Source organism: Dreissena polymorpha, chromosome 8 (assembly GCF_020536995.1).
Source record: "Dreissena polymorpha isolate Duluth1 chromosome 8, UMN_Dpol_1.0, whole genome shotgun sequence".
Lineage (NCBI taxonomy): Eukaryota > Metazoa > Mollusca > Bivalvia > Myida > Dreissenidae > Dreissena > Dreissena polymorpha.
In genome coordinates this window covers 36,413,175-36,557,353 of record NC_068362.1, presented here as the reverse complement: position 1 = coordinate 36,557,353, position 144,179 = coordinate 36,413,175, and the positions used below count along the sequence as shown (strand labels likewise).

At 36.2% G+C, this 144,179-nt stretch overlaps 1 protein-coding gene and 4 long non-coding RNA genes across 5 annotated transcripts; 2 read left to right on the top strand and 3 right to left on the bottom strand.

Moving 5' to 3' along the window:
• The first annotated feature begins 41,208 nt into the window (after window positions 1–41,208).
• LOC127841155 (uncharacterized) lies at window positions 41,209–43,254 on the top strand. The gene is made up of 2 exons (XR_008030739.1): window positions 41,209–41,523; window positions 43,147–43,254. It is a non-coding gene; the product is annotated as an uncharacterized LOC127841155 (long non-coding RNA).
• A 15,969-nt stretch (window positions 43,255–59,223) lies between these two features.
• Window positions 59,224–72,542, top strand: LOC127840445 (uncharacterized). Its single transcript, XM_052368861.1, has 6 exons — window positions 59,224–59,829; window positions 59,997–60,110; window positions 60,403–60,528; window positions 61,176–61,353; window positions 61,743–61,797; window positions 72,179–72,542. Exons 1-6 carry the CDS (start codon window positions 59,224–59,226, stop codon window positions 72,540–72,542), a joined length of 1,443 nt encoding a protein of 480 aa, XP_052224821.1.
• An 11,709-nt stretch (window positions 72,543–84,251) lies between these two features.
• Window positions 84,252–138,777, bottom strand: LOC127841150 (uncharacterized). The gene is made up of 3 exons (XR_008030735.1): window positions 138,348–138,777; window positions 93,236–93,278; window positions 84,252–84,523 (listed from the first exon to the last, which is right to left on the bottom strand). It is a non-coding gene; the product is annotated as an uncharacterized LOC127841150 (long non-coding RNA).
• Window positions 109,717–111,376, bottom strand: LOC127841157 (uncharacterized). Its single transcript, XR_008030741.1, has 2 exons — window positions 111,242–111,376; window positions 109,717–110,679 (listed from the first exon to the last, which is right to left on the bottom strand). It is a non-coding gene; the product is annotated as an uncharacterized LOC127841157 (long non-coding RNA).
• On the bottom strand, window positions 132,649–134,339 carry LOC127841149 (uncharacterized). Its single transcript, XR_008030734.1, has 3 exons — window positions 133,871–134,339; window positions 133,359–133,549; window positions 132,649–133,022 (listed from the first exon to the last, which is right to left on the bottom strand). It is a non-coding gene; the product is annotated as an uncharacterized LOC127841149 (long non-coding RNA).
• Window positions 138,778–144,179: the final 5,402 nt, after the last annotated feature.

Genomic DNA, 144,179 nt, shown 5'->3' with positions numbered 1-144,179 from the left:
AATTCAGTTTCTTAATGTGCAAATCCATAAATAACAATTAACACGAATGTTATAGCATAATGTTTTTCGTACATATACGCGAGTCTATGACATATTATAAAAATAATGCATCAATGGATTACATAGATTTTAAGAATCAGATTGTAAACAAATCAAAACTCTTCGGATCGTTCACATTATTAACATGGTATTAAACTATTAAATCAATTTTTTTTTAAATTTTATTGTCAATAAAATATTAAAACTGGTCCTTTTAATGCGTGAAGCGATCACGCTTCTGACCACAAATCGCGTTTGTGTAGTTTTACTTCGGAAATCAAATACACTTGTACTTAGGAAATCTAATATAAATGAAATCTGTTGTATTTACATCAGTTTTGATCTGGTTTTATTGCTAATTAACCGAAGTTATATAGAATTTTGTTCTTAGTCATAATAATCAAAGCAATCAGCCGACCAATCTCGCCATGAATACTTATGCTGATGTTTTAGATAGTGAGGCGGATTCTTTATTTTCACAAACATAAGCTCTTAAATCCTACGAGAGAGTCGGATTGGTTTGAGCAATTGCTGACCAGATTAGACAATATTTACAAACATCAGCGTTAATTGGACACAATAAGCGTTAAATCAATAACAATCACTTGGAGATTGAGCTGTCATGAAAAGAAGCGCAATGAAATCGAGACAAGTGAGTGCTTTCTGTCTGAGAAGTACGAAAAAATGTTCAACATTTCTGACCCCAAAAACAACAAAATTACAAACGTAAAAGTGCATATAAAAAACTTGGTTCCTGGAAATCTTGGGCTTACGCAAACAAACACCTCATTAAAAGAAGATATCTTAAAAGTCGGGAGATAATTTTTTGGAATTTCCGAATGCCTCGATACCTCAATAAACGTTTATATCAACTAGCGGAAGTAGCAATATCGATTATGTATAAGTTGATAAAAAAACCTTCCCTTTATTAATTATTGTGTAGTTTATGACTATTTTATTGCACACCACATGTGCATGTTCAGATATATTTTAACTTTATCGTTCATAAGCCAGTGTGTTCGAATGAGAAAGTCAATCTCAGAGAACTTAGTTGGCCGAACGATGACATCAAAGCACAATTCGTTCATATGCAACTTCTGAAGTAACTTATAAAAACATCGTCATAATTGATCATAATATCACGTGAAATTATAAGAATAAAAATGTTGAAAACCATGTCCACATGTATCTTCGTCTTTCTTCCGTTTTGACCAAGTTTTTTAAATCAAATTTATTATCGTTGGTACAAAAAATATTAAATAAATTAAAACGTCTCTGTAAACAATACCATACGACTTGCGGCTGGAACAGTTTTATAAATAAATATCAACCACTACATATAAATGGAATAGAAACGCGCAGCAATTTAACTCTGTAAGGTACCTTTTCGAACGCCATCGCCTTTTTCCCAGGGTTTCCAGTTTCAAATTTTACCGATGCGCATAAAGTGCAATTTCTTTCAAGTTCATTGTATAACAATCCATGACAATCGTCCGTGCAATTCCTCATGCAATATGTCACATCTGTTCTTCTAAAAAAATTTAACACCACATGACACGACAAGTCCTTCCTCATTTCGAGCCTTGTGCATAGGGAACATGAACCTTGTTGACCTGTGGTCAAGTGACCCACAAAAATAACAAATATGCAGTCAACAATTAGAGATTTCAAAATAAATTTAATATCCATGTTTGTTGTCTATTCAATCGAGCATCTTCTTACTTCGTAGACATTCCAGTGAGACGTGTTCTAACAAACTGATTACAACAATGCGTAGGGATAATCAGAGCGGTTTTGATATGTATGGTTGCCTTTTTCTGCCATGACGTTTCGGGAGAGTTGACTACCTGAATGGCTTGAAACGATAATACGACAGCGGCTCACGTACCAATTGTATCGCAAATGCAAGCAGAGTAATTGTTTTAGCGAGGCAGTGTTATAAGTGACCTACTGAACGATTTAATGTTTTTATCTTCGTTAACCCTACCTCACAAAATATGTGTACAAGCCACCTTGCTATCTCTGGTTTAAAAAAAGCGTTTTAATAAGGTAATGCTAATCGTTAAAGACGAATATTACTCCTTTTTCGAAGTATCTAAATTTTCGGACATCTTCGTTTGAGCCAAAACATTTATTTTGTGTGACTCTTATTTTTCGGACACCCAGATGTTCACCTAATATTAATGACTCTCAATTTTCCAACAGTCACATTTTTAGCATAATTAATCGTATTTGCGTTAATCTTATCACACACCACACATGTGTTCTAAAAACCAGATGACGGGAATAAATCTGGAACATTTATAAAAGTTATCTGTATACCGGTAGATTGGCTTGCTTTTTGTCAATAGGCATGTATATTTGTAAGTATTAATGGACTTGAAATTAAATTTGTTAGGAAATCACTAAAGTCGGCTTTATTCTTATATTTGGTGTGTGTTTTTACATAATTACGAGAATAATTGTTCGTTGTCATTTAGTGCCAATTATGATATTCTCGATACTTTTCAACACTATTGTTTTATTGGTGTATGCCTGTTAAAACTTTATGAATTTAGTTTTCGAAGGCAACAAACTCGAATTTTGAAGTTTGACAAATGGATGCTGTATAGTATTTGAATGCGTTATAGTATATAGTTCAATAATAGTAAAGGTAATCATAATTATCAAAATTTAAGTATATATTAGCTAAATTGTGATGATAAAAGGTTTATACCACTACATGTGTATTAAATAGCAGGCAGGCATTTTACTCGATGTTCAAAATTCAACATGGGAGTATATTCCGGTAAAACAACGACAAACAAATTACATGAATTTCGATTCATTATCTTTCAGTTATTGAAACAATTTAATAAGTGGTATTTACAAACACGCGTTGTCATGTCGGCAAGTGGCATGGGGATATCCAAAAATTGATGAAGTACGTATATTATTTATCACAATGTGCGGAAACGAAAACAAAAATTTAAGTGCGCTCGAAGAGTAATTACGGTACCTGCTATTCCATTATATGAATTACCCGAGTCGTAATGTTCAAACTTTAGAATAAATACATAATAACGAATGAAAGGGAACGGTTCAGACATTCAGTACTGCCGTCGCAAGCATTTCAATACATTCATGAATTATTCGTAGTGTTCGGTCTCAGCCGACTAGTTTCTACTTCATCATTGTCACAATGAACGCATATATTATTCTTCAGACAAAAGTGTCAAAAGATATGATATGATTTATGTTTCACCAATTACCAGCATAACAAAACAAATAAACCATAATTAAGAAGATTCAAAACGATAACTTCAAGAAATGGCCAGCGAATTTTCGCGATACGTTTTGAATCTCGTGATTATCAGATATAGTGAGACTGTGTCTAACAGCCAATCAACATAACACAAGTAAAAATGGTATTTTGTGAATCGCAATTAGTTAAATGCTCCTGGAGCAGTGTGACCTAGTTGTGTATCAACGCATGTTTGATAGATAACCTTTCTAGAAAAGTGTACAAATAATTAACGAATGCGTTGACGTCATTGTGTTCCATTATGTTAGAATTCAATTATAAAAAACAATTGAACAATCCAATAACCGCTGATGCTGCCTAGTAATGTGAAAATATTTACAGCCGTTTTTATTGACAACTAGTTTTTGTATAGGATACAATGTCTCAATGTGACGCTCATGTTAAATTATTGAAACAATTGATTAAGCTTGTCAGCATTAATCTTCTCTTTGTATAGCATCACGTGTCTACCTGGATAATATCCATTATTCGTATACGGTTACTGACGTAAAAGATTTTGTTTACAAATGTCCTTATTCGTGAACAAATGCCATTCAATATATAAGTTAACAACAACACTATATTATTTGGAAAAGTTTAACATCTTTATAAGAGAAAAAGAAGTTATATTAAACAGTGTGTCAGTCCGTGGTTTCGAATCCCGAACTTGTATGCCTACAAGCAAGACCGCTTCCGCATAGCAGCTCAGACGTTCATTTGGCATTTCCCAGAAAACACATATCAGCTGAGATCATTACAAAGCTGGTAGCGAAACATAAACTCCAAAATTCATAACTCAGATGAGAACAAAGGCCTGTAAATAGCTATTAATTAATCCTCGTTGACATGTTACCGCTTTATATGAGCACTGTTGACGTTGGTGGGTTTAAGGGAGCAAACATGTGTTCAACCTAGAACGCCTTATACAGGTGGAGCTATGACAAAGGGGATACTTTTGTCTTCTTGGGTCTATTAATCGAGTCGCTCTTAACGTTCTGGCAAAAAAAAATCGTTTATTGTTTCGGCGCTCATTTTTTGTAGTATATATGGCACTAATCAGCCGCCATATGTTTAACTGTTACCCTTGTTTCTTTGTAAAGTTCAAAGCAATGTATGAATATTTAATGTTAGAACACTTTAATATTCCAAACCAATACCTTCGATTCGCATATGTATTTCTTTGCGTCCGTTTTACTAGTTTAATTATTGATTAATAGGTTTGTCCCTGAAAGTACATTAAATATATTTAAATAAGAAATCATATCAAGAACAAATAACACAACATTTTAGGCAAAAAAACTCATGTGCCGTAATCACTTTAAATCTTGATGCGTTTATTAATTTAAAAGCTATTGAAATACAAACGTCTCTCTGAAACAATTTTTGATTTTTTATTTGTCTTTCATGCAAACATGTGTAACACCATGCAGGGCTCGAAATTAACACTCGCACACTTGCAAACTGCGAGTGAAAAATACCAACTGCAATTTAAGTTTTAAACCACTAGTACTTTTTGCGAGTAAAGAAATAGTGAAACAAGTGGGCTTGAAAGGCCCAAAGTCGCTCACCTGATATAAAAAGAAATGACCTGTTTTTTGCAGCCCAGGATATCAATGGAACAAATGTTCTAACAAAGTTTCATGAAGAATTAACAACAAATGCCCCCCCCCTCGCGGCCATGTTTTTCAACAGACCTGAACCATTTTCGAACTCGTCCAAGATATCATTGGGACAAATCTTCTGACAAGGTTTCATGAAGATTCGACAATAAATGTGGCCCCTTCAGTGTAAACAGGGCAAATATTCATGACGCACAACGAAAGACAGACAATTGAAAAAAGGTGATCACAAAAGTTCACCATGAGCAAAAAATATTATGCTCATAAAGATTGTCACCATGTTTGAAGATGATATTATTAAAACTAATCGAGTAGACTAATTCAAGATATGATACCAACATTTGCACTCAGCAAGTGTCATTCAGATTGAACTAAAAAAGTGACTAAAAGTATTCACAATGTTTCAGTATAAACAACTGTAGACATACAAAAAACTACCCCACCTGAGAGCCTTGTTTATAAACAAACATGAACTATTTTCAGACTCACCTTGCAATTATATTTCCAATGTAAAAAATCAATAAATCTGTTTTAAAACACAAATATTTGATAATGTGGGTTATTGTATTTAACTATAAAACCCAGAAATGTGGACCCTACAAGGGAGAGTATCTTGAGCATACTAGTATGTTGATGAATAAAGAGTTCTCTCGAATTCCTGAGTAAGAGTTACTACCCATTCTATAAATAGAAAGTTCTGAGATCACTTCCTTTCTGGCATTGGATTCCAAGGCTTAAACCTACAGAAAAAATTGAAATAAAAAAATCTACATTAATCTGCAGATATATTTCTTAGTTATATAACAAAAGCATAACAAAATGTCTGGAAGAGGTTAACCAGCAGGAAGGAAGAAGAAAGTTCAGACAAAACTGCCAGAAAATCAGGAAACTAGAGTGTTCAAAAGCTTTTTTAGTATATAAATATGAGAAAAAAGATCCCCAATTGATCCAAACCATTTTCGAACTCAACTGTCGTATCCAGAACAAATGTTCTGACCAAATTTCATGAAGATTGGGAAAAAATTTGTCTTCTAGACTGTTCACATGTTTTCACTTTATACAAATAGAGAAAACTGCCCCACCCCCTGGCGGCCATGTTTTTTCACCCATCATGACCATTTTCGAACTCGTCCGAGATATCAATAAAACCAATGTTTTGACCAAGTTTCATAATGATTTGGCAAATATTGTGACTTATAGTGTTCACAAGGTTTCTCTATAGCCATATAAGGAATACTGCCCCGCTCCCTGGCGGCCATGTTTTTCAACAGACCGGAACCATTTTGAACTCAACAAACATATTATTTAGACAAACATTTTGACATTTTGACTAAGTTACATGAAGATTGGGCATCAGATGTGACTTCTACAGTGTTCACAAGGTTTTTCTTTTTTTTACCTAGTGACCTAGTTAGTGGCCCAGCATGACCCAGTTTCAAACTCAGTCGAGGTATCAATGGGACAAATGTTCTGACCAATTTTCATGAAGATCGGAAATAAATGTGGCCTCTAGAGTGTTCACAAGGCAAAATGTTGACGCCGCACGACGTTGTGCTCAGGTGAGCTAAAATGAGTTATATTGCTAAATGCGCCCGACGTCTTGAACGCTAAACCCGTATGCGGAAGCGCGCACCTTGTATGTAGACTTGTTTACTTAATAGTACAGATACGCAGATGGTATCGGTACAAAGAACGTGAAACATATGACGAAGCATTTGGGTCAAAAGTCAACAAGACCTACTAGGTAAAAAGAGAAATGTACGTCGACGTACAAAAATGGTTGTCTCCATAATATCATTTGATTCTGGAAAAACAACTGTTTGCCAACAATTAAAGTCCAATAAACTAATGTCAGGCAAAGAGAAAACGAGGAATTATTCTATATATCGGGCTCCTTTACTTATCGGTAATGTCATAGTGGTTTTCAATTGAAATAATGCTATATTTTACGAAATTCCCCTTCGCCCAAAAACCCTTTCCGAAATCGTATATTCCCAAACCAAAACAAGAGGGTCATGATGGCCTTGTATCGCTTCACTGCTGAAAAAAAGGCTGAAACAAATATTCTCGGCATGTGCAAATACTTAAATATAGGCCCTATTTAAGCACATGTACACATTTATGACCCCCTGGGCTGGGTCAAATCTAACCCCAGGGGCATAATTTGAGCAAACTTTGTAGAGGACTACTATATCTCACTACATACAAAATGTGGTAGCCCTAGGTCCTAGAGGACAAGAATATTTTAAAAGTTTTCACAAAATAAGCAAGATATAAGCGTACATAATGTTCAATTTTGTGACCCGCGGGTCAGGGTCAAATCTGACCCAACGGGCATAATTTGAACAAACTTGGTAGAGGACTATAAGATGTTACTGCATACCAAATTTGGTAGCCATAGTTTGAATGGTTTTCGACAAGAAGATTTCACAAAATAGGCGCTTTATAAGCGTTTATTCAATTTTGTGACTCCCCCGGGGCAGGGTCAAAGTTGACCCCAGAGGCATTATTTGAACAAATTTGGTATAGGTTTATTAGATGCAACTACATACCAAATTTGGTAGCCCTAGCCCCAATGGTTATGGACAGAAAGATTTTTAAAGTTTTCACAAAATAGGCCCCATATAAGCGTATGTTCAACTGCAGTTTTGTGATCCCCCGGGCAGGGTCAAATTTGACCCAAGGGGCATAATTTGAACAAACTTGGTGGAGGACTGTAACAGTTTTCTCCCCACGGCCCAAAACAACATTAGTTTGGGCAATTTCTCAGCGGTAATTTTGCTGCCACCAGTCCACGTTGATGTGTTGGACAATGATTAAATCCAAACTGAGGCGAATATCTTCTTCTAAACTTTATTTCACAATCACTCTTAACACTTTTATTTAAGAAATACACGAAGAAATAAACTAAGAAATAACACGTATATCAGACTACACTTTTAAAGCACAACTTTTCAACAACATATATTTAAAGCATCCATCCGTTTCCCCCGTCCTATCCCCTCACAATCCAATGTGAGGGTTTACAAGCTTTTTCAATCCTTTGACCTAGTGACCTCGTTTTTGGTGCAACATGACCCAAATTCAAACTTATCAAATAAATAAAAATAAAATTTTTAACAACAGATCGTCATGATGGTTGAAGCAAAATTGTGGCCTCTAGAGTGTTTACAATGTTTTTTCCATTATTTGACCAACTGACATAGTTTTTGACCCCACATGACTCAGATTTGAACTTGACCTTTATATCATTAAGATAAATATTTTGACTTAAGATCATGAAGATTAAAGCAAAAATGCGGCAACAGTAATGTTTACAAGGTTGTTCTATTATTTGACCTAGTGATCTGGTTATTGACCCAGATTTTAACTTGACCTTAAGATCATCGAGATAAACATTTTGAACCAAGATCATGGAGATTGAAGCAAAAACGTATGCACTGGAGTGTTCCTATGGTTCTCCTATGTATTTGACATAGTGACCTAGTTTTTTGGCCCTAGGTTTTTCTATGTATTTGACCTAGTGACCTAGTTTTTGGCCCCACATGACACAGGTTCTAACTTCACCTAAATATCATCAAGATTTAAAACTTTGATCAACCATCATGAAGATTGAAGCAATTTGAACAATTTTGGCAGAGAGCCACACAAGTATCATTCCTGCCAAATTTGGTTGAAATTGGACCAGTTTATGCGATGGCATAAAAATACGAATCATAATAATTTTGTACCTAATCTATTTGTGATTTCCATCAGATTCTATGTGCCACAATGAGTTTGAACCAGCAACATTGCACACCCTTCGTCGAATCGAGTCACACCATCGCATAGCTACGGCTGCTTCGTCGACCCGGATAAGACTGTCAGCAACACATTGTCTTTGAACCCCATGTCCTAGACTCTGAAGATGTCCCTGAACCATTCGTTGCCCAAGTGTCTGATTCCCATCTGTTATCTCTCGGACCAGATTGTCAAGTTCCTCATTGGAGATGCTAAATACCTTCCCCTGATGCTTATACCATATGACCTGAAATTTTGTTATAGAGAATATTTGTTTATTTTGAGTGGATATGAAATATATATCTCACTTAGAAGGGAGAACATATGTTTTGCTGTATGTTGTGCCTTTGCAGCAATCAATATGTTGTGGTGTGGCTCCCATTGCAGTGCAATCTGACTAAAGTTCTCGATCTTCCCCTTTTCCAAATCTGGAGTTGAGATTGCTTTTCTATTTCAAACAATTATATTTACCAAATCGCTATAATCATTTAAATAACATGTTTCATCTGCACTTCGGTTAGATAAGCACTTGAGCCTGAAAATTAAAATTTTGTATAACACGTTTTAAAATAGATTGGAATTGTTACAGGATTCATTAACGAAGACACTGATTGGCGGAGATGGACTAGTTCATTGCGTAATCAGATCCTCACAGCATAGAGGTTTTGAGGATGTGATTTTAATCAGATTGACAGCATGGTCGCCTATGTTATTCAAACGGTCAAGTATAGGTCAAGGAAATGGTTTAACCAGACATAGATCTCCTTCAGAGGACTTGTTTGTTGGGAGGTTTACTGTCAAGCATTATTCTGTTTGTCATGTTTGTCTTCTGTTCTGTTCTATAAGGTCGGTTTGAGCAGAGTTTTCAATGTTCTAGTTTGGTATTATTCACTGCTAGAGCATTGGCACACCCAGTGGCTTGGTAGCAATGGTAAAATGAATACTTGGATGTGTAGTTACAATATGATGGGGTGTATATCCAAATATATGGACCGTATGTACGTGATATCCACTGACGCCAAAGGTGGAGATCATAATGTCATATTGAGGGGTCCACAGATTTGGATATACAACCAATTCATAATTCAGTACAAAAATGTATTTGTTTTATTATCTGACAACTAAGCGACATTATCCATTAGTTTTAAAAGTGTGAAGCTGTATTCATCATCGTAATAATTCATGCATGCTTAAGTGTTACTATAACGTGATTTCAATATGTTGTTATGATTGATGTACATCCAGTCATAAAATGGACATTGTCTTATTTCGAGAGTTCCAGATGTACTTCATATTGACAATGCACCAATGCATGAAGTGCATGTACATTTAATTACAGGGTTTCCAAAAAAAAACGAAGCCAGAGGGATAAAAGAGTCAAGAACCTGATCTATCTTTCATGTTTTTACACAAAAAGCTGAATTATAATTAAGTTGTTATTACTTTATGATCAAGTTTAATTTTTTTTATTTAACCTTCACAGGCTTATATTCAAGCCTGAGGTGTTTAATATTTTACTGGAAATATTTGACAATTTACCAGTTCTCGATAACGATTAAATCTATCAGTAATACCTCTTTTTTTCATTACAAAGTTTGTTTTTTTCCAGCCATTTTAGCATTATCTTCATTAATATAACATTGTTGCCCTATAAAACACTTGCATAATCTGAGCAACAGCCAGTCTTGCGGTTGTTCATTTTGAATTTTAGGTTGATTTTAATTTGTAAATGAGGTCATTTTATAACATGAGCATCGCCTAGCGGGTGCAGACCGCTCATCTATTTTTCTTTTTAAAGGTGAAGGGACCTATCTCAATTTCAATCACAAAGGAGGGAGGGGTGGAGTGGAGAATGTGAATAGTGTGGGGGTGTGGTCATTTATTAAATTATCTTCCAAAAATGCAAAAAAAAAAGTCTCAATTTTTTTTATTTTTTTTTTTTGGGGGGGGGGGGGGTTGGGGCGGGGTATAGTGTGAGGGTGTGGTGGTCATTTATTAGATGATCTTAAAAAAATTAAATTGGGGGGGATTGGGGGGGGGAGGGCGTGGGGGATGGTTTGGGTGGAGTCTATTGTGGTATGTAAGGTAAGAGTTGTTTTGTCAAAGTATCAATCAAATCTAATCATAAATAAAGAAGTTATGGCAATTTTAACAAAATTTAATAATTTGACCTAATTTGAGAGTCAAGGTCATTCAAAGGTCAAGGTAAAATTCAACTTGCCAGGTACAGTACCCTCATGATAGCATGAAAGTATTTGAAGTTTGAAAGCAATAGCCTTGATACTATAGATGTAAAGTGGATCTTAACACAAAATTTAACCATATATTCAAAGTTACTAAGTCAAAAAAGGTCCATAATTCCGTAAAAATGACAACCAGAGTTATGCAAATTGTCCTTTACTGTCCCCTTATGATAGTTTGTGAGTGTTCCAAGTATGAAAGCAATATCTATGATACTTTAGGGGTAAAGTGGACCAAAACACAAAACTTAACCAAATTTTCAATTTTCTAAGTATAAAGGGCCCATAATTCCGTCAAAATGCCAGTTAGAGTTACATAACTTTGCCTGCACTATCCCCTTATGATAGCTAGTAAGTGTTGCAAGTATGAAAGCAATAGCTTTGATACTTTAGGAATAAAGTAGACCTAAACACAAAACATAACCAAATTTTCAATTTTCTAAGTATAAAAAGAGCACATTATTCTGTCAAAATGCCAGTCACAGTTACATAGCTTTGCCTGCACAGTCCCCTTATGATAGTTAGTAAGTGTTGCAAGTATGAAAGCAATAGCTTTGATACTTAAGGAATAAAATGGACCTAAACCCAAAACTTAACCAAAATTTTCAATTTTCTTAGTATAAAAAGAGCACATTATTCTGTCAAAATGCCAGTCACAGCTACATAACTTTGCCTCCACAGTCCCCTTATGATAGTTAGTAAGTGTTGCAAGAATGAAAGCAATAGCTTTGATACTTAAGGTATAAAATTGACTTAAACCCAAAACTTAACCAAAATTTTCAATTTTCTAAGTATAAAAAGGGCACATAATTCTGTCAAAATGCAAGCCAGAGTTATCTAACTTTGCCTTCCCAGTCCCCTCATGATAGTAAGTAAGTGTACCAAGTTCAAATGCAATAGCATTGATACTTTCTGAGAAAAGTGGACCTAAACGCAAAACTTAACCGGACGCCGACGCCAAAGTGATGACAATAGCTCATATTTTTTTTTCACAAAATTAATGAGCTAAAAAATCAAATCACTTCCTAAAAAAGCCACTAAGTGATAAAGGTACCTAACCAATACCCATTTTGCATTCAATAATAATGTGTCATTAGGTCCTGTATCTATTTTAATTAAAAAAAAAATTAAAACAAGACTATTGTCAAGCAATATAAGTCCCCTACCGGCTCCACCATTGTCAAAAATTCCACCATTTTCAGAATATTTTTTTATATATTTGTTGCCATAGCAACCAGAATTTTGACGTAGGAACAAAATAAAATGACGTTCATAATGCCCATATTGCCATCTATCCATGTTTCAAGTTTCATGAAAAAATATTTAGAACTTTAAAAGTTATTGCAGGATCCAGAAAACCACCATTTTCAGCAGTATTTCTAGTCTATTTGTTGCCATAGCAACCAGAATTTTTGACGTAGGAACAAAATGAAATGACGTGCATAATGTCCATATTGACATCTATCCATGTTCCAAGTTTCATGAAAAAATATCAAGAACTTTTAAAGTTATCGCAGGATCCAGAAAAGTGTGACGGACTGACTGACTGACAGACGGAGCGCAAAACATAAGTCCCCTCTGGTGAAACCGGTAAGGGACTAAAAAACAAGAGATTGCCAAGCAATAGTGTCCCCTACCGGTGAAACTCCACCATTGTCGGTAAAAACATTTTTTTGTTGTTGTTGCCATAGCAACCAGAATTCTTGACGTAGGTACAAAATAAAATGACGTGCATACTCTCCATATTGCCATCTATCCATGTTTCAAGTTTCATGAAAAAAAAGAACTTTTAAAGTTATTGCAGGATCCAGAAAAGAGTGACGGACAGACTGACACACGGAGTGCAAATCAGAAGTTCCCTCCGGTTTCACCGATAGGGGACAATAAACATTTTCCAGTGGCTTCGTTTTTTTGGGACACCCTGTATACACACTGTTTTTTCAGTTGACTGGATAACATACCTGAGGCGGAGCTTAATAACAGAATCTGACAACTGAAGCAGACTAGCAATAGCTCATCGTTTGAAGCCTGCTTCAACTAGATACTTCAGCTGCTCTCGACTAATGACGTAAAGTGGTTTGCCTCGGGTTGTAGTCTGTTTTGCGGCAAAGAAACCAACGAGAGGCTGCCGCGTCCTGAAAAGATAAAATCAACAAAAGTTATAACACAAATAATATTATGGTAATAACAAGAGCACCGCCTACGAAAATTTGAATCCGTTTCTCGTTAACATCAGGAGGCGGGTAATCATTATCAGCTTTTCAAGTCAGGACAAGTGTTTAATAGGATTTATATAGGTATATAGCGGGTTGCCTGTCCAGTGTCCAGTCAATGGCCTTGAATGTGTCACATTGACATTGTCATTGGCAAGTGCCAGAACCAGGTTAGGGCGGGGAGGTGAAATGTCTGAACTGAACAGTTTATACACAAAGTCGGCCAATAGAAACAAATGGTCCACAAGTATTGGGGTCGAAAATTGAAATGGTCAGGAAAAATACTAACCTCTTCAGGGGTGTAGAATTTTGCTAAAAGCAACTCGCCTTGCAGGGCCACCAGCTTGTAAAAGCAGGTCGCCCATACTGATTTTGTGGTCGCCCTGCATTTTCACAGCAAATATGTATAATTAATATTTGTGTTTAAAACAACAAAGTTGTTCACGTTTTATTCACCAATTATCCTATAATCATTCTACATGGATTAACGATCTAGCAAATAGTGTTTGAATTAAAAACATATTAAGGCATTTATCAGTCTTAAGTAATGTGCCTAATTAATATACCAGTCTTACATATTATCCAGCACATTGACCAACTAATAAATTCTCTTAGTCAAAATTGTCACTTTTATTTTCAATAAATACAAACTAACCAGTTTGAAACGAATACCTGACGTTTTCTTTGTGACTTCTCATAGAATTTCTTTGTTCTAGCTTTTGTTTGTTTATTTGGTCAGATCACTATCTTTATTATCCTATTATCCTTTCAATTATTTGCTAATAAAAAGTTACAAATGTCGATTTGTTTCGACGACAGCATAATGCGGGAATATAAACAGTGTCCCAATTAACATTACCCCACGCGAACTGCAGACTGGCTACAGTTCGAGCATAAAGCGCAGGATTTCTATCGTTCTTAAATGATCGCACAGTCTATTAACATGACAGGTTCCAAAGACTGAGGACTGGGACATGGAGATGAGGCAGTCTGCAAGCAACGCAAGCATCCGTGTACAAACAACTACCTTCCAGGTTGCAAAGACTGAAGACTGGGACATGGAGATTATGCAGTCTGCGAGCAATGCAAGCATCCGTGATCAAGCAACTACCTTCCAGGTTCCAAAGACTGAGGACTGGGACATGGAGATTATGCAGTCTGCTAGTAATGCAAGCATCCGTGTACAAGCAACTACCTTCCAGGTTCCAAAGATTGAGGACTGGGACATGGAGATTATGCAGTCTGCTAGTAATACAAGCATCCGTGTACAAGCAACTACCTTCCAGGTTCCAAAGACTGAGGATTGGGACATGGAGATTATGCAGTCTGCCAGCAATGCAAGCATCGTGAACAAGCAACTACCTTGCAGGTTCCAAACACTGAGGACTGGGACATGGAGATTAGGCAGTCTGCAAAAAATGCAAGCATCCTTGAACAAGCAACTTCCTTGCAGGTCCCAAAGACTGAGGACTTGGACATGGAGATTAATTAGGCAGTCAGACATGGAGAGATGCTTCTCTCATGTTTACCTGTTTTGATGGCGCGGGAACATTGTCAATACAGAGTATAATTTTAATTAATAAGGTGTATTATTGCAATTTCCTTAATTACATTTTTGTAATACTCCTTTGAAAATAGACGACAAGCAACATTGTATTAAGAAGTAGCCTTGGGCAAAAACTGTATTTCATTTACCTTCGGCTATCCAATAATGCCCCTTCATCCATTCTAAGTGAAAAAAGGGCCATAATTCTTACAAAATGCTTGATACAGTTGTCTGCTCTTGTTTATAGCTTGGGGTCATGTTGGTAAAGAAGTATGCAAAATATAAAAGCAATATGTCAAGGGACTTTGAAAATATTTGAGGTGGTATGCAAACTTTAACATTCCAACGCTCAGGCGCACGCTCACTCCACTATATATATTTCATATATAATAGTCGAGCTAAAAACCACCCATGGGTGAGATTTTGCAAGTTTTTAGTGAAAAGATGAATGATCTTTATACAGATGGTCTGATCTTGGATGTTGATAAACAAGAGGTAACAGTGAAGGTAATGGTCATATGTGGTACTTGTGATTTACCAGCAAAAGCTTCAGTCTTGAATATGACTCTCTTTAATGGGTCTGACTCTTGTGTTACTTGCGAACAACCAGGAACTGTTGCATCTCAAGGTAAAGGTCACAGTAGGTGCTTTTCTCACAGGTTAGAAGCTGACAGATTTCCATTACGAACAGAAGAAAGTGTTAGACAGGCAATGGAAAAGGGAAATGATAAGTAGAGATGTAAAGGGTTTAAAGGAAAATCAGATTTGTCAACCTTACAAGGATTTTGTCTAGTGGATGGGATGGTTCCTGATTATATGCATTGCATTATTTTAGGAACCACCAAAATTTTGTTGCACAAGTGGTTTTCACCAACGGAAAATAAACAAGAGGGCCATGATGGCCCTGAATCGCTCACCTGACTAACCTTGCTTCATGAACGTAAATTTTATTAGATCCATATACAATTCCTAGCCAAATTTTATTAATTAATACATTCTGACAACATTTCATTAAGACGTGATGAAAACTGTGACCTCTTTCATCTACACAAGGTTTTACTAGAATTGGCCCGGTGACCTAATTTTTTACCCCAGATGACCCATATCCGATCCAAATATCTAGATAAACATTCTGACCATATTTCATTAAGATCATATGAAAACTATGACCTCTATTGTCTTCACAAAGTTTTTCTATGATTTGACTTAGTGACCTAGTTTTTGACCCCAGATGACCCGAATACAATCCCAACCCAGATTTCATCAAAATTAATATTCTGGCCAAATTTCATAAAGATTTGATGAAAACTGTGACCTCTACTGTCTACAACAGTTTTTTTCGGCGTAAGCTGCATAAGCCAGCTTTTCACCTTAGCCTGACCTTTGTAAGTGTCCAATAAAATTCCAATAAAATTTCCCGCGGCTAGGTACGAATGAATACACTTCATTTATTCCATTGGCTGATTTGAGTATACCACCAGAACATTGGAAACATATCCGCGTCTTTGTAACACTGTTTTACTGTATGAAACAATTTTATCTCGAATGAAAAGTCTTAATAGATAGAACAGTTTTACACTCAATTCTCGACATCAATACAGTTTGTGCGTACACCTTTTATTTTCAGAGTATTACCAGCGCAAGAGCGTTTATACTTAAAAGGCTATGTTCTCATATTTAGTACTTACTTCCTTATTCCTGTCAACATGTTAACATGTAAAAGTATAAAGAGCAATGGAAGCGAGGCCTCACTTTAAAGCATTGCATTTCAACCCGCGAGGTATATCGGGTCAATTCGCGGACATTCAGAGTTTATATACAGGTCATCACCGGAGTTGGCGGCCAGTAAAATAATCGTTATATAATAAAGACGCTATCCGTGAACTAGGTGACCTGGAATTTTCTTTAGACCAGAAATATGTTAAATGAAGATATTCAGCAATATAATTATGGTATGTAAATAATAGATTCTTAATGTGTTTTCAACAATACAATGATAAATATTATTGTTGATAAATTTAACAATAATTATTCGTCCATATTGCCTAATGTACTAAAGTGATATTATGAGCATGTAACAGTTTATAGGTGTCTATCGCAACCGTTGATTATTTTTGATGTTTCTACTTCATATACACTTATATTAATTAATGCAGCATCATCATACTAAAACAATATACCAGAAAGAGAAAAATAATGCATTTGAATATCAACCGTACTTTCGTTTGACAACTGATCATGCGTTTACGAGTTGAACCTAAATTTAGTTTTAGTGCAGATTTGTTCATACGACACAAATACACGAAATTGTTTTACGGATCATTTCAGCTTACAGGACTGGGTGGGTCACGTAAGAATATCGAATATAAAATATATTTTTATAAACAACTGGTAGCAAGGTGAGTTGCAGAAAATTAATCAGTAACCACATTTTAACTAACTATTTTGACCTGTTAATTCTTTTCAGCTCAATTCAACAGTGCAAAATGCCCATAATATCACTTTAAGCATTAGCACGATGATAATTGATACTGTTAATAATCGAATCAAAAAGCAATGTCCGACAAACCACTAAAACAGGTTTGTTCGAAGAACGCGTCTATAAATACGGATACTTCTCGTGTGGCCGGTTGACTCATATGTTTAAATTTCACATCCATTCTTCTTTTGGTTTTCTGTTTTGTATCTATAGGTTTATGACCAGCAATATGTTATAATGTAAAATAAGCCGCGAAAACTCCCCGTAACATCCCGTACTGCGTGTGATGCAGCTAAGAACTGCACAGAAAAAGACATTCGCTATACTTGATCTCATTCATTAAACTATTTACGCCGTATATCTTTTTTAAAGATATTTCTTGTTTCATTTGACCTAATTTTTGACCCTAGATGACCCAAATTCAATCCTAACCCAGATTTTAACAAGACAAACATTCTGACCACATTTCATTAAGGTCTGATGAAAACTGTGACCTCTATTATTTGACCTAGTGACCTAGTTGTTAACCCCAGATGACCCAATACAATCCAAACAGGGCTCCCCTGGCCCAACAATTTATGTAGCCAACATTTTAGCCAAATGGAATTTTGTGTAGCCAAATTTCAGAAACTGTAGCCAAAGTTTTAGCAAAGCATTCGGAACCACCTGTTGTAAGTCTAGGCTAAGGGGTGTTAAAGAAGAAACTACAAAACGAAGCTTTAATATGTTTATTACGATAATCATCATGTGTGCATTACAAAAATAAACAGTTTACAACAAACCATTTACAGAAGTACATACTGTGAAACATTTCTTTGAACTTCTTTGTTCCCCCATTTAGAACCAGCTGAATTTGCGAAAGAGTGGACATGTTTTTTTGGAGAATTTAAAAGAATTTATAAACAAAATTCAGAATCTCTTGGTATTTCACCAAATATGGAATGGTATCGGCTGCCCCTGCACAACTCAATGCCAACCGATGTGCTATGCAGTGTGTTGCCAACACACCTGGTACTGCACGCTTCAGACGGGTGACTACCCCAGAATTTCGCCCAACCATTACAGAAGCCCCGTCAGTGCTCACCCCACATAAATTTTAAATGTCAATTCCCTTTCTACCAAGCAAATTAACTACATTCTCATTCTCATGTATGCTCTCTGCATTTGCTCATTGAAGTTCAGCCACACCTAAAAAGTAAGTATGTGGCAAAGCCATTCCAAACTCATCAGTTTCCAAAAGTCTAACATAGGTCACTTAATTTTGCTTCACTGAAATGTCTGTGCTCTCATCGATTGTGATACTGTACTTGCATGATGTCTGTATCTTCTGGAAAAGATCACTCCTCAGAAGGTCTGCCATACAGTTTTGAAATTCCGACACACTTGAGCTGTGTTCATATGACGTGTGGCTGTCAACTCGAAGGTCATTGAGCTGGGTTGCATCCTGAAATACAAATTTGCAACCTGAAAATATAATTTATGATTTCAAATATATTTTGCTCAATATTTTTAGCAAACTTAAAAAAATAAATAAAATAATTTATCAATCAATTTAAAATAAATCAAATTTGTTTTAAAGATTTTTATTTTTTACCTGCAAGACACACAATCTGTTCAGGTCTGGCACCAGCGATCATGCGAGAGTATGTTGTGCAGCAAAGTACACATTTGTCATAGCCGACACTACAGCTGCTTCACTTTTGGATATTGCTGCAGCCAGCGCATTTGTCATTGATGTTTTACGACTAGAAGCTTGTGAGGCCTCTTTGTGATCTGAAATAAACAAAATCAAATATGCTTAATTTCAAAACAAAAAGCTCATTTTGAAAAGTGTCAATATATATTCATTATGAACATAACAAAATATTATTGTTATTTTTAATATATTATTCATATATTAATGTATATACATTTTAAAATTGATTGTCATTCTTTTTTATTACCTTTTGATTTTTCTTGTTTTGAAATGTTGTTTTTTCAACATACTACACCCAGATGTGAATGAATTTGATTTTTGAAACTGTATGCATATTTTGCAATACATCGTTTTTGATTTTGCATTATAATCTAACTACTTAAATTCCGAAAGCCAAACATCTTTGAATGATCTATTATCAGATTTGATTTTTTTGAGACCGGGTCATTAGATTCGTCAGAGTTCAAAGGACGCTTATTGCCTATGGTTGCTATAATAACAGTCGCAATTTCCGACACTTTATACCCAAAAATGTCAAGGGTTTTATACCCGTTCATCTATCATCATTCACAATTGTAACACATTTAGCCTTTAATCATTACATCATTACGAACTTCTCAAAATTAAAATCAATTATCAACTTCTTTACTGATGTTTATTGTGTGACTAAGTTGATAATTCGCTAACGGCTTTTACTCAAATTGATTAAAATCGGCAGCAATCTTTAATCTTTAATCAGATGTAATTGTTTATTTAAGCCGCTACGATGTACGATTACACCATTGTTTTGTTTTCACACCAGTAATATTCCTTTGTCTCAATGACCGGTTCTGACCGGTGTTAATGCCGACTGCGAATCAATTTTTCAGGTCAATAACACGGCGATGTATTGATGCACAGTCTACAGCTGAAAGCGGTTAATATCTGGGACGGCATTTGTCAGGAAAAAATCAATACTGATAATCCGCATTGTTCAATAATTAAGCAACGATTAATAACACTTATCCTTTATGCATTTTCATGAAATAAAAACCATAATAAAAAAATTCATTCTCTTTAATCTGATATATAAATTATTATTATACACTTAGTGAAAAACAATAAATCATGCTGTTAAAGGTTTTTCTATTATTTGACCTAGTTACCTAGTTTTTGACCCCAGATGACCCATATACTATCCCAACACAGATTTCATCAAGACAAACATTCTGATCAAATTTCATAAAGATTGGATAAAAAATGTGACCTCTATTGTCTACACAAGGTTTTTCTATTATTTGACCTAGTGACCTAGTTTTTGACCCCAGATGACCCAAATACATTCCCAACCCAGAATTCTTCAAGATAAACATTCTGACCAAATTTCATAAAGATTGGATGAAAAATGTGACCTCTATTGTCTATACAAGGTTTTTCTATTATTTGACCTAGTGACCTAGTTTTTGACCCCAGATGACTCAATTACAATCCCTACCCAGATCTCATCAAGATAAACATTCTGACCAAATTTCATATAGATTTGATGAAAACTGTGACCTCTACTGTCTACACAAACACACGCACACGACGGACACACGCACGCACACAAGCACATACGGACGCCGTACTTCACGCGGTCACATCAGCTCACCATGTCACTTCGTGACATGTGAGCTAAAAACCTTATTTCATCGGTGACAAGTTACAATATCTCATTATAATCTTATAATAATGTGTTCAGATTATTTGCTGGATGTTATTTTAGTAAACACTTGCCTTTGGCATTTATCACTTTTAAGCACACACAATGTCTTGGTAAACTAGACCATCTTCATGCTAATCTGCCATGACAGCTAGGCATATTTAAAGGATACCAAAATGGAATCTGAAAACAAACATGTATGTGTCAATTGTTGCCCTGAAAGGTGGAAATCAGGTGAAATCCCATATAAAGAAAATTACTTGAAAAATACAACAAATTTAATATAATATCGGTATAATATCCCACAGTTTATGATACAAAAACATTTTTGATAAATACTTTATTCACCGAAGTTGACTATTTTTGTTATTGCACCAGAAGAATCAATGTATGCATTTAACTGGTAGTCATCAGTTTGTTACCAAGATATTTCTTCAGGGATTAAAATTTCGTGTGAAAATGGTTCCCAGCCTGTAAGCGCAGCATTGGTTCCTGGCTTAAAGACGAAAAATATTTGTGTTGCTTCCACCGCGTATAGATTACAGACTTTACAACTGTGCAAATGTAATTATGTAACATTGCAAGATGTAAAGATACGCGTTGGCCAATCTAGACGTGTTTACATATTCACAGTGGAAATTGGCAGTTTGTTAAAGTTACTTTTGCTGATTTGTATATTTTTGCATTCACCTTTGTTAAGAAACGTTAGAGTTGTGACAAAGTTTTGTGCATTGTGTATGCGATTTGTGTATACAAGTACATTGTGAACATTTAATTTTTTAGACAATGCACAAGATGAACTTTTGAGATGAATCCACCTTAAACCGTAACATTTTTGAAAATTGAAACATAAACAAGGGCTGTTTGAAAAACATGTATGCCCCCCATATGGGCTGTCAGTTGTAGTGGCAGCCATTGTGTGAATACGTTTTTTGGCACTGTGACCTTGACCGTTGACCTAGTGACCTGAAAATCAATAGGGGTCATCTGCGAGTCATGTTCAATGTACCTATGAAGTTTCATGATCCTAGGCGTAAGCTTTCTTGAGTAATCATCCAGAAACCATTTTACTGTGTCAAGTCACCGTGACCTTGACCTTTGACCTACTGACTTGAAAGTCAATAGGGGTCATCTGCGAGTCATGATCAATGTACCTATGAAGTTTCATGATCCTAGGCGTAAGCGTTCTTGAGTTATTATCCAGAAACCATTTTTCTAAGTTGAGTCACCATGACCTTGACCTTTGACCTGGTGACCTGAAAATCAATAGGGGTCATTTGCGAGTCCTGAGCAATGTACCCATGAAGTTTCATGATCCTAGGCTTAAGCGTTCTTGAGTTATCATCCAGAAACCATTTTACTATTTCGGGTCGCCGTGACCTTGACCTTTGACCTAGTGACCTGAAAATCAATAGGGGTCATCTGTGAGTCATGATCAATGAACCTATGAAGTTTCATGATCCTAGGCATAAGCTTTCTTGAGTTATCATCCGGAAACCATTTTACTATTTCGGGTCACCGTCACCTTGACCTTTGACCTAGTAACCTCAAAATCAATAGGGGTCATCTGCGAGTCATGATCAATGTACCTATGAAGTTTCATGATCCTAGGCATAAGCGTTCTTGAGTTATCATCCGGAAACCATTTTACTATTTCGGGTCACCGTGACCTTGACCTTTGACCTAGTGACCTCAAAATCAATAGGGGTCATCTTCGAGTCATGATCAACGTACCTATTAAGTTTCATGATCTTAGGCCTATGCGTTCTTGAGTTATCATCTGGAAACCATCTGGTGGACGAACGGACCAACGGACATACGGACAGACCGACATGTGCAAAACAATATACCCCCTCTTCTTCGAAGGGGGGCATAAATATAAAACCTTGTTTATTTGAACGGATATTATTTGACATGTTTGTATAATCTATAATTGCAACATAGAACATATCAGCTGAATATTCAACAAGTGCAATATTTCAGGTGATAAATAATATTGGCGGTCTTTCCCTTCCATACTGGAGTAAGAACTGTTTAAGACAGCATAACATTTTGCTAAGAGTGAATTACCTAAGTCTGAAATAAAATACATGGTGGACTATGCTGCAATGTTGGACAGTGACCTATCTAAATCAGAATCTCAGTTGTATGTCAGTAACAAAAGCGTTTCTGAATTTCGTAGTGAAATTTCAGAGATGATCCTTGAGGACAGACTTACTGACATTAAGCGTTCTGGTGTGCACTCGTTAATAATAGATGAAAGAACTGACAATACAAACATGAAACGCATGCTGATGTACATTTTTAATATTAGCGATAGTGGACTCTAGTTATCCCTTCGTTCAAACAAGTAAATTTCTGAAGGTAGTGCCAGTGCTGTAAACATGGTGTCCTTTGTATTTGAAGAGCTTAAATGTAAGGGTCTTAGCAAAGAAAAATGGTTGGACTTTTTACCAACTTTGTTGTTTTATATTGACAGCTGGATTATGAGCTGGATATGATATTGAAGTAGACTGATTTCAAAAATAATTGTTTGAAAAACTTGTTCTGAAGTGTTGTACATGTACCACTGGATTTGAAATTGTGCATTGTATTGACCTTCAAGTTAAAATCAGTTATCAGTAAAAATGTATCTCAATACAAAACAACAGTGCACATGATAAATCAGCAATGATGTATGTTTACACTATGACCTTTACATGTTTGTTTAAATTCATGTGAAGTGTGTAATTAAAAGCAAACGCTGTAATTTCTGCCTAGATAAAAAGTATCATTGTTACTTTCATGCATTACAATACAATCACACTTTTTGAAATTCATGCATTTTTGTGTGTGTTACTTTCATATATATTTTAAGGCAATTTGTCTATATAAGGTCATATTCCTGCTTGCATTTTATTTTATTTTCAAATACCATTCCAACAAATGCCAACTGATCAGCTTTTTTAGTTTTGAAGTTGTAAAGATCATATGCCAAAAAGATGGAAAAGAAAACCTGCATGCTGTGGCTTTATATGTTGATTTTTGTATATCGTTGTTTACAATACTCACTCACATGTTATGTTGTTTATATCTTTCAGGTGTGGTAACACACAAGGGGTTGTTGTTTGTATTGGGTGGCAACAATGGATCGTCCATTCTAAGCACAGTGGAATATTACGACCATTGAGGCGAATGTATTGCTGTCTTCCAGCATTATGACAGGAAGCAGTCCTGATGTCACAGTGTTTGACCGACTTTCATATTGAATGTCTCTTATCTTGTTAATCACATTGCATTTTGTCAAAATAAGATGGACTGCCTTTAAAACACAAATAAAGATTAAGAGACTGCAGTGTGCAAACAAAGCTGCAAGGATACGAAAAGACTAAGAAAGGACTTTAAGGAGCGTCAAGAAAGAATATTTATAGAAAATTGACGCGCTTGTAGGGAACATATTTATCTTCTAAACAAATAAAACGAAGAAAATTGTTAATTGTTATGACTATCAAGGATTGAAGCTAAATTCAACAAAGGTTGATGTTTCATAGTTAGCAAGTAAACAAGTGCTCAAGGCTGAACACTCTAATGATAAGGAAAAGTTATTACTTCTTACCCTGTGGTCCTTGTGAGAATGTTATGAAAGATACCGCTTTTCAACAGTATGGTAAACTTGTTTCCAAGCAAATTTCACATGATTCAAAGAAAAGATGCTGCACAAATTGTCTGTGCATCCTCTCCCTATCATGTTTAAGAGTGAAACAAAGATTGTGTTGCAATCATGGACGGCTACTAGAAACAGGTAAGCAGCCTCTATAACCATGCATTAGGTATGCTATATTATTTTAATGTCTTTATTTTTTTTTATTATAAAGATTTTGACTGATAGGAAAATATTAATAAACATGAATATTGATTATGCTCCATGGTTATGACTGCAAAATAGAGCGAAGGCACAGCTGTCATTTGGGAGAGATGTCTTAACAACAGAAAGGACAGGAACATGTTTTTATCTCTCAAAGAATTTGTGATAAAATTTCATTGGCAGTTGATGAACTCGCAGGGAATGTAAAGTCGTTAGTAGAAAGATCCCTTGAAGTGTAGCCCAATTATTAAATGGCCACAGAAAATCCATTTTTAGTGGGGCAAAAATGTTACAATGCTCTTTGGAAAACGGAGAAATAGTCTGATATACCAGCCATATAATATCTCAGGTGTAACTGCAGTAAGAGATAAAATACTAGTATTTTTCAAAATTGCTTAAATTTCATTATTTTGCACATGTTCAGCATGAAATATTTCTTTCATATTTCACAATTTTTATTTGCACAAGAATTGCTTGTGAGAAATGGGTTCACCTACACCTCATGTACTTAAACAAAAATGCGTGTCCGCGGTGTTCACTTTTCCCGACGGGTGACATTTCGCTGGGGGAGGACACGCTTCTGACCGCGGTGTTCACCGAACACCAGAAATCGCCGCGATTTCGCGCTATCGAACACCCGTGATCACCGCGATGCTGCGCAGCCACCGTAAACACCTGTCTGCGAGAGTCATTCACGCGTTTTAAATGTAAATGTACAAGAAAATAATATACATCATGTAGATATTACATGTATGTGCACATGTATGCGTAATTAAATTCGGACAGTACGTAAAGTCAGAAACGTAAATAAAGCGTTTAGATGATCAATACTATTAACTCTTATGGTGTTAATCAATGCAATTGCCCTTTTTAACAACAAAAACCGAGTTTCAAAGAAATCAAGAAAGTATTAAATAATTTATTTACTTGTGTCCGACTTTCCGTACTGTCAGAATTTACGTATTGCATCCGTATTTTACGACACTTGTGTGCAGTCAGTATACAATACAATAATTGTTTCAATAATGAAGGAACTGATACAGCGTAACAGTAACGATACACCGTGTTTAAATGATATTTTATTAAGAGGAAATATCAATGCCAAATTACTCGCCAGATACCCCGGTATTTTAGTTGAAATTCACAACAAAACTTTTAATGGAAAATTAATGATCTCAATGATGCAACCGCTACGAAAATTTTATTAACAAATAAATACTCCCACGCCAATTTTCGTGCGCTTTTTACCAGAACAAAGAAATTCATTTATTTCATGTAGAATTTGTAACCTAAAATAGCTGTACACGATGTGTGCGAACCGTGTCAGGTTAAGTTTACGCATGTTGCAATATAAGAGGTATAATAGCAACTCATTTCTGGACACCAGCCAAAGCTATCAGCCAAGGCTTATTCTAAACACTGGATGTCACGTGGTTTATCGCGAGGGATCAGTTATTGTGATAGATCTTCATATCAATGCTTAGACGCTTTATAAACGTTGTTCTTGTAAACTTGTTCCATCATGGCAACAGTAACAACAACTATGGCAAAAAATCGCGGTAAATCAAAACTTTTTGTATGTCTCAATATTGCTTCCATTCAGCCAAAAGAGGTACTTTTTTTCATTAAAAGTATAATAGTTTATCTTCTTTATTTTCAGCTAATTTGAATTACATGCAGAGCATGGTTGCATATCCACTTTACTCGTTAAATATGATATTTCATTGTTGTTTATTGCCCCTGTTATGTTTAAAAAACTGTAACTGCAGTTTTAATTATGAAATATTTATTATATTTGATCACTGTCACAACAACTATTTAAAAGTAAATACTTTAGATGATGGGAAAGGAAGGTTGCTGAGCGATACAGACATACAATCCGTACTAAAGGCATTTATCATATACCTATACCTGACCTGCTGCTATATGTAAACAGATCTTGTAAGCATTTAAATAATGTAATTGAGCACAATAACGCGCTTTGGAAAGACATAAGTCTTGACTTTCCGTTGTGTGGCGACAGTGGGACCCTCAAGCGAATTCTTAAGCACCCGTTTGGGTTCAGAACATTATTGTTACCATTTGCAGAACTTTCATGTCGGAGTGACGAACTTGACTTCTTGTTCACAACAAATCTATGTAACGCTAAATATTTGTACTGGTTGGATGTTAGCACAAGCAAGATATCTACGCTGTGTTTCTTACAATACTTGCCTAGTCTTGAAATTTTGAATGTATCAGAGTGTGTTAACCTTGTCGACAGTTACTTCCGAGTTATTGCTGAGGTAAAAACACTTGACCAACTGTATCTCTCATATACAAGTTGTACTGCATCAACTGTAGTCGAAATTGGCTCAGCACTGGAGTAGATGGTTTTTGATTTGTCGGGAATTCTTATTACCGTAGAACAGTGTGATAAAGTTATAAACCCGTACATGTACTATATTCAAGTATCCTTCGAACCAAACGAAACTGTGACTTCTATGGACCAATTGAAAGAAAAATGGCTTGATTGTCAAATTACAATTAATATAAGGCGATAAAAATGTTCTCGCGAGGAAAACGTTTAGTTAAACTTGCATTAGAGAAAAAATTGGAACAAGACTTAAATGTCTCAGGTGTAAACATAAACAATGATAACGGTAAAATTGCAGACAGCGAAGCAACATTGCAGGAACCAGTTGATGTAAACAACAACTCAGAATCCGATCACGATGATGATGTACATGATCCTGATTATGTGCCTATTAAAAAAAAGAGAAAGTTCAGTTTTCAAAGCATTGTGAGTGGTGAGTTTTTGAAAATAGATGACACTATGTCGGACTCATACTCCAGTGATTCCACCTCGAACACAGAAACCTGTCAAACATTTATTGCTACTAAAGTACAAGATTTAGATAAAGTTAAGGCACATTCGATGTTAAATGCAACACTATCAGGACATGGTGCAAAGGTAAAAGAACATGGTGAAAATGTATCAGAACATGATGCGAATAAAACAGAACATGATGTAAATGATATAGAACATGATGCAAATGTAATAGTACATGGTGCAAATGTGACAGAACATGATGCACAAGTAACAAACAGAGATAGTCCACATCAAATTGACCATGAGGAGATAGTAGAATCAAATGGAAAATTACCTCTGCGAAACAAAATTCAATCTATCAAATCAACAAAGCAGAGAAACATACATCTACGAGAACATGGTTATAAATACGTAGGCCACAAGAAAACTGAAAGTGGGAGAAAAGAATACGTTGTTGAAAAGCCTGATAGAATTTTGACTGAAAGTAAATGTGGTAAAAAATGTCGTAATTTTAAAGTAGGGCGCAACTGTATGGATGTTACAGAGGTAGACAGGCAAGCAATTTTTTCAAAGTTTTGGTACACTATGAGTTGGTCCGAAAAAAAGGTATATGTGGTGAATTTGGTTGAACGCGTAAGAACTCCTGATGGCAGTAAGAGGAGAGAGTACTTGTATAAGTATTTTCTTAGAATTGGTGAAAGTAGGTTAACAGTTTGCAAAGAAATGTTCCTAGCTACACTAGGAATTGGCGAAAAAATGATGTATAAATGGATTAAAAATACTGATAATGGTATGCCCTCCCCACCAAGAGACAATGAAAACAAAAACGAACGAAACGCAAAAAGGGAGGTCAAGGAATTCGCTAGACAATTCTTAGACTCTTTGCCAAAAGTCCCTTCACATTATTGTCGGGCATCAACTAGTAGAGAATACATTGAACCGACATTTACCTCTTTTGCTGATTTGTATAGAGAATATTTACGCGTATGTACAGTTGAGTCAAAAGAAGCTTTGAGTCGAACAGTGTTCACTGACTTTGTAAACAGTATGAACCTTAGCATTTATAAACCTAAAAAGGATCTGTGTGATACCTGTACTGGTACTGGTCATACTGCGGGAACGGTAACCGATTGTGACTATGACAAACATATAAAAAAGAAAAACGATGCCAACCTGTCTAAAGAGTCGGACAAGAAAGCAGCATCTGAAAGTGATGGTAAAATATTAATAATCACAGCAGACTTACAAAGTCTACTTCTCTGTCCTAAACTTAATGCAAGTTGCCTCTATTACAAAACTAAATTATCATGCCATAATTATACAATATTTGATTTGGTATCACGAGCTGCTGTCTGTTATTTCTGGCATGAGGTAGACGGAGAACTTACGGCAAATAATTTTACTTCGTGCCTAATCGACTACCTTGAATACCATGTGCTATCAGGAACTGAAAAGGTTATAATATATACAGACGGATGTGGCTACCAAAATAGAAATGCTACACTTTCTAATGCACTATCAGCTTTCGCAAAACGTAGAAAGGTCGTTATAACACAAAAATACCTAGAAAAGGGGCACACCCACATGGAATGTGACTCAATGCACAGTGTCATAGAAAGACAAATACGACATAGAGACATCCATGTTCCATGTGATTATGTAACTCTTATACGGTCAGCACGTAAAACTGTGCCATATACTGTGAAGTACCTTGACTACACGTTTTTTTTTCTGATTATAGTGAACTAAACGAGTACAAGTCGATACGTCCAGGAATAGGAGTCGGGTCAAAAACAGTAAATGATATACGGGTACTACTGTACTCTGTAGATGGGGGTATTTCATACAAAATAGATCATGAAGATGAGTTTGAATTACTTCCTGCGAGAAAGACAAACAAACATGGTTTGCAAGATAAACCGCCTCGGTTGTATTCTGTACACTCAAACGGACCAAATATGACCACCTACAAGAGATCAAGAACGTTCTTCCCATAGATTATCACAAGTTCTATGATGATCTTCCTGTCCGTTAAACGTAAAATATTAGATGTGATTCCGTAATCACTCTGTTAACAGGTAGACAATTATTAGTTTCTTGTGTAAGCAAGACTAGTTATGCAAATTGTTATATCCACGTACATTTTAAAATTAAGTGTGAATATTTTTGAATATTACCTATCAATCTATGAGTTCAAAATTTATTATAAATCTGAAAAATATTGTGAAATGCAAAATAGCATCACTTCTATTTTTCATGTTGTATTGTGCTTAGAGTTGATGGAGCAGTTGACGAGCTATAAAGTTGTATGATTATGAAACGAAATAGTCAGGTAACCAGTTTAATTACAAAATTATTATTCACTGACATGTAATTATGTTTCCCGATATTATATGTCTGCTTTAAGTGTATTGTTATTATATGTCTGCCTTAATTGTCTTGTCCACTCCATATCTCCCAAACCCTTGGTTTTTAAGTCTAGTTGTGCTTTTCGCTCAATATCTTCTAATCCAATGGTCCAATTTTAATGAATCTACATTCAGGGAGACGTATGTTTTGGTACAAAAAGGCTTCTAGTTATAACTGTTTCCGAGTTCGTGCATTTGATGCTCAGTTTTCAGTTATTGTTGAAATTACAACACTTTGTACATTTTAAAATTGAGTGTGAATATTTTTGAATATTACCTATCAATCTATGAGTTAAAAATTCATTTTTAATCTGAAAAATATTGTGAAATGCAAAATAGCATCACTTCTATTTTTCATGTTGTATTGTGCTTAGAGTTGATGGAGCAGTTGACGAGCTATAAAGTTGTATGATTATGAAACAAAATAGTCAGGTAACCAGTTTAATTACAAAATTATTATTCACTGACATATAATTATGTTTCCCGATATTATATGTCTGCTTTAAGTGTATTGTTATTATATGTCTGCCTTAAGTGTCTTGTCCACTCCATATCTCCCGAACCCTTGGTTTTTAAGTCTAGTTGTGCTTTCCGCTCAATATCTTCTAATCCAATGGTCCAATTTTAATGAAACTACATTCAAGGAGACGTATGTTTTGGTACAAAAAGGCTTCTAGTTATAACTGTTTCTGAGTTCGTGAATTTGATGTTCAGTTTTCAGTTACTGTTCAAATTACAACACTTTGATTGAACATTTTAAAATTAAGTGTGAATATATTTGAATATTACCTATCAATCTATGAGTTCAAAATTCATTATAAATCTGAAAAATATTGTAAAATGCAAAATAGCATCACTTGAATTTTTCATGTTGTATTGTGCTTAGAGTTGATGGAGCAGTTGACGAGCTATAAAGTTGTATGATTATGTATGAAACGAAATAGTCAGGTAACCAGTTTAATTACAAAATTATTATTCACTGACATGTAATTATGTTTCCCGATATTATATGTCTGCCTTAAGTGTATTGTTATTATATGTCTGCCTTAAGTGTCTTGTCCACTCCATATCTCCTGAACCCTTGGTTTTAAGTCTAGTTGTGCTTTCCGCTCAATATCTTCTAATCCAATGGTCCAATTTTAATGAAACTACATTCAGGGAGACGTATGTTTTGATACAAAAAGGCTTCTAGTTATAACTGTTTCCGAGTTCGTGCATTTGATGTTCAGTTTTCAGTTATTGTTGAAATAACAACACTTTGATTATAAATTCTATATTTTATGACTGGAGTTTTAATCTAGATACAATCTCATTAGAGATTGCTTACGTTAACTTTATGCATAATTCTGATATCATTTTTTTTCATCCAAAAACATTTGGTGTTTTTTTTTTAAATCCTACTGGCTGATATGTGTTTGGGTTATTTAAATACATTTTAAAGTATCTTAATTGGTGTCAGCAATAACAATTGTTAATAGCATTCTGATTGTTTATATTGTTTTTTATATTGTTTAGCAATGAAAACGCTTTAAGTTAAATTGTAACGTTCACAAATTTGTAATAAAGTTACTTGATTACAGTATTCTTTGTTTAACTTATTTACGCTTCATTGTGTGTGTTCTTCTTTTCCCATTCAACATCATCAGTCTTGACAGCACCTTGTGATACTTAAAACAAAAAGCTAAGAGCTCTAAAAGCCCGAAAGGCTTTTCGTGTCCGAATTTGGTTCCACACTCTTTTCAAGCGAGACAATGTATTAATTCGTGGTGTAAAATGGAGAGAAGCAAACTGCTTTATATGAGTGTCCTATTAGGATGAATTGTCGTACCTCATAAAAATGACAAAACTGTGGTGACAAAATAACGTAGCTGCCATTTCTGATTTATCAGTATGACTTATGCGTCTACGAATTATACCATATTTTGCAGCTTCATTTGTTTGGTATTTTTACAGAATTTCAATTTCTAAAACATCGTTATAAAAAAATGAGACGGTTTTTTCTCTCTCCTGAAAAGTTGGCATTTTGTAGCTACGAGGTTTGAGAACGACAGCGACGATATGGAACAATGAATTATTTTCACATCATTACTCGTTATTTTTTAGGCAAATTTAATTTAACTTGGCTAAATGATTTCCATCACTTAACGATATGTTGCGCTGAAAAACCAGGTCCCTACCTCTAAGGTAGAATTCACAATTTAAGGTCAATATATGTCTATATATGGTACAATGTTTCAACCCAAGAGTATATCTTTGTCCAGGGTTTGCCAAAACCGTCGGTCCGCCGGTCCTGACCGGCAAATTTTTCTCAGGACCGACAAGTGATTTAAACGACCGACACAATCGGATGAAAAATGGTTTCAAAAAGATCACTCAAATTGTATAATGTGCTATTGGTTTAATAGAAGGTAAATGCTTTTTGTTCAACTTCTGTCTTTAATCCTTTTTTTCCTACCTTCATTTTGATGTTTAAAGTTGGATTAGAATTGACTATCACATCCGAGTTCAAAATCAATGGTCTTTGTTAAAAAAAAGCAACCGAGTGCGTCTGCCATTTTGTTTGTTCCATTTAATTTCTCCAAAACAAAAACCGCATGAAAACTTGTTTCAACAAGCATTTGTGAGCATTTCTGTTAAATAGTTGCATTATTATATTGTTCTGGTAAGGATATATTTTAATTTCTGAAATCAAAATTAGATTTTTCACCCGATGTACTATATTTCGGATATTTTACAATTCGGACATAGGGATATTTATGTGTTGATTTGTTGTTGATAGTTTGTAGCAATACGTTTTGTGTTATTTCAGACAATAAGATGAATGGTGGTAATTATCATGGGCCTTTCTATCGAGAAATAGGTGTGAAATACATTCATTTAATTGAACCTGGAAATCAACCACCTCAGCTAAGAGAAAATATTTTAACAATAGGTGTTGTTTTAGACCTTGTGAATTGGCTAATAAACAGAAATTGAAGTCATCCAAAGTAGTGTGAATGGGTGTGTGCATTTAAGTCAACCTTGATTGGATGTCAACCTAACTTTTCAAGAACACGGATTTGTAGAGCTGTGAAGGCTAAAAACAGTTTGACAAAAAATGTCTAAAAAGTATGCCTTTGGTTTATATGTGGTTTATTATTAATATAATAATTTTTTAATTATATCGACATTGGGCATATTTTTATTGTATTTTAATGTGATCAAAACCAATAAACATCTAAAAGGTACTTCTTTTGTTGTGATTTGCTGTTATAGTTTAGTCGGACAGTGGGACTGACAGAAACTGTTTCGGACTGACAAAAATTTCAAGTCTGTCAGTCCGAATGACTGACAGATTTTTCAAGTTTTGGCAAACCCTGTTATGGTGGGAGTTTTATATCAATTGGTACACAATTTAAGGTTCCCCAATCACACGACAGTGTGCAGCCTTTGTATCCGGAGCATAACTTTGTTATTTATTTAGTGAATTTCATTAAACCTGCTATAAATGTTCCCCATCATAAGACAATGTGTTGCTACCTCCAAGGTAAAGGTCACAATAATAGGTCAATTGTCTATATATGGTACAATGTTTCCATCCATAAATAAAATAAGTAGCTAGAAGTTATTCATGACCTACGTTTAAATTGCTATTCTTTCAGAAAATTGCAAGAGGTGTAACTCCGATAAACTATATTTCCAACACAAGTCCAGAAGAGGTATTGTAACTGATATTGATAATTTATTTATTTAAAGGTTAATTGATAATCATAAATGCATCATTTTTATACTTATATGACTGTAAGAAATTACTCAAATTATCTGCTGAATATATTGAATTTGAAAAGATATGCTCAGAAAAAATCTTAAAAATAGTTGGCCACAAGGTGATTAAAACCTGCATCATTCTCTCTAAATTTAAAATGTTCGCTCATGTTAGCCTATTCAATAACTAAATTGAACATTTTTATGCACTACATACTCACTTTGTGTGGTATTTGTGCCACAGTGTTTTCCAATTGTAACTGTTTTGGCAACACGAAACAGTTTTCACATGATAAAATATAGTTGATGTTTATTAGAACTTATGCCATAGTCAAATATATTAAGACTTATTAAGTTTTGCTCTAAGGTTTTGCTATGAACGCGATTGTAAGAAAGTTTCATTGTTACCAGCACCATACTGTTGTTGGTTATTATATTTTTTCTTCTGAGTGGTTCTTTTTATGTGTTGTTTATGTATGTTTTTAGTTAATGATGATGACAGTGGTAGGTAAGTTATGTGTGGTGGCTTTTGGTTGGTAACCAGTATTTATACCCACTATGAACCTAGCTTAGCATTGGCACCCTGCATGGTGACTGTAGCTTTACTATCTAATGCTATGTAATTAGTTTTTGTTTAATGTGTCTATTATTTTGCTACTGAATATGTCTTATGTTTTTTGCCTTTTACAAGTGTAAAGTTTAAAATGCTATAAATTATACTATTCACTGATGTTGTCATTCACTATAGCTATGCTTTTTATTTCTCCTTTTTTCACTTAAGCTTACTACATTATCACCATAACGCTTTATGTTTCATGTGTGTGAACCATGTGTCCTATTGCCCTGAAGGGTGTTTTCTTTAACTAAGAAAAACAGATGAACTATGTTGATTTTTTTCATACGATTTATGGGACTTACTTTATAAAATTTGAGTTCTTATGGTTTTTTTTAATGCAAAAAATTAGAATGTTCCTGTAATGTATGAAGGAAGATTTTAAAGCGCTCTTATAGAACTGACATTTTTATTGTTTAATACTCTTACACCATTTATTTTCGTTGGACATTAATATTTGTTATTTAACAGGGGTCATTATGTCAATTAATTCAAGTGTCAACGAAAATATGATCCTTTGAATATAATTGTTGATGTACTGCTTCCTACATGTAATATTAATTTAAAGTAGTAATCTATCCTCGGTATAATTGCCATCCATGAGGTTTCGTTAAAATAATCCATTGTTTTTCATTCTAAAATTTCACAGCTAACTAATTCTGTCCTGAATGTGCAAAACAATACTGAACTGCTGTTTTATAGTTGCTGAAACAGGCAATGGGGTATGTTGGACAAGTGGAGATGGAAATGCTATTGGAAGAGGATGATTTCGAGCCCATGGAAGAGGATCAACAGGTAATTTTATGTGTTTATTACATATTTTTTGACAAATGGTCAAATAAAATATATGCATTGTAATATTTATATTTTATGCCCCCCTATCCCCCCCCCCATTTGAAGAAGGTATATTGGGGGTATATTGTTTTGGTGGATGTCGGTCTGTCGGTCGGTCGGTGTCAAGGCCCTGTCTTGTGAGGTATCAGCCTCTGGCTGTTGAGCTCTTGTTTGAGATAGTTAAAATGACCTATTACAGAAACAGACATGTAATAGGGCATTAATGAATAATCAACTCATAACCTATTTCAAAAACTGTAAAAACATATATATTTTATTGCTTATCTACTCAACATAAAGCATCGTATCAGTCAGCAATCACAGATATGCAGATTAGATTTTGTGGTTATTTTGTATGCATTTTGAATGTAGCACTTCATCCAAGGCCAATGAACATAAAGCGGAAAACGATCCTCTGGAAAGTTTTTTGAGTCAGGTATTGGAATTGTTATATTTTCTATAAATTTTTATTTGGTTGTCTTTCATAAACTCAACTCAAAAAGTGTTCTTTGAAGAATACATCTTGCATTTAACTGTAAATTTTTTATATTTAAACAAACAACGGGTTTTTATATCTTATAAATATTATTGCTGAATCAGTCGTTCAACAATAGCACGCGTTCTACATCAGATTTTTTAAGAACCAATACCATGTGCAACCTTAAATGCCTAGTTTTAATAACCTTTTTTTAGTGTAGGGTCAAGGCATCTTTCATGCCTTAAGACAGTGGTCAGGGCTGAGGGACGAGAAGTAACAGACCCATTTCATTTAACAATATAAAATCAAGAAATTCTTAAAATTATTACTATTTCAGCAGAATCCAATACATTCTTTAAACGTGCTATACATGTACTTAAATTCATTAGTTTCGGCTATTATCCAGTGCCTACTTCATGCATCATCCGGTGCCAACAATCGACACATAAAATAGATGTTTTTTCTACAAACTATACCTTCACTTATCATGGCAATGATTTAACAATAATTATGCTGCCGTTTTCATCAGGAAACGAGGTCCGAAATTTGAATTTCATTGTAAACATGGACCAATATCTGTATTTTACTTCCGTTTCCACAGGTTTTGTGCATAAACTGTTGGACAATATAGGTTCCCACTGCATAATGACGTTTTTATTACTGAGCACGAGCATACAATTTACTGAATGAATGTCTTAGTTGTTCCGTGGAATATTGGTTTGGGGGAAAATGTTAACTTAAAAAAGAGAATATTGAAATAAAAGAACACACCTCAAAACAGTCAATATATTTCTGATATGATCCGGTGCCGTTTCGAGTATTATCCTGAAACGTTCAAATGTTTCCGATATTATCCGTATTGGTTAGGCACCGTGAGAAAAACTTTAAAGAATAAGAGCAGCAGACAGAAAGAGAAAGCCCTATAACATAACAACAAATGTGTTTGTCAGAAACACAATGCCCCCTATTGCGCTGCTTTGAAATAAAATTTCAATATATCATTTGGCAGGTTTAGAAATTATCTCCCCTTTAAAGGTTATTACTTCCCTTGGATTGTATTTTTTTACCTTTGACCTTAAAAAATGACCTTGAACTTTCATCACTCAAAATGTGCAGCTTCATGAGATACACATGCATGCCAAATATCAAGTTGCTATCTTCAATATTGCAAAAGTTATGGCCAATGTTAAAGTTTTCGGACAGACTGACGGACAGTTCAACTGCTATATGCGACCCTACCGGCGGCATAAAAAGTGCCTCTTATGTGAAAACCCTGCGAGGTCAGAGCAAACGAAGCCGCCTGCCAGGTGACTTTCACATTGTGAGATTATGGAGTTCTAAACACTGCTGCAAAGCATTGAGAACAATTTTTTACCAGTGCTGTCAATAAGGCAACTATTCCGAGTGTTGCAGATCAACAAAATAAGAAGAAAACAAAAACAATTATGTTTCTGAGACACTGAATTCAAACAATAGACACCAACCAAAAATCAACTGTGTGATGTAATTAAAATAACCATAGCAGATCCAACCGTTTCAAACAACTGGAGAACTGATGACAAATGATTGGAAAACACATGATTTTATTCTTCCATTTCCTCACATAAACAATTACAAACTTTTGAAAATGTGTGCAACAAAAAATCATCCAAAAGATAAGTTCCTCTTATCCTTGTTTTCACATGAAAATGAAGAACCTTGAAAGTGCCATTCTCAATTTATTTGAAACTGGAACATGACCATTTAATAATAAGGTGTGCTATTGCAATTTCCTTTATTACATTTTTGTAACACTACTTTAACTAGAGGGCAAAGATGGCCCTAGTTTGCTCACCTTAGAGGAGTCGGTTCATTCAATCTTTACCAAACGTCAAACTTGACCTCGATATTGTACAAACAAACATCCTGGTAAAGTTACATCATTATTGAACCAAAACTCTGGCATATGGAGCGATTTTGTTTTTGTAAGATTTGACCTGGTGACCTTTAATTTTGAGTTGATCCCCCTTACCAAACATCAAATTTTGCTTACAAAAATAAATATTATGACCAAGATTCATAAAATCTTAAACAAAATTGTGACATCTAGAGTGTTTACAAGGATTTTGTATAATATAATGAAAGTTTGGACAATCTAAAGGCAATAATTATGTGATATATATATAACCAATCTTTTCACCAAGTTTGTGACTTCTAAAGTGTTCACAAGCTTTTACTATATAAATATGAGAAAACTGCCCCCCCCCCGGCAGCCATATTATTCAACTGACCGGAACCATTTTTGAACTCAACTCTCATATCAAGGAAACAAATGTTCTGACCATGAAAATTGGGCAAACAAAAAGTGACTTCTAGTGTTCACATGTTTTCACTATATACATATAGAGAACAAGAGATGTGTTTGTCAGAAACACAACGCCCCCTAATGCGCCGCTTATTTTTTGTTGACCTTTGACCTTGAAGGATGACCTTGACCTTGATCTTTCACCACTCAATATAACAAGTTTTTGCAAAACTTTACTGTAGGTTAAAGTTTTTTGTGTTGTTTTTTTTACCTTTGACTTTGAAGGATGACCTTGACCTTTCACCACTGAAAATGTGCAGCTCCATGAGATACACATGCATGCCAAATATGAAGCTGCTATGTTCAATATTTCAAACGTTATTGCAAAACTTTACTGTAAGGTTAAAGTTTTGGGACAGAATGACAGTCAGAAAGACAGGCCAAAAACAATATACCCCTGATCTATCGATCCGGGGGCATAAAAATGCACCACCCACTGGCGGCCATGTTTTTTCACCGATCTGGACCATTTTTGAACTCGTGCAGGATATCAATCAAAGCAATGTTTTCACCAACCTTTATGATGTTTCGGCAATAATTGTGACTTCTAGAGTGTTTACAAGGTTTCTCTATAGCCAAATAAGGAAAACTCCTCCCCCCCCAATGGCAGCCATTTTATTCAACTGACCGGAACCATTTTCAAACTCAACTCTCATATCAAGGAAACACATTTTCTGACCAAATTTCATGTTAAATTGGGCCAAAAATGTGAATTTAAGAGTGTTCACATGTTTTCACTATATACATAGAGAAAACAATGCCCCGCCCACTGGCGGCCATGTTTTTCACCAATCTGGACCATTTTCGAACTCGTCCGAGACATCAATAAAACCAATGTGTTGACCAATTTTCATGATGATTGACCAAAAATTGTGACTTCTAGAGTGTTTACAAGGTTTCTCTATAGCCAAATAAGGAAAACTGCCACGCCCACTGGCAGCCATGTTTTTCAACAGACCAGAACCACTTTTGAACTTAACCAACATATCATTAAGACAAACATTTTAACAAAGTTACTTGAATATTGGGCATGAATTGTGACTTAATCTACAGTGTTTACATGTTTTTTCTTTTTTTTTGACCTAGTTACCTAGTTTTTGACCAGGCACGACCCAGTTTCGAACTCGACCGAGATTTCATTGGGAGAAAGCTTCTGACCAAGTTTCATGAAGATCGGACAATAAATGTGGCCTTTAGAATGTTTATGAACAAATGTGGATGGACGGACGACGGACAGACGGACAAAGACCGGTCACAAAAGCTCACCTGAGCAATCAGGTGAGCTACAAATAGACAAAACACAACATTGTGTTAAGAAGTAGCCTTGGGCAAAAGCTGTATTTTATTTGATGAAATTTATTTATCCTTGCCTCTATCTTATTTGGACATACAATCCAATAACATCAGATATTTGGATTTTATGGGTATGTTTAAGGTAGCGCACCTCTAATTATTTCCCGCGATTTATTTTACGATCATTGCCGATCTTCAATGATCGGTTATTTCCGAGAGATGCATTATATTTTTTTCAAACTTCGAATTTTGATATATGTTTAGGTAATTCCTTTAGAATACATTATTTTCACAATAAATATTGACTTTGATCCAAATATTATCTGAAAAAATATGATTTCGCGATTTCTTCAAAGATCGACGAACCTTTTTACCTGTTTACTTATGGATATCTTATTTAAGCTTGCACACATGTGAAGTTGTCTTGGCCGAGTGGTTAAGGCGATGGACTACAAATCTTTTGGGATCTTCCCGCGCAGGTTCAAATCCTTCCGACATCACATACTTTTTGTGACGCGTTTTAGTTCTTTTCTAACGTAATTTGATTTAATGTATGTATTTTGTTAAATATGTTGAAATTTGTATGCACATCCTTTAATTTTTAAATTATAACAACGTTATGGCTAAATTGGGTGATTTACTGCTAAAAAATACGAATGATGCCTGTTGCATTTTTATATTTATTTCAAAAAGTAAACGGTAAATCTGTCTTTTTCTTGGTATTTTTGCTGTATATAGTGTTTCTATAAAAAGTACGTTTTAAATATAACTTAAATGATACTATTTTGAATTTTATGACACTTTGTTTTTAACCGACCCAATTTTTACTTGGCTGAAATCACTTACATTTTATGGCGCTCTTCCATAGACAAAAATTTGTAAAAGATTAATGTCTATAAAAGAAGACTTATTTCATCTTGTTCAAACTTCGTTTTAAATATAACTGAAATGATACTATTTTGAATTTTATGACACTTTGTTTTAAACTGACCCAATTTTTACTTGGCTGAAATCACTTACATTTCATGGCGCTCTTCCATAGACAAAAATTTGTAAAAAATTCATGTCTATAAAAGAATACTTATTTTATCTTGTTCAAACTTCAAACACCTTTACTGCATCTGTACACACCAACAGCATGCCCATATTTAGAATTTTGAATGAATTATGGAACTTTTATATACCCCAGGGGTGAAAATAAACTGGACAAAAGCCGAGCGTGGGTTCGGTTTTGATAAAAACGGTATATTTTTTTAAAAGCATGGAAAGCCTACCTAAAAAAAACAATATGTCCCCCACTACTATAGTGGGGGACATAAAAATTGCAAGTAGTTCAGTGAAATGAGGCTGATTAAGAAAATAATTAATTAGATTATATTTGGATATGTGCCCATTAGGGGTGCGCTACCTTAAGCCAAGCTTATCGGTGGAATGGTCTGATTTTTCCATCACTAACAATTTGGTTGGTACGACATAGTGTGTTCCGAATTGAATCCATGTATAAATGCAGTGATTTTTTTTTTTGATTTTTTTTTGTTACAGCCTGTGGCATTTGGATTGGGAAAATTAGCGCGATGAACCATGAAATTGGGAAAAATAGCGCGATAAACCATGAAATTGAGAAACATTATAAATATGATTATAAGAACAGAATAAAAATTGCTAAGTTCATGTTTGACAGCATTTTTATATTATAAAGTGTTGCTTTCATGTTTTCTTACAACGTTTAGTTAAAGTTCACCTGCCACAGTTTTAAAAACCAGTAAAACACCTTTATTTATCGAATTTAGTGCATATCTAAACTATTTCGCACCTCACTTCATTTCAAATACGGTGTTATTAGCGAGAACGAATAGAACAAAGTCGCGATTTTTCACACATTCCGATGTTCTCGCCATTTTCATTCAAACCGGAAGTGACGTCACAGGCACTCAATAACGACTCAATTACGAGCCAGCATTATAAATGGCTTCGGATGTATTATATCTTGCAACTTTAGTTAAAAAATTGTTGAAAAATGGAAGATGATAGCGATAACGATGAGTTTTCCGTTCAACCGTATATGTATGAGCCAGAATTTAGTGACAGTCAATCAGATTTTTCTGATTCTGACTCGGACAGCGAGGAAAATTTTGCTGATGCCCAAGACGACCATCGTGTTGGGAATACGGATTGGTAAATATATAATTTTGTTACATGCAGGTGTCGGCAAAAAACAAAATAAAATTATTCTTTGATTGTTATTCTACAGTACAAGCTTGTTGAATATGACTAGGTTGTATGGTCTAATTATTATAAATTAGAACGGATACTTGAACCTGTTCTGATTAGGAAGGAATGTTTGTATTGCAATTCGACGTATTTCTTTTATTTTCAGGTGTGCATGTTCATGTTGCACACCATATCGTGTGCAGATTGAGTGCAAATGCTGCACAGAATACCCAGAGCTGATGGAAAGGATGGACGAGGCAGGGGTAAAGTGCATAACTGAGCATACTGGCTTCAAAGCTAACTGTCTCCATCCAGATGTCATTGAAGTTTCGTTTTATGAGTTCCTTGATGTAAATGGTCCCATCGGTGATGAAGAACCAATACATGATTAAGTTGTCATTAATTATTAAAAATGTTTATGAAACCAGGACAGATTGTTTGTAAAGAAAATACACTGTAGACATTAAATAACACAATGTTTTGTGTGAACTTGTCATTTGTATTTCATACTGTAACAAGGGACAAAATTGTCACAAAACCAGGTTTTCATTGTGAAAAAAAATCTGATAAAGGGAGAAAACTCAAACTGAACTTTTGAAATGAACAAACAAAATTAACCCCCTTTGTAAGTTTTTTTTTTTTTTATAATCTATTTTTAGTCGTGGCGACCTTGACATTGGAGATATTGACGTGATTCTTTCGTGCGACACACCGTCCCATGATGGTGAACAAATGTGCCAAATGATTTTAAAATCTCACAATGAATAACATAGTTATGGCCAGGACAAGCTCATTTATGGCCATTTTTGACCTTTGAACTCAAAGTGTGACCTTGACCTTGGAGATATCGACGTAATTATTTCGCGCGACACACCGTCCAATGATGGTGAACAAATGTGCCAAATGATTTTAAAATCTGAACGACATAGTTATGGCCCGGACAAGCTTGTTCCGCCCGCCCGCCAGCCAGCCCGCCAGCCCGCCCGCATTCGCCAATCTAATAACCAGTTTTTTCCTTCGGAAAACCTGGTTAAATATGTTTTGATACAAATAATAAAAATAACATAAAAAAGACAACAATTTTAATCAACATTAAAATACGCGTGTATACAAGATGCCTGGGTTATCTAATTGTAAAATGAAGTATCAATTTTCTACACCATGATTTTTGGTTACTTACAAATGCCAGTTCATTATTATTTTTCAACATTTGAAATAAAAATATAAATACAAGCTGTTTAATTTTTTCATAAGTACACTACAATAACAACCTGCTACAACATGATGTGAAGTTGCTTACAAAATCTGATTTCTGACATATTTTCAGTAAAATATATATTATATAATATTATATTCAAGCTGAATAAGTTTGTTAAACTGTTAACTTAAGTAAGAATCTGCTACAGCATGGCTTGTGTAATTGTCAAGTTGAAAAGTACCTTTGTTTTACTAAACATACTAATATTTATCATAATGGTATCCTTATACATTTATAACTTCAGAGTATACAGATACATTGCATATAGAAGACTGGCTCGTTGGATTTGGCACCGTCTGAGCAAGAAGGACTGACGACCTCTTCCGTCATGCGCTGTGGCAGCCATTCGCCAGAGATTTCCGTCCGACTCATACATTGGATTTTGCTGCGCCAGGGATGGAAACTAACGTTTTACAGTTGGTTGCCCACATAGACAACCATCTATAGTTTTTTGGTTTCCCATCGTAAGCCTTAACGCGCCCAGTACTATGTAAATGTAGTGTCATGTGTAACCAATACTTTCTTTAAAAGTAATAGATAACTATACAACATAACGGGCAACCACTCATTTCCATCCCTGTTCGCTAATTAAATCTCGAACGATGGTTCTGCACAGCCTCTGACTTCAGGATTCTGTTTGCAGATGAAGACAGGGGTGGCGGTGAAAACAGAATGTTGCCAGAGGCAGCCCTTGCATTGGCATCGCTCTTGTACTCCTCTTTCATACTAAGCAGCTCTGCCATTAGTTCATCAACATAGTCTGAAAGTTATATTAAAATAAATTATAATTATTGATAAAATGTTCCTTCTTATTAGAGAATAATAAACAATGAATGTTTTTTGTATTGTTGTCTTCAACCATGTATTACAGAAATCTATTGCTTTAAGAAACCAAACATTAGATAAAAGATTGCATGTTAACTCATGTATTTATTTTGATATCTTAGATAATTTCACTATCTGTTCAGAAAAAGAGACTTGTATCAAGATTATTCTAAAAACTCAACAAGTTCAAAATGCAAATACATTTAATGTTGTTTTACATTCAGAATAATTACCAGATTTTAGAATCATAATTTCTAAATTTTGTTTCAACATATTGGACAAGTTCAGGTGATTTCTGTAAGCGGTAATGTATTTTTTTATGTGCAAAAACAAAATTCTTCAACAAGATAATTCAATATTGCTATCTGTGGTTATTATTTATACAATAAAATTCATTATGAATACATTACCATAAGTGCAATTCTCTTTAACTGCTTTAACCACATGGTGTCCAGCCTTGTACTTAGGAATATGAACTGAGACACACAACAGAGGCCCCAACACTTTTGTCCTTTCCCTGTGGTTTGACAGTGAATCCCTTATGTTCTGTTGGCCGAAATACAACCGTCTGAAATGATGAACATTTTGCATTTTTCAGAAAAAACAATGCCCCCTGCTGCGCCGCTTTGAAGCATATATTTGACATTTGACCTTGAAGGATAGCCTTGACCTTGACCTTTCACCACTCAAAATGTGCAGCTCCGTAAGATACACATGCATGCCAATTATCAAGTTGCTATCTTCAATATTGCTAAAGTTATGACCAATTTTAAAGTTTTCGAACGGACTAACAGACTGACAGACGGATGAACTGATGGACAGTTCAAAAACTATATGCAACCCTTTGGGAGCATAAAAAATAGAAAGTTTCCCCATGTATAGAAACAGAAAATAAAGAATAAAAACTATATCACAAGAATTGAGGATTTTCTTTTCAAGCCAATGTAAATATGTAACTCCTATCACATAAAAAAACAGGCTGTTTGGAAATAATTAAACACACTTATTAATAATTGACATTGTTTGGAGATTTTTAAACAAACTAATTATTAATTGACATTATTACGAACCTCAGATGTCTGTGATGACTGCGAATACACATTATTAAAATATAATTCAGGATCACTGATCCGAACAGGCGACTGTTCATAAGACATTTCTTCACAGACATCTGGCTCTTCCACACATGATGAATATGGGTCCTACAAATAATTGTCATGTTACTTTTTATAAATTCACACAGAATAATGACAGAATGACACAAATGTTAATATCACTTAATATAAGCCAAACTATGCTATTGAACTTAGAAATAATATGTGTCGCACTCTGAGAAACTGGGCATAATGCAGGTGCGTAAAGTGTTGTCCCAGATTAGCCTGTGCAGTCCGCACAGACTAATCAGGGACGACACTTTCTGCTGGAATGGTATTTTTTGTTTAAAGGGAGTCCCTTTTTACTGAAAATCTTGTTAAGACCGAAAGTGTTGTCCCTAATTAGCCTGTGCGGACTGCACAGGCTAATATGGGACGACACTTTACACACAGGCATTATGCCTAGTTTTCTCAGAACGCGACAGATATATTGCAATCATTAGCCTTTTAGTGGTAGTGGGGATAGTCTGACCAGTTTCCTTTTCGGATTTTGAAATTGAAGGGTGCTAATTCTTTAGAGCTCTTCAGTGCACATAGCCATATTATCTCATTTGCATCATTTTAATATAAAAGCATGTGTTTCATTATAATTAAGTAAATATTTCTAATAACATGATTGTTAATTGAAAACTCAATTTCTATTATAAATAAAACTATTTTCAGTTTGAACATAAATATTAATTTATTGATAAATACAACTTCCTTTATAATCATATGATAAAATCCACACAAGAGCATGGTGTAGGGCATAGTGAGACCTTGGGTGGGACTTGGAACTGCACCCCTTGGTTTGCTAAGCTAGGGCACTGTTCTGATAGTAATACATTTTATGAATGTTTGTTGATTTAATTGGGCTAGGAATAATCTTTTATCTTGAAACCATACTGTGTTCTACCATAATCTTGTGATATATCCAAAGATAAGGCGCTATTCAACAACCAAATAGCCATAAACTCCAAGACACTGATGGCAGTTCTGTATGGATTAATACACAACACTGGTAACTGGTGTCAATTTGACTGGTAACCATGGACATTCTTGAAACTTTAGAAACTAAGAAGCAATCATGTGCTTTGTTATATTTAATTGAATCTAGAGAATATTATTTCAGAGAAACGCCAAGCTGTTTATTGTTTAAGAAATAATAAATTGTACAAATAATTACAGTCCATGCACAAAACCCTTCTCAATTTACATTTTTATCTGAATAATTCAATACAGCATGCTGAATGGTGTTAGTAAATACTATTAATATTTTTATTAATACTATTCTAATTTACTTTTACAATGTCTTTTAATCATCTGTGTAATAGACAGTACTTTTTTTTATTTTGTTCAATATATCAATATAAGAAAGTTTACATAATTATTGTTTTACCAGCACTTTGATTCTCTCATACTTTCTTATCTTATGGAAATGTAATTGAAATAAGCCCAATATTATTTTTATACTTGAATATTTTTGGTGAGTTAGCTAGTCTTATTTATTTATCAAATGGAATGTTTTTGTCAGTTTTAAAGCTGTTCCACTGATTAACCTATTTTTCCTTATTAATAAGAGAAGTGCTTTAATTAATTGTTTGTCACTAAGCCATTAATTCATACATGCATACAAAATATAAGAAAATTTGAAAAATATATATTAAAAGGTAAAATAATTTGGCATATTCATACTGGGCATAAGGCTGTACATGATCGAACCCATGTGTGCCCCAGCATTCCTTATAAACTGACTATAGAGTTTTAAAGTGTGGATGAAATTGGAATTATCATATAAGCAGCATTTTCCAGCTACTTGGTACAGAAAGATTTCCATTTTTTGCGGATGTGTTCTGAGTGGAAGGCTCATTATCCAGAAAAACCTAATCCATCCTGTATGTTGACCATCAACAGCTCTGACATTACTCAACAATATACAGGAAATGGCCTTGAGCTCAGGTCACCTAGCTGAGAAGGACACATATCAACCACTGCGCTTATAAGACCACCTTTATGTTATTGATAAAATATAATTTATTTAAATATAATGCATGGTTAATACTGTGAAGAAATACTTATAAGTTGTTTGCGGATTCAAATGTTTGACAAAACAATGTGTGAGAATACTATAGTCTATAGGTCAAACAATATTTCTACATTACAGCTTCCTCTCCTTTGTATTAGCCTGACCAGTATTTGAAATAAACTTGCATCGGAGACTATTGTGCATTATTTTCTAACCAGATGTCAACGCATTTTTTAATACAAATGTCTTGAAATCATTTGTAATAATATGCTGTCTAATCAGACTAAAATTATTTAGCACTGTGAATATCAAAATAAACAAGCATAGATTAGTCATTAGAAACATAATTACCGGTGTCTGGTTCCTTTTAGAATAGGCGCCATACTTCGCTCGGTTGCGCTTCCCTGGCCCAAGGTCGTTGGGATTTAGTGGAGCTTTCTTTGAAGCTTAATATGCCTCTGTTTCCGGAAATATCGTTGGAATTGCACCAGCTTTGAGCTTGAGCTTTAACTCCATTCCAACACTATAGGTAGCCATAACACTTGGAGGATGAAAAAAAACAACTGTCGTCAAAATGTTTCAAGCACAATCTAGATGCCTTACTCGGTTTGAAATCAACCAGACTCCCATCGATTACTCTCCTGGAATTGACTGCCTTTATCCATTTCTTACAAGTATCATCATCTTCGGAAAACGGAAAAAAACCTTCTTTCCCTTTTCCTCACGTTCTTTGCACCCGAAAGCAACACACTGAACCATATCGAATAACGATTGTCATGCAAAAAATACAGAAAAAGCACACGAAGTCAATAAAACTTGTGTAAAAGAATTGTATTATGCTAACATGATAGATCTATTGAGTGTCAAATTTGACATTAAGCGCGAAGTGTTCACGCTTCGATTCGTAATAACAATGGACGAGTTTCCGATTCATGCGCGTTGAGTGCCTGTGACGTCACAACCAAAATAGGTGGCGGAAATACCCGGGCGGTTTACGGAAAACAAAAACATCGTTTTTTAGTATCGTAACATTTTTTGCCATAGCTCTTGATGATTCCACTCGTTTTAGAATATACATATTTATAAAAATGCATTTTTCGTTATAAAATCGACAGTTCACCTTTAGTTAATATCCTTCCACATGCATATTAAACTTGCAATAATCTATAGATTCTTCAATATACATGTACCATTATGATTTAATCATAATCTCTTTAAGAGTATGAATTTAATTCAGGATGTTTTTTAAAGTAAAATATGATATGGTGAAAACATTAACAAATATTTACAAACACGCTTTTGTGTTCTTGCTGTGTTAATGTTGTATTAAATGGAGCTAAAATAATACATTTCATTTGTTTACCTTTTAATATCTTGCACAATTGACATCCTCAGTTCAATGCTATTTCACCAAACTATACAGCGTGACAAACATAATAAAGCAGAATATGCATATGAATCTGAATATACACGGATCCACTAACATATAAATCAAATCATGTTTGTCTCTTTCCATTTTCGAACGGTTGTCGTCTTTAATGCTTTAACTTTGTGAACTCCAATTTCCCAACACAGATTTCCGTGACGCACATTCACTGTGAACATTTCTAATAAATATTTGTTGTTGTTCATCTCAAACATAGTATTTTGCGTAAATTGACACACACATTAAATAATCTCCTAATAACCATGTGATATCCGCTGTTAATTTTAGTGTTATTTATCATTTTCTTCACTGCTCATCGCAAACTTCTCGTCTGCTTGCCGCCATCTTGGACGTGTGTAAAAACAGGCGTTAACAATCGGGATACATCGACTATCGTCGGTATCCTCTGCATTATAGAGAGAGATGTGTGGATAGCAACGTAAAATCGTATTCGGCTACATTCGCGAACATTCGTAAGTCAGTTGTCATTCGGCGAAGACTCGACAAGCTCGATCGGCACTCGTTCTATGAAATTAACGCTAAATGACATTGTAATCTTATTGGCTTAATTGGGAAAATTTGGTATGTATTTTTGGGAAATTTTGATCAGATTTTTGGGAAAAAACGTCATTTTTTGCAATTGGGAAGCAGCCGAATATCGGCGGTAATTTTGGGCAAAAAAAAATCACTGAAATGTATCAAGGTGCAACATTAATTTGGCATGGCCAAATTATTTTAATGAAACATGTTTTAAAAATCACATTATGGTGGTGTGTTTTACGCTTTAATGTGACGTCATTTGATGTAAACATGAGTAAATATTCGGTATTGTTGGAAGTTTTTAGGGTTTTATTGGAATAAATGTTCAACGTGATGTGAGATATATTTCAATGATAGTAAACAATTTATATGCACAATTATTTTAATGCCATATTGTTTGAAAACCACAAACGTATCGAATAGCTATTCATCATTTGTTAGTTTAATGTGAGTGAGGTACAGGGTTTGAAATTTACGGTTCAAATGAGCGGATAATAAAATCATTCACATGCCTGCAATGATCATGTAATAAACATTTCAGAAACTACCAACTATTGGAAAGACAGTGTAGATATTCTAAACTAATTTTGAATTACCAAATAAGTAGTGCATTACTAGTTGTAGTGTAAACAATAATTTTACAAATGAGGTAAAAATCTTGACACACAATAAGTGATTACAGGAGGTTGGTGTATACAGATACATATATTGACATGCAGTAGAGTTATGAAAAACTCAATGATTTCCTTAAACAGGCTAATACTTTCCACAACTCTATTAAATTTGCCAGTGAAGTATCGAATGAAAAACACGTATTTCTTGATACTGTCTCACTTATTGAAGGGGAACGCCTTGTGTAGACTGACCTTTATTCTAAACCAACGGATAGTCATAAATACCTTCTTCCATCCAGCTGCCACCCACGTCATTGCTGCAGAAATATTCCTTTCAGTTCAGCAATTCAGCAATCCGTAGTAGACGCATATGCACCCAGAGTGACTTTTATTTGAGAACACAAGAGCTAGCTCAATAACTTCGCAAGTGAGAATATGACGATGATATTGTTTCCCAGGCTATAGCTAAAGGGAGCTCACTACAGAGGGACGAATTGCTTACATACAAAACAAAGGTCACAAATTCAAGAATTCCATTTTTAGTCAACTATAATCCAGAGTTGCCCAACATTACTGCAAGTATTGACAACCACCGATCCAAAATCATGACATCGACAAAACTACAACAAATATTCCCTGAAAAGTCTGTTATAGCCTATTACTGAAGGCCGAAAAGTCTCAGGGACATACTTGTGCGCGCCAAAGTAACACCCGAAACTGTGAAAAATTACCCTGGTGAGTCAGTCCCATGCAACACTGCTTGTTGCCAAACATGCAAGATTATGCAACCAACACAGACATTCAAGAGTAAATCAGGTGCCATTACGTCCATCAAGGGTAACCACAACTGCAAAACAGCAAATGCAGTATACCCCATGACGTGTAATATGTGCAACAAACAATATGTTGGTGAGACAAAAATGACTCAGACAGAAAAAATTGACCTTAGCTGGCGTTGGAACTGTTTAAGACAGCAGGCACTTTTGCTAAGGATGAATTACCTAAGTCTGAGTTGAAATACATGGTGGACTATGCTGCATTGTTGGACAGTGACATATAATCCCAACGAAGGTGTCGACATCAACCTACAAGGCCAGGAACAAACAGAGTGTCGTTCTGGGGACAGACATAGTGAACAGGTTTGTTACGGAATAGTTTGCCCAGTAATGTAGTGAATAGTACAATAAGTGAACTTTAAAGCATATTTTTACACTCTGACTCTAAAACAAATACTAACTCCTTTTCAGAACTATACGGGGTGAAAATGAAGGGTCAGTCCAGAAACTCGATGCCAACTATATCATGGCATGCTTGATTGTCAAGCTCTGCGGCGCCTTCCCATCTCTCGAGAAGCAATGCGGCCGAAGGCAGGACCGCTGGACCCTAGTGGCCCGGGCCTACCGCAACATCCGTTAGCTGGTGCTGGACAGCCTGGTGGTCATGAAGCAGACGGCCTTGCAACTGTTCAATATCAACAATGCCACTCTGAGCAAGTGGTACAATGGCAGAGTGAAAGTAATTAGTGTCATTATAATAACAATTCTCAATTTATTGGCAACGATGCAGTGCATAAACAAGAGCACCGCATAACGGGTGCCAACGCTCGGCTGCGGGTGCAGATTTGAATAAATGAAAGCTTGTCAGATTTTTTTTTTAGAGGTCACAGTGACCTTGACCTTTGACATAATGACCCAAAAGTAGGTATGGCGAGTAGAACTCATCAAGGTGCATCTACATATGAAGTTTCAAAGTTGTAGGTGAAAGCACTTTGATTTTAGAGACAAATGGCAAGGTTTTAGCACGACGCTGACGGCAGACGCCGGACGACGAGCTTGCTATGACAATACCCCAGGTACCTCTGAATACCTTCGTAAACAGCCGAGCTAAAAATGTTGTGAATATTGAGAATTGTTGTGAACATTGACATGCAAAAAAATCTTTTAAAGCTACCATTCTTTGATAATTTGTCAAAGAATGAAGATCGAAAGTCATTGAAAAAACTGATGGAAAGATTTTTTCACTTATGTGGGTGTCTGTTAGTCCACTTCACACCATACAGTCATTGTAGTTTAATTGAACAAGAGGGCCAAGATGGCCCTAGTTTGCTCACCTGCGAGGAGTCGGTTCATTCAATCTTTACCAAATGTCAAACTTGACCTAGATATTGTCCAGACAAACATCCTGGTCAAGTTTTATCATTATTTCATCTGCGAGTCATAATCAATGTACCTATGAAGTTTCATGACCCTAGGCGTAAGCATTATTGAGTTATCATCCGGAAACCATTTTTCTAAGTTGAGTCACCGTGACCTTGACAGCCATTGTGTGAATACTTTTTTTTGGCACTGTGACCTTGACCTTTGACCTAGTGACCTGATAATCAATAGGGGTCATCTACCAGTCATGATCAATATACCCATGAAGTTTCATGATCCTAGCCATAAGTGTTCTTGAGTTATCATCCAGAAACTATTTTACTATTTCTGGTCACCGTGACCTTGACCTTTGACCTAGTGACCTGAAAATCAATAGGGGTCATCTACAAGTAATGATCAATTTACCTATGAAGTTTCATGATCCTAGGCCTAAGCGTTCTTGCGTTATCATCCGGAAACCATTTTACTATTTCAGGTCATCGTGATCTTGACCTTTGACCTAGTGACCTGAAAATCAATAGGGGTGATCTACAAGTTATGATCAATGTACCTATGAAGTTTCATGATACTAGGCCTAAGTGTTCTTCAGTTATCACTCGGAAACCATTTTACTATTTCGGGTCATCGTGACCATGACCTTTCACCTAGTGACCTGAAAATCAATAGGGGTTATCTGCGAGTCATGATCAATGCATCTATGAAGTTTCATGATCCTAGGCATAAGCGTTCTTGAGTTATCATCCGGAAACCATTTTACTGCTTTGGGTCACCGTGACCTTGACCTTAGACCTAGTGACCTGAAAATCAATAGGAGTCATCTGCGAGTCATGATCAATGTATCTATGAAGTTTCATGATCCTAGGCATAAGTGTTCTGGAGTTATCATCCTGAAACCATCTGGTGGACGGACGGACCAACATGAGCAAAACAATATACCCCCTCTTCTTCGAAAGGGGGGGGGGCATAATGAGAAAACTGCCCCCCTCCCAGCAGCCATGTTATTCAAGTGACTGGAACCATTTTTGAACTCAACTCTCGTATCAAGAAAACAAATGTTCTGAGCAAATTTCATGAACATTGGGCCAAAAATATGACTTCTACTGTGTCCACATGTTTTCACTATATACATATAGAGAAAAATGCCCTGCCCACTGGCGACCATGTATTTTCACCGATCCCGACCATTTTCAAACTCGTCCGAGATATTAATAAAACAAATGTTTTGACCAACTTTCATGATGATTGGCCAAAAATTGTGACTTCTAGAGTGTTTAAAAGAATTCTCTATAGCCAAATAGGGAAAACTGCCACTATATACATATAGAGAAAAATGTCCCGCCCACTGGCGGCCATGTTTTTTCACCGATCTAGACCATTTTCCAACTCGTCCGAGACATCAATTGAACCAATGTTTTGACTAACTTTCATGATGACTGGGCAAAAATTGTGACTTCTAGAGTGTTTACAAGGTTTCTCTATAGCCAAATAAGGAAAACTGCCCCGCCCACTTTTGAACTCAACCAAGATATCATTAAGACAAACATTTTGACAATGTTACATAAAGATTGGGCATGAAATGTGACTTGTATAGTGTTTACATGGTTTTTCTTTTTTTTGACCTAGTGACCTAGTTTTTGACCAGGCACAACCCAGTTTCGAACTAGGTCGTGATTTCATTGGGACAAAGCTTCTGACCAAGTTTCATGAAGATGGGTCAAGAAATGTGGCCTCTAGAGTGTTTACGAGCAAATGTTAACGGACGGACGGACATACGACGGACAAAGACCGTTCACAAAAGCTCACCTGAGCAATCAGGTGAGCTAAAAACGCATCTTACTATGTGAGATGAGTTCTGGGTTCAAGCCCCAGCAGTGGCCTATCAAGTGTGAAATACAGAGCCACATGATTAAATATACACAGTTATCTACTAGTATTTAAACAGTACAATTAAACATAAGCAATAATGTTAAAGGGGCATTGCTGCTTTGCCTTTTTTGGGACTGTATTGATATTTTTGGCCAACTTTGACATTGAATAACAGGGTTTATATACATCCCAAACATAAATGCTTCTAAGTTTGTAAAAAGCAAGTCAAAGCGTGCACATTTTTTAAAAATTTGCAACTCTCCGATGTCAAAAAGTCATTTAAATGCCACTTAAATTTGACTTTTTTTGTAGAAAATGATTCATTTTGTGCTGTCCATTATCAATGTTTTACGCAGTCAGATCCAAAAGCACTCATTCTGTAGCTTGTTTGGACCAAAATCTATAATACGGTCAAGTTTCAGCAGATTCGACCCAGTGGTTCTGAGCCCTCGGTGTGCAAAATAGGGCATTTATACCGCCGGCCCTCCTGAAACGCAAAATCAACAAAAGCCCTGCGGGAAAGCGGTTTTTATGAGGCGATTTACTATGGTCCTGTTCACAACGGCCCGCAAACGCCCTTTTTTATGGGTGTTTTCTGCGTTTCTTTATGGCCCCTTAAGTTAGAACGCTTGGGGAGAAGATTGAGCACCATCCTTTGCACAAATTGGCTGTACATCCTCTCTCTATCACGTTCAAGAGTGAAACGGAACATGAAGATTGTTTTGCAATCATCAACTGCTACGAGAAAAACGTAAGAAGTCTCTATAATCATTTTCTATGCTAAATTATTTTAATGTCTTTAGTTTTTTTTAAATATTAAATTGTTGACTGATAGGAAAATATGAGGAAACATGAACATTAATAATGCTCCATGGTAATGACTTCAAAATAGAGAGAATCTGGTTCAACTTTTGGGACATTCGATGGATTGAACTTTCAGACAAATACAAGTACAGTATGAAAAAGTTGAAGCCTTAAAGGCATAGCTGTCATTCGGGAGAGATGTCTTAACAACAGAAAGGAAAAGAACATGTTTTAATCTCTCAAAGAAGGTTTATGATAAGAGAATTTCATTGGCATTTGATGAACTCGCAGGAATGTAAAGTCGTTAGTAGAAAGATCCCTTGTTGTGAAGCCCAATTATTAAATGGCCACAGAAAATCCATTGTGTAGGAGGGCAAAAATGTTACAAGGCTCTGTGGAAAACGGAAAAATAGTCTGATATACCATCCATATAATATCTCAGGTGTTACTGCAGAAAGACATGAAATACTAGTATTTTTCAAAATTGCTTAAATTTCATTATTTTGCACATGTTCAGCATGAAATATTTCTTTCATATCATAATTAGTATTTGCATAAGAATTGCTTGAGAGAAATAGGTTACCCTACAAGGAATTAACATGAGTGCTTTAAGTTTAATTGAGTTTTGTACATCTTTTCACTAAATAATTTCATTCTCAAATGCCCACACTTCTCTGAAGGGTGCCAATTTTGTTGTATGATGTAAGATTTACTTTTTAATTATTATTTTTTTGTGTAGATAAATCGATACGATTTTACCTATGTTTCAACTCGCAGGGAAAACAACTGCACGGATAGTTACCTTAACCTATAGTAATCTGTAATCTTCCTTAAAGACATTAGTGAGGTCAGCCAACTGTCCTTTTGTGTTCATCCCTAAGTAAGTGTGAATTTAAAAGGTAGGTTTGACAGAGGGGATAATCACGAGACAAACAAGATCGCAACGTCCATGAAGACAGGTATTTTTAGCCGTTTTATACCCATTATTACTTATATTAACTGTTTAAATGCCACTCACTTTCCTGCCATATCAGCATGATAGTGATGAGTGTATATTTCTTATTCATATTCGCCTTTTATCTCCACTTTACTCGCTGCAAATTTTCTTAGTGGGAGCTGTAACTTTGTGACCAGCTAAGAAATTTTGCAGCAAGTCGAGATATAAAGTGAATATTGATACAATATAAACCCTTATCATTTTCTTGCCAATATGGCTGGAAAGTGAGCAGCATTTTTTAACAAATAATAAAAGTAAACAAGAGATGTGTTTGTCAGAAAAACTATGTCCCCCTCTGCCCCGCTTTGAAGCTATATATTTGACCTTTGACCTTGAAGGATGCCCTTGACCTTTCCCACTCAAAATGTGCAGCACCATGAGATAAACATTCATGCCAAATATCAAGTTGCTATCTTCAATATTTCAAAAGTTAAGGCAAAAGTTTGACGCAAACAAACAACAGACAGGGCAAAAACAATATGTACCCCACTATAGTTGTGGGGGACATAAAAATGGTATACAACAGCTAAAAATACATGTCTTGGCATGGAGGTTTCCATGGTGTTTGTTACTTGATTACACCCTCTGTTTGAAGGCATTACAATATTTTTTTTCTCAAATCATTCTAAATGGATTCCAACCATAATTGTTCATACTATATTCATTGTATAATCTTACTTATTTTTGGCTCAGTTGCATTCAAAGAAAACTGTGTAACCTACTTGTTATAAGGAAAATTAACGTTCTTCATTTACCAAAGGAACAATACAAGACAGTGAGTATATAATGTCAAAGAGTCAAGATCAGTATACCAAACAATCTGTCTATTTTACACCACAGTGACACACTACAGTATTTCTGGACAATATAATGGACCTTCCTCCAAAGTTGCATACATGTCCACCTACTGTTAACAGCCTTTCAAGGACCAAGGGAGACAACCTTCACATGAGTGTTGACACACCTTGATTGTTGGACTGGCCTTAAAAGTACCAATAGCTCTCTGAATAAATAATCTTTACTGTCCAGTTCTTTTTTCCCCATAATAACAGTTTTCAGATTTAGTCTCACTTACAATAGAAACAAAGTCGAGAGGAAAAACAAACTACAGAAAAACATGAAAGTCAACATGCTTGTCTATGGCATATTTGACATTCATGATTAAAAAAAGTGCTGTTTGTAAAACATGCATGACCCCATATGGGCTGTCAGTTGTAGTGGCAGCCATTGTGTGAATCCGTTTTCTGTCACTGTGACCTTGACCTTTGACCTAGTGACCTGAAAATCAATAAAGGTCATCTGCCAGTCATTATCAATGTACCTATGAAGTTTCATTATCCTATGCCTAATTGTTCTTGAATTATCACCAGGAAACCATTTTACTGTTTCCAGTCACTGTGACCTTGACCTTTGACCTAGTGACCTGAAAATTAATACAGGTCATGTGCCAGTCATGATCAATGAACCTATGAATTTTCATGATCCTAGGCTTAAGCATTCTTGAGATATCATCCGGAAACCATTTTACTATTTCGAGTCACTGTGACCTTGACCTTTGACCTAGTGACCTGAAAATCAATAGGGGTCATCTGCGAGTCATGATCAATGCACCTATGAAGTTTCATGATTCTAGAAGTAAGCGTTCTTGAGTAATCATCCGGAAACCATTTTACTGGTTCGAGTCACAGTGACCTTGACCTTTGACCTAGTGACCTGAAAATCACTAGGGTTCATCTGCGAGTCATGATTAATGTACCTATGAAGTTTCATGATCCTAGGCGTAAGCGTTATTGAGTTATCATCCGGAAACCATTTTACTGGTTCGAGTCACTGTGACCTTGACCTTTGACCTAGTGACCTGAAAATCAATAGGGGTCATCTGTAAGTCATGATCAGTGTACCTATGAAGTTTCATGATCCTAGGCGTAAGCGTTCTTGAGTAATCATCTAAAAACCATCTGGTGGACGGACCGACCGACGGACCGACCGACATGAGCAAAACAATATACCCCCTCTTCTTCGAAGGGGGGCATACAAATAATTGCATCATCAGGGATCTGAGATGTATTAAAATTCTAACTCATATTATAGTCTAGAAATATTGGCGTGAACACAATTTCAGCACTTCACAAGGGTGATAAGTGTTTAATTATGTAAGCAGGAGCTATGGCTCTTTTGCATTGCATTTCCAATCATTGAGATAAATCAACCAATGTTGTGTCAATTTCAAATGCCATATAATTTTCTAAATATGTCCCATTCAAAATTTAAATGTAATACATTATCAAAGAGCAAATACTTCAATTGGGAACAGCAACACCTCTTCGGGCAGAGTACTTAAAACAGTCAATATCATTGCGGCTACTCCTCTTGCAATGCAAAAACAAACAAATAAGGTATGTGCTGCCCGTAAGTCCTTAAAAGAACACAGCATGGCTAACATAAGGAAAAACTTGGTTGCTGAAGATGCTTAAATAGGACAAAAGAATCTTCTATATATAACGTTGAAAGGGACAGTTTTACAACAATAAACATTTTCAAGTCATATGTGATACCCTTCCAAGTTTGAACAATTGCCATCACCATGAAAATAATGCTAAGTGAATACAAATTTTGGGTGTACATGTAGCGAATAAAATGTGCAGAGCTGCTTCATAGCTTAGACATGAGGACCAAACAGTTCAATTTCAGAGCCCCAATGATAGCAGGGGGGGATGAATTGTTAGACAAATGTTTATGAGTGTGATCCAATAGCGGATGAAGGGAAATGCTAAAAGTAGTTTGGTAACTTAATATTTCAGGATATACAAACTGTAAATTGCACATGTGATGGTGAGAGCAGAACATTCTAAGGTGTTTTCTTAGCTCTGAGGAGGCTACTGCCAGAGGTCACATCAACTATTGTCTTATGCTGCAGGGGTTACTGCAAAACTCAATGAGCCAAGTATAGTATTTTTTCAATAGGCAAGCACAAAACTTTATGCCACCCAGGGCTCCATTGGGCTCAAATTTTAGGGAGAAGTGACTTCTCACTGAATAAGGTAAATTAAGTAAAGAGAAAGCATGTCAATTTTTGGGATTCTTTATATAGACAGAACAACGAGTTGTCAGCTTCGGTTGTGCAAGAAAAGATAAACTATGTTTTTGGTGTGCGTATGTCTTAATCGACAGTCAAGATGATTAGGAGGCAGCTTGGATGGACCTGCAAACAATCTGCATATTGCCAAATGATTAGTGTGAAGAACAGCCAGGTCAAAAAGCATTTCACTATCGAAATGTTGAGAAAACAAGAGTATTCACTCGACGGTAGATAACAATTCAGTTGATTGTTCAGTGTGTCTTAACCCAAACATAACAATGCATGATACATTTTGTTTTTGTTCCAGGGATCCAATGGGAGACACTTAAATGTTTTGCTCCAGTCAAGCCTGCACAATGGCCCTGGAGCAGTGCCATTAAGAGTTCCAAGCTATGTTGAACAACTCGACAGTGACAGAGGGATGTGCTCCAGGACATTCTTCAAAACGACAAGGAGCACAAAAGCACCATGACGGAGCCAGCAATGACATTTGCGACATGTGAACAAATAGCAAACTTTGTTTGTGTAAATACAGTAAACAAGAAACTGGATGTCTTTTCAAAGAAGATTGACAAGCTAGAACAATTGATTTAAAGTATAAGTAAATCTGTCAGTAAAATTCTTAACCAAAATGAGTTGATCAGTAAAGGGGATTCTGACATCTGTGTTCATGTGTACGACAGTTAGGGTACGGAGGATATTCTAGCTTTAGATGATAAGTTTGAATTAGATTGTAGTAGTTTGGATGTTGGTTTTGTTGGTGCTGATGGCCCTAAAAGGAAGGAAAGAACGTGAACTGGGCAGTTTGTTTGTCTTGTCAACAAAAACGCATTTAATGTGCCATGGTCATGAGAAAAAGTAAATTTACAAAGATCAGGTTTGGGGAAAAAATCCATACAGTTCTATCTCATAGACTCAGAAACTACTGTTCATGATAAGATGATGGTTGAATTATCTGCACATAACTTCAATGCAATAGTAGGCAATTTAGAGAAACATCTAGTTATTTTAATGCCCCTATAATTTTTAGGTCGCATATATGTAAACTTTTTATGAATGGGAATAATCATGTCCGATGTTCAAGTAGGGTGAAATGACAATAAGTTCAATATATGATTGAAAAATGTTATCAGCAATTGGACTATTAGTGGTACACAATTACATTCAAATATTGTCGATGGACTGTGATTTGTTGACACCAAGCTTATTAATAGCATTTTAAATTTCTGTGTCCGAAATCGGGATATCTAGAGACATTAAAATTTCGAAGTCATGCCCACTATCAAACAGGCAAATAAAGTTAGAATATTCAACCGTCAACGTTGCCCCACCTCAGCCTGTAATGCCAACCGTCAACGATGCCCCACCTCAGCCTGTAATGCCAACCGTCAACGATGCCCCACCTCAGCCTGTAATGCCAACCTACAACGTTGCCCCACCTCAGCCTGTAATGCCAACCGTCAACGATGCCCCACCTCAGCCTGTAATGCCAACCTACAAGGGTGCCCCACCACAGCCTGTAATGCCAACCTTCAACGTTGCCCCACCTCAGCCTGTTATGCCAACCGTCAACGATGCCCCACCTCAGCCTGTAATGCCAACCTACAAGGGTGCCCCACCACAGCCTGTAATGCCAACCTTCAACGTTGCCCCACCTCAGCCTGTAATGCCAACCAACAACACTGCCCCACCACAGCCTGTCATTCCAACCTACAACGGTGCCCCACCACAGCCTGTAATGCCAACCTACAACGTTGCCCGACCTCAGCCTCTAATGCCAACCTACAACGATGCCCCACCACAGTCTCCGATAATGATGGTGACGCGAAACACCAGCAGCTCCCCTTTACAGACTGAGAGCTACAACTATGAAGGTCCTCTGCCTCCCCTTGCTGTGCCAGTTCGCTTCGCTTTAGACATGCTAAATGAGATGGAGGAGCAAGTTGGGGTAAATCATCAGTTTTGATAAAATCGTAAAATAAAACGAAGTACCAAATAATAATAATGAATATTAGAGAATTAAATTGACAGATTACTGCTTTTACTACTACTTTTATTCAGAAAAACAATAATATTAGGAAGGTTTAAATTTCATGGTGGATTGTTCTGTTGCAGTATGAAGACATCGAGGCCAGTAATGGGAATCCTGAGCAAGGAGTGTCTCACCCATGTTCTTGTTGTAGAAAGGTTGACTCCCTTCAGGTCACTGTGCAAGAACTTCAATTACAGGTATTGGTTCCATCATTATTTGTTTATGAGAAAAATGTTAATGAGACTTTAGTCTTACCATATACTATCAGGCTTTCTCAAAAGTTTAAATGGTTGTACCAATAATTTGATTAAACTTTCTGTGCATAATTGCCGTCATTGGAACTCGCACACCTGGGTAAGGAAGTATGATAGGGAAATAATGGAATCGTCAACCTTTTATCTTATAGAAAGTTTTATAAAAGCTGGTCATGTATTATATCAATTTGAATTAAAGTATCTATGACCAATTAAGTGTTTCATTATATTGCAGGTGAAGTCACTTGAGAGACTGGTTGAGAGGTCGCAAAGCACAGCCCCAAGGGTCCAGACCCCGACCAGACCAATCCCAGTACGACAACACCTTCAGGCCATTCAAGATGGCAACCTTTCAACAGAGGTGAGTTTCCTTTGCATGCAATAGAATTAAACCAGAGTACTCTTTCTTAAAAAGGCCTGTATTGAAATAACCCCTCCCTCCTGTCAGCAGTGTTTTTTTGTATACAACACAATTTTTTGTTAGTGTTTAAAAGCCTTTTACTGGATAAATAAAGGGAAAAATGACAACTGGCTCCTCTCAGTGGCCATGTTTTTCCAAGTACAAGAGCAATTTTCATATTCAACAAATGTTTGACCAAATATAAAAAAACATTTGGCAGTAAAATATCTTTTCCTCGAGTGTTGACATGTTTTCACTCTACACTTATAGAGAACTTCCCCACCAACTGGCGGCCATGTTTTTTGTAATGATTACTTCGGACCAAAACCATTTTCAAACTAAACAAATATATACAGGAAACAAATGATCTGATCAAATTTCATGAAGATTGGGCGAAAAATGTGACTAAGAGTGTTTACAATTTTTTTTTAAATATAGAGAATATAAAGAAAAAGCCCCCCCCCCCACCGTCAGTCATGTTTCTGGACAGACCAAAACCATTTTGGAATCAATCAAAGTATCCAAGAAAAATATGCTCAAGATAGCTAAAAACATTCATAATAAATTCCAAACATGTGTTAAAATTACAAAACAAATGTATATTTCAGGAGAAGATTAAGGCAGCCATCCAACATGAACCAAGGGAAGCAAAAGCCCTTCAGAGAGCCATGCGGGCCATCTTTTCACCTCAACAGCTCGTCTCTTGTTCTATGAAGGGGGCCTTCACTTGCAGACATGGGGCGCCAAGACCTGGGCTACCACATGAAGACACTGCTATCATTATTGGTAAAATAATAGTTTATTCTCCATCTTTTAATAACTACATTGTATTACTACTATATGTAAGGTGCTATGCAAAGTTATTGATTATACCCCACACATGCAAGTTGAGGGGGGTATACTACTAGAATGAGCTTGTCAGATTGTCAGTGGGCTATCATGGTTTCTGCTCAATAACTTGAGTTTGGTTTGATCTGTCAACATGAAATTTACAAGGATAAGCTTTTCTCATTTTGTGAAGACAACGTGAAAAATATTATGTGGCAAAGTGGCATGTGGGGGTATTCGTCATGTCTGTGACAAAGCTCTAGTTTTACATTTATATATAGTTTGTGTACAAAATTTATAAAAAATTTAAACATGAACCTAAAAAATATTATTTGATATATTTTCAGAACAAGTCAGCCAGAAATATGGAACCTCTATCCCAGAAGTAGAAAAGAAATTTAGGTAAGCCCTCCACAGACTTTCGGGAGCCTATAAGGGAACTGACGGTGTTTAAATGTTGATAAAAGACAGTCACATGTATATATGTATATATATATATATATATATGTGTGTTTGTGTGTATAGACATATTTATGTATATTTATTTATGTACGAGGGTATGAATGTTGATTTATATTAATACTTTCTTCTCTTTTGTTTGCGTATATTTATTTATGTATATGTGTATGAATGTTGATTAATATTAATACTTTTCCTCTTGTTTGTTTGAATAAAATTACTCAGTTTTATTATATGATTTTTCTATTTTGCTTATTTTTCTTCCCTTCCAACAACACATTTCAGAAGTGTATTGATGTATGTTAAATGTTCGCTTTTTCGTTATGTTTAAAGTGCGCAAAATGTACGTTAAGTGTGCGCTTTAACAGAAGTGTATTTATGTATATTAAATGTTCGCTTTTTCGTAATGTTTAAAGTGCGCAAAATGTGCGTTTTTTCCCCAGGAAAACGCACATTTTGCGCACTTTAAACATAACGAAAAAGCGAACATTTAATATACATAAATGCACTTCTGTAAAAGCGCACACTTAACGTACATTTTGCGCACTTAAAACATAACGAAAAAGCGAACATTTAACATACATAAATACACTTCTGAAAAAGTGCACATTTAACGCACATTTTGCACACTTTAAGCATAACAAAAAAGCGCACATTTAACATACATAAATACACTTCTGTAAAAGCGCACATTTAACGCACATAAAAGTGTCTTTGTAAATAAAGGTAATATTTAACGCACATAAAACGCATATAAAGCGAACATTAATGCACAAAAATACAGACAGTGTATTTTTTTGTTGACAAAAAAAAAACACTTGTTAAGAAAAAAACGCACAAAAACGCAGTGCCAATAACGCCACGTTAAACATACATTAAACGTAAACTAAACGTACGTTTGCCACACATTTTCGAGAAGGGTTATTTGTGTTTCGCCACCAGACATAAGAGAACTAAAATAATATCTTCATTCTTTATTAGATACGGTACATGTATATAATCTCCGACAAAAGATTGTGGTCGCGATTTAAATATTTTCCAGAACTCTGGCGGAGACTTTCGCCTTAGATCACTCATCTAACGACAACGGGAATTATTATACGATTATTTTTCACTAACGACATTGATAGTTATACTATTTTTCTTATTATGTAGTTCCACGCTCTCAGTGTCCGATACTGTATAAACCAACCTGTAATAACCCTCATGAGCAATCAACAAATAACTGACCTTCAACGATTCTGTGCGACCGGTAAAACAATCTTAGGTGTTGACAAGACCTACAACCTGGGTGAATTTTACGTCACACGGACTGTTTACAAAGATCTTTCGGTAAAACGTAGAGATACAGGAAGTAATCCCTTAACATTTGGACCGACATTTATACATATGAATTCTTCAACCAAAATGTATTCCTGACTTTTTTCACGACATTGCTGACAACCTGTCCAATGTTGAAATAAAAAATCTGGTAATCGGTTCAGATGAAGAAAAGGCTTTTCTAATAGCAATAGAACGGTGCCTTCCAGAGAGTACGCATATGCTTTGCACTAGGCATTTGCGTCAAAACACGAACAAATACATGGAAGATAAGATCGGATTTCCACTGACAGTGCGGCAACAAATATATGACACCATTTACAGACGCGATGGGTTAACGTCATCAAATGATGACGACACTTTTGATTATCGCCTTCACCAAATAAGAAGATCAATAGAATCATTTGATAACAACGTCGAAGACAAAAAAGTTTCTTCCATACTTTAATGACAAACTAGTACCAACTTTAAAGACTTATATTATGTAACCATACAAGAAGAAAAGAATCGGATACAGATGGACGAACAATAATTGTGAATCCGCTAATCATATACTCAAGGCCGCCACACATTGGAAACAAACAGAGATACCAAAATTTATAGAGGTAATAAGCAACATAGTCGATAACGAAACTACAGAACGTTGCCGAGCTATAAGCGGCACCAGGGCAACTATCAACTAACAGAAAGATATGCCCATCACTACCAGCCAATTGACAATTGGTCGGCAATGTCCCAAGAAAACAGATATATTCGACAAAGAAAATTCTTGTCTGATAAGGGGCGTGGTTCAATCCACTAATGGCCTGCGCACATTCTACAGAGCACCCTCATCAGGAAAAAAACCAAACCAAGTTAAAAGAAAAAGTGCAGAAAAGTCGCACACACCTGTGAAACGATTAGTGCTTGGAACAATTCAGTCACAATGAACGTTCTGTCAGTGAAATCAGACTCAACAAAACATACCCTACGCTGTTTTTCCATAATAGCTTGCACTCGTATACCGTTAAAATCCACTATGTTTTATTTAAGCATGTATGTCAATACTATTACTGATGATAGTCATGTAGTTTTTTGTTTAATTAAGACTAAATTAAGATTACAACGAAAAATATTGATGTTGTGTTAATATTAACATAGTAAACTCGTCTTGCATTTAATGGCTGGAAATACGGGTTTTCCTTCAATATATGTTGTATGTTATTTGCTGTTTTTAACATACTCGTTTAGGCATAACAGATAAAATAATTCTTTTTTTCTCACCTTCTGCAAAATGTGTAATTTTAAGAAAAACGAACAACATGCTAACACTAATGTATGTTCAGACCTTAGCTTGCTCACATGTGTTAACAGCATACGATTTAAGAAGAAGTAGTAGTAGTAGAGCTGGTGGTAGCAGTGATGGTGATGGTAGTAGTAGTAGTAGAAGTAGTAGTAGTAGTAGTAGTAGTAGTAGTAGTAGTAGTAGTAGTAGTAGTAGTAGTAGTAGTACTAGTAGTAGCAGCAGTAGCAGCAGTAGTAGTAGTAGTAGAAGTAGTAGTAGAAGCAGTAGCAGCATCAGCAGCAGTAGTAGTAGTAGCAGCAGCAGTAGCAGTAGGTTTAGTAATAGTAGCAGCAGCAGCAGTAGCATAAGTTAGCATTAAAATTCACTTTAATTTGAAAAAAAACATTCGCAAACATAGTATATTAAGAGGAATTGAATTTTTTTTTTCATTTTAAAGTAACATTTAGCTGTCAAATTTATTTCAAAACACGGCATATATGCATGCGCACTTGTTTCAATTAATGCAGATATTTGACAATTTTTGAAAAAAGGCACTCACTTTGTAAAGCACTGTGACTTAATACTTTATGTACACCTATTTTCTCAAGTGCTACTATTGTTACTAATCTTGTTATGTCTTACCTAGGCGACAAAAAGGAATTGCAGTTAGAATGCGTGATAAAAATTTGCGAATCGTTTATATCAATTTAAAAGTGCTGTTCATATTGATCAAATAATCGTTGTTTTCTTGTTAGTTTTGTGAATTTTATTAGGTATATTTTTCGGTAAGAGTTTCGTGGATATGCATCAGGGGTGGCGAAATCAAATGTCCGAGTTGCCAGGGTCGTACATTTGCTTGTCTGGGCAACTAACTTTTTTCAATTAAGTTGTCCGTGGACAACAAGTTTGTTAAAAGTCGCGTCCAGGTATACAAAAATACATTGTATTAAAGCCGTAATTAAGTTTTACAAAACCGGATGTTGACACGCGATTACATTGTCAGTGCTATTTGCGGAGCAATCAAGCTAAAATACGTGCACTTTCCTGCGCAGTGATCTCCCTTATTCTATAAGAGACCGGGAGCATGCCGCATTTTCAACATTCCGCCCGACTGTTAGACAGTGTACAGACTGGTTTCTTTATTTTTACAATCAGACGGAAATAAAAAGTATCAATCTAAGATAATCAAAACACGGTCTACCTTGTTATTTAAGACGACTTTAATGGTAAAGATGAAACTTTTTTTTCAATCTTCAACAACGGAGCAGAAACCCGAAGCTTTGAGCAGCCCACCTCCCAAAAAACTAAGAAAGATTATGATTAAAAATATGATCTAAGTAAACGCACCAGAACTTTTCAAGAAACTTGGCTAACAGATTTTCAATGGTTACCAGTTTTTATAATCAAATTGCTACCAGTAGCGGAGCCTCAGTCTGATGAGGTCCACATATTGGACTAGTTTAATTTGTTAAGATTACAATGTACTTTTGTTTAGCACATGTTTTAATAATACTAGCTTCGCAAGTTTTAAAGTTTGAGAAAGTCTTTATATTGTTTATAATATACTGCTATATATAATGAATGTACCATTGAAATACAATAATAAACAAAACAAGCAAATCATACTCTTTTTGATATATTCCACATTATTTAAAATTAATCAATAAATGTGTTTATAATTTATATAAACATTAACGGACAAGTGAAGTTCAGCAACGGGCAAGTTAAATTTCCTAAATGGTTGTCCGTGGACAAGTATAGTTTTTTGAGATTTCGCCACCCCTGTGCATATATGCCTAGCTGTTCAAATATTGTTTCGCCTAATGTCGTTCAATTTCGATTCAATGTTCTGCGTCATTATTTGCGTAAATGTATTTCAGTGAAATGGTAAAGCTAAATTATTAAATATTAAGCTATTTTTATAATGCTTTATACTGTAAATGGATCTCATTCAAACTAAAATCGTAAAACATGTAATATTCACAGTTCAGATAAGAATATTCTTCACTGTAATTAACCCACTACAGCAAATATGCCTCTGTTTTATTTTGAACAATTCAATATTAATAATGTGTATGCTTATTATCTAACACTTTTTTAATATCAAAATACTTAGTTTTACAGATTATTTTAAGTTTGGGTGTGAACAATTCTTTGCTTTTGGATTTCGTATTGGTTTATAACTCTTACATGAATAATAAACATGTTATGACAGTATCTGAATATTAACTGTAATGTGATATCGCCAAGTTTCATATTGTATCAATATCATTGGATGATATCACTCTTGCGTCTATGTTTCATGATACAAATACACAATTTTATTAATAAATCGAATAATTGTTTAACAAAATTACTACCTAAGTTTTATGATGTATTTTGAATGTGTTGTGACAAAAATAATATAGAGGATTTTAATTTACATATTTTTTCTTACATCTTAATTTATGAACATGTTTAGTTATTGTTTGAGAATGTACATTCAACACAATTAAAACAAGGGACAAAATTGTCACAAAACCAGGTTTTCATTGTGAAAAAAAATCTGATAAAGGGAGACAACTCAAACTGAACTTTTGAAATGAACAAACAAAATTAACCCCCTTTGTAAGTTTGTTTTAAAATAAATATATTTTTAGTCGTGGCGACCTTGACATTAGAGATATTGACATGATTCTTTCGTGCGACACACCGTCCCATGATGGTGAACAAATGTGCCAAATGATTTTAAAATCTCATAATGAATGACATAGTTATAGCCCAGACAAGCTCATTTATGGCTATTTTTTACCTTTGAACTCAAAGTGTGACCTTGACCTTGGAGATATTGACGTAATTTTTTCGTGCGACACACCGTCTAATGATGGTTAACAAATGGGCCAAATGATTTAAAAATCTCACAATGAACGACAAAGTTATGGCTCGGACAAGCTTGTTCCGCCCGCCCGCCAGCCCGCCCGCATTCGCCAATCTAATAACCAGTTTTTTCCTTCGGAAAACCTGGTTAAAAATTGTTAAAACAAAACTGTTTAGTAATTTTTGTATGATCAATTTTATTCCCCACTTAAGATGCTTTGATATGTTTATATTTAAGCCATATTCCTTATTATTACTATAATCTGCAGTAGTCAGCTAGTTTAAAGTTGCATACATTAAGTAATAAACAAGGGCTGTTTGTAAAACATGCATGCCCCCCATATGGGCTGTCCATTGTAGTGGCAGCCATTGTGTGAATACAATTTTTGTCACTGTGACCTTGACCTTTGACCTAGTGACCTGAAAATCAATAGGGGTCATCTGTGGGTCACGATCAATGTACCTATGAAGTGTCATGATCCTAGGCGAAAGCGTTCTTTAGTTATAATCCGAAAATCATTTTACTATTTCAGGTCACCTCGACCTTGACCTTTGACCTTGTGACCTCAAAATCAATAGGGGTCATCTGCAAGTCATGATCATTCTACCTATGAAGTTTCATGATCCTAGGCATATGTGTTCTTGAGTTATCATCCGAAAACCATTTTACTATTTCGGGTCACCGTGACCTTGACCTTTGACCTTGTGACCTCAAAATCATTAGGGGTCATCTGCGAGTCATGATTAATCTACCCATGAAGTTTCATGATCCTAGGCGTATGCGTTCTTGAGTTAACATCCGGAAACCATTTTACTAATTCGGGTCACCGTGACCTTGACCTTTGACCTAGTGACCTCAAAATCAATAGGGGTCATCTGCAAGTCATGATCAATATACCCATGAAGTTTCATGATCCTAGGCGTATGCGTTCTTGAGTTATCATTCAAAAACCATTTTACTATTTTGGGTCACCGTGACCTTGACCTTTGACCTAGTGACCTCAAAATCAATAGGGGTCATTTGCGAGTCATGATCAATGTACCTATGAAGTTTCATGATCCTAGGCCCAAACGTTCTTGAGTTATCATCTGACAACCACCTGGTGGACGTACTGACAGACCGACATGAGCAAAGCAATATACCCCCTCTTCTTTGAAGGGGGGCATAACAAGGGCTGTTTGTAAAACATGCATGCCCCCCATATTGGCTGTCCGTTGTAGTGGCAGCCATTGTGTGAATACGTTTTTTGTCACTGTGACCTTGACCATTGACCTTGTGACCTGAAAATCAATATGGGTCATCTGCGAGTCATAATAAATGTACCTTTGAAGTGTCATGATCCTAGGCAAAAGCGTTCTTGAGTTATCATCCCAAAACAATTTTACTGTTTCGGGTCACCGTGACCTTGACCTTTGACCTAGTGACCTGAAAGTCAATATGGGTCATCTGCGAGTCATGATCAATGTACCTATGAAGTTTCATGATCCTAAGCGTAAGCGTTCTTGAGTTATCATCCGGAAACCATTTAACTATTTCGGGTCACTGTGACTCTGACTTTTGACCTAGTGACCTCAAAATCAATAGGGGTCATCTGTAAGTCATGATCAATCTACCCATGAAGTTTCACGATCTTAGGCATATGCGTTCTTGAGTTATCATCCGAAAACCATTTTACTATTTCGGGTCACCGTGACCTTGACCTTTGACCTAGTGACCTCAAAATCAATAGGAGTCATCTGCAAGTCATGATCAATCTACCCATGAAGTTTCATGATCCTAGGCATATGCATTCTTGAGTTATCATCCAAAAACCATTTTACTATTTAGGGTCACCGTGACCTTGACCTTTGATCTAGTGACCTCAAAATCAATAGGGGTCATCTGCAAGTCATGATCAATCTACCTATGAAGTTTCATAATCCTAGCAGTATGCGTTCTTGAGTTATCATCCGAAAATCATTTTCGTTCAAAACCAATGCAATATTTAAATTTACATTTAAACATTCATTCAACAATCATTGAAATTTCATACAGATTTAAGTGAGTAAACCCGAGATTTCTGCCGCATTTTATGACGTCTTGCGGCTCTTAAGGCCCATACATCAATATTTGGCAGGTTCGCAGCGGACATTATCAGGGTTGTCTGAACAGGTTTATTGATATTGCATTAGGGCTGGCTGTGTCTGTTTCACAAAAGCACTACATTGTTTTAATTGTGGTGAATATATATTTTAGTATCAGTCTTTAAATATTAAAAAAAAATAATTTGGGGTTTTCTGTAACCAAGCTTTATTAGTTTGCCATTATATAATAGCTCCAGCAAAATTATGTCTTAATTCAAAGGTAAATTATTGTAACGCTACGTGTAAGAAAATGGGCAAAACATAAAAGCAATGTGCAAGCATAAATTCTCACGTAAAGGTACTGGTATCAGGCGATACGTTTAATTGTTCAATTCCTTTAATTTGTTTGTACCATATACACATAACAAGAATATACACATATAGTAATAGAAAGTTGGTAAAATCGATTCAGTAAATAGTTTTGTAACCACCACTTAGGCGAAAAATAACTTTAAACCAATCATGTATTTATAATGCATAATTTATATATATATATATTAAATTGCTATCCATTTAATCTATAACAAAAATCCATGTTTATAGTCATGCAATATGCACATTAATTTGTTACAAAAACACTTATTTTTCACACGCTATAGATAATTTTATGTGTCAATATATGGTAGTTTTTTTTCAGAGCTATCTGTAAAATAAAGCTATAGCTTTATACGGTTTATATATCAGATAAAAATTCTTGTTATCTTTTTTTTGGAAAATAATTTATAAACAATAAAAGCTATATGCATAGATTTACGCTTATACACCAATTTAACCAGACTTTATTTAAAAACATTCAATAGGCATATCATGCAAAATAAAGTCTGTACTTGTCTGAAGATAAATTCCATATAATATATAGAATTTATATAATAATCATACAAATACCGGCTTTACTGGTTCAATTTCGGTATTGGTGGTGTGTAGCCTAAAAGCGGTGTTCTGACTGGTCGTTCATATTCGCGGATATGAATTTGGAGTTACTGAAATTAAAATGCCAATGAAAAACGCTTTTAAATTCATTTGATCGTAACATTACACATGAGCGACAAGTATTTGTGTCACAGAACGATTTTTATATAAATTTTTTAAAGGAAAATACATTTAAAAAGCCGTTATCTGTTTATATCCGCAATTTTCAGTCATATCCGCGGATATGAGTCATATACGCATTTTAGTCGGACCCACACATACTTATCAATTCACTTACTGCAACATATCATCATGATAATCATCATATTCAGTCTGATTACCGTAGGTTTCCTCGTATAGCGCATAGTGTTTTACCTCCAAAAGTCAAATTAAAAAGCCGATGCGCGCTATACATTGATACAATGCTTTCCTAGCTGCTAAATTGGTAAAAATATGTTTGTAATCGCAAATAATCAAAATCGCCACCGTTTATTTTTCCAGAAAACTACCACCCTATAATCGTATAGACTGAGGGGCCATTGTCGAAACAACAAGAAGTCGCTACTGGTAGATATGAACGCGGTAGAAGCAGTTTTGGTCAAAAATAAATTTGTTTGAATAAACATGCGGACATTTCTTTGTTTGTGTTTTTACACGTCTTTATTGATGAGTTCCGATGGGGACTGTTGTCGACATTCTGGAGAGCAGACAAGGGAAGGTGCAAACGAGGTCTTTTTAGCTGGTAACGGTAGGTGTGCAAGGGGGTCATTTTGCACTTTGTAATTAATTGGCAGATGTTATTGAGTAATATGTGCTGCCACGACTTGTTAAGACGCTAATTGACATTTGAGACACTAATTGACACTTGAGAACATGAAAATATGCAATCGCATTTTGTGTGTATAAATATTGAACGTTCAACAGTGGTGTTTCAAACATTCGTTAAAATTGTCAAAATACATTGCTACGCCCGCATACCTCAACAACTGTATACCTGTCTCCCATGCAACATTCAAATTTAATGCCCATGCTTTCCCGAGGAAAAATCACATGATGTACACTAATTCTTATTTTCTCACGTTTTTCACGAAATGCACGTTGACTGTTAATATTTGCTAGAAAATTACAAAATTATCAGAAAAGTATAGTGCTATGCAACCCATGCTCATAATCATAATGACGCTTCCTATTTTGAATGCGTAATAAAGCTTTCCAATGCCCCGGATAATTGGATTGTGCAATAGTTAAACGGCGACCATTTTCGGTCCGATTGGGTGGTTTTATTGTCTTTAAATATTTTTTCTCCATTTTTGCATTTAAAAAACAGCCTGCGCGCTATACACGGGAGCGCGCTATACGTGGAAACCTACGGTATGTGAAACCCATTGTTGTTAAAATGTGCAGACATTTTGGAGTACATTATTACATACATTAAAAGGCAAGAGTTCCTCAACACAAAGCGTGGCAACCTGTCCATAATGGATTACATTTCCAAATTAAACAGAAAGGCCGAACACTTTCAATATGAAGAACAAAAAGAAGGGTTAATATGTGACATGATCATTAATGGCATGAATGACACAAAGTGAAGTGAAAGAATGATGGAAATACCAGTGACACAACTTACCATCGAACGTGTCGTGCAGGTTTGTAGGTAAATAGAATTGACCACATCGCACATTAAATCACTTGTCGAAAGCCCTCAATTTAACAATGCTAGAACGCATCAAAGCCCTCATAAGCAACAAAAGTACTGCGCCAAGTGTTGCAGAAAGCATGAAAATAGGAAAACAGGTTCATTGAGACAGAAATTCTTGAGTGTATGAACCAGAGTATTCCTCAAAATATTAGCACATCTGACTCAGTCGCCAGTTATGGCACAGAGGAGATCAAACCACTGGCAACCCTGCACTTTGTGAGGTACATCTCACAAGTGAAAGAAGTAATAATGGCATTCATGCTGTACAAAAGGTTGGTTAAAGGCAGTTACATGTACAGTACCTTCAGTGTTATGCAGGTGACAACTATACTGATGAAATCTGGAGATCTTCTGAACATGACTGCAATATTGAAATGTTGCATTGTGATTCCTATGCCCAGTGTGCAGTGTGAAAGGGGTTTCAGCACCCAGAATAGGATTAAATCCAATTACAGAACAAGCATGAAGGAATCAACACTGGATGACCAGAATGATGTGTTGTCTTTACATAAATAAAACAAGTAAACAAGAAATAACCTACATAAATAGATGGTTAGATTTAAAAAAAAGAAATAACCAAACATAAATAGGTAATTAGATTATATATATTTGTACAATGGCAGCGATTTTTGTGTGAAATTGGGAAAAGTACCTGTTTCGTACAAATTTTGAAAAATTAGCTGAAAAAACCCAACACAAATTGGGAACATTCGCAATGTGAAATCTAGATTGGGAATAATGGGTCTTTTAAAGTTTGAAATTTGGGGAAAATTGAATGTGTTATGTTATTGGCGATTTATGTTGTATCCAGGGACGCGTCAATGTGTTATGTTATTGGCGATTTATGTTGTATCCAGGGACGCCTCTTTTCCGCAAGCGGTTCGTGTTCTTCATATTGAGCATTTTTACCAAAAATATCAACTTTCTTAAACTGTCCAAATTGAAATACAAACATATGTATCATCTATAAATAGGCCTAGGCAGAGCTCCAGATAAGCATCGTTTTATCGTTATTACGATTTGTATTTAAAGAAAAACAAGAAAGTCAAAATCCATTGTATCAAAACGAATTGAGACAGATGGATCAGAATTATGACTGACCGTTTGATCGTACGGAATTTCCGATTTCTGCGCAGCGAAAGTTAAATGAAAACGAGAGTTCATATACCCGAACCGTGAATAAGTTGATTGTAACCAATAATATTCGCATTTGCGTTTCCGCTCTTCTGTTTACAAAATGAAACATGGTGGTTGCAAAGCGTGGACGAGTTCCAAAGAATATTCATTCTGCGACAACGCCAAGTATACTGAGTTTCATTTCGCGGCGAGAACATATTCCAAAGTCTATTGTTGGCAGTCTTTTATCTGATACAGTGTCAAAAGCGGTTGATGAGGTGCTCTCTAAGATCTCCAAACCCAAACATCGCTGTATCACCCAAAAACAGATTTCGGCATGGAACAATGACTTTCCCTGGTTACAGATTTAAGGCTCGGATGCCATTATTCATTTGAAATGTTCTTCTTGTATTAAACACAATGTGGCGTCTGTCTGGGCGAGAGAGGGCTCGTGCAACATTCAAAGAGACACCATAGTCAAACACAACAAAAGTGCAGAACATAGAAAAGCTTTAACAAGAGCACCGCCTAGCGGGTGCAGACCGCTCATCTATTTTTGCTTTTTAGAGGTGATAGGACCTATCACAATACTTCAATGAAAATGGGGGAGGGGTGGGGGTGGAGGTGTGTAAAGTGTGGGTGTGTGGTCATTTAAAAACTTTCCAAAAAGAAAAGAAAGAAAAAAATGGGGGGGGGGGGTCTTTGGTGGGATGGTTAGAAAATCTTTCAATAATAAAATGGTAAAAATAAAAATTTGTGTTTTTTTAACCATGTTTAAAAAAAAATGTTTTGGGAGTCGGGGGTGGGGGGGGGCGTGTTGAGAGGGGGGTATAGTGTGGTGTGTGGTTATTTATTAGATGATCTTTCAAAATGAGAAAAAAATGGAAAAACAATGGACAAAATGGTCACACAAGGTTTTCATTGTGAAAAAAAAGTCTGATAAAGGGAGACAACTCAAACTGAACTTTTGAACTGAATAAACAAAATTACCCCCCTTTGTAAGTTTGTTTCAAAATAAATATATTTTTAGTCATGGCAAACTTGACCTTGGAGATATTGACATGATTCTTTCATGCGAGACACCATCCTATTATGGTGAACAAGTGTGCCAAATGATTTATAAATCTCACAATGAATGACATAGCAATGGTCCGGACAAGCTCATTTATGACCATTTTTGACCTTTGAACTCAAAGTGTGACATTGACCTTCAAAATATTGACACAATTCTTTCGCGCAACACACCGTCTAATGATGGTGAAAAAATGTGCCAAGTGATTTTAAAATCTCACCATGAAAGACAAAGTTATGGCTTGTTCCGCCCGCCCACCAGCCCGCCGACATTGGCCAATCTAATAACCAGTTTTTTTCCTTCGGAAAACCTGGTTAAAAAGCTCCTTTAAATCACACCCTTAAGAGAGAAAGTATATATGTACATGTAAGCATATTCTTTAGCACTTCAACATTTTTAAAAGGGTTTGCATTCTGAAAACCTTAAACCTTGAACACCAACACAATTGCAAGTTAGGGTACTTTCTGACACAGTTTTCTGCAGTAGTGATTGTACTTGCTCAAACAATCCATTCTAGCTGGATTGTTATAAGACACAGTTTAGAGTTCCAATAGTAAAAGACTGTGACTCTCCACACCCAAACATTACAATCAATTTCAAAACAATCTGTACTTGTTGTAATCAATTTCTGGGTCGGCCCCGCCTGCCATTCCAACGTTTCCACGGCCACAGGCGATGTGCGGAGCAGTGTTACCATCAAACTGGGCAGTATTCACATGGGCTCCTGTCTGTAAAGAGAGCTTCATATAATTCAACAACAGATCTCCAGTTGCATGTGTCACTAATGTGGAATAACCAAAGTATGACAAGACTTTAATACATCAAATTAAGAATTATATCACATGAAATGAACTTCTGTTCTATTTTACCACATTGCCAGGTCAGACAATACTTCAATGTGTCAAATGAAGAAAGCCAAAGAGAGCTCATCGTTCACAACAGCCTGATGCAGAGGTGTCCGTCCACTCTTCACATCCGGCATGTTAACATCCGCCTTGCCATGAATCAGGAGCTTCATGGCCGCCAGGTTTTCAGACTTTGCAGCATGATGTTTAGGCGTGTAACCTGTAGATATTTCATTGACCAGTATTACATGGGGGTTAAATATATGTAAATGGTAGGGTATACATCATATAAGAGTTACTGTAAACATACTTTAAATACTTCAAAATCACATTGAATATCCATGGAATTTAGTGAATCATTGCATTTCCTGAAAAAAAAACACTTGCCATTATAGCACCCGACATTCAGTTCGGGAAAAGCTTCTGTGGGTTTCATGTTGTTGGCCTAAAGTACCGGAGCAGGTTGTTCAGGCAATCGATTCTATTGTAGAGCACTAAAAGGTGGGCTGGTTTGACGCCTACATGGTCCACTAGGGCAGTGTCTGCCCTCGCATGAATCAAAAGGTCATCTGCCTTTGGTTGGTTTGTAATCACTGCCAGGTGCAGTGGGGTCTGGCAGAACAGAATTCAAACCATTTGTATGGTATATTCTCTTAATTTATCTTCATTCTTCAAATTTCAAAAAGCACTTATATGTTCACTAAAAATATTAAAACCTTTTCCAAATTTATGTCTACTAAAAAAGGATTACAACTTTTTACACTTACAATGTCCACTAAAACATTTTACACTTATATGTCCACTAAAAATGATTGAAACCTTTTACACTTGTATGTCCAGTAAATAAAAACTTCATACTTTTCATTAGATGTCAACTGGACTGAAAGATGCCCATATTGGTTTGTGGTCAGAAAAATAGCTGTCAAAAACACCGGTCATCAAGATCCTGTCATCCAGATTTGAATATATATGATCAAGTATAGACTTATAGTCTGTAGTAGGTGTCGTGATGTACTGATGGAAGCCAGAGAGTGTCTCCAATGGTGTATTTGATTTAAGGTCAATATTGAAATCTCCCAGAATGATTATAGAACTTGATGATAAAGGTGACAGCAAATCTTGGAGGAAATAATTTGTTTCACTTCTTGATATTTTTGGTGACACATATAAACATACAACATTAATGTTATAAGGATTCAAATTGATAGTTACTGACTCAATAACTCCTTGAGAAGGAATAATTTTCATGTGATTCCTGATTTTGTATGCACAATGTTTGTAATATACAGCAATTCCATATGGAGATCTTGTAGAGTCAAATTCACTCAAAGAACAGTCAAAGCGCTTTAAATGGTAGCCGGTAAGCATGTAGTCTTCTATGTTGTCTTTTTTAGACAGTTTTGTTTCTACGAAAATATTCACATCTGCTGAATTAAAATTAGGATCTAGCTCTATATCCAGAAAATGAGCATGCAGAGACCTTGCATTGTGAAACATGACAGTAATATTTTTTTCATCAATATTTGTTGGGAAAATTAATGAATGACACAATTTCTTTTCAAGAAAAAGTCTGTTCATTTCATCTTTAACTGATGAGCTAACACATATCTTCCCTTCATTTAAAGTGCGGATGAAGACTTGATTCAATGACTTCACTCTGCTCAAGGCTACATAGTGACAATGACATCTTGATCTTCCTTCAAAATCTACAACTGCTGCCTCCATAGTGTCTCCTTGACATCTGTGTGCAGTTTTTGCTGAAGCTGGTCTCAGAGGGATCTGAGTCCTGAGTACCTCCGCATTTCTATATTTGCCCACTGGAAATTGTCTTTTAATTTCTTCAACTGGAGTCCAAGAATTAGGAATTTTCTGTGTATAGAGGTGTAAGTGTGATTGTCTAGTTTTTATTCCAATTTTGTCATTCTCAAATTTCACCCACACAATTATACCCTTATGAGATATTTTTGAGTGTGTTAATCCCATCACTTGACCAGATGCACCATTGGCTAATCCATCATCAACATCCACATTGGTAGATAATTCTACTCTTGACTGCAGTGATATGCTAAGGGTTTTGGAGAGTCCCATTGTTTTTGAAAGTTTATTTGGTATTTTCTGTATTATTTCATCTTTGACATTTTCTGCAACATCTCCTATAACAACATCCCAGGCAGTGAGGCGAATCTTATCAGTCTGACTTGCTAGTGTATAAACTAAGTCATTGTGTGCATCAACTTTTTCATTGGTCATAAAAATATGTGTTGTGTTTGTTGGATATTCATTTGTCAAGTAGGAGGTTCCGATAACTCTAGTTTTCAGAATGCTTATGTCTTCATTGTTATGATCTCCTGTGCGCAAGCGGTTGAGTAACTCCGCATAAGGAGCATCATCTTTTTGTCTCATGATTTGTGTCAGACAAAATACTTCAAACAAATCCTTCCATAGATTTCTTGCAAGTGGTCCATAGTCATCTTTTAGATTGTTGAAGATCCAGTCATCAAACACAGGTTTCAATTGGTAAAAATCACCAACCGCAATGACAGATAAGCCTCCAAAATCCTTAATGTTTCCCATAATCTCCTGCAATCTCAGATTAATAAAATTAAACATGTTATTTCCAACCATAGAGCACTCATCTATAATAAGTACACGGACAGATTTAAAACTACATCTTAATGAATTGCGCTTTTCATTTGACAATTTTTTATACTGAAATCCTTGTGAGGCAGGAATCTGAAAAATATGATGTAGTGTATTGCCACCTATTAAAAAGGCTGCCTTTCCTGTTGGTGCTCCTAGTAAAACTTTTAAGTCATCTGGGTTTGCACCAGGTTCTTTATTCAAGTAGCGCAACAACATCTGGTAAACTGCATGGGTCAAGGCTGTTTTTCCAACACCTGCCCCACCTGTTAAGAAGGTAAAGAATGGGGTGTCTGAGTTCTTAACCTTATGAAGTACATAATAAAAGAAAATCCTCTGTTGTGTATTAAGTGATCGGATCAACTGAGTATATTTATCATCAGTTACCATGTTTATAACACATGATTCCTTTGTTGCTGTACCTTGTACTCCTAACCCAACATTCAACTCTACTGCTTCTGGTGAACTGTCCTCTGGATCTAGTGAAGCAAACAATGGATCAACTTCAAGAAGTGCACATTCCTCCTCAACATGCTGTGTATTTGGAGCTACTTGGTTCCATTGTTCTTGTAGTACATCTTCATCTATTTCTTGAAGCTTTTCCACTGCCTCATCGATTTCCTTCGTCTTGTGATTGTATTCTTTTATTTTCTCAGTAATAGTGTCATTGATATTAGTCAGTACCTGAAATTGTTCACAGTATGACTGAGAAAGACCAATTAATTCATCTTCGCATCTCCATGGATAAAATAACATTAATGATTCTCTGTAATAGTTCTCAGAATCTTTATCAGGATGAAACCTAACGTAACGGATACATACTTGTTTTTGTCTTCTTACAAGCTTGTAACCATTGCCTAGTTCATAAAATTGTTTGCAGTTTTCATCATATGGCTGATCGTTTTCATCAGAATTGTAATCCATAAAAGTCTGTTTCCTCTTTGTAGCACTTGTCTGTCTGATTCTTTTATATTTTGAAACATAATCAGCTAGGCAAAGTGTGTCCAACTGGGGTGGTCTTCTACTGTATTGTTGTAGAATGCCTTCTGCAATGACATCATCACTATCATCTGGCAAATTTTCAATGGTACTGAAGTCTTTTAACATCACTGTTCTTTTTTCTACAGGACTGGTGTTTATGAAAATCACATCTCTTGTTGCTTTGTACAATGGTATTTGCAGCAAGGTGAATACTGCTTCTTGTGCAGAAATTTCTACATTGTTCAAAAACTTGTTGCCAATGAACTTAACCTGTTGCCTGATGTCATTATTTCCCTCTCTTGCTTCTTTTGCAGCATGGTATAGTAGATTGCTCATTCCTCTCTGACTTTTTGCTATATAGCTAATTATGTACATGGCGCAGGAGTATGCATCTATAACATACTGTAAATCCATATTTGCACGCCAACATTTGAGGAGAATAGGGTTGTAGTTGTTTATTCTTGTTTCTGATAATGACCTTTTCAAAAACACTCTTGGTGAAGATAATGAAGATCTCACTGCTTTCAAATAATCTTCCTTATTCATGTTCAGGAGGGTTAGGAATTGGTTGAAGTCTAGGTAATGATCTTCTGGTTTGGGTTTATGAAGGAATTCGCTGATCTTATCCCAACTGTGTTTATGCTTTTGTTCATCTTCACCTACTTCACACTGCAGAGGCTGGAGAATAATTGTCTCATCCATTGGCGGCAAAGGAAAATTAAAGCGGCATATTGGTTTGTTGTTTTTCTTACAGGTCCTAGAATGTGAATGTGTTTGTAAGTTAATGAGGTCCACAAGCTCTTCTGATTTCGCACAAGTGACATATTTGCGGATGAAATGTAAAACATCTTCTTCTTTATTTTCTTCATACTTTGGAGCATCCTTCACCCACACAAGCATATGAATATGTGGGGAGCCTCGCATCTGGAATTCCACTTTGTAAAAGAAATCTTGTATTTCACCTACTGGGTGTGAAGAGTTGTTGAGGACAGTGTTGATGAATGTTCTAACCTGGTAATCAAAATGTCGTGCACATGTCACAGGATCTTTTTTCACCAGCTCTTGTTTCTTAAACCATGAAAATTGATGGACTTCTTCTTTGGAATACTTCTTTTTGTCAACTGTTTCCCCTAGTATTTGCAATAAGTGTGTCCATCGGGTATCTGCTGATGAAAAAGATGCAAACCATGTTGGTATGCCAAGATATCGTATCAACGCAAAGAGGTCTTTCTTTACCTTTTCCCAATAAGGTGGTGATCCACGAAGTTCTTTGAACACTCGGAAGCCTAAGTCAGTGTGAATTATTGTGTTTAAGTTATCTCTAGATTTCAGGAATCCAGCAGTAAGGTTTTGCTGCTTTCCACATGTTTTTCGAAGACAGATATTGGCCTTGTCTAAAATATGTTTCATCTGGACTTTTTTCAATTTGAAAAAAAGATTTGGAATATGTCCCGCAACTCTTCTATCAGTGCGTCGGAGTTCAGATTTACATAAATCAGTATAATGAACTTTTACATCATAATCATTTTCACTTTTCATTTCTTTGCCGCAATATAGAGAAGGAAAAGATAATGATTCTGCATGTTTGTCTAAAAAAATGCTTAATGGGCTACTTCCTTCACCTGGTGCAACTGACAAAATGTCTCTGGTTTCTTCCATTATATTTTGTGCTTGCAGTAGAGTATCCAAAGGACCTGCACTGGCCCCATCTAATGGATCTTTATCAAAAACACCTTCCAACCTTTCATATTCCAAATCATCATTGCTTTGTTGTTCCTCAAGGCTTAAATCCGAATCAGTTTTATGATGTTTCACTGAGTATTCCATAGTGCCAGTCTCCACAAGTTCAATAGGGTTCACATCTGTACCAGACTTTAGGTGTTGCTCCCACTCTTCATCAATAATGATACCTTCTTGCTGATACAAAATACTGTGCTCTGTGAGCCACTTGATTGCACCTATAACTTTGTTTGGTCGCACATATTCATAAAGGTAGTGCTGTTTATAGCCAAGTCTCCTTTTCAGTTTTATTGGAATGCACTCATCATCACACTGTCTTCGTGGTAAAATTCTTGCTGTTTTATTGACATCAGTTGGCACATTGACAACATTTCCTGTTATGCTTACTTGGCCCCCTCTTGGTAGCTCTCTCATCTGCATAAACGGAATTCTTGCTGCTACTAATCTCTCTTCCAGTTGTGTTAAGTCTAATTCTTGCGGTAGATTTTCAAAAAAAACACCATTTTGTCTAGATAGAGGAGGTATTCTTTTATTGGATACATGGGATTTACATGTTGAACAAATGTACACTTTTCCATTTGAACTTTTGATTTCCATTAAACAACTATCTTTTAAAATGTCATTTCCTTTTTTCACTGTTGATAGTGAGGTAACATTATTTTTATACCAGAGTTGATCACAAATGGTGCATATAAAGTTTGGACCACTCCGTACTTTTTTGTGAAAATTATTGATCATGTTTTTTTCCATATTGTACTTCTTCCTTTTTGTCTCTTGTTCTTTGAAATTAGCATCAACTCGTTGTCTTTTCTTATTTATTTTTTCATGCTCTCTGTTTTCAGAAGAATTTCTTTTTCTTGTACTTTCACTCTTTTTGTACTCATCTGACTGTCTTTTGACTCGCTTATGTATTTTTTCATGCTCTCTGTTTTTAGAAGAATTTATTTTTCTTGTACTTTCACTCTTTTTGTACTCATCTAACTGTCTTTTGACTCGCTTATGTATTTTTTCATGCTCTCTGTTTTCAGAATTTATTTTTCTTGTACTTTCACTCTTTTTGTACTCATCTGACTGTCTTTTGACTCGCTTATGTATTTTTTCATGCTCTCTGTTTTCAGAAGAATTTATTTTTCTTGTACTTTCACTCTTTTTGTACTCATCTGACTGTCTTTTGACTCGCTTATGTATTTTTTCATGCTCTCTGTTTTCAGAAGAATTTATTTTTCTTGTACTTTCACTCTTCTTGTACTCATCTGACTGTCTTTTGACTCGCATTTGTATTTTTTCATGCTCTCTGTTTTTAGAAGAATTTCTTTTTCTTGTACTTTCTCTCTTTTTGTACTCATCTGACTGTCTTTTGACTCGCATTTGTATTTTTTCATGCTCTCTGTTTTTAGAAGAATTTCTTTTTCTTGTACTTTCTCTCTTTTTGTACTCATATGACTGTCTTTTGACTCGCATTTGTATTTTTTCATGCTCTCTGTTTTTAGAAGAATTTCTTTTTCTTGTACTTTCACTCTTTTTGTACTCATCTGACTGTCTTTTGACTCGCATTTGTATTTTTTCATGCTCTCTGTTGTTAGAAGAATTTTTTTTCTTGTACTTTCACTCTTTTTGTACTCATCTGACTGTCTTTTGACTCGCTTATGTATTTTTTCATGCTCTCTGTTTTCAGAAGAATTTTTCTTTCTTATATTTTCTGTTTGTTTATACTCAGCTGATTGTCTTTTCTTTTGCTTTCGTTCTCTATCTTTTTCTCTCACCACAGCTGAATTGCTTGAGTTTTTAGCCTTTGCTTCGGACAATTGAAGCTGACGTAGAATTTCTTTTTGTAGTAGGTCTGTTCCTGTAAGACTTAAACTGTTTTGTTGAACACTCATCACAGGCTCAAAATGATTTGTATTTCTATGTTTTATATATATAGCTACATTTGGCAATCCTACAGACGTTCTTTGTAAATAGTCATGCTTAAATTCTGCCCATTTCCAATTTACACCAACTTTAGTGTACATATATATATTTGATTGTAACAGATTTGCTGCAGCAAATATTTCCACTTCTGTTGCCCACTGACCAATTTGTTCCATTTTTGATGTCATTAGGTACTCATGAATTTGGCAAGGGGAATGCATAACTTTTTGTATGGGGATGACATGCATGTGAGCACAAACTGCCTTTCTCACCTGGAAGTGCTGGCTCTCACTACCCGTTATAATGTAGGACAGTGAACGGAAGAAACAGTTTCCATCCCCAATAATACTTTCTGTTGCCAGTGGTTCTGTATCACGAAGCATGAGCAAGCTCCTTGCAGCTGTAGTAGATTGTTTTAAAAGTTGCAATTTAAGTTGTGAGCAAAAGGATGACTGCCACTCAAAATCAATAGGTGAAAATGTTCTTATTTGGAATTCATTAATTTCTTCATTATTTACTGCTCTGAGGTGAACACCGGAATCATTGTTACATTTGTGTGATAAAAGTTTTTGGTTAGTGCTATATAGCAGCTTACAATTTTTGCAGAATGTACATTTGTGCTTTTCTAAAAGATGCTCTGTTGAAAATGTTCTTTTACAAAAATTACATGAAAACTGGCCTTTACAAACATGTGTCTTCAGTCGTTGGGTAGAGGAACAGATAATATTACACGTTTCACATCGGGGACATGTATGTTTGGAAAGTCCCTTTTCTGTAGTAAATTCTTTGAAACATGTTCTGCACCAATAGATGTTTCCATTATAAATGTGAGCTCCACGGTTTCCAAGAAGAAAATTCATGTCTGGAATAAACAAGAGCACCACATAACGGGTGCGCTCGGCTACAGGTTCAGTTTTGAACAAGGGCTGTTTGTAAAACATGCATGCCCCTCATATGGGCTGTCAGTTGTAGTGGCAGCCATTGTGTGAATACTTTTGGGGCACTGTGAACTTGACCTTTGATCTAGTGACATGAAAATCAATAGGGGACATTTGCCAGTCATGATCAATGTACCTCTGAAGTTTCATGATCCTAGGCCTAATTATTCTTGAGTTATCATCAGGAAACCATTTTACTGTTTCGAGTCACTGTGGCCTTGACCTTTGACCTAGTGACCTGAAAATTAAGAGGGGTCATCTGACAGTCATGATCAATATACCTATGAAGTTTCATGATCCAAGGCGTAAGCATTCTTGAGTAATCATCTGGAAACCATTTTATTATTTCGAGTCATTGTGACCTTGACCTTTGACCTAGTGACCTGAAAATCAATAGGGGTCATCTGCCAGTCATTATCAATGTACCTATGAAGTTTCATGATCCTAGGCGTAAGCCCTCTTGAGTTATCATCTGGAAACCATTTTACTGTTTAGAGTCACTGTGACCTTGACCTTTGACCTAGTGACCTGAAAATCAATAGGGGTCATCTTCCAGTTATGATCAATGTTCCTATGAAGTTTCATGATCAAAGGCGTAAGCATTCTTGAGTTATCATCCGCAAACAATTTTACTGTTTCGAGCCACTGTGACCTTGACCTTTGACCTAGTGACCTGAAAATCTATAGGGGTCATCTGCGAGTCATGATCAATGTAACTATGAAGTGTCATGATCCTAGGCAAAACCGTTCTTGAGTTATCATCCGAAAATCATTTTACTATTTCCGATCACCGTGACCTTGTCCTTTGACCTTGTGACCTCAAAATCAATAGGGGTCATCTGCAAGTCATGATCAATCTACCTATGAAGTTTCATGATCCTAGGCGTATGCGTTCTTGAGTTATCATCCGAAAACCATTTTACTATTTCGGGTCACTGTGACCTTGACCTTTGACCTAGTGACCTCAAAATCAATAGTGGTCATCTGCAAAGTCATGATCAATCTACCTATGAAGTTTCATGATCCTAGGCGTATGCTTTCTTGAGTTATCATCCGGAAACCATTTTACTATTTCGGGTCACCGTGACCTTGACCTTTGACCTAGTGACCTCAAAATCAATAGGGGTCATCTGCAAGTCATGATCAATCTACCCATGAAGTTTCATGATCCTAGGCGTATGCGTTCTTGAGTTATTATTCAAAAACCATTTTACTATTTCTGGTCACCGTGACCTTGACCTTTGACCTAGTGACCTCAAAATCAATAGGGGTTATCTGAAAGTCATGATCAATGTACCTATGAAGTTTTATGATCCTAGGCCCAAGCGTTCTTGAGTTATCGTCTGACAACCACCTGGTGGACGGACTGACCGACAGACCGACCGACATCAGCAAAGCAATATACCCCCTCTTCTTCGAAGGGGGGCATAATAATGTAAAACCTAGTAAATAACAAGCAAATTCGTAGAATTGATATCCCCCGCAACATATGCTTTGTTTGAGGATGGGTGCAAATCGGACGGATGAACATACTGACAGATGAACGGACGGAGGACAATACCTCAAAACTAAGACAGAGGCAGGTTCTTGAGCCTTCAAAATTTATTTAGGTGAATTAATAAGTCGTGCGTTTTCCACAAAAACATTCAATGTTTATATACACTCAATTTTCAGAGTGTTGCAGAGTGAACACAACATCTGTTATGTTAAAAAGATATGGCTCCGGACACAAAAGTGCCTATAGTAAAAAGCATTTTTTCAAGATACAAAGGGCCATAACTCTGGTTTTAACAGATGGTGTACAATGCCATTTGGCGTGAATCATCCTCTTATGCTTATATATACTCATACGAAGTCTCAATGAAATATGCGAAAGCACTTCTAAGATATGGCTCCGGACACAAAAGTGACGGACGGACGGACAGCCGGACAACGCCAAAACAATATCCCTCCACCTCTGGCAGGGGATATATACTCATACCAAGTTTCAATGAAATCCGCCAAAGCACTTCCAAGATATGGCTCCGGACACAAAAGTGCCTATAGTAAAAAGCATTTTTTCAAGATACAAAGGGCCATAACTCTGTTATTAACAGATGGTATACAATGCCATTTGGCATGCATCATCCTCTTATGCATATATATACTCATACCAAGTTTCAATGAAATCCGCCAAAGCACTTCCAAGATATGGCTCCGCACACAAAAGTGCCTATAGTAAAAAGCATTTTTTCAAGATACAAAGGGCCATAACTCTGTTTTTAACAGATGATGTACAATGCCATTTGGCGTGCATCATCCTCTTATGCATATATATACTCATACGAAGTTTCAATGAAATCCGCCAAAGCACTTCCAAGATAAGGCTCCGGACACAAAAGTGCCGGACGGACAGACGGACAGACAGCCGGACGGACGGACAACGCCAAAACAATATCCCTCCGCCTCTAGCGGGGGATAATAACTCACTTGCGTACTGGTATATAAAGGGATCAGAATTTATTTTGATTAGAACATGTACTGCAACATCATAGCAGATATATATATATATATATATCAAATTATTATTTAAGTTTTCCAAATCTATTCCTTTACACTAAATATATATATACATAATTTTTTAGTGACCTGTTAGAGAACATAAATACAGATTTAGATGGTTTATTTACTAAAGACGAGTTGAAATTATTTCTTATTTTCTATGCTGATGATCAAATTCTATCCGCAACATCACCAAACTCACTACAACACATGTTAACAGACATAGAAGCATACTGTAATGCATGGACATTGAAAATAAATACAGCTAAAACAAGTGTTAATTTTCGAATAAGAAACTCATTACACAAACATCAATATCTTTCTGTATGGTGAAAAACTAGAAGTTATTACTTCCTTTAACAAGGGCTGTTTGTAAAACATGCATGCCCCTCATATTGGCTGTCCATTGTAGTGGCAGCCATTGTGTGAATACGTTTTTTTTTCACTGTGACCTTGACCTTTGACCTAGTCACCTGAAAATCAATAGGGATCATTCTGCCAGTCATGACCAATGTACCTATGAAGTTTCATGATCCTGGGCCTAACTATTCTTGAGTTATCATCAGGAAACCATTAAACTGTTACGAGTCACTGTGACCTTGACCTTTGACCTAGTGACCTGATAATTGATAAGGGTCATCTGCAAGTCATGATCAATGTACCTCTGAAGTTTGATGATCCCAGGCATAAGCATTATTGAGTAATCATCCAGAATCCATCTTACTATTTCGAGTCACTGTGACCTTGACATTTGACCTAGTGACCTGAAAATTAATAGGGGTCATCTGCCAGTCATGATCAATGTACCTATGAAGTTTCATGATCCTAGGCGTAAGCATTCTGTAGTTATCATCTGGTAACCATTTTACTGTTTTGAATCACTGTTACCTTGACCTTTGACGTAGTTACCTGAAAATCAATAGGGGTCATCTGCTAGTCATGATCAATGTACCTATGAAGGTTCGTGATCCTAGGCCTAAGCATTCTTGAGTTATCATCCGGAAACCATTTTACTATTTTGAGCCACTTTGACCTTGACCTTTGACCTAGTGACCTAAAAATCATTAGGGGTCATCTGCCAGTCATGATCAATGTACCTATGAAGTTCCATGATCCTAGGCCTAAGCGTTCTTGAGTTATCATTCAGAAACCATCTGGCGGACCGACCGACATGTGCAAAACAATATTTCCCCTCTTCTTCGAAGGGAGGCATAAATATTTGGGGGTTTACTTATTTAAAAACAGAAAATGTATTTTAACTCAAAATGCATAGCAGACCATGGGTCAAAATAAATGCACGGACTATTCTCAGTATTCAACATGTAAGAATTCAGCACCAAAAGCAAACTTAAACTCTTTGATATCTTACTAGCATCAATTTTGAATTACTCGTCTGAGAAGATATTCAAGCTGTCCACAAAAATAATTATTAAGGAAATTACTGTGTGTAAATAAATCAATCAACCTTAGCGGGTTGTATGTAGAATTAGGAGGAATACCCTTTAATGAAATACGGAAAATACACATCTATAATCACTGAGAAGGCATTGCAAAGTTGGCATTGATAGTAAATTAGTTATGAAACAAAGGCTATTTGTAAAACATGCATGCCCCCCATATGGGCTGTCCGTTGTAGTGGCAGCCATTGTGTGAATACGATTTTTGGCACTGTGACCTTGACCTTTGACCTAGTGACCTGAAAATCAATAGGGGTCATCTGCGGGTCACGATCAATGTACCTATGAAGTGTCATGATCCTAGGCAAAAGCGTTCTTGAGTTATCATCCGAAAATCATTTTACTATTTCCGGTCACCGTGACCTTGACCTTTGACCTTGTGACCACAAAATCAATAGGGGTCATCTGCATGTCATGATCAATCTACCTATGAAGTTTCATAATCCTAGCGTATGCGTTCTTGAATTATCATCCGGATACCATTTTACTATTTCGGGTCACCGTGACCTTGACCTTTGACCTAGTGACCTCAAAATCAATAGGGGTCATCTGCATGTCATGATCAATCTACCCATGAAGTTTCATGATCCTAGGCGTATGCGTTCTTGAGTAATCATTCAAAAACCATTTTACTATTTCAGGTCACCGTGACCTTGACCTTTGACCTAGTGACCTCAAAATCAATAGGGGTCATCTGCGAGTCATGATCAATGTACCTATGAAGTTTCATGATCCTAGGCCCAAGCGTTCTCGAGTTATCGTCTGACAACCACCTGGTGGACGGACCGACAGACCGACCGACCGACATGAGCAAAGCAATATACCCCCTCTTCTTCGAAGGGGGGCATAACAATTCTTTATCCATATATTCAATGTTCAGGTTTGATGTCCATGAATTAAGTTTAATAAAATTGTCATGTTGTTTTCAGCTTTTTGGGGGTCATTTCTTGCTCTAACTCACTTTCTTCTGATTTGTTTGCAATGTCTTCATTTAAATTGTCATTAAAAATATCTTGAGAAGAGCAATTAACAAATTCTTTCTCAAGCATTTGAATCTTAGCTTTTAGTTCTTCCAATTGCCTTTCTTTACAAGCAAGCTTGACTTGAAGAAGACCATTTTCTTGCAATGCTTTTGATTTTGTTGTCTCTGTATACTTAAGTTTTTCTTTTAACATTTTATTTTCCTCTGTAAGGGATTGCAACTGTTCCATATGTTTTTTATTTCTGAATTCCAATGTGAGTGCATCGCATTTGGTTTTCCTGGCAATTTTTTCAAGCACAACTGTCGCCTCTTGAGTTTTCCCATTACTAATTTTATGCACAACTCCAAGAAGTTGCAACTCCATGTCCTTGACAGCGGCTATAACTTTTTCACAATCCATTGTGATTATCTGAAAGGGCCATAATTCTTACAAAATGCTTGATACAGTTGTCTGCTCTTGTTTATAGATTGGGGGCATGTTGTTCAAGAAGTTTGCAAAACAAGGGCTGTTTGTAAAACATGCATGCCCCCCATATGAGCTGTCAGTTGTAGTGGCAGCCATTGTGTGAATACGTTTTTTGTCACTGTGACCTTGACCGTTTCCTAATGTAAGTTATCATCCGGAAACCATTGTACTATTTCGAGTCAATGTGACCTTAACCTTTGACCTAGTGACCTGAAAATCAATAGGGGTCATCTGCCAGTCATGATCAAGGGGGGAGTGAGAGGGGGGTATAATGTGGGATGTGATAATTTATTAGATGTTTTAAAAAAAATGGGGGGGGGGGGTCGGGGGTAGGAGGGGTGGGGGGTGAGAGGGGGGTATAATGTGGGGTGTGGTAATTTATTAGATATTTAAAAAAAAAAAAAATTGGGGGGGGGGGAGGGTGGGGAGTGGGGGGTGTAGGGTGGAGTGAGAGGTGGGTAAATGTGGTGTGTGGTAATTTATTAGATGTTTAACAAAAATTGGGGGGGGGGGGAGGTTGGGGGAGGTTGGGGGGTAGGGGGGGGTGGGGGTGAGAGGGGGGTATAATATGGGGTGGGGAACTTTCTACGCTGTTTAACAAACCTCTTGGGGGGTTGGGGGGTCGGGGGGGGTGGAGGGGGGTCCTAATGTGGGGTGTGGTCCTTTCTAAGATGTTCCCCCCCCCCCTGGGGGGTGGGGGGTAGGGGGGTGGGGGTGAGAGGGGGGTATAATGTGGGGTGGGGTAATTTATAAGATGTTCAAAAAAAATTGGGGGGTGGGGGGTAGGGGGGTAAGGGGGTAGGGGGTGAGAGGGGGTAATAATGTGGGGTGTGGTAATTTATTAATGTTAAAAAAAATTGGGGGGTATGGGGGGTAGCGGGGGGGAGTGAGAGGGGGGTATAATGTGGGGTGTGGTAATTTATTAGATGTTTTAAAAAAAATTGGGGGGGATGGAGGAGTGGGGGGTAGGGGGGGTGTGGGGGTGAGAGGGAGATATAATGTGGGTTGTGGTAATTTATAACGTTTAAAAAATAATGGGGGGTGGGGGGGTTGGGGGGTAGGGGGGGTAGGGGGAGTGAGAGGGTGGGGGTTTGGGGGGTAGGTATGTGGGGGGCGAGAGGGGGTAATAATGTGGGGTGGGGAAATTTATTAGATGTAAAAAAAATGGGGGGGGGGGATGGGGGGGTAGGGGGGTGGGGGTGAGAGGGGGGTATAATGTGGGGTGTGGTAATTTATTAGATGATGTTTAAAAAAAAAAGATGCGATGTGAAACACAATGTCCCCCTATATGACGTTTGACCTTGAAGGATGACCATGACCTACACCCTTCACCACTCAAAATGTGCAGCTCCATGAGATACACATGCATTTCAAATATAAAATTGCTAGCTTCAATATTGCAGAAGTGACATTACATGAGCAATTTTGACCCATATATTTGACCTGAAGGATGACCTCGACCTTGACCTTCACCACTCAAACTGTGCAGCTCCATGAGATACACATGCTTGCCAAATATCAAGTTGCTATCTTTAATATTGCAAAAGTATTCATAAAATAAGCGATTTGGGCCACATATATTTGACCTCTGACCTTGAAAGATGACCTTGACCTTTCACCACTCAAAATGTGCAGCTCCAAGAGATACACATGCATGCCCAATATCAAGTTGCTGCCCAATATCAAGTTGCTATCTTCAAGATTGCAAAAGTATTCATAAAATAAGCGATTTGGACCACATATATTTGACCTCTGACCTTGACCTTTCACCACTCAATATGTGCAGCATTATGAGATACACATGCATGCCAAATATCAAGTTGCTATCTTCAATACTGCAAAAGTATTCATAAAATGAGTGATTTTGGCCATATATATTTGACCTCTGACCTTGAAGGATGACCTTGACCTTTCACCACTCCAAATGTGCAGCTCCATGAGATACACATGGATGCCAAATATCAAGTTGCTATATTCAATACAGCAAAAGTTATTGCAAAATGTTAAAGTTGGCGCAAAACCAACCAACCAACAGACCAACCAACAGAGAGGGCAAAAACAAAATGTCCCCCACTACTATAGTGGGGGACATAAAAATGGGGGGGGGGTGAGGTGGGGGGGAGGGATTCTGGTAGGGGCGTGGGGTATTGTTTGGGTGGACTCCATTGTGGTATTCAGGTAAGTGTTGTTTTGTCAAAGTAATAATAAAATGTGATCATAAAAAATAACAAATGATCTCACACTGACATGATAAATATCCTCTATTCATTAAACATGAAATTTTAACTTATTGCATTTGTTTCCCTTGTATATAAGAAAGATATAATTGTGTATTGTGTATTACCTTCCCTGTCCTGCTTATATTTATATTAATCAACAAAATCAAACATTAACACAATATTTAATATACGAAATATAAAAAAAATCTCATATTCTGATAATATTTTTACTGATCCACTTCATTTTACTCAATTGGACTGATAATTATAGAATTAGGATTACAGACCAGTTGCTTCAGTTATATTGTTCAGAGTTCGCCCTGTTTGCCGCGTATGCATTCTTGAGTTATCATCCAAAAACCATTTTACTATTTCGGGTCATCATGACCTTGACCTTTGACCTAGTGACCTAAAAATCAATAGGGGTCATCTGCTAGTCATGATCAATGTACGTATGAAGTTTCATGATCCTGGGCCCAAGCGTTCTTGAGTTATCATCTGACAACCACCTGGTGGACGGACCGACAGACCGACATACCGACATGAGCAAAGCAATATACCCCCTCTTCTTCGAAGGGGGGCATAATAATAAAGCAATATGTCAATGGAGGTGGTACGCAAACTTTAACATAGATTTGTCATTCATATGCCAAGTACAGTATTATTTATCAATATGCCCCTTTAACAAACGAATATACCAATAAAACAAGAGCACCACATAATGGATGCCATGCTCGGCTGCGAAAGCTTGTCAGATTTATTTATATTTTATTTTTTTTAGAGATCACAGTGACCTTGACCTTTGATCTAGTGACCCAAAATGGGTGTGGCGTGTAGAACTCATCAAGGTGCATCTACATATGAAGTTTCAAAGTTGTAGGTGGAAGCACTTTGATTTTAGAGCAAATGTAGAGGTTTATGTTAAAGTTTTATATTAAAGGTCACAGTGACCTTGACCTTTGACCTAGTGACCCAAAAATGGGTGTGGCGTGTAGAACTCATCAAGGTGCATCTACATATGTCATTTCAAAGTTGAAGGTGGAAGCAGTTTGATTTTAGAGCCTATGTTAAAGTTTTATATTAGAGGTATAGTGACCTTGACCTTTGACCTAATGACCCAAAAAATGGATGTGGCGTGTAGAACTCATCAAGGTGCATCTTCATATGCAGTTTCAAAGTTGTAGATGGAAGCACTCTGATTTGAGAGCCAATGTTAAGGTTTATAATTAAGTTTTATATTAGAGGTCACAGAGACCTTGACCTTTGACCTAGTGACACAAAAATGGGTGTGGCATGTAGAATTCATTAAGGTGCATCTACATATGAAGTTTCAAAGTTGTAGGTGGAAGCACTTTGATTTTAGAGCCTATGTTAAAGTTTTATATTAAAGGTCACAGTGACCTTGACCTTTGACCTAGTGACCCAAAAATGGGTGTGGTGTGTAGAACTCATCAAGATGCATCTACATATGAAGTTTCAAAGTTGTAGGTGAAAACACTTTGATTTAAGAGCCAATGTTAAGGTTTTAGCACAACGCCTACGGCGGACGACGAGCTGGCTATGACAATACCTCGGGTTTTCTCATTAAACAGCCAAGGTAAAAATAACACAAGGGCTGTTTGTAAAACAAGCATGCCTCCCATATGGGCTGTCCGTTGTAGTGGCAGCCATTGTGTGAATACGTTTTTTGTCACTGTGACCTTGACCTTTGACCTAGTGACCTGAAAATCAATAGGGGTCATCTGCGAGTCACGATCAATGTACCTATGAAGTGTCATGATCCTAGGCAAAAGCGTTCTTGAGTTATCATCCGAAAATCATATTACTATTTTGGGTCACCGTGACCTTGACCTTTGACCTTGTGACCTCAAAATCAATAGGGGTCATCTGCGAGTCATGATCAATCTACCTTTGAAGTTTCATGATCCTAGGCATATGCGTTCTTGAGTTATCATCCAAAAACCATTTTACTATTTCGGGTCACCGTGACCTTGTTCTTTGACCTAGTGACCTCAAAATCAATAGGGGTCATCTGCGAATCATGATCAATCTACCCATTAAGTTTCATGATCCTAGGCCTATGCATTCTTGAGTTATCATCCGGAAACCATTTTACTATTTCGGGTCACCGTGACCTTGACCTTTGACCTAGTGACCTCAAAATCAATAGGGGTCATCTGCGAGTCATGATCAATCTACCCATGAAGTTTCATGATCTTAGGCGTATGCGTTCTTGAGTTATCATTCAAAAACCATTTTACTATTTCGGGTCACCGTGACCTTGACCTTTGACCTAGTGACCTCAAAATCAATAGGGGTCATCTGCGAGTCATGATCAATGTACCTATAAAGTTTCATGATCCTAGGCCCAAGTGTTCTTGAGTTATCGTCTGACAACCACCTGGTGGACGGACCGACAGACCGACCGACAGACCGACAGACCAACAGACCGACCGACATGAGCAAAGCAATATACCCCCTCTTCTTCGAAGGGGGGCATAATAAAAAGAGCTGTGTTCATGAAACACAATGCCCCATACTGCGCTGCTTTGAAGCCATATATTTGACCTTTGACCTTGAAGGATGACCTTGACTTTGAACTTAACCACTCAAAATGAGCAGGTCAATGAAAAACGCATGCATGCCAAATATCGGGTTGCTATTTTCAATATTGCAAAATTTGAGCTTTGACCTTGAAGGATGACCTTCACCTTTCACCACTCAAATGTGCAGCTCCATGAGATACACGTGCATGCCAATTATCGAGTCGCTATCTTCAATATATAAAAATTTAAACAATGACCTTGACCTTTGACCTCGGAAGGATTACGTTGACCTTTCACCACTCAAATTGTGCAGCTCCACGAGGTACGCATGCATGCCAAATATCAAGTTGCAATCTTTAATGTTAATTTTTTTACAGTTTACCTTGACCTTTGACCTTGAAGGATGAACTTGACCTTCACCTTTCACCACTAAAAATGTGAAGGTCCATGAAATACGCATGCATGCCAAATATCGAGTAGCTATCTTTAATATTTCAAAATTTGACCTTTGATCTTGACCTTGAAGGAGGACCTTGACCTGTCACCACTCAAAATGTGCGGCTCTATGAGATACGCATGCATGCCAAATATCGAGTTTCTATCTTTGATGTTACAAAATTTTAACTTTGACCTTGACCTTTCACCACTCAAAATGTGCAGCTCGATGAGATTCACATGCATGCCGAATATCTTCAATATTGCAAAATTTGACCTTTGACCTTGACCATGAAGGATGACCTTGACCTTTCACCACTTAAAATGTGCAGCTCCATGAGATACATAATCATGCATGCCAAATATCAAGTTGCATTTTTCAAAGTTCAATATTGCAAAAGCTATGAACAATATTAAAATGTTTCGCACGCACAGAGGCCATTGATGTGACCTTTGACCTGGAAGGAAGACCTTGACCTTTCACCACTCAAAATGTGCAGCTCCATGTGATTCACAAACATGAAAAATATAAAGTTGCTATCTTCAATATTGCAAATGTTATGGCCAATGTAAAAGTTTCTGGACGCACAGGCTGACAGACGTACAGTTCAACTGCTATATAGCACCCTATTGTGGGCATATAAATGATGTACATATATGTAGCATGGGCTTTATTATTCTTATTTATAATTATACATAACAGACCTGAAATAAATATTATGACACTTTAAATGTATAGTCATACATTAATAATTAATAAAGCAAAGTGTAAATTCATAATGAATAATAATACATTTCAATACAAAACAACATAATCAGTTATAGAGACAGGACGGGGAGTGAACCTACCAGAGTACCTTGCTTGTCCTAGGACATCTAAGTGTGAAATGAAATGTCTAACACAACTTTCACTCACACATCTCTAGTTTAGCCAATGAGATTCTTTCAAACAGATAACACATGCTAGTCAATGTTGGACAATGGATTGGTGTAAAACTGGTTTTGGATGTTAGCTTTAACAGCAAGTTTAAAGGTGCATATGCAAAATCTGTAAGCTTTTGTTTAAACTACATATGCACAGTGTAAATCTGTAAGCATGTTTTTGTTCTCCACTTTGGAAATAGGGCCAGGGCCCATTAAAAAAGCTTTTTTTTCTAAATTGGGAATTCTGTAATTTTGCTTTAGTGATGGTATCTTGCTTAAAACTGCACCCATAGCCGAGCGTGGCACCCGTTATGTGGTGCTCTTGTTTATTACAGGCATGAATTTTCTTCTTGGAAACCATGGAGCTCACATTTATGATGGAAACATGTATCCGTGCAGGACATGTTTCAAAGAAATCACTACAGAAAAGGGACTATCCAAACATACATGTCCCCGATGTGAAACATGTAATACTATCTGTTCCTCAAGCCAACGAATGAAGACACATGTTTGTAAAAGGCACTTATCATGCGATTCTTGTAATAAAACATTTTCAAGTGAGCATCTTTTGAAAAAGTACAAATGTACACTCTGCAAAAAATGTAAGCAGCTATATAGCACTTACCAAAAACTTTCAATACACAAATGCAACAATGATCCCTGTGTTCATCTCAGAGCAGTAAACAATGAAGTAGAACTTAATGAATAACAAACAAGAACATTTACTCCTATTGATTTTGAGTGGCATTCATCCTCTTGCTAAAAACTCATGTTGCAACTTATAAAACAGTCTACCACTGCTGCAAGCTTTAATTGCCCTGCTAAAATTTGTTCTAGAAATTTAAACGTTTCTGGAACTGTTATTGAACATCAAGAAAAATTATACAATTTCCATATTCCCCTTCTAGAACATATGATTTGGAATTGTTCCAAAACATTTTTCTATATTAAATCCAGAACATTTGTGGAACATGGCTTAGTTCTAAAACTGTTCCAATAATATTCAAGAACATTTTTAGAACATTTCAAGGACAAAATAAATTCAATGAATTTGTAGAAATGTAGTTCTACAACACATTTAAAACTCTTTAAGAAGCAGTTAGTTCTACAAAAGTTCTAATTGGGAATAACAACACATATAGAACCAATATAGAACCAAGGTCTACAATTGTTCTACACTTGTTCTACATATTGAAAATAAATATGTGTAACAGGGTGATATTACCTCCCTTTAAAATGTTCTTTCTTAGATTAATTATACTTATTGTTTATATATAATGTTGGTGTGACCATATAATACTTATTTTCTAATTGTGTATTTATTTGAAGTATATTATTGTAGTTTAATAAAGTTTATATATTTTCTTATATAAACTTTATTTAATAATGTAAGGTCTGGTTTTCAGGTCGGACCTCAAAGACCTCATGAAGAGGCCAGTAGGACCTGTAAATAAACTCTGATTTAAAAAAAAAGTAAGTTCTGGTCAACCTTTCCACCAGTTGGGCAAAATAATTCCCGATGAACAGTTCTCTGCTACAAGTTCTGAGTGGAACAATGTCCTAGAACTGATCAAGGACATCTTTAGAACTGTTCTAAAACATTTGTGACAGACTTATCTGAAGCAAACTTTGGAACTGTTCTAAAACATTTATTGAATTGTACTGGAACATACCGAATAGAACTGTTCTGTAATCATACTGAAGATGTGTTAGAATTATTAAGGAACAGTTGTTAAATGTTACACGAGACAAATTTCTAGAACAATTGTTCTAAAACAGTTATGGAAATTTATACATGAACAAATCTGGGATATTTATAGAACAATGGTTCAATATTTGTTCTAGAACAAACCGTCAGAACTGTTTTAGAACATTTGTTCTATTTATTTTTCTAATTTAACGTTCAACAACTGCTCTCAAATGATTTTAGAACATTAAAAGGATGATTCCAGAACACTTTTAGTAATTTGTTCCAGGACATTTATAGAAATTTTATAGAACAGGTATAAAACGTTTTGCAGGGGAGGAGCTTGCTCATGCTTCGTGATACACAACCACTGTCAACAGAGAGTATTATTGGGGATGGAAACTGTTTCTTCCGTCCACTGTCGTACATAACAACTGGTAGTGATAGCCAGAAGTGTTTTTTAATCAATATTTTGGGAAAAGTATTTGGAATTGTGAGATGTCATATTGAATAAATAAAAAATGCTCGACTTACCTGGGGGTGCCGCAATGACGAACATGTTTCAAAGCCGGATTACTTATCCACCACATTTAAAAGCCGGATTACACGTAAAACGCAGCGCTATTCCAGGCTTGCAAAACCACGATTTTAAAATTAGCGGGAGGGGTACATTATTTATTTTTTTTAAATGTGTTTGGGGGTTGGGGTATTATTGGGTGGAATGGTTTGACATAATTTAAAAAAAATAAAGTAATAAAAATATTTTATTTTTTAAAAGCATGTTTTTAAAAAAAATTGGGGGGGGGCCAGTGGCCAAGGGGGGAGGTTGAGAGGTGGTTATAGTGTGGGGGTGTGGTCATATATTAGGTGATACTTAAAAAAAAAGACAAAAAGGAAAAAAACAATTTTTTTTGGGGGGGTGGGGGGGTGATTCTGGGCTGGGGCGTGGGGGATGGTTTGGGTGGAGTGTATTGTGGTATACAAGGTAAAGGTTGTTTTGTGAAAGCATGAATCAAATATGATCATAAATAAAGAAGTTCTGGCAATTTTTGAAGTTATTCATAGTTGACCTGGAGAGTCAAGGTAATTTTATGGTCAAGGTAAAATTAAACTTGCCAGGTACAGTAACGTCATAATAGTAAGAAAGTATATTAATCTTTAAAGCAATAGCCTTGATACTTTAGAAATAAGGGCTGTTTGTAAAACATGCATGCCCCCAATATGGGCTCTCCGTTGTAGTGACAGCCATTGTGTGAATATTTTTTTGTCACTGTGACCTTGACCTTTGACCTAGTGACCTGAAAATCGATGGGAATCATCTGTGAGTCATGATCAATCTACCTATCAGATTTCATGATCCTAGCCCTAAGCGTTCTTGAGTTATCATCTGGAATCCATTTTACTATTTCAGGTCACCGTAACCTTGACCTTTGACCTAGTGACCTGAAAATCAATAGGGGTCATGTGCGAGTCATGATCTATCTACATATCAAGTTTCATGATCCTAGGAATAAGCGTTCTTCAGTTATCATCCGGAAACCATTTTACTATTTCGGGTCACCGTGAACTTGACCATTGACCTAGTGACCTCAAAATCGATAGGTGTCATCTGCGAGTCATGATCCATGTACCTATGAAGTTTCATGATCCTAGGCATAAGCCTTCTTGAGTTATCATCCGGAAACCATATTACTATTTCGGGTCACCATGACCTTGACCTTTGACCTAGTGAGCTCAAAATCAATAGGAGTCATCTGCAAGTAATGATCAATGTAACTATGAAGTTTCATGATCATAGCTATTAGCGTTCTTGAGTTATCATCCAGAAACCATTTTACTATTTCAGGTCACCTGGACCTTGACCTTTGATATAGTGATTTGAAAATCAATAGGGGTCAACTGCGAGTCATGATCAATGTACCTATCAAGTTTCGTGAACGTAGGCAAAAGTGTTCTTGAGTTATCATCCAGAAACCATTTTACTATTTCGGGTAACCGTGACCTTGACCTTTGACCTAGCGACCTGAAAATAAATAGGGGTCATCTGTGAGTCATGATCAATGTACCTATGAAGTTTAATGATCCTAGACATAAGCGTTCTTGAGTTTTCATCCGGAAACCATTTTACTATTTTGGGTCACCGTGACCTTTGACCTAGTGAACTGAAAATCAATAGGGGTCATCTGTCAGCCATTATCAATGTACGTACGAAGTTTCATGATCCTAAGCATAAGCGTTCGTGAGTTATCATCCGGAAACCATGTTACTATTTCGGGTCACTGTGACCTTGACCTTTGACCTAGTGACCTGAAAATCAATAGGGGTCATCTGTGAGTCATGATCAATATACCTATCAAGTTTCATGATCCTAGGCCTAAGCGTTCTTGAGTTATCATCCAGAAATCATTTTACTATTTCGGGTCACTTTGACCTTGACCTTTGACCTAGTGACCTGAAAATAAATAGGGGTCATCTGCGAGTCATGATCAATTTGCCTATGAAGTTTCATGGTACTAGGCCTAAGTGTTTTTGATTTATCATCCGGAGACCATTTTACTATTTTGGGTCACCGTGACCATGACCTTTGACCTAGTGACCTCAAAATCAATAGGTGTCATTTGCGAGTCATGATCAATGTACCTATGAAGTTTCATGATCCTAGGCCCTAGCGTTGAGTTATCATCCAGAAACCACCTGGTGGACGGACCGACCGACCGACATGAGCAAAGCAATATACCACCTCTTCTTCGAAGGGGGGCATAATAAATAGCAACTTGACCAGTACAGTCCCCTAATGATAGCTTGTGAGTGTTCCACGTCGGAAAGCAATAGCTATTATGCTTCAGGAGTAAAGTGGACCAAACAACAAAACTTAAAGAAATTTTCAATTTTTCTTACTATAAAGGGGCCATAATTCTGTCAAAATGCCAGTCAGAGTTACATAACTTTGCCTGCACAGTCCCCGAATGATAGTTAGTAAGTGTCGCAAGTATGAAAGCAATAGTTTGATACTGTAGGAATAAAGTGGACCTAAACACAAAACTTAACAAAATTTTCAATTTTTAAGTATAAATAGGGCACATAATTCTGTCAAAATGCACGCCAGAGTTATCTAACTTTGTGTTAACAGTCCCCTCATGATAGTTAGTTAGTGTACCAAGTTTGAATGCAATAGGTTTAATAGTTAGGGAATAAAATGGACCTTAACACAAAACGTAACCAAATTTTCAATTTTTTAAGTATAAAAAAGGCACATAATTGTGTCAAAATGCACACCAGAGTTATCAAACTTTGCCAGCCCAGTCCCCGCATGATAGTAAGTAAGTGTTCCAAGTATGAAAGCAATATGTATGATACTTTAGGGGTAAAGTGGACCAAAACACAAAACCTAACCAAATTTTCAAGTATAAAGGGCCAATAATTATGTCAAAATGCCAGTCAGAGTTACATAACTTTGCCTGCAAAGTTCCCTTACGATAGTTAGTAAGTGTTGCAAGTATGAAAGCAATGGCTTTGATACTTTAAGAAAAAAGTGGACCTAAACACAAAACTGAATGAAAATTTCAATTTTCTAAGTATAAAAAGGGCACATAATTATGTAAAAATGCCAGTCAGAGTTACATAACTTTGCATGCACAGTCCCCTTACGATAGTTAGTAAGTGTCGCAAGTATGAAAGCAATGGCTTTGATACTTTAGGAAAAAAGTGGACCTTAATACAAAACTTAACCAAATTATCAATTTTCTAAGTACAAAAAGGGCACATAATTCCGTCAAAATGCCAGTCAGAGCTACCTAAGTTTTGCTGCTCAGTCCCCTTACGATAGTTAGTAAGTGATGCAAGTATGAAAGCAATAGCTTTGATACTTTAGTAAAAAAGTGGATTTAAACACAAAACTTAACAAAAATTTTCAATTTTCTAAGTATAAAAAGGGCACATAATTCTGTCAAAATGCAAGCCAGAATTATGTAACTTTGTCTGCCCAGTCCCCTCATGATAGTAAGTAAGTGTACCAAGTTTGAATGCAATAGCATTGATACTTTATGAGAAAAGTGTACCTAAACGAAAAAATTAACCGGACGCCGACGCCAACGCCAACGCCGACGCCGACGCCAAGGTGATGACAATAGCTCATAATTTTTTTTCAAAAAATAGATGAGCTAATAAAATGGACCTAAACACAAAACTTAACCAAAATTGTCAATTTTCTAAGTATAAAAAGGGCACATAATTATGTCAAAATGCATGCCAGAGTTATCTTACTTTGCCTGCCCAGTCCCCTCATGATAGTAAGTAAGTGTACCAAGTTTGAATGCAATAGCATTGATACTTACTGAGAAAAGTGGAACTAAACGCAAAACTTAACCAAAATTTTCAATTTTTTAAGTATAAAAAGGGCACATAATTCTGTCAAAATGCACGCCAGAGTTATCTAACTTTGCCTGCCCAGTCCCCTCATGATAGTAAGTAAGTGTACCAAGTTTGAATGCAATAGCATTGATACTTTCTGAGAAAAGTGGACCTAAACGCAAAACTTAACCGGACGCCGACGCCAACGCCAACGCCGACGCCGACGCCGACGCCGACGCCAAGGTGATGACAATAGCTCATAATTTTTTTTTCAAAAAATAGATGAGCTAAAAATAAAACACTTTCTGCCACTTTCTGCTGCATCGTTTCATTGACAGAAAAAAACTACCGTAATAACTCTATGTTTTCGGACACTTTAAAATAATTATTTTACTTCGTGTCCGAAAACTTAGATACAAAAAATATTCACAATATACAGGTGTCCGAAAACTAAGAGTCGAAAATTGAAGTATCAGAAAATAGCGTCAATTGTATCAACGATTACCTGTAATAGCACGTGCTTGTCAAATACCATACCATGTAGTATAAATAACATTTATATATGTTTGCACTGCATTTTGAATAATTTTAAATGCTTAATTTATTTTACAGAAAGTTACTACAAGGTTGTACTTTGACCAAGGAGTTCAAAGATGAGCATTGGATGTAGCGATACTGGCTAGTATGAACCTGTAATTAACTCAATAATAAAAGCAAATATGAATTCTTTGTTTGTTCATTTCCGATAGTTAATGTCTAACAACTTCCATTGTTCGTAAAACTTGCAATAGGGTGCATCGGGCGAAACCATTGTTTAATACCCGTTTACAAGGTTATTTACCCAATAACGCAAATGTAATGGTCCATTGCCCTCAGCATGCAGCTGCCAGGTTTTATGATGTTTATCTGGTTGTAAAACCACGTGATCTAAGTGCCATTAGATATCGAAAACAGGACCGAAATTCGGTAAAATAGCGCTGTAAAATATACTGTCCGAAAACTTAGAGACATTAATTATGGACGAAAACTCGTGTGTCCGAAAATTTAGAGTCACGAAAAATAATTATTTTTGCTAAAAAAAGGGGTGTCCGAAAACTTATAGAGTGTCCGAAAACATAGAGTAATTACGGTATTTGAAAATGATGAATTTTGGAAAAAAACTTACTGCGAAAAAAATCTTGTAGTGAAAACTAATTGACCCGAAATCTTATCTGGAGCTCTGTCTAGGACATGTTAAAATGAAAAAAAATGGACTGGCAATCTTAAGGGGCAGAGCGTGGAGGGGGTCCTTATAACAAGCGTCTGTGGTAAGATACAAAACTTTTGTCTAGATTTTGTATGTATTTTGTACATTATGTTTCAGAGAAATTACCATCAGACATGGAGAAGTTGTTGAAGACGTAGAGACAATTTTCTATGAAGACCGGACAGATGAGACAGTTAGTTTTGTGATAGCAGGGAGGACAGCGTTCGACCAGGACGGCGTTTTGAGGGATATTTCTACAGAGTTCTGGGGTAGGCCTTTTGAGAGCCCAGCCTTTTCGGACGACAGGCAGGTGGCCCCTCGCCCAAGCCCACAGACATCACTGCGTCTTTGGGCGGCGACGGGGAACTTAGTGGTGGTTGGGTTCCGGCAGACTGGCTACCTGCCGGTTAGACTTGCACTGGTCTTATTGGTGAGAGTCATTTTTGGGTCAGTTACGGACGATGTACTCATTGAGTCGTGGCTGGATATGCTCCAGCCAAGTGTTAGGCGTGTGATTAAAGGTGATCTGCAGAGTGTCAACAGGGACCTAGTGATTGATATTCTGGATATATTCGGGATTAGTTCTATGCCGACAACAGCCAATATCAGGACTCTGTGTATCAACAGTGTTCATTCTGGGCCAGATTGCCGGTGGGCCAATGGCCAATCAGCCATAAATTTAGTAGGCCATTTCAAGATTATGTAGGGGCCACCTGATTGCAGGATGTATGATAACTACCAGCTGCATGTTTATTCAGAGTACAAAATGTACTTGTCCGAAAATTCGAACAGCCGTTAAAAATATGTTACTTTTACTATGCTTTTTACAAATGTCACAAAACATTAAATTATTTTTGTCATCATACGACAAACACGTAAATTTCTCTTACCAACATTTATGGAATTTATGATCATCTACATTTTCCGAAGGTTTCAACATTTGTTCGCTTGACCAGCAAACGATGAAGGCCTACTCGCTTCGGCCAATGCATCTGCTGTTTTGCCACCATACTGATCAGAAGTCCTTTCACTTTCCCTTGGTTTTTTGTTAAAAAATGTAGGAGAGTTCGTCTCTCGCTGCTCTCCTTTTCTGCTTTATGCTTTGACATGTTTAAAAACATTATTGTTTCTTAAAAACGTTTGAAAATCGCAACAAACGTTTTTAACACTTTCTGATGACATATACATAGTTTGCTGACATGTGACATCTATCAACCAATGGAAGTGCTGGATTCAACACAGTTAGCCCAGTGTAGTGATTTAAGGTCACTTCCAACAGCCTTGCTGTTGAGCTAGCTTTTCAGCGACGCGGTTAGAGTGTCTGACTACCACTCTGAAGGTCGTGGGTTCGATCCCCCATTGAAGCTCCGTATTTTTACAATAATCTACTTCATGATTACTTCAGACCGAATCGGAAAGAACGATCATTGGCGAACGTTCGCTGTAACTGAACGCACTACAGATTGGTTATTCTGCATCATCATCAACAACAACAACAAAATGGGGGACCCTTCAACATTTCAAGAAGAAATTGGATGTAAAATAACAAAAGTAATTGCAATTTATTGTCAGATAGTTAACGTTGTTACCATCCTATATTTCGATTTGGATGTGATTGTGTTTGGCGTATTAATTGCCAATAGGCGATTATTTTAACATGTCAGACTAAATTTCTGGCCGTGGCGTAGCCGCGGACTATGTTTGTGCTGCGTTGGCTGTACTGTAGACTTTGATGAATCACTTGTCATTTTTTCACAAAGCTAATTAAGAAATTTGAAAACTTTTTTGTTCAAATTAATTCATTTCTGTTTATAGATTAATGATGTGAAAATCTCCACCGTTCTCACTCATGACAGCAATGCTGCTGCAGTGGAGGCCACAGCCGTTAAAAATATGTTACTTTTACTATGCTTTTTACAAATGTCACAAAACATTAAATTATTTTTGTCATCATACGACAACCACGTAAATTTCTCTTACCAACATTTATGGAATTTATGATCATCTACATTTTCCGAAGGTTTCAACATTTGTTCGCTTGACCAGCAGACGATGTAGGCCGGTTAGAGTGTCTGACTACCACTCTGAAGGTCGTGGGTTCGATCCCCCATTGAAGCTCCGTATTTTTACAATAATCTACTTCATGATTACTTCAGACCGAATCGGAAACGAACGATCATTGGCGAACGTTTGCTGTAACTGAACGCACTACAGATTGGTTATTCTGCATCATCATCAACAACAGCAACAAAATGGGGGACCCTTTAACATTTCAAGAAGAAATTGGATGTAAAATAACAAAATTAATTGCAATTTATTGTCAGATAGTTAACGTTGTTACCATCCTATATTTCGATTTGGATGTGATTGTATTTGGCGTATTAATTGCCAATAGGCGATTATTTTAACATGTCAGACTAAATTTCTGGCCGTGACGTAGCCGCGGATTATGTTTGTGCCGCGTTGGCTGTACTGTAGACTTTGATAAATCACTTGTCATTTTTTCACAAAGTTAATTAAGAAATTTGAAAACTTTTTTGTTCAAATGAATTCATTTCTGTTTATAGATTAATGATGTGAAAATCTCCGCTGTTCACACTCATGACAGCAATGCTGCTGCAGTGGAGGCCACAAAGCTTCGAAACAAAATGAAGGAGAATGCATTGATCTGCAGAGGACGCCCACATCAGATCCTGGCCGACACTGTACAGAACCATCAAGTGGAAGTACGTGCTGCTGTCGGGAGGACAGAGTCAGTAAAGCGCACAATTCGGCGACACGAGAAAGGCTACTTACCAAAGGAACCAGCCTCATTAAGGGAACTACAGCTGCCAGAGGAGTGGACTACAACTGGAGAGCCAGACAGACTGCCCATTTTGATTCATGACAGCGGCCCAGACTCTGTGAATAGGATGCTCATGTTTGGATCTGATCAAGCGCTGAGACACCTTTGCCGTTCAGATACCTGGTTTATGGATGGAACCCACCCCTCAGCACCAGGACTCTTTCAGCAACTCTACATAATTAGAGCACCACTTCGAGATTCTGCGGTGACCTGTGTTTACGCACTCCTGTCAGGAAAGACACAAGATACCTACACAGGACTGTTCGACGCTATATTGTCCAAGTGTGAGGCGATCGGCTGCAGCCCAGACCCACTGACGGTGATGACGGACTTTGAGCAAGCATCCATCCAGGCGGTGAGGAACACCTTCGGTTCCCATGTGTCAACCCAAGGATGTTTCTACCATCTGACTCAAGCACCTGGAGGAAGATTCAGGACCTTGGGCTTGTGGAAGCATACAAGACTGACAACACAGTGAAGTTGTTCTGCGGCATGTTGGATGGACTAGCCTTTTTGCCCATGGAGGATGTTGCAGAAGGGATGACCCACCTTCGGAATACTGCACCTGACTGCCTTGAAGGACTGCTCGACTATTTTGATAGAGTGTATGTTTCCGGCACCTTCCGCCGGATCCAGCCACCTGCAGGTCCAGAAGCAGATGTGCAGCTCGTTTGTGTCTGCAGAATTTCACCACTGTTCCCTCCTCCTCTTTGGAACGTGCACTTACAGACCTTGGACAACGAGCCTCGAACCAACAACCTCTGTGAGGCTTGGAACCACAGCTTCCAGAAACTCATCAGATATCATCACCCGTCGATCTGGACAGTTAAAGACCACTTCAGAAAGGACCATGCCATGGTTGAAACTGCACTGTACCAGGATTCCCAAGGCCAACCACAGAGAAATCGAGTGAAGCGAGCCACAAAGAACATCCAGGAGCGCCTTCACAACTTGTGCCAGGATTACTCAGGAGGCAGAAAGACCCTTGCAGAGTTCTTGCAAGCTGTTGGAAACTGCGTCCGATGGAAGCAGTAATTAAGTGCTTCGTGTGTTGTGTGCGTGTACTCTTACAGAAAACTAGATAATGTGACTATTAAAATGTTCGTTGTGTCATAAGTGTAAACTTTCCTGTGTGTTTTGTTCCTACTTAAATCTAATGATTCATAGAGTAGTGTTTTACTTGCCCTTTTGTTGACTCGTACACGTACCTGTTTGCAATCTTGTCACCTTGTTATTATGAAACAATAAATATTAAAAAATACTTCATAGTTTTAATTACTAAACCACCAATAGTAATAGTATAAAAGTAAAGACATTGTGAAAACACTCAAATTTACGTGTTAACATAACATATTAATAAGTAATTACTTATGAAATAAAACAAATGAAATAAAAATACAACTTTTTAAAACACCTGGGGGCTAATGTCCGCGAGTGTACTTTTTTGAAGGGGCTATTGTCTTAGGGGCTATTGTCCTAGGGGCTTTTGTCCTAGGGGCTAATGTCCGAGAGGGCTTTTGTCCGTACCCCGTTTGACCCAACTCCAATTAAGCTAAAAACAACGAGGTGCTATGCATGACAGTTTGACCCTACTCCAATTTAGACGCGACAATTGACAAGTAACAAACTGCGCATGGATACATGCTTAAAAAAACATCGTAACAAGCAGTAAAAGTGGTACCCATCTTGTCTAAGATAGTTTACTGTAACCCATACTTTCAGTGTACTGGATAGCCTCCCCTGCGTTAATGTTTGCCAATGAAAGTAATATAATGAGTATTGTTGTCGTAAAAGATGAATATTATCTTCGTTGTTTGCTATCGTCTTATTTAATAAAACTGTTATTGTTATGTTTTAGATTTCATGCTTCATATCAGATGTTTTATGTCTTGAATAAAAGTATCAAGAGTTTTTGTTAGTACTATACTGACTACAGTAAAGGTGGAAGGAGAGATCGGTTTAGGTGTCCTGCTTTTTGGTCAAATGTCCCGACAATTTTTTATGGAATGTCCCGCTTTGGACCCAAATAATTCTGGCATGTATGTCAATAATAAGTGACACTCGATAGTTTTTATCATTTTTTTTGTATATTCATACTTTAGCATGCTCATGCTTGAACGTCTAGTAACCAACTCTCCATACTTAGACATGCAGGCAATGTGAAATTAGTTGTGCAGGTTTGCAGAATCTTAAAGGGGCCTTTTCACAGATTTTGGCATTTTTTAACTTATTCATTAAATGCTTTATATTGATAAATGTAAACATTGGATCGTAAAAGCTCCAGTAAAAAATCAAGAATAAAATTTAAAAAAGGAAAAGAACATTGCCCGGAGCAGGTTTCGAACCAGTGACCCCTGGAGTCCTGCCAGAGTCCTGAAGTAAAAACGCTTTAGCCTACTGAGCTATTCCGCCGTGTACACATACTTGACGTATTTTATACCTTATATAAGCAATCTTCGTAGTCTCACAAAATTTAACGACAAAAACAGAACTCTCCAAATTATTCAATCGTTTCGCGTTGCAACGCTTTATAATTTTTAGGTTTTAAAATCGTCAAAAGATGCATATAATGGCTATATTAGACCATGGTAAATGTTCAGTATTACTGTTTCCTCACAAATATCATAACTAAAACGAAAATTTGCGAATCTGAAACAACTTTTTTCATTTTTGTCAATTTACCAAAGCGTGAAAAGATCCCTTTAAGTATTTCAATTTGATTTCATAAACAATTTTATGAATTACATACCTGTCAAGTCTCACAGTTATACCGTGTGTGTCACATTTTTTCCTTGTACGCTTATGACATTACACAGACAACGTTATTTCTCACAAATTTTAATTTTAGAAAAATGAAAAAATTATATAAATCAAGACCAGACTAACATCAGTTAAGTCTCATTCATTACTGGTTTTACTTTGTAAAGTAATGCAAGCTATTGTGACCTTCTTGTCTTACCTAGAGAAAGAAAAACTGGTTAAGTCTACTTTGGAAGGCAATAAAGACAAGAAATATCTTTAAAAAAGATATACGGCGTAAATAGTTTAATGAATGAGATCAAGGATAGCGAATGTCTTTTTCTGTGCAGTTCTTAGCTGCATCACACGCAGTACGGGATGTTACGGGGAGTTTTCGCGGCTTATTTTACATTATAACATATTGCTGGTCATAAACCTATAGATACAAAACAGAAAACCACAAGAAGAATGGAAGTGAAATTTAAACATATGAGTCAACCGGCCACACGAGAAGTATCCGTATTTATAGGCGCGTTCTTCAAACAAACCAAACCTGTTTTAGTGGTTTGTCGGGCATTGCTATTTGATTCGATTATTAACAGTATCAATTATCATCGTGCTAATGCTTAAAGTGATATTATGGGCATTTTGCACTGTTGAATTGAGCTGAAAAGAATTAACAGGTCAAAAATAGTTAGTTAAAATGTGGTTACTGATTAATTATCTGCAACTCACCTTGCTACCAGTTGTTTATAAAAATATATTTTATATTCGATATTCTTACGTGACCCACCCAGTCCTGTAAGCTGAAATGATCCGTAAAACAATTTCGTGTCTTTGTGTCATATGAAAAAATCTGCACTAAAACTAAATTTAGGTTCAACTCGTAAACGCATGATCAGTTGTCAAACGAAAGTACGGTTGATATTCAAATGCATTATTTTTCTCTTTCTGGTATATTGTTTTAGTATGATGATGCTGCATTAATTAATATAAGTGTATATGAAGTAGAAACATCAAAAATAATCAACGGTTGCGATAGACACCTATAAACTGTTACATGCTCATAATATCACTTTAGTACATTAGGCAATATGGACGAATAATTATTGTTAAATTTATCAACAATAATATTTATCATTGTATTGTTGAAAACACATTAAGAATCTATTATTTACATACCATAATTATATTGCTGAATATCTTCATTTAACATATTTCTGGTCTAAAGAAAATTCCAGGTCACCTAGTTCACGGATAGCGTCTTTATTATATAACGATTATTTTACTGGCCGCCAACTCCGGTGATGACCTGTATATAAACTCTGAATGTCCGCGAATTGACCCGATATACCTCGCGGGTTGAAATGCAATGCTTTAAAGTGAGGCCTCGCTTCCATTGCTCTTTATACTTTTACATGTTAACATGTTGACAGGAATAAGGAAGTACCCGGGTGTACTTTGTCCAGGGTTTTCCATGGAAATCCATGGAAAATATGAGGCTGGAGTATTCGGACTAAGTTTCCAGCCTTTTCCAGCGTCAATATTTTAAAAAAGGGTGGAAAATTGTCCATGGTATGTGGAAATAGCCTGGAATAGTTTCCATGGTTTTCCAGGCTCCCTGGAATAATTACCATGGAACAATTTCCAGGGTTTTCCAGCCAGCATGGAATAAATAAAGTCCGAATACTCCATGTAATCTGGAAAACCATGGAAAACCATGGATTTATTTCCAGGGTTTTCCAGATTACATGGAGTATTCGGACGGTATTTTTTCCATGCTGGCTGGAAAACCCTGGAAAATGTTCCAGGGTTTTTCCATGTTCAATATTCCATGGATGACTGGTATAACATGGAAAATTGTCCAGCGTTTACCATGGTCACTGAATAGAAAAAGAAATTTCTGGTCTAAAAACAATATTCATGTATTAAATGAATACAATACTCACAGCTTAAGTAAATCATAATTTAAGGTTAGATTAAAACAAAACAAAAAATCAACATAATGCCTTAGTTTCTTCGATGTATTATTTTGTTCACAATTCATCAAAATATAACATCAGATTACAAATTGTGTTACATTTATTTAACAAATTATTCAGATCAAACAAGTGTTGTTTAATACATGCTTACAAAGCCTCTAGGTCCATAATCATAAATCAGGCCCTTACATAACAGAACAAGCGCTCCTTTAAAAGTTAAAAAGTATAATGCAACCTTCACAACATGTATTCAAAGTAACAAAATACAAGCAAGTCAAGTAATATACAGTAACAATTCACGAACCCTGTACAAACGATATACAAGAAACAAAATGAAAAATTTAAGTTATTTTTAGCTGCTTCATGTATGTCACAATATATGTAGCTGAACATGAGCACAAGGATAATATTTTTATGTCCCCCACTATAGTAGTGGGGGACATATTGTTTTTGCCCTGTCTGTTGGTTAGTCTGTTGGTTGGTTGGTCTGTTGGTTGGTTGGTTGGTTTGCACCAACTTTAACATTTTGCAATAACTTTTGCTATATTGAAGATAGCAACTTGATATTTGGCATGCATGTGTATCTCATGGAGCTGCACATTTTGAGTGGTGAAGGGTCAAGGTCAAGGTCATCCTTCAAGGTCAAACGTCATATAGGGGGACATTGTGTTTCACAAACACATCTTGTTCTCAGCTACTTTCACTTTAATGCAATTTAGGTGCTTAATTTCATTAAAATACTTTTATATAATTTTATTGTTCAAAGAAATTCAGAACATAATAGATGTACATGTATTACTTTCCAAGTGACAATTTAAAATATAATTGCAAATCTAAAACTTGTATAGGCAGCTTAGTAAATTATAAGTACCCAGGTGGGATAAAATTACAGTTTTTAAAAACTTTTTTGTTAATTAGCTGGGCTTCAGTAGGTCGTGGATCTTTTATAGAACTTGTACTGCTGTTATACTGTAGGGCTCCTGCATGATCTCTGAAAGAAAAACAAAGCAAACAATATTACAAGAAAGTCATAAGTTTTTTACATTCATCTGTAAAAGTAAATGTGCAGCAATCATATGATTGAATATCTATACTTTAATGCTCATTCATATTTTTATCTATTTTAGATATTTCATATCACTGCTCAATTCTGTACATCTGGCTTTTTTGTATTCGAGCGAACATTTACGATCCTAAGTAGTTTGCAAGCGGGCTTTAATCTACTTGCAAACAGGAAAACTTAGACTTTAAAGTGAATAAATTGGTGATTTAACTTATATTTTTATAATGACTCTCTTTTATTTTGAAATTTATATTGTTGTTTTCTTAAATGCCCCAAAACGGGGTACACTAGCATGTTTCTGGAAACTCAAACATATATAGGAATTTTATATTCAGATATTGCTATATGAAAGTTATGCTAATTTGCTAATTCATATAAAAATAACCTGTAAATGAAACTAGACCAAAATATTGGATACCAAAAAGACAAAATACTTTCAGGTGGTTAACACTAAATTACTTATATGAGCCCGGGGCATAACAATATTTACCATGAATTTGTGGCCATGTTAGTCCTCTTGGTAAATGCGCCAAAAGAGCCGCTTTGCTGTCTTGGGTTATTTCCCTGCCAAACTCTGCAGTATCTTCCATCAACTGGTCAGCTACAGTTAAAGCACATAATGAAAATGTATATAAAAAAGAGTTCAAGTATTGTTTTAAATATTTAGTAAAATGGTCTTTTAATAATAACTTACAATGAAGTTAATATGAGAACATAGCCTTTTAAGTATAAACGCTCTTGCGCTGGTAATACTCTGAAAATAAAAGGTGTACGCACAAACTGTATTGATGTCGAGAATTGAGTGTAAAACTGTTCTATCTATTAAGCCTTTTCATTCGAGATAAAATTGTTTCATACAGTAAAACAGTGTTACAAAGACGCGGATATGTTTCCAATGTTCTGGTGGTAAACTCAAATCAGCCAATGGAATAAATGAAGTGTATTCATTCGTACCTAGCTGCGGGAAATTTTATTGGAATTTTATTGGACACTTACAAAGGTCAGGCTAAGGTGAAAAGCTGGCTTATGCAGCTTACGCCGAAAAAATCTGAAGTGTTTGCCGTTGAATAAGTGGTAAAATAATGTATATACATTTATTGTTTTTTTAATCAAATGACATGTATTTCTTATCAATAGATAAATAACAATTATCTTCCAGACTCAACCGCTGCCTTCGTCACTTCCGAGTCTCTCTGTCCGCTTCCAGTCAAGGTGCTTACCTCAGCAGGAGTCAGGAAGGTTAACAATTAAATAAAATTATTTCCAGTTTTTATTTTATTTCTTATTCTGACATAATGATACAGTACATTTGTATGTGATTCTAGTATAAAGAAGCTCAGTTTATTATAATGATGATTTTGTTACATTGTAGCAAATTGTTAGAAAAGGATTTACCTATTGGCAAGTAATTATCGGTGTTTTCTCTTAACACGCCAAATATTTGTTTTGCTGATCATGTTAGGTTTACACGTGTCCTGATCAATTTTCAGAGACATCTTCGGACACGTCAGTTTCCGATGAAAGTATCGGTGACCAGCAGGAGGCCATGAGATCAGCAGCTAGCTCTTCTGGTGGAAACATGGTTTGTTATATTTTTGTGTGTGTTCAAAACTTCCTCGTAAAATAAAAGTATAAACTTACACCACTATTGCCAATATATCCATCAGTTTACAATTTCCACTGGGGGCTGACGAGGTCAAAGCGTAGTCTGTTTCGCTACGACGTCGGGTATATGTTTTACTACGAAAACATTGTGTAAATACACTACTTAATCAGGCGAGTTTCATCTAATCTGGTGTTTATGGATTAGAGAACAGAACATCCAGTAATGTTAGGCACTTATTTTCAATAACAAACTAATAACAAATGCGCGTAGTTGCAACCTTTAAGTTTATTTTGAGCTAAAATCGAAATATTTTGATTTGAAGCAATGCATAAGGTGGTTATTCTGTTAAAATTACCAATTACGGTAACTTAAATTGAATAAAACTACATGTTACTTTGATTCAGTGTACATAACACATTTTAAAGTACAAAACAGGTTACGAATATGTGTTTTAATTATTCAAATGCTTTGTTTCAAAGGTAATTACAAGTCGCTTTATGTATAGGTTTCGCACAGAGTATGTATTGGTTGCGCAACGAAGTACAAATATAATGTATAGGTTGCTCAACGAAGTCTCTGTATCCATTTCAGGACATATCACATGCAGTTTGCAGTTACTGCAGACTTCCATTGCCCAGTGCAAAAGATGCCGTGCTTCACTGTGCGCATGAACATCAAAACGAAAAGGTTGATCCCGGTGAAAGCCGGCAGAGCCCCGGTATACCGTCACTACGCCGGCACTCACAGGGGCTATACCGGCATCAGACCCCGACAGAGCTGTGGCAACGCCTCGGTTTAACCGGGGACAACCAGGGCTCCACCGGGAAAGTATTTAAATGTTCAATACCTCTGGAATGAACCAGGAGTTACCGGGAAGGACCGGCAATGACCGGCTTGGCACTGGAAACAACCGGGACTTCACCGGGAACAACCGGGACAGCACCGTTAGAGATCCGGTTTACTTATGCAACGTAGCTATAAAGGGACTCTGCCGGCATTCACCGGGGCTCTACCGGGGCGTTGCCGTAGCTCTGCCGGGCTGTGTTTGGGCCCCGGTGGAGCTAAGGTGCCGTCCCGGTTGTTCCCGGTACAGTCCCGGTTGTTCCCGGTGCCACACCGGTCGTTCCCGGTCCTACCCGGTGACTCCGCTTTATCCCGGAGGTATTTAACTTTTTAATACTTTCCCGGTGGAGCCCCGGTTGTCCCCGGTCGTCCACGGGTCATCCCGGTGGAGCACTGGTTCATCCCGGTAGGGCCCCGGTTCATCCCAGTAGATGCCTGATCACGCACTGGGGCTCCGCCGGCATCATATTGAGACTGGGCCTTAACCGCATTGTAACACGAGGTAAATTTACTGGCCGTCATGTACGCAGTAAACAATAACCTGTGACAGAAACCCACTGCCACACCTTTACAACGATATATTGATTATGCAATTGCGGATTTATGCCATTGGGGTCCTACTTTCCACACCTTACGGCTGTTACAGGTGTGGATTTTACAGGTAAAATCATGTATACGAACATGAAATTTATCTCAAAATTAGTTGACGATAACCGATTTTCAAGAAAATCGCTTTGATATATACAATGTAAAAATCAAAATCCGTATGAGATAAATAATGATCAAAGTTGGGACATGGGATTTACTTTGAAATAAGCAGAGTTTCGAGATAAGCGAGTTGGGGATAACGAGAATCAAATGTAATTTGATAAAGAGTACCGTATGCTGAAAACCTATCGTCGGTCTCTATCAAAATGAACGTTTTAGTGATTGTCACAAGGTGAAGATGCGTCATTTTTATTGAGACCGACGACATTAGGTTCTCGACTCTCAACTGTCATCGTATATATGGATTTTCGATTTTAATCGTTTCTTTTGGCCTAGTCGTGAATTCAATTATATCATAATGTGCATTACCATGTTGACTGTGCGCTTCGGATCATGTTGTGCCGTTGTTAGTACCTCATCCTCAAAGGAAACATCCAGCCACTCCATGACTCCGTATTAAAAAAACACTTTTCTTTATTTTGCCTTTGAGAGATAACCAATACGTCTTCTGTGAGAAACGCATACACGCGAAAGCGTTGTCGTAGCGAGGCATATACGTATACTGTCAGAGACATGATCATGCCTAATAATAAAATTTAACCTTTATTTCTGATAACTGGGTCACCCTACATATTTCTTAACACACCAGTGGCTTAACGATACATAGACCAATATGGAAATTGTAAAATTGTGTCACTTCAACACAGTTGTAAACCTTAATTGCATTTTTTTAAAGTGAAACTTTACTTCGGTTTTATAAATCAGCGGTATATTTCATGTTTAACCGCATAAACCAGACACATCTTGGATTATAATTTGATGTAACAGCCCTATGAAATGTCATTGTGCTTAAATTCAGAGTTTTGTTATTAGAAAAGCATAATCTTACATGTTTAAACACAATTTTCGACTAATCCGTTCTCGATGTCATGTGTATTTAAACAATGTTTTCGTAGTAAAACATATACCCGACGTCGTAGCGAAACGGACTACGCTTTGACCTCGTCAGCCCCCAGTGATTTCTATCATAAATAAAGTTAATGAAGGGTCATGGATCAACTCGCTAAGATGAAGTCAATGATAGCTTGTTTCATTTAAAAGCAATAACAACCACAGGGTCTAGTATCACAAAAAAAGTAAATATTCTAACTTAAATTTGTTGATCATCATGCTCAATTTAGTTTTCACATAGGTTTTTTGAGTTCTTATTCAATAGCTTGCTATTTTTGTAAAGAAACACAATGAAGAAGTACCATTTGCCTTAATTCTTTGTTTTAATACATTAAATTTTGTTTGTTTGTAACCGCTTTACTAGTCATAATAGATATTAATGTGTTCACCCGACTTCATGTGTTTTTCTTTTTACCATTGCAGCATCTGCAATCCAATGGCATATAACAATTGACTTGACTTATCTTGACTTGACTTGACCCTTTAAGGAGTTCGTACCCTGTGGACTTAATTCGTACCATAAGTCTGTGATGTAACAGTTTACTGGAAATTATGTATTTATTTGTGGTACACAATGCAACAGTCTCCAAAAGATATATCATTATGTTCAATAATGAAACAAGCTTTAAAGTGGTACAAAGTCTTCATTATCTAATAAAATAACTGCCATGCCAAATAAAATAGAGAAATTTTACTGAAATAATTCGCTTCCAGAACAAATCTGGTTAGTTTTCTTTAAAAAAGAAAGAAATCAAATACTACAATAAATAGTAATCTGCTATGTTAATCATAACATATGCATTGCAGATGCTTATAAATTAAGTTTTTTATGTAACTTTTGTAATGAACAGACGATTTCAGGGTGATGAATGTCCCCCATATGGCAAAATTCAACTTGAGTGGGCATCCACAACCAAATGCTGGAAAAAGCTTCAAACAGACTGCAGTGTTTTCTGTCTTCAAGGTACTGGGCTTGCACTAAGTAACTGTACATTAAATAAGTATTTGTTCGTTATTATGTAAAATAATCACTTATGGGAAGTATCTTAGTTTTGGGGCCAATATAAGATGTTATGATATACATATAAATTTTAAATATTACTTTTGTCTTGTTTAATTTACCCCAGATAGATGTCCTACAGAACAATATCAGACCAATCACCATGCAGTAGCCTAACAAAACCAGACATTTCAGTCCATTTCCTGTTGTCAGATCCCAATGTATATTGATTATAGATTCACTTTTATAATAGTTTGAATGTAAATAACTCTTTACTATAGACCTTTTTATAATTTTTATTCCCTAGAGCACATGTGAACAGTTTACCTCATACCAGAAAGGACCCGGAGGCAGTGCATGGTGTTCAATATTTTCAAATATGCGCCAGAAAGGAAAATGGCAGTGTGTTGAAGACATTGACAACAAATTTGAAAACTAGCCTTTGTGCTAGGCCTGGCAGTCTGTGGCTGATGACATTGTTTGTAGTCTCTCATGTTTGCTTACACTTATAATAACCTTTGTAAGACCTCGGTTCATGAACTCGTGAAGAATTATAGTTCATGAACTATTCACTTACAGTTCATGAACAGAAAATGAGCCATTGAAAAATAGAAGAAAAGTGTTCATGAACTGTTCATGAACTGTTCATGAACAGCAAAACCCTAAAGAACTTTTCAAGAACTGTGTTGTTCATGAACTGTTCAAGAACACTTCATACCATTGGTGTTCATGAACACTTCATGTCATAAGGGTTCAAGAATAGTTCATGAACATTTCATGTCATTATGGTTCAAGAATAGTTCATGAACACTTCATGTCATTAGGTTTCAAGAATATTTCATGAACACTTCATGCCAATAGTGTTCATGAACAGTTCATGAACTAAAATTTCAAGAACATTTCACAGACGTGGCTCATTATCTGTTCACTGACTATTCATGAACTATTCATGAACTCAGTTCAGGAACAGTTCACGAATTATTCGTGAACTGAAGAACAACATTTCGCAGGGGCATTTATTCTGTACAAAGAGGACACAGACCCAGAATGTGCCTTGAAATCTGTACAGATTTTCTAAGCAGAATTACATTTTATCTGTACATATTATTACACAAGACAGAATTTTAACACTTATAACTTTTTGAAGACAGATTTTTAGCACTTTGCATTTTAGCAAGGCAGATTTTTTGTACTAAGTTGAAAAATGAGGCAGAATTATGGACTTAGAAAAAATTCTGATACAAAATTTCAAAATGGGACTTGTATAATTTAAGAAACATAGTTACACATGTACTTCTGATTTCAGTTTCTAATTGTTTATTGCAGGAAATATTTCTGTATTCACCGAAAACCAACAGTAATGTTCAATTCATACAAAAGTTAAAAATGACAAAATAAAATACAGCATATTATTAGCAACATAAAATACAGCAGTATCTTTCATGCCATATTTAGGAACATATAAAGTTATGTATTTTTTTACAATTTAAACCCACAGGCTTCAAGAAAAATCTATAATTGAGTGAAATTAGGTTTAATGTTTTTTTTTAAAGTTTTTATTCTTTGCTTATTGCTGGATAAATTGTCTCAAAATACTGAAAATTGCTAGAAAATGTTGTCTGCTGTATCTCAGCAGTGACATTTCAGGGTGTTTTTTTATTAAGAAAGTGACGCCGATATTCGGCGTCTTCCCCTACCAGAATGTTTCCCCTAAAAATACAATTTCCCTTTCAAAAATATCATTTTTCCTCAAAGAATTTTTTTTCTTTGGGCAGACGACAATTATCCAATTTGCACCAAGTACAACGATCTTGCTCTCTCCCGACAAACACACAAATCTGGGAATCCCAGTGATTCTAAATATAGCTCTTAAATTACGTCGTGGAAACCGGGCAACTAATCGTAATAATCATGTGACTATTTGACTGGATTCAGGTCTTGCGCGAGAAGGGTGTTTCGTCAATTAATTACCGGAAACCAGTCGAATTTTCATCCGGGTTATGTCAAAGCCAATTTATAAACATGAAAACAAAAAAAAATGTCTCACAATTGGCGTTCATACACGAACAAAATAAAACGTTCGGACTCGGAAAATAATAAACACATAGACGCATTTTTTAAGAATGAATAATCGAAAACCGTTGAAACCCATTAGGATTATGAGGTAATCAACATCGAACATTGTGAAAGTGAAAGTAGACGATCGGCAGCTACCGCACCTTTCCCTTCCAATGGCAATACTGTAGCAGATCTAGATCATCTATTCATTCATCATGAAATTGAAATCACAAAATTGACATTGTCCCCTCCCCTCGCCTCAGTACAGAAATACAGTTGAAAACATTTCCCATTATTAGATCTTACCCCTGCAACTTAAATTAGGACTTTGACTTCCATACTTGTTAATGTGTTTAAGAACAAAAAGTCAGATACATGCCTCTGTAGATGAGTTATAGACATTGAAAAGTTTTTAGTTTTCCCCAAATATGTCTCTTTCGCACAGTATTTTCCCCTTTCACCCAGCATCCAGCGTCTGCCCCTCTTTCTAAAAAACCCCCCCGCATTTTCACTGATATCCAAAGATAGAAATCCACGTACCCAAGTTTATCCAAACACCAGCATCAGGTGTGGTAAATTTACTCCCATTTCACCACATTTACTTTGCCTGGCTCTCTTTTAAAGAAAACATCTATTGGACTCCTTATTATAATGCTAGTGCTTTAATATTACAAAATTTGTGACACTTGTGTGAAATTAAAAAATACAAATACCATTATAAAAAGGAACTATTAAGATATTAAGACATAACATTATACAAGTGTTGATATATACATATATGGTTACTTTGAAAAGGATAATACACTTGTAAATGTGCAACAAAATCACAGGGACTCGACATGTGTTCAAGTTTTCAAGCGAAAATCAAAATGTTCAATGAAATGAGGTGCAGAAGACTATGAGGGAACAATTATCATTACCAGAGGTATGTTAACATTTGCTTTTTCTTTCATCTAAATATGTATTTAATGTGTTGTCAGCATTTGACTTTGTTTTTAAATTTGTTATATGCCCTAAGTGAAGTTTGTTGGGCTGGCACTTGATGTCTGATGTATTTAATACAGGTATGGCATTAATGTTGTAAATCACAGGAGTTTTGAAACAGAGTACTAAGAATAAGTGGTTTCACCATGTTTTAATTTTTGTTAAGGAATGATATTAATATGTAAACATTTATTTTTCCCGATAGTTTATGTCCGGATGTTGTGCAAAGACCACAGCAAAACAGTGCCAGATGAAACCTCCCTCATCAAGGCTGCAGTGACACTCCAAATAGACTACTCCAGGAAAAAAATTAAATCAACTTTAAAAAAAAACAAAACAACTTAACCAACTGATTAACTTATTACTTTGCCGCACATTGGAGTGGCGTACATTTTTATAGTATCTCTTGTTTAAATTGAGACTACAAATAGGGGGTGTTAGATTGGGATTTTTACCCTTTCATAATGTAATCAGATCAACAATAAAAAGTACTATCAGTATATTTATATTTAGTCTTAATGAAATTTTGTCAACTGATTAATTAATGAAATCTGGCTTGTGATTGTATGTGGGTCTGATAGAATTTAAGTTGATGCAGCACAATGGTCAGGTGAGCATTTCATGGCCATCATGGCCCTCTTGTTGTTTTTTTTTAAATTTTGTTCTTGATGTTTAACTGGAGCTTTTCATATCCAATGTCAACATTTAACAATACAAAGCATTTAATGACAAACTTCAAAATCTGTGAAAAGGCCCCTTTAATAGTAAATAGACAAGTGTATATCATGTATACAAAATTGTACCTATGTTTATAATTAAAACATGTTTAAAGCTCAAAAAAAAAATAATTTACTATCAGTATATTTCATTGTGTATATTTTATTGTTTATATTTTATAATCTCATTAAAAAAATGTTTTGTATTGATGGTCTTTATTATGTTTTGCTTTCTTCCTGCATACATTTTTTGTACCGAAAATTCTCTGTACAGAATTTATTAATATACAGATTTTATTCTGCACTCACATTTTGGTTCTCCACAGATTTAATATTGCCCAGATTTTTTTCTGCCCCGAAAAAAATCCGCTTAATTTAAATAATTCGTAAAATCTGTACAGAATTCATTCTTTGTTCATATTGAAAAAATCTATAAATAGAAATCTGGTTCAACTCATTTCAAATGGACACCAAATAATCTGCACAGATTTTATACAGATTTTGTGTATTTTATTCTGCTCATAATCTGGTTGCAGTTTGCCCAAATATTTTTGTACAGGTTTTCTCCGAAAACGCCATGCTTAAAATATCAGTCTAAACGTCTTTCAACAACAGCCAACAACAACGCCTGTCTGAAAGTCATTCTGCAATCACTATTGCTGGTGTCATTCATTCATGAACTGCCAATCAAGAAGACCTCCTTGTCACTTTGCGTCATGGAAAAGATGAAGCTTTTACGAAAAAAAGAACCATTCTATCATGTGAAAAGAAATAGTGGAAGAAATAAGCAAAATGTTGAACTTCACTGTTACTCATACACAAGCAATGAACAAATACTTTACTTTGAAAACAATGCGAAGGAAGTTGTTGATAGTAAGCCACGAACAGAAGTAAAAATATTCAGGCACAAATATCAGTTTGATCAGTTATATGGCACTAAAGCCAGCACCAAAACACAGGTCTTTCTTGACAGTAGGAAATCCTCGTTCCGGAATCAGGTGAATGCAAAAGCTCAATCATCAACAGATGGACAACTTCAGGCTACATCTACAGTTGGACCCCAAGGGACAGGAAAAGGGGATTGCCATACTGGAAAGGTAAAAGGCAATCTTCTGAAATTAGGGAAGTCATGAAACATGACAACAAGGAAATCCATGAGAGAATTGAAAAACACCATGATGATAAAATGAGGAGAATGGACCGGTTCCTGGAATTGCATAAAAAGGATGTAAACTCGAAGAATTATTATTGTGCAAAGTTATGTTGAAAGGTTGAAAATGTGTACCTTACTTTGCACAACATGTTTTATTCATAAGATATTTAGTGCATGTTTATACACTCAACCACAAAATAAAGTATGCACTTACATAAATTAGAATGATTCAGTAACGGAATGTGAGAACCTTGTGAAATTTTACATGAAGAAACTATGTCATGTATGCTAAAAAAGCTGTGTAAGTTTTATACCAAATATTTGTACAGTTTGGTTTAACAGACAATTTCCAACCATATTGTGACCCCTGAAACAAAAATCTAGACTTTGCTTTACCTTCACAGAGATCACTATTTCAGGTCACCGTGACCTTGACCTTTGACCTAGTGACCTAAAAATCAATACGGGTCATCTGCGAGTCATGATCAATCTACCTATGAAGTTTCATGATCCCAGGCGTATGCGTTCTTGAGTTATCATCCGAAAATCATTTTACTATTTCGGGTCACCGTGACCTTGACCTTTGACCTAGTGACCTCAAAATCAATAGGGGTCATCTGCGAGTCATGATCAATCTACCCATGAAGTTTCATGATCCTAGGCGTATGCCTTCTTGAGTTATCATCCGGAAACCATTTTACTATTTCGGGTCGCCGTGACCTTGACCTTTGACCTAGTGACCTCAAAATCAATAGGGTTCATCTGTGAGTCATGATCAATGTACCTATGAAGTTTCATGATCCTAGCCCCAAGCGTTCTTGAGTTATCATCCGAAAACCACCTGGTGGACGGACCGACCGACCTACCGACCGACCGACCGACATGTGCAAAGCAATATACCCCCTCTTCTTCGAAGGGGGGAAATAATAGTAAATTGTGTATCTACAACAATCATATTTGTGTCGTCACTCGCCTATATGACAAATGCCAGGCACGTACATGTATAAAGCACCACGCTCACTTTGGGATTAAGCAAAACAAGTCGGTATGGACTTGTTTTGCTTTTAATCGATTAAACACACATTTTTTAAGAATGCAATTAACATCATCAGTACCTGCGTACAGTTATCACATGGTACATGTAAATGTATATGGTTTGTTTTATTTTTATGTGATTCTGTACACAATGCATACCATGTATATTTCGGCAATATGAAAACTCTTGGAAAAATATCTTGGAGATATGGCTGGACAGGAAGATGTGGATGTACGGAACATATATGTTGAGGTAGATGCAAAGGGTGAACTCACCGTGTCTCTGAACATTAAAGATTAAACTCTTAAAGGAACTGTCATGATCCATAAGGTTAGAACTTTTACATAGTTGACAGAACTGTTTGAATATTATTTTCTAAATGTATTTGTTTATATTAATAGGGACTGTGTAAAGTAACACATTCTATGTAAATGTTTAAATTTTCGTTGTTTTCATATTTTTTTTTTATCCATGCAGGATGCGTGCACCTAGCGGAGGGGGTAACGATGTGTTGTTATTGCAATAAAGTTAGTCGCATGTAACAGTTATGTTGTTTACATTAAGAACTTCCAGAAAACCAGAAACATATTCAAACATCTATATTCTCATTACATAATATATTTCCTGTCTGTATTTAACGTCATTTTGGTCTGATATGGTTATTAATATAAAAAATAAATAAGTTACCCTTACAGAATAACAAAACATCTGTATTGATAAAACTCTTCATGTAAGGAAAAGGCTGACACCCCCGTTAAGCTACTGTTTTTATAGATAATAGTTTAACCCGGATTATTCAATGTTGTTGTAGGGTCATGTGACTTTCCAGCGAATATAAAAGGTGTCTTTAAGTGTCCAGTTTAGTTTTGGATCCTGTCACCGTAAGAAGCATGTCTAGAGGAAAAAGGGCAACTGATTGTTAATACAAAATTAAGTATATTAGGTAGTTTTGGCTTCACAGTAGTCTCCTAGCAATGTTAGGGATGAACTGAGTCAAAACATTCCATATATCTTAACCCTGTTAGAAGAACAGAGCATTAGCAGACCAGGTTTTTTTTTGGTAGCTTCTGTGTGATGGTGCCGTGGTAGGAATAGGTTCCACACTCGTGGTTTGGAGTGTATGGTGACTCCAGTTTTGAAACACTCAGATAGACTTGTATTGTCCACTGTGTGCATGATATATGTGTGGACTGTTTTTGGGAATAAGTATTCTTGCCGTCGTAGTGAAAGCACGGTGACTGTAATTAATAATCGCCCAGGCAGGCGTTTTTTAAGTGTCTCAGTAATTGTTGCCAGTTTTGATAGTAGTTAATTAATTCATGTTTATATGCCCCAATCATTTGTTAAGAATATCTAATCATAAGCCAGGTAGGCTGAAGGAAAATTATTTGTAAACAGTGTGATCACAATCTTGTGTACGTTACATTTACTCGACAAGATTTTAACTATGAATGCAATGCTTGATAAAATTGTTGCTTACAAAGTATACTGTAACAAGGGCTGTTTGTAAAACATGCATGCCCCCCATATGGGCTGTCCGTTGTAGTGGCAGCCATTGTGTGAATACGATTTTTGTCACTGTGACCTTGACCTTTGAACTAGTGACCTGAAAATCAATAGGGGTCATCTTCGGGTCACGATCAATGTACCTATGAAGTGTCATGATCCTAGGCAAAAGCGTTCTTGAGTTATCATCCGAAAATCATTTTACTATTTCGGGTCACCGTGACCTTGACCTTTGACCTTGTGACCTCAAAATCAATAGGGGTAATCTGCAAGTCATGATCAATCTACTTATGAAGTTTCATGATCCTAGGCGTATGGGTTCTTTAGTTATCATCCAAAAACCATTTTACAATTTCGGATGACCGTGACCTTGACCTTTGACCTAGTGACCTCAAAATCAATAGGGGTCATCTGCGAGTCATGATCAATCTACCCATGAAGTTTCATGATCCTAGGCGTATGCGTTCTTGAGTTATCATCCGGAAACCATTTTACTATTTCGGGTCACCGTGACCTTAACCTTTGACCTAGTGACCTCAAAATCAATAGGGGTTATCTGCAAGTCTTGATCAATCTACCCATTAAGTTTCATGATCCTAGGCGTATGCGTTCTTGAGTTATCATTCAAAAACCATTTTACTATTTCTGGTCACCGTGACCTTGACCTTTGACCTAGTGACCTCAAAATCAATAGGGGTCATCTGCGAGTCATGATCAATGTACCTATGAAGTTTCATGATCCTAGGCCCAAACGTTCTTGAGTTATCGTCTGACAACCACCTGGTGGACGGACCGACCGACATGAGCAAAGCAATATACCCCCTCTTCTTCGAAGGGGGGCATAATTATAAACACTGTATTTCTGCGAGCAATCAGTGTTGGATATTGGTTACCAAAACATCAAAAAAAGCCGTCCTATGTCTCAACTGATTATTACAGCGAGTTCAACCGTGTAAACGCAATCGTTCTATGAGCTATAAATAGTCTATGTAGTTCCAGAGCGGGAGGACTGGAATTTAAAAAAAGCTGGAAGACATGCTTGTCGGATGTATTAATTCTACGTATGTAAATGTACTAGTTTAACTTAAAGTAATATCATTTTGTCTTTTTTGAAGATCATTATAAACCGTTATAAAATAGTTTTTAAAAGTGCTTGGTGCCGACTGCCCTCACAACGGATTTCGCAAGTTTAAATCAAACGCGCATTTACAACGTGAATTACAACGACCAGGTTTTTTTTTCCACTTTGTGGGAAGATAGCCCATGGCTTTGGAATTGGGAATTTTATCTGCATTTTCATGAAATTGGGAAAATAAATTCATTAGCCTTTTTTCCACACACAAAGTCCACAGATTAGGGAAATACTAAATTTGATATAACCCTTTATAATCATTCAAATTAAAAGAACAACATCATATAATACTTTGTTAGATGTAATTAAATTAAAATTGAGATAAAAAACACATTAGACTTCTTCCTAAAAAAAAAAAAAAATTTTTTTTTTTTTTTTTGGGGGAAATTGGGAATTTTTTGCCACTTTTTGGGAAAAAAGTATACTTTTCGGGATTGGGAACATAGCCGAATTTCGGCTATAAAATCGGGCCAAAAAAAAACCTGACGACACAAGTGTTACTGTGGCTTCTGTGCTTTTATTCTGTGAGCAAAATATGTTTATTGCTTAAAAGCGTTTCTGTAAAGAGTTAAAATTTATAAATGATTTAATGGAATAACTGAGTTGCTGTGTCTGTTTCCTCCGCACAAAAGAGGAGCACAACAATATTGTGTTCAGTTCTTTGTTTTTAAAAGTAGTAGTATGTCATATTGCAAAAGTGTTGCTGTTTTTGTGTTCAGAATGGAGGAACACAGTAAAAGAAATTCTTCAAATATGTGGACCAGCTATACAGCGCTATAACAGAATCTCAAATTTAGCCGTCAAACTTGTAACATTGAACATAATCACAATATAAACCTTCTGTGAATGCTAAACACTTCGCATATGTCTTTTCAATGAAATTAAGGGAAGCTTTACCCCTCAGAATCCCAATCGTCATTCTTAGAAGTTCCTTGTATTGATATAAAAAAAGACTTTCAAAAGAATCCATTTCACTTTCTATCTTTGGAACCCTACGCCTTGGACAATGATGTTGAAATGATAAAATGTTCTAATCAAAGTGCATCAACTCGAAAGAAAATAATTTAAGGCACATTTTATTTTTGAATATGACTGAGCTATCATAAGAACAAATGTTTTGACCAAGTTCCATGAAGATTTTAATTGAATTTTGACTTCTAGATGTTAACGAGCTTTTTCTTTTATTTGACCCAGTTTTATGTATCTAACATGAAAGTCAACTGGCAGCCAGGTTTTTAACAGACCAGTACCATTGTCAAACACTGCTCAGATATCATTAGAATAAAATTCTAACAAAGTTTTATAAAATTGGACTAAAAATGTGACTTCTATGTGACTACTTCTTCAATTTAACCCAGTGACCTAGTTTTTTACCTCACACAACCTAGTTTTGAACACACCCAAGATATCATTGGTACAAAACTTCTGTCAAAGTTGTATAAATATTGGACAATAAATGTGGCCTCTAGAGTGTTATCAAGGTGAATTTTGTTGACAGATGACTGACAAGAGGCAATCACGAAAGCTCAACTGGAGCAAGTTGTGCTCAAGTGAGCTAAAAACTGCATGAGCTCTTATCAGCTACCTACAGATTTTAAGTATAAGTGCTCTTCACTGTACACAAGCATCAGTTAGTAAAAAAATATTGTAAGTGATCAGTTAATAATTATTTTAAGATGAATGTTACTTTCTCCAAAGTAACACTAATATTTTGTTCCTAATTTACTCAAAGCAACAACTTAATTTCATATAAAATACAAGTTAACTTAACTGTTTCTTTCGTCAAAGTAACATTAACATGTTTCAAGGAAATAATACGGACTTCCTCACCTAACATCAACCAAAAACTCAACAAAAACCTTTGTGCTCCTTCCTTCGAAGTAACACACAATTTATTTTTGGTCCTGCCAAATGTATGCAAATAAAAGAATGTTTTGTTTAAAAATTTACCACTACATTCTAAATGGAGAACACAATGCCCGCTAGTTTTGAATTTTGCAGTAATTCTGAATGTCTGGCTTCATACATCAAGGTTTTGGAAAAATACTCTCAGACTTACTACTTAACTTTTGGTTATACAAATATTTCAAAATATATGCTATCTAAGCTAAACTGCTATTACATGTGGGAAGCACTACGTCTCAGACAGCAGGAGCTTTCTGGCTTGTTCTCTCACTATTACAGGGCCTCGAGTGTGGTGTATCCTTTATCTTGTTGAAATGTCTTGTGGCAAAGAATATTCTGAGAACTTGAAAGTTTTATGTAAATCATCAGAATAAAATTCCATGACAACTTTGACAAGTTGTGTTCGTCTTATGGGACAGAACTGGGCAACCCATCTCTTTATGGCGTCATTAAGGATGGAAGCGAAGTAACATGATTGTGAGCCATGGCCAATGACATTTTCATTCAATAAAATAATAGTTAACGCCAAATAATATGCTTAATGAGGAAAAAAAACAAGCCAACCCTGTCCTTTCTGTTAAGTTGAGCAATAACAATTAAGACGCCATTAATTTGATTATCAAACACATACACGAAATGCTGTGGAGGAAGCCTTGTCCAAGCCGTAAGGTTCCAAGGAGAGAAAATGGTATAGATTCTTTGAAAGTCTTATTTTCTATCAATATAAGGAACTTCTAAGATTGACGATGGGGACTTTGAGCACTTTAAGCTTGACTTCATTTCATTGAAAAGACATAAGTGAAGCATACACAGAAGGTTTATATTGCGATTATGTTCAATTTTAGTTTGTCGTCTATAAATTCTTCTGTTGGAGCATAAAATCGCTTTTTAAAGTTATTCTGGTAGTGTGTGCAAGTTAAGCAGATGGCTACACTCAAGACTATTTTTGAGAACAGGGCAACACTGGCCCTAACTCAAAGCCCCTCAAGCTAAAGGTTGTCGCCCGAGCTGAGCAGCTATTGAAGTACAAAGGGTCTGATGGGTTGGTCAGACAAGCACTGACAGTTGCTTTCAGTGATGAAACATTATGCTGTAGATGCCTTTGTTACGATGCAGCTAAATTTTCACAACTAACAAGTGGACAGACTGAGAAATTATCCGGAAAAAGGTAGATCAACCTTGCATAGTTGCTACAAAAAACACCAAAATATTCATTACATCGAGTATAGATGTGCTGTCTGAACACAGCAAAGAGCCCATGAAAATAGTAAACCCACCAGCAGCAGATACTGTCAAAATCAAGTTGTGCTAAGGTCACCAATGAAAGAAAGGATATCAGTTTCTGGGAAAATAGTGCAGGTTTGTTTTTTTTACTTTTTGTTTTTATTGAATTATTTTGGGGGTGGAGTTTGTGTGATTTTGTTTTTGTGTGTAAAGAAAACATGCCTGTCAAAATATTTTCCAATTACTCCCCTATTTACATTTGGACAGTAAACAAATTATGTCAAAGCCATCCAGGTTGAGGCTTCACGAAATTGCCGGTCTGCCGGTATTTCATATTGGCCTGACAGGTTTAACAAGCATGTCGGTCTAGATAACGGCAAAATTTGAAATGCAAACAAATCATAATTAATCAATAATCAATAGCTGACCGTATAAGTGGGAAGCATTCACTACCTGTCACTCATGGGCGTCCTCCAGCTCTTCCAGCTTCTGTGGAGAAGAAGATAGTGAAAGGTGTCAAACTTGCTTCTCAGTTAGGCATAGGTCTTACACAAAAACAAATCTTGCTCAGAACGAATGTTCTAAGTTAACGGATCAAGCTACATTCCTCTTACAAAGATTTTCATGCTGGAAAGGAATGGTGGGAAGGGGTTTGTAGGAGACATCCGGAGCTTGTAATTAGGACTCCAAAGAAGTAATCACGTATGACGAATTCAAAGGTCATCGGAAAATGCTTTGACAACCTTGGTAAAATCATTACCGACTTGAACCTTGAACCAAGTCATGATGGAATGCTGACGAAACTGGTTTTAACTTTGAACATTGCCCAGTGAAGGTTGTGGCTGAAAAGGGTGAACACAGCATGTAAAGTAAAACCACAAACTGCTCTTCTAATATTACCGCAATGGCATGTGTGAATGCATGTGGCCAGAAAATGCCTCACTTGCTTATTGCAAAAGGCAAAACACATACCGTATACGTGCGCTTATAAGACGCATTTTTAAGACTCAAATTAATAAGTTAAAGTGGGGGTCGCGTCTTATAAGCAAGATACTTGTGAAAATAAGCGAAATTTTTCAAAATATCGAGTTTACTGGGCTTACGCTGGCCAAGTTGGACACTTGTCAATTGTTTTGAATCATCGCGGCAGCCATTTGCATTTTCTCTAAAGTCTGTATTTGCCCGTACCGTGTATCGGAACGCTATGTTCAGTTACCAATTTACTTGAAATAAAATGTATCGTTATTGATTTTGTTGTCTATTATTTTTTATTTGAATTTTGTTATTTTGGGGTCGTAAGGCGTTATATTGTCCATGGTTATACTTGAAAAGTTTGTATCACCCGATTGTTTGCGCGCGACGTCGTTAAATGTCATATAAATTGGACATAATAGTATACGTGTGTAAGCGGCGACACGATGCCAAACATGCTTAAAATAACAGCAAAATCAGTTCGCAGTTTGAAACTGTTAATTGTTAAATAAACACGCGATTACAAGTGCTTCTTGACAAATTTGTATCACCTGATCGTCTTTGTTCGACGCTGTTAATTGTCAATTAAGACAAAATTGGCAATAAGGGTATCGTCTGAAAATAGTTACCAGTTTGCAACTGTCAATTGTTAAATAAACACGTTCATTCAGACGACCCCCTTATGCCGATGACACCTTATTTATTAGGGACCCACGACAGCGGGAGCAAAGAGCGACCGCATGCAATTTTCCACAGGTGGCTTTCTTCTTGACCTGTAATTTCACTCTATCACGCGATTGGCTAATTTTATGAAAGTAGGCATTACCTATAGACAATGGGCGTAACATTTGCATAATCAAGGTAATCTATATCTGCCTCTTAGTTTTCAATACCCGTCAAACAATACAATTATATTTACAAATTACAACTACTGGAATCGTCAAAATGCCTCTTAGTTTTCAATACATGTCAAACAATACAATTATATTTACAAATTACAACTACTGGAATCGTCAAAATGAAACGCAAATGTAATTCGTATGACCTCAAACTCAATGGATGGTACACAGGACGACGAGTTGTTTGATGATCTTGTGGAAAATCGCAATCGATCTGAGGATGTATCGGCCTCATGTGCAAAGGTTAGTGATTGCGACGATGATGATGATGATATCGGCGACTGGGTTTACGATGACAATCTCACTAGTGAGGAATTCTACGAACTGTTCGGTGAAAGCGATGATGAGGATTTCGAAGGATTTTAAGATGACTGATACGATCAATTACGAACGTAATATGTTTGAAATTGTTATGGCAAATTGATTAACTACGCAATTGTAAGAAATTGTGTTAATTTGATAATTATTTTTACTGTATAAATAATACTTGAAAATAAATTAAAACCTACTTATATATCATGAAATAAAGAAATATTTTTTACTTGTTTGATTGTTTTATTTTTCGGACTAGCGTGAATTACTAATTGTATGCAGCGCGAGTTTGAAAAATTCTCAATGTGTTTCTTATTGATTTTCTTCAACATTCTGCCGTTTTTCGGCCGATGAAAACGGCAAAATTTGACCGCGTCTTACACGCGGGTCAGTCTTAAATCCACCGATTATAAAGTCCGAAATCGGGGTGCGTCTTAAAAGCGAGGGCGTCTTATAAGCGCACGTATACGGTAGGTGACTTCATACCTTTAATACCACTGCAAGTCCACCTGTTACAGTATGGACGTACCAGAAAAGTGGTTGGATAACCAACGACATAGGAGAACATTGGTTTGATTAGGTTTTCATAAAAAACTGTGGAGCAGAACGCACTCAGTTACTGATTATAGATGGTCACAGCAGTCATGAGTCGTTGGCAATAGAGCTATAGAGGAGAATTATCCTCCTTTGCCTACCACCTTATTGCACACATTTTCTGCAACCGCTTGACAGAACTGTCTTTGGACCTCTAAAGCGTGAATACAATGAGGCATGTTTTTAAAGGCTCATTCTTTGCACTTGTCAACAAATGGTCTTTCCCGGCATTGCTTAAGGAGGCATGGACTGATAATATGCAGGCTGAACTGACTGTTGAGAAAGTTGCAATGGATACTTCAGTTGGTGTAGATGATCCGGTTCCAGTTATTGACATTAGCAACACATTGCGACTTTTGGACTTAATAAGTTCTGGACATGTCATGGTTCAAGATGCAGATACGTCATTTCCTTTAGATGTAATTGGACTGATGCCGATGGACACCTAGAAACTGAATAACACTTACAGCTCTGAAAGTTCAGATTATGGTTCCAGTGAACAGTCTATCAACCAGTGCATAGATGATTCGTTCACAGCAAAAGTAGCGACAAGTCGCCTAGCAGCTAAGGAATGTAAAAAGTACACAAACTGCTCACCAGCATTGAAGTTTTGGAAGAGAAAAGACTTCTTGAGACTAAAAAGATGGAAATGTTCTGAAATCTCAGCTGAAACAAAATGCTAAAAAAATCAAGAAGGAACCAATTGAACAAAAATCACTATGTCCCCCCATATATTTGACCTTTGGCCTTGGAGGATGACCTTGACCTTTCACCACTCAAAATGTGCAGCTCCATGAGATACACATGCATGCCAAATATCAAGCTGCTATCTTCAATATTGCAAAAGTTATGGCCAATGTTAAAGTTTGACGCAAACAAACCAACGAACAGACAGGGTAAAAACAATATGTCACCAAGTATAGACTGGGGGACATAAAATCAAAGACGTACAGAGAAAAAGTGTGGAAAAGTCAGTAAGATCAGAAAGAAGTCGACAACTTTTCGTTTCAGATGTTATGTCCCACAAATTTGAGGTAGACCGATCAGTCATCGAGACCAAAATGTGAAGTGCATTGAGAAGATTGTTTGTAATGTTTAGATAATAATTTTGTTTGTTTAAATTTGTGTCACTCCTAAGATTTTCCCACGGCGGCCTCCGAATGTCTCTTGCACCTTTTGAAAGTGTCTGTTTTAAGAAATCATTTAATAAGTTATTTTTAATATATATATCTATTTCAGAATATAAAGTACTGTTCTAGCTGTTGATATGTCCCCTTAATAGTTAAAACTGAGATAACTTGTGTGTATATAGTTGTAAATGGTTGTATATCCCTTGTCAAAAAAGTGAGCAAAATCCGGTTATAACCCAGTTTTAAACTGGGTTTAACCCTGCGGTATTGGCACCGAGCTAAAAGCGAGTCTTTTAAACACACTTTTTGCTTACCGACTTGGTTTTATCTGAGTTGAATCTTGGTTTAACTCGCTTAAAGCCAACATAGTGGTTTTTTTAACCGTCTTAAGTGGGTTTAAAGTGAGTTTTTTTCAGGCATCTGTGTTTAACTCTGTGGTATTTGCACTGTGCTAAAAGCGGGTTTTTCAGACACGCTTTTAGCTTACCGACTGGGTTTTTTAGCTTACCGACTTGGTTTTTTCTGAGTTAAATCTTGGTTTAACTCGCTTTAAACCAACATAGTGGGTTTTTTAACCATCTTAAGTGGGTTTAAAGTGAGTATGATTTTCTACAAGTTGGTTTTTTGAGGTTTTTTAAACATGCTTAGACCAACTTCTGTCTGTGGAGTTGGTTTTAAGTGGGTAAAAAGTGTGTTTTTTATGTGAGCTATAAGCAGGCTAAACACGGTTTTTAAGTGAGCGAAAAGTGAGCTGAAAGCAAGCCTTTGTTAGTTTTTTTCACAGTGAAAACATGCTTTTAACTCGCTTTAAACCTAGTTATTAACAGTATTTTATCTGTGAAAAAAACAAAAGCAATTTGTGGGTTTGGGTAAGTTGATTTTTGTGGGTTTTAACAGTGTTTTAGTGAGTTTTTTTTAAGAAAGTAGTTTTTTTGTGAGCCTTTTGTGGGATTTTGCAGTGTGAAAAAAAAATTTTGGACTGATATGTTCTAGAAAAATGGTTTTTGTGAAGCAATTACAACAGTTCATTATAAGCCCAATGTGGTTAAAAGGGAAAAAAACACAATGTGTACGAAAATTATGTTTATATGACAAAAATAGTACACCGCAAATAAATACAAACATATTATTTTTACAATACATTATAAAATAATAGACATTAATGGAAGATTTTAAAGCAAAAGTTTGACCGCAATGGACCACTGCGGGTGGAGTATTTAGACCGCAGCTGCTGCAGAGACCTGGATCTCAGCTGTTGGAGGTACCTGAACCGCAGTGGAATGAGGAACCTGGATTTCAGCTTAAGGAGGGACCTTGACGGCATACGGTGTTGGGACCTGCACAGCAGCTACTGGAGAGACCTTGACCGCTAGGGGACCTGGAAAGCAGCCAGTGCAGGGACCTAGACCTGATCTTGGCGGGTGGAGGGACCTGGAAAGCAGCTGGTAGAGACCTGGAAAGCGGGCGCTGGAGCGACATGTAGTTGTTCCATTGATGCTGCTTGTGTCCTTCTCCTCTTGAGCATCTCTTATGCCAGTTGATCTGCAAAGGATTAATACCATATCACTTTCAAAAGGGCAAGGCATTCTTCAAACATGTTGATTGGTTATGTTTTTGTTCCACTTAACTATGAAATATTGCTGTTATGGTAATCTTGTTGCTTTAATAATAATAAATTTAAGTTATTTGCTTGTTGTTTTTGTTTGTTTATTTTTGAAATTTTAATCCAGTGATCACATGTGACTTAGCACTTTTCATCAATTATTAAAAGAAATTGCGTTTGGTAGAAAATGCAGTTTGAAAATGTACCAAGATGCGTGGTCTCATTTGGCTGTGTGGTCTGGTGGCATTGTAAATGCAATAACCTGTATAGTTTACCTCTCAACAAATCGAGCTTTCTTGGTCAAGGACAGGGCGAGGTTTTCCCACTCTTGTTCCCCTCAAGTTTGCCAGCTTGTGCAGGGTAAAAACCAGGTTTAAAAGTCCATACATCAGGCAGGCGATGATGCACATTCTTTCCAAAGGATCTTCCCAACGATGTCAATTTTGCCTTGTGGCAAGAGTTTAACCTTCAAAATTAAAATATATAAGTTCTAATTAAGTAAGAGGGAAAGAAATCCGTTCAGTAATAACCAGAAATAGATATAAATAAAATTTTAGATGACAATAACCATGAAACACAACCATAATTATTCACTGTACACAACATTTACACTTTTTCATGTGTAAGTTTATCTATTTTTGCTTCAAAATGTGTTGTTTATCCTTTAAATTGCAATACAATAACTTATCCATTTACATTTCCCAGTGACAATACATAAATATGATAATGATCATAATTAATTCAATAAACTAAATAAAAAAAGGGGTGAAGAAATGACAATACAAACCTGTTAAAACTGTTCTTCAGTATTCCAAAAACAACAACAGGCAGTTCAACCTCCTTTCCAACCAACTTATTATTGATTTCCACATTGCAGTAAAAAACACATTGTTTTCATCACACAATACTTCATGCTGACAGAATTTCAAGACATTTTACACTACCATTATAAGTCTTTCACTTCTTTATATTAATGTTGCTGAATTAAATTTAGCTCAATATTCAGTTGCTGACACCAGCTTGTTTTTCAAAAGTTGTTGTTTTCAAAAAGATAACTTCCTCAGTGCAATAGCCAATCAAAAGCCTTATATCTTATTCCACACAGCCTTATCTCTAGGACCCCATCAGTAGCCTTATCTACCCCTAGATAATCAGTACCCTGTTTAGCTCTGAATGCCTGACAGATTGTTATCTGTTTATTGTTAGTGGTGTGAAATAAGGGTGTTTTAAGGTATTGTCTTGTTATTTTGTTGACAGTTTATATAACACAGGTAATGTTTGGCATTTTATTATTTTATTCCAAATTAAGAAAATGGATATGATGGTATCATATGCAAATATCAAAATCTTGCATAACTTATGTACAAAAATAAATAGATTATTTCCAAAATAATGTTTCCAATACCATAATTATTTAAATATGCAGATTTTAAAAGTAAATACTGTTTTAAACAAATATAAACAATCATATGAGATTGTTTAAAAAAAATTAAAAAATTAAGACATAAAACAATCATAAGATATTGTTTATAATAAAAACAAACATAAAGAAAAAATTCAAAGTGAAACACAAACTCTTTCATTTTCATGTATAAAACTAAGCTTGACCATTGTTAGTTTTTGTCAGTGATACTTGTTGTCCATCTGTGAACCTGTGATGTTCTGAAAGAGCCATTTTCATCCAATATTCCCTAAAAATTATGGGGAGCACACAAATGTACAATAGGGACAATGGCAAACAAGCTGTAAAAAAAGCCCCTTTACAATTGACTTGTTTTATTTATGGCTATAAACATCAAACAAAGACCCAGTTGAAGAATTATTGTTTCATTGATGAGTTATATTAATAAACAAAAGACCAACTTGTTGAAAAGTGTGTTAAAGTGAGTCTTTAAGCCTCGTTGCAGCTCTCAACTTATTTACAAAAAGACCAAGTTAAACTCGCTTAAACCCACTTCTGTTTAAAAAAAGACCAACTTCTGTTGTAAAAGACTCGCTTATAAAACAAAAAGACACACTTAAACACACATAAACCAACTCATAAATAAAAAGGCTCACTTTTGACACACAAAAAACCGACTTCTTACTGAAAAAAACTCGCTTAAACACACATCTTCTTAAAATAACCAACTTTAAACTCAGTTAAGCACAGTTTAGCGCACATAAAACTCACTTTTATTAGCAAAAACCAACTTCCGCTAAGAAAAACTCAGAAAAAACACAGTTTTATGTTGGTTTAAGTGTGTTTTGGTATGAAAGTGGGTTATTTTTTGACAAGGGATATTTCCAAGTTTGGAAAGTTATGTAGATCTCAAATGTGCTTCCGTGTCCAAAGTGCTTATAAATTTAATAATTAGAATGAATTATCTTTGATGTAATTTTATATATATATAAACTTCAGAAACTTACATTATTTTTGCGCCACATTACAAGTTTGTTTAAATTTGTGTCACTCCTAAGATTTTCCCAGGGCCTCCGAATGTCTCTCTCACCCTCTGAAAGTGTTTGTTTTAAGAAATTATTTAATAAGTTATTTTTAATATATACAGTGGAACCCCTCTAAACCGGACAAATCCCGGGACCGACAGGAAATTCCGGTTTAGAGAGGATTCCGGTTTAGAGGGGACATCGACTATTTTACTTTCAGAAAGTCAATTACATAGCCTAATGTGGAAAAAACTTTTTCAGCAAATTTTTCAAGTTTATTTACATATATCAGCAATATCAGTCACAACATAAATCAAACAGTGCACCCTGAAAAAAAACTATTTTAAACATGTATGCATTTGTTATAATTTACTTTTTTCGCACCATATCCCTGATATCCCTGACCGTCGATTTTCCTACCCCATATTTCTCTGACAGCATCTTAAGTGTAGGTTTAGGGACTCTTTGATCAATTTGATTTTGTCTTGTAGGGACAATCCATGCGCATTCGCTTAGAAGAAGGTTTGGACATTTGTAGTCATAGTTATCTTAATTAACAGTTTGAAAATCTAAATGAATATCTTAATGCAACTGCTCCAAAAACTTTGCAAATCACCATTTCATATGACACTAAATTAGCAATTGTGATCAACAATACAAAATAAAATAGCATTAAGATTATTAAAATTTAGCAAGGCTTCCAACATTAAAAACAAAACACACTAAAAAACTCTAGTTCGTTATCAGTAATTATAATCCGTATTATCACCTCCATTGATCGATATGTACATCACAGGACAAGTACCTTTTCATTGTTTTGCGATTTTTACAGTTAGCTACGCATCTTTAATCCGCTTTTTGCGATTTTTACAGTTAGCTACGCATCTTTAATCCGCTATTCACAACTTTTTGACACTAGGTCTAAGGTGCAATAAACTGGCCCTGAGCGGTTTAGAGAGGTACAATTATGTATGGAATGACCCAATTTTGGCCGGAATGACCGGTATTCGGAATTGAGGGGATTCCGGTTTTGAGGAGATATTTTACGCATGGTTTTATATGGAAAAAAATGGGACCGGACAATTTGTCCGGTTGAGAGGGGATTCCAGTATAGAGAGGATCCGGTTTAGAGGGTTTCCACTGTATATCTATTTCAGAATATAAAATACTGTTCTAGCTGTTGATTTGTCCCCTTAATAGTTAACTTGTGTGTAAATAGTTGTAAATGGTTGTATAAATTTCCAAGTTCAGAAAGTTATGTAGATCTTGAATGTGCTTCCATGTCCACAGTGCTTATATATTTAATAATTAGAATGAATGATCTTTTTTGTAATTGTTTTTTTTATATATTAACTCGAGAAACTTACATTATTTGTGTGCCACATTACAAGTTTGGCAAGAAAAAAATCGTTAACAATATTAAAAACCATGTGAGGATTGAGAAAGATTTTTAAAAACTTTTTTGCTGTTTGACAATTTGGTAAGCCTATGTCTTTCATACTAAAACGTCAATGTCTTTAAACATATTTTATTTGCCATTGTTATTTATTGTGATATTGTTTGAAAAAAATGTACATGTATATTGACATGTTATTTTTCAATGCATTCTTTGTAAGGAACAATGTAAACCAAAAAGTATAGGGACAGGGGGCAGCAGTTGCAGAGGAAAGCAGAAAAGCTTTTAAGCACCCATAGCAAGAATGGTCTTAACTACTTGTTTATTTTAAAATGATTAACGGTAATAAATGTATTTATTTACAAAGTTTATCTGCTGTCGTTCTTTCGGATCATATTTAAACTGGCCACTTTTCATATCCAAACGAATATTTTTTTTTAAATAGACATTTTTCAAAGATACACTTAACCCTAATTTACCACTTAAGATACATATTTTGATGCATTTGTTGTCTCTTAGAAAGCTATATGTAATTAAATACCTTTCTTACTAAATTCAAGTTTTAAAGGCTTTATTTCCAACCCTTAGTTACTGATGAGCAGCAAACAGCATAAAACCTGAAAAGACTGCGAGTTACTTGCAAGCTGTTCTGGTTTTATGCTGGTTGCAATTTAAGCCATTTTCACTTTGCTTCTTATGGGGGAAAGGAATAAGTGCACTTATACACTAAAAAAGCACTAGAGCATATTTTTTAACAAGAGCTGTCAATGAGGACAGCGCGCTCGACTATTCGAGTGCTTGACAGTATAACGAAAGCCATCATGGGGATATTGTTCATATTCAATAATTTATTAGACGATCTTTCAAAAAAAAAAAGGAAAAATAAATATTTATTTTTTTTGGGGGGGGGGGAGGTGGTATAATGTGGGGTGGGGTAATTTATTAGATGATGTTTAAAAAAAAAATTAGAGGGGGGGGGGTAAGGAGGGTGGGGGTGAGAGGGGGGTATAATGTGGGGTGTGGTAATTTATTAGATGTTAAAAAAAATAAAATTGGGGGGGGAGGTTGAGGAAGGGAGGGATTCTGGGTAGGGGTGTGGGGTATTGTTTGGGTTGAATCCATTGTGGTATTCAGGTTAGTGTTGTCTTGTCAAAGTAATAATAAAATGTGATCAGAAATAAAGAAGTTATGGCAATTTAAGCAAAATGTTCAATTATCTTAGTGTAAAATAGGCCATAATTATGTCAAAATGCTTGATACAGTGGTCTGCTCTTGTTTACAGGTTGGGGTCATGTTGGTAAACAAGTATGCAAACTAGGCAAAAGCGTTCTTGAGTTATTATCCGAAAATCATTTTACTATTTCGGGTCATCGTGACCTTGACCTTTGACCTGGTGACCTCAAAATCAATAGGGGTCATCTGCAAGTCATGATCAATCTACCGATGAAGTTTCATGATCCTAGGCATATGCGTTCTTGAGATATCATCCGAAAACCATTTTACTATTTGGGGTCACCGTGACCTTCACCTTTGACCTAGTGACCTCAAAATCAATAGGGGTCATCTGCGAGTCATGATCAATCTACCCATGAAGTTTCATGATCCTAGGCGTATGCGCTCTTGAGTTATCATCCGGAAACCATTTTACTATTTCGGGTCACCGTGACCTTGACCTTTGACCTAGTGACCTCAAAATCAATAGGGGTCATCTGCAGGTCATGATCAATCTACCCATGAAGTTTCATGATCCTAGGCGTATGTGTTCTTGAGTTATCATTCAAAAACCATTTTACTATTTCGGGTCACCGTGACCTTGACCTTTGACCTAGTGACCACAAAATCAATAGGGGTCATCTGCGAGTCATGATCAATGTACCCAGGGATCATATTTTTTTCGGTTATGTCGGTCCTAGACCGATTGGGGTCATGAAAGACCGATTGAAAATCCCAAACAGTCGGTCCGATTCAGTTTGCTATTAAAATTCCCATGTCATGAAATCGATTACACAGTGTACATGCTAACACACCCTACTGACATTCTTATCTCGATAAGGTGTGATAAAACATTCGCTGCAGTCTCTAAACCGGTCAGGACCGGTTTATTGCACGTCAGACCAAGAATCAAAAACTTGTGAACAGCGGATTAAAGACGCATCCGAAAAGACGCGTCTGAATGCACGCGCTGTAACTAAACAAAACATGCAGATACATTTTCCACCAGCGTAACAATCCGGTAATATAATTATGAATGAAGGTCGCGGATCTGATCGACAGAACAGCCGAAAGTTATTTTTATGGGCGGAACTTCACATAAAATAGTACACAAGAAAAATAATATACATTGAATAAATCTTTAGTAAAACCGTGTTAGAATCGAAATAATTCGTGTACTTTATACTTTGTTGTTGAATAACTCACGACCGGAAAATTAGATGCGTGGTTTCAAATGCTTCGCTCTCGTGATTAAATCCCTACGCATCTAAACTATCGGCCGGGGGTTATTTGACAACAAATTATTTCTTAATTATTTGGTTTGTTGTTGTCAGTAGCCAACCTACGCACAGACATGTGTTTGGTTCAGTGCATGTTTGTAAGCTATTATCGAGTCGACAACAATTTAAAACATCGGTATAGACTTACACAGATTAATAATATTGACAACGATGAAAAAAGTCTGATAAAACAGCACACGAAACAACAATGAAATACCAAATGATAAAACCAGTTGAGAAAACTCGTTCCGTTAAAAATATGCCTAAGGGAATTTTACTTGTACATGTATTATACCACCTTTATGAATGGCAAAATCAATGGTATATATTTTAACGTAATTTGTCATGATTTCGGATATACATTTTCGGATACTTTTCCCCATTTATATCCGGACCGATTGATGTTGCGGGAAAATATGATCCCTGAATGTACCTATGAAGTTTCATGATCCTAGGCCCAAGCGTTCTTGAGTTATCGTCTGACAACCACCTGGTGGACGGACCGACAGACAGACCGACAGACCGACGGACCGACAGACCGACATGAGCAAAGCAATATACCCCCTCTTCTTCGAAGGGGGGCATAAATATGAAAGCAATATGTCAAGGGACATAGAAAATAGTTGGGGCAGTACCCAAACGTTAACATTTGCTGCATATTCTAAGTGAAAAAGGGGCCATAATTATGACAAAATGCTTGATAGAGTTGTCTGCTCTTGTTTATAGGTTGGGGTCATGTTGGTAAACAAGTATGCAAAATATGAAAGCAATATGTCAAGGGACATTGAAAATAGTTGGGGCAGTACGCAAACTTTAACATTTGCTGCATATTCTAAGTGGAAAAGGGGCCATAATTATGACAAAATGCTTGATAGAGTTGTCTGCTCTTGTTTATAGGTTGGGGTCATGTTGGTAAACAAGTATGCAAAATATGAAAGCAATATGTCAAGGGACATTGAAAATAGTTGGGGCAGTACGCAAACTTTAACATTTGCTGCATATTCTAAGCGGAAAAGGGGCCATAATTATGACAAAATGCTTGGTAGAGTTGTCTGCTATTGTTTTTAGGTTGGGGTCATGTTGGTAAACAAGTATGCAAAATATGAAAGCAATATGTCAAGGGACAAAGAAAATATTTGGGGTAGTACGAAAACTTCAACATTTGCACGCTAACGCTAACGCAGACCCTCACGCCGGGGTGAGTAGGATAGCTCCACTTTATATATTTTATATATAATAGTCGAGCTAAAAATACACTAGAGCGTATTTTTTTTAAATACACTAGAGCATTTTTTTTTTAAATAATGCACTAGAGCGTGTTTAAAAAAAAATACACTATAGGGTATTTAAAAAAAAATACACATACCATCATGGTTATAGCATTCAAGCAGTTCATTACACTTTGAAAGTCTGAAAAAGCATGTAAAAGGCTGTACTTATATTACCTTTTGATATCAAATAAAAGTTTAACATGCCAAAGTGGTTCTTATAAATTTACCAAGATTTTTTTAGTCCGAATTATTTTTCGAAACAAATCAGCATACTAAATGTTTTAAGGCCCTTTTTTAAGTCGAGCAGTAATGAATCAGAATCAGAATTTGATGACAATGTGAAAGATCCTACTTAAAAGGTACACCAGAAAGAACTGAATAATTCTGATTTAGACACAGATTCATACAAAATCATAATTCCACATTGAAGGCAAAAAGTCAAAACCAAAATATCCGGTTTCAAAAAAGCATGTTTGACGAATGGTATTAGGGATTAGAATTGGAAAAGAAAACAAACTGCTCTATCGAGAAAAAAACGTGTGACTCCAGGAAGACCTTATGTCTATTATGCAATACAAAAAGCAAAACAGAAAAGTTACACAACATATAGATCAAGAACTCTTCTCAAGGAAACGCATCGACAAAATCTAGATGCTCTACTTGAAAGCAATGGATTAAAAAGGACAGTTGTGGACGGTGATGGAAATTGCCTGTTAAGTGCCATTAATATGTCAACAAATGAGTTCCCTACGCCCGAACATCTTAGACAAAAACTATGTGATCACCTTTGTGAAAATCCACAAACATATATGGAATTTTTAGCTTCTGAAGGAAATTCTTGTCAAAATGAAAAACAAAGAATTTACACTGAGCAAATTAATTACTTAAGGGAAGAAGGTCCAATGCCACTTGATATAGCAAATTTGCTTGGGAAAACTCTAAAAATTTATTGCAGTAATTACCTGCGCTAATCCAGTCTATGAAATACAACCATATTTATCACCAAACGAAAGAGAAGAGAAGGGTGCAATCAATCTAGCTTTATTTCAAATACCTGGTTTTGAACATTATGATGCCTGTACCAATTTAGAAGATAGGGAGCACCTTCAAGAAACACCACCAGTGGAAACATCTTTGCAAGATACCTGAAGAGTAACACCGCCATCTCTGTCATCATCAACTTTGGAAACAGTTCAAATAACACCAAGAAAGCAGGCATGTTACGTAAGTCAAATTAAAATTAACAGAAAAAGGAAACGAGTGGCTGAACCTGCAAAGTGGAAGAAGAACATAAGAAAACACCGACGTGTGCATGGTCTTGACTATGTAAGTTCAGCTGGAAAACAAGTACCAGGAAAGAAATTGAAAGATGTCACATGCAGTTGCAGATTTAAATGTAAGGATATCTTCTCACTTGATGAAAGAAACGGAATCTTCCAAGAGTACTGGAGCCTAGGTTCATATCAACGTCAGAAAGACTTCTTACGTTCAAACATAACAGAGGATGCGCCTAGTCGTGTAAGGACACACTCATCAAATCGTGTAAGGACACACTCATCAAAGCGCAGAGCTATTTCCAGAGTATATCGCTTAGCTAGGAAACGTGTTTGCAAAGCTTTCTTCCAGAAGACGTTAGATATTGGAGGAAGAATAATAGATACTGCAATGAAATCACAATCTTCAGGAACATTTGCTTCTTTTGACATGCGTGGAAAGCACACTCTACATAACAAAACCACAGATGCAGTAATCGAAGATGTTCGTCATCATATAAAATCCTTTTCTACAGTTGAAGCACATTACACACGCCAAGACACTATAAGGCGTTTTCTAGGATCTGATTTAAATATTACTAAAATGTATTCATTATACAAAGAAAAGTGTAAAGAAACTGGCAGGCAATGCATATCAAGTGCAATGTATCGTAAAACTTTCTGTGAAGAGTTTAACTATTCATTCCATATACCCAAGAAGGACCAGTGTCAGACGTGCGCTGTGTATAGAAATAAGGAGGTAGCAGGCGAGCTGACCACCGATTTGAAACTTGCTTTTGAAGACCATATCAAAAGAAACAAGATGTGTTTGTGAAACACAATGTCCCCCTATATGATGTTTGACCTTGAAGAATGACCTTGACCTTGTGAAGGATGACCTTGACCTTTCACCACTCAAAATGTGCAGCTCCATGAGACAAACATGCATGCCAAATATCAAGTTGCTATCTTCAATATTGCAAAAGTATTAATAAAATAAGTGATTTGGGCCACATATATTTGACCTCTGACCTTGAAGGATGACCTTGACCTTTCACCACTCAAAATGTGCAGCTCCATGAGATGCACATGCATGCCAAATATCAAGTTGCTATCTTCAATATTGCAAAAGTATTTATAAAATAAGCGATTTGGGCCACATATATTTGACCTCTGACCTTGAAAGATTACCTTAACCTTGACCTTTCACCACTCAAAATGTGCAGCTCCATGAGATACACATGCATGCCAAATATCAAGTTGCTATCTTAAATATTGCAAAAGTATTCATAAAATGAGCGATTTTGGCCACATATATTTGACCTCTGACCTTGAAGGATGACCTTGACCTTGAACTTTCACCACTCAAAATGTGCAGCTTCATGAGATACACATGCATGCCAAATATGAAGTTGCTATCTTGAATATAACAAAAGTTATTGCAAAATGTTAAAGTTGGCGCAAACAGACCAACAGACCAACAGACAGACCAACAGACAGGGCAAAAACAATATGTCCCCCACTACTATAGTGGGGGACATAAAAACAGAGCTAGAGATGAAAAAAAGTTGGATAAGTCTCGTGCAAAACAAGAGAAGTCATACCATGTTGCAACATTTGATCTAGAGGCTGTTTTACCGATTCCATGTTCTCTTGTGAGTCAAGTTTATTATAAAAGAAAGCTCAGTTGTTACAATCTGTCCTTTTACTCTTTACAAAACGCAAGTTCGACATGTTTTTTGTGGAATGAAACTGAAGGAAAAGGGGGCTCTTGTGAAGGGGGAACTTGTCTTTTGACTTACATGAAATCTCTTCCTATCACAGTAAAGAATGTCTGTTTTTATTCTGACTGTTGTAGTGGACAAAATCGCAATAGGGTTGTTACTGTTGCATTGATGCATGCTTTAGAAAAATGTAAAAACATAGACACCATTGAACAAAAGTATTTAGAAAGAAACTTACATCGATATATGTACCAAGCCAGTGGGAAACAATTGTGAGGGTTGCACGAAAGAAAAATCCGTATGTTGTAGTGCCGATGAAATACTACGACTTTTTTTATATCAAGCATATAGCAAAATCTGTTCTGCCACCAAACATTGTAAGTGTAAGTGGACAAAAGTTTTTATGGACAAAAATAAAATGGATAACACTGCAAAGAAGTGATCCAGGGTGTGTGTTTTTTAAATGCAGTTTCAATAACACCAGTTTTCAGTGTGTGAAACTTAAATCCCCAAGGAAAGGACCTTCTATAAAA

Bases quoted from the DNA above. Each gene is read 5' to 3' on its own strand.
- LOC127840445 (XM_052368861.1), top strand. From the start codon at position 59,224: ATGCCAACCGTCAACGATGCCCCACCTCAGCCTGTAATGCCAACCGTC. The intron at 60,529-61,175 runs GTGAGTTTCCTT...TGTATATTTCAG, and splicing joins ATGGCAACCTTTCAACAGAG to GAGAAGATTAAGGCAGCCAT. The intron at 61,354-61,742 runs GTAAAATAATAG...ATATATTTTCAG, and splicing joins AGACACTGCTATCATTATTG to AACAAGTCAGCCAGAAATAT.